This window comes from Hyla sarda, chromosome 7, assembly GCF_029499605.1.
Source record: "Hyla sarda isolate aHylSar1 chromosome 7, aHylSar1.hap1, whole genome shotgun sequence".
Classification (NCBI taxonomy): Eukaryota; Metazoa; Chordata; class Amphibia; order Anura; family Hylidae; genus Hyla; species Hyla sarda.
Window position 1 is genome coordinate 5,057,557 of NC_079195.1, and position 144,179 is coordinate 5,201,735.

The 144,179-nt window shown below is 44.7% G+C and overlaps 1 protein-coding gene across 1 annotated transcript; it reads left to right on the top strand.

Annotated features, from left to right (window-relative positions):
- The first annotated feature begins 32,721 nt into the window (after positions 1 to 32,721).
- On the top strand, positions 32,722 to 108,986 carry LOC130281804 (uncharacterized). Its single transcript, XM_056529435.1, has 15 exons — positions 32,722 to 32,770; positions 37,478 to 37,539; positions 37,836 to 37,892; positions 53,320 to 53,376; positions 54,238 to 54,288; positions 57,550 to 57,615; positions 58,458 to 58,505; positions 59,739 to 59,783; positions 63,170 to 63,217; positions 72,539 to 72,583; positions 76,756 to 76,806; positions 78,779 to 78,850; positions 82,149 to 82,196; positions 107,806 to 107,892; positions 108,856 to 108,986. The coding sequence occupies exons 1-14, from the start codon at positions 32,722 to 32,724 to the stop codon at positions 107,857 to 107,859; spliced, it is 753 nt and encodes a 250-aa protein (XP_056385410.1). The 3' UTR covers positions 107,860 to 107,892; positions 108,856 to 108,986.
- The last annotated feature ends 35,193 nt before the right edge of the window (positions 108,987 to 144,179 follow it).

A 144,179-nucleotide genomic window follows, 5' to 3' on the forward strand; every position in this document is an offset into this window, starting at 1 on the left:
CACTGAGGACAAGCAGGGCTCTGTACACTGAGGACAAGGGGGTTTGTGCACACTGAGGACAAGCAGGGCTCTGTACACTGAGGACAAGCAGGGCTCTGTACACTGAGGACAAGGGGGTTTGTGCACACTGAGGACAAGCAGGGCTCTGTACACTGAGGACAAGCAGGGCTCTGTACACTGAGGACAAGCAGGGCCCTGTACACTGAGGACAAGCAGGGCTCTGTACACTGAGGACAAGCAGGACTCTGTACACTGAGGACAAGAAGGGCTGTGTACACTGAGGACAAGCAGGGCTGTGTACACTGAGGACAAGAAGGGCTGTGTACAATGAGGACAAGCAGGGCTCTGTACGCCGAGGACAAGCAGGGCTCTCTACACAGAACAAGCAGGGTTCTGTACATTGAGGACAATCAGGGCTGTGTACACTGAGGACAAGCAGGACTCTGTACACTGAGGACAAGCAGCACTCTGTACACTGAGGACAAGCAGGACTCTGTACACTGAGGACAAGCAGGGCTCTGTACACAGAGGACAAGCAGGGCTCTGTACACAGAGGACAAGCAGGGCTCTGTACACTGAGGACAAGCAGGGCTCTGTTCACTGAGGACAAGCAGGGCTCTGTACACTGAGGAAAAGCAGGGCTGTGTACACTGAGGACAAGCAGGGCTGTGTACACTGAGGACAAGCAGGGCTGGGTACACTGAGGACAAGCAGGGCTGTGTACACTGAAGACAAGCAGGGCTCTGTACACTGAGGACAAGCAGGGCTCTCTACACTGAGGACAAGCAGGGCTCTGTACACTGAGGACAAGCAGGGCGCTGGTCACTGAGGACAAGCAGGGCTCTCTGTACACTGACAACAAGCAGGGCTCTGTACAATGAGGATAAACAGGGCTCTGTACACTGAGGACAAGTAGGGCTCTGTACACTGAGGACAAGCAGGGCTGTGTACACTGAGGACATGAAAGGCTCTGTAGACTCAGGACAAGCGGCGCTCTGTAAACTGAGGACAAACAGGGCTCTGTACACTGAGGACAAGCAGTTCTCTGTACACTGAGGACAAGCGGGGCTGTGTACACTGAGGACAAGCGGGGCTCTGTACACTGAGGACAAGCAGGGCTTTGTACACTGAGGACAAGCAGAGCTATGTTCACTGAGGAAAAGCAGGGCTCTGTAAACTGAGGACAAGCAGGGCTCTGTGCACCGAGGACAAGCAGGGCTCTCTACACTGAGGACAAGGGGGGTTTTGCACACTGAGGACAAGCAGGGCTCTGTACACTGAGGACAGGCAGGGCTCTGTACACTGAGGACAAGCAGGGCCCTGTACACTGAGGACAAGCAGGGCTCTGTACACTGAGGACAAGCAGGACTCTGTACACTGAGGACAAGAAGGGCTATGTACACTGAGGACAAGCATGGCTGTGTACACTGAGGACAAGCAGGGCTGTGTACACTGAGGGCAAGCAGGGCTCTGTACACCGAGGACAAGCAGGGCTGTGTACACTGAGAACAAGCAGGGTTCTGTACACTGAGGACAAGCAGGGCTGTGTACACTGAGGACAAGCAGGACTCTGTACACTGAGGACAAGCAGGACTCTGTACACTGAGGACAAGCAGGGCTCTGTACACAGAGGACAAGCAGGGCTCTGTACACTGAGGACAAGCAGGGCTCTGTACACTGAGGACAAGCAGGGCTCTGTTCACTGAGGACAAGCAGGGCTCTGTGCACTGAGGAAAAGCAGGGCTGTGTACACTGAGGACAAGCAGGGCTCTGTACACTGAGGACAAGCAGGGCTGGGTACACTGAGGACAAGCAGGGCTGTGTACACTGAAGACAAGCAGGGCTGTGTACACCAAGGACAAGCAGGGCTCTCTACACTGAGGACAAGCAGGGCTCTCTACACTGAGGACAAGCAGGGCTCTGGTCACTGAGGACAAGCAGGGCTATCTGTACACTGACAACAAGCAGGGCTCTGTACAATGAGGATAAGCAGGACTCTGTACACTGAGGATAAGTAGGGCTCTGTACACTGAGGACAAGCAGGGCTCTGTACACTGAGGACAAGCAGTTCTCTGTACACTGAGGACAAGCGGGGCTGTGTACACTGAGGACAAGCGGGGCTCTGTACACTAAGGACAAGCAGGGCTATGTTCACTGAGGAAAAGCAGGGCTCTGTAAACTGAGGACAAGCAGGGCTCTGTGCACCGAGGACAAGCAGGGCTCTCTACACTGAGGACAAGCAGGGCTGTGTACACTGAGGACAAGCAGGGCTGTGTACATTAAAGACAAGCAGAACTCTGTACACTGAGGACAAGCAGGGCTCTGTACACCGAGGACAAGCAGGGCTATGTTCACTGAGGAAAAGCATGGCTGTGTACACTGAAGACAAGCAGGGCTCTGTAAACTGAGGACAAGCAGGGCTCTGTACACTGAGGAAAAGCAGGGCTCTGTACACTGAAGACAAGCAGGACTCTGTACACTGAGGACAAGCAGGGCTCTGTACACTGAGGACAAGCAGGGCTCTGTACACTGAGGACAAGCAGGGCTGTGTACACTGAAGAAAAGCCGGGCTCTGTAAACTGAGGACAAGCATGGCTCTGTACACTGAGGAAAAGCAGGGCTGTGTACACTGAGGACAAGCAGGGCTGTGTACACTGAGGACAAGCAGGGCTCTGTACACAGAGGACAAGCAGGGCTCAGTACACTGAGGACAAGTGGGGTTGTGTACACTGAGGACAAGCAGGGCTCTTAACATGAGGACAAGCAGGGCTCTGTACACTAAGGACAATCAGGGCTCTGTACACTGAGAACCAAGAGGGGCTCTGTACACTGAGGACAAGCGGGGTTGTGTAAACTGAGGACAAGTGGGGCTGTGTACACTGAAGACAAGCAGGACTCTGTACACTGAAGACAAGCAGGGCTCTGTACACTGAGGACAAGCAGGGCTCTGTACACTGAAGACAAGCAGGACTCTGTACACTGAGGACAAGCAGGGCTCTGTACACTGAGGACAAGGGGGTTTGTGCACACTGAGGACAAGCAGGGCTCTGTACACTGAGGACAAGCAGGGCTCTGTACACTGAGGACAAGGGGGTTTGTGCACACTGAGGACAAGCAGGGCTCTGTACACTGAGGACAAGCAGGGCTCTGTACACTGAGGACAAGCAGGGCCCTGTACACTGAGGACAAGCAGGGCTCTGTACACTGAGGACAAGCAGGACTCTGTACACTGAGGACAAGAAGGGCTGTGTACACTGAGGACAAGCAGGGCTGTGTACACTGAGGACAAGAAGGGCTGTGTACAATGAGGACAAGCAGGGCTCTGTACGCCGAGGACAAGCAGGGCTCTCTACACAGAACAAGCAGGGTTCTGTACATTGAGGACAATCAGGGCTGTGTACACTGAGGACAAGCAGGACTCTGTACACTGAGGACAAGCAGCACTCTGTACACTGAGGACAAGCAGGACTCTGTACACTGAGGACAAGCAGGGCTCTGTACACAGAGGACAAGCAGGGCTCTGTACACAGAGGACAAGCAGGGCTCTGTACACTGAGGACAAGCAGGGCTCTGTTCACTGAGGACAAGCAGGGCTCTGTACACTGAGGAAAAGCAGGGCTGTGTACACTGAGGACAAGCAGGGCTGTGTACACTGAGGACAAGCAGGGCTGGGTACACTGAGGACAAGCAGGGCTGTGTACACTGAAGACAAGCAGGGCTCTGTACACTGAGGACAAGCAGGGCTCTCTACACTGAGGACAAGCAGGGCTCTGTACACTGAGGACAAGCAGGGCGCTGGTCACTGAGGACAAGCAGGGCTCTCTGTACACTGACAACAAGCAGGGCTCTGTACAATGAGGATAAACAGGGCTCTGTACACTGAGGACAAGTAGGGCTCTGTACACTGAGGACAAGCAGGGCTGTGTACACTGAGGACATGAAAGGCTCTGTAGACTCAGGACAAGCAGCGCTCTGTAAACTGAGGACAAACAGGGCTCTGTACACTGAGGACAAGCAGTTCTCTGTACACTGAGGACAAGCGGGGCTGTGTACACTGAGGACAAGCGGGGCTCTGTACACTGAGGACAAGCAGGGCTTTGTACACTGAGGACAAGCAGAGCTATGTTCACTGAGGAAAAGCAGGGCTCTGTAAACTGAGGACAAGCAGGGCTCTGTGCACCGAGGACAAGCAGGGCTCTCTACACTGAGGACAAGGGGGGTTTTGCACACTGAGGACAAGCAGGGCTCTGTACACTGAGGACAAGCAGGGCTCTGTACACTGAGGACAAGCAGGGCCCTGTACACTGAGGACAAGCAGGGCTCTGTACACTGAGGACAAGCAGGACTCTGTACACTGAGGACAAGAAGGGCTATGTACACTGAGGACAAGCATGGCTGTGTACACTGAGGACAAGCAGGGCTGTGTACACTGAGGGCAAGCAGGGCTCTGTACACCGAGGACAAGCAGGGCTGTGTACACTGAGAACAAGCAGGGTTCTGTACACTGAGGACAAGCAGGGCTGTGTACACTGAGGACAAGCAGGACTCTGTACACTGAGGACAAGCAGGACTCTGTACACTGAGGACAAGCAGGGCTCTGTACACAGAGGACAAGCAGGGCTCTGTACACTGAGGACAAGCAGGGCTCTGTACACTGAGGACAAGCAGGGCTCTGTTCACTGAGGACAAGCAGGGCTCTGTGCACTGAGGAAAAGCAGGGCTGTGTACACTGAGGACAAGCAGGGCTGTGTACACTGAGGACAAGCAGGGCTGGGTACACTGAGGACAAGCAGGGCTGTGTACACTGAAGACAAGCAGGGCTCTGTACACCAAGGTCAAGCAGGGCTCTCTACACTGAGGACAAGCAGGGCTCTGTACACTGAGGACAAGCAGGGCTCTGGTCACTGAGGACAAGCAGGGCTATCTGTACACTGACAACAAGCAGGGCTCTGTACAATGAGGATAAGCAGGACTCTGTACACTGAGGATAAGTAGGGCTCTGTACACTGAGGACAAACAGGGCTCTGTACACTGAGGACAAGTAGGGCTCTGTACACTGAGGACAAGCAGGGCTGTGTACACTGAGGACATGAAAGGCTCTGTAGACTCAGGACAAGCGGGGCTCTGTACACTGAGGACAAGCAGGGCTCTGTACACTGAGGACAAGCAGTTCTCTGTACACTGAGGACAAGCGGGGCTGTGTACACTGAGGACAAGCGGGGCTCTGTACACTAAGGACAAGCAGGGCTATGTTCACTGAGGAAAAGCAGGGCTCTGTAAACTGAGGACAAGCAGGGCTCTGTGCACCGAGGACAAGCAGGGCTCTCTACACTGAGGACAAGCAGGGCTATGTACAATGAGGACAAGCAGGGCTGTGTACATTAAAGACAAGCAGAACTCTGTACACTGAGGACAAGCAGGGCTCTGTACACCGAGGACAAGCAGGGCTATGTTCACTGAGGAAAAGCATGGCTGTGTACACTGAAGACAAGCAGGGCTCTGTAAACTGAGGACAAGCAGGGCTCTGTACACTGAGGAAAAGCAGGGCTCTGTACACTGAAGACAAGCAGGACTCTGTACACTGAGGACAAGCAGGGCTCTGTACACTGAGGACAAGCAGGGCTCTGTACACTGAGGACAAGCAGGGCTGTGTACACTGAAGAAAAGCCGGGCTCTGTAAACTGAGGACAAGCATGGCTCTGTACACTGAGGAAAAGCAGGGCTGTGTACACTGAGGACAAGCAGGGCTGTGTACACTGAGGACAAGCAGGGCTCTGTACACAGAGGACAAGCAGGGCTCAGTACACTGAGGACAAGTGGGGTTGTGTACACTGAGGACAAGCAGGGCTCTTAACATGAGGACAAGCAGGGCTCTGTACACTAAGGACAATCAGGGCTCTGTACACTGAGAACCAAGAGGGGCTCTGTACACTGAGGACAAGCGGGGTTGTGTAAACTGAGGACAAGTGGGGCTGTGTACACTGAAGACAAGCAGGACTCTGTACACTGAGGACAAGCAGGGCTCTGTACACTGAGGACAAGCAGGGCTCTGTACACTGAGGACAAGCAGGGCTATGTTCACTGAGGAAAAGCAGGGCTCTGTAAACTGAGGACAAGCAGGGCTCTGTACACTGAGGACAAGCAGGGCTGTGTACACTGAAGACAAGCAGGACTCTGTACACTGAGGACAAGCAGGGCTCTGTACACTGAGGACAAGCAGGGCTCTATACACTGAGGACAAGCAGGGCTCTGTACACTGAGGACAAGCAGGGCTCTGTACACTGAAGACAAGCAGGACTCTGTACACTGAGGACAAGCAGGGCTCTGTACACTGAGGACAAGCAGGGCTCTGTACACTGAGGACAAGCAGGGCTATGTTCACTGAGGAAAAGCAGGGCTCTGTAAACTGAGGACAAGCAGGGCTCTGTACACTGAGGACAAGCAGGACTGTGTACACTGAGGACAAGCAGGGCTCTGTACACTGAGGACAAGCAGGGCTGTGTACACTGAGGACAAGCAGGGCTGTGTACATTAAAGACAAGCAGAACTCTGTACACTGAGGACAAGCAGGGCTCTGTACACCGAGGACAAGCAGGGCTATGTTCACTGAGGAAAAGCATGGCTGTGTACACTGAGGACAAGCAGGGCTCTGTAAACTGAGGACAAGCAGGGCTCTGTACACTGAGGAAAAGCAGGGCTCTGTACACTGAAGACAAGCAGGACTCTGTACACTGAGGACAAGCAGGGCTCTGTACACTGAGGACAAGCAGGGCTCTGTACACTGAGGACAAGCAGGGCTGTGTACACTGAAGAAAAGCCGGGCTCTGTAAACTGAGGACAAGCATGGCTCTGTACACTGAGGAAAAGCAGGGCTGTGTACACTGAGGACAAGCAGGGCTGTGTACACTGAGGACAAGCAGGGCTCTGTACACAGAGGACAAGCAGGGCTCAGTACACTGAGGACAAGTGGGGTTGTGTACACTGAGGACAAGCAGGGCTCTTAACATGAGGACAAGCAGGGCTCTGTACACTAAGGACAATCAGGGCTCTGTACACTGAGAACCAAGAGGGGCTCTGTACACTGAGGACAAGCGGGGTTGTGTAAACTGAGGACAAGTGGGGCTGTGTACACTGAAGACAAGCAGGACTCTGTACACTGAGGACAAGCAGGGCTCTGTACACTGAGGACAAGCAGGGCTCTGTACACTGAGGACAAGCAGGGCTATGTTCACTGAGGAAAAGCAGGGCTCTGTAAACTGAGGACAAGCAGGGCTCTGTACACTGAGGACAAGCAGGGCTGTGTACACTGAAGACAAGCAGGACTCTGTACACTGAGGACAAGCAGGGCTCTGTACACTGAGGACAAGCAGGGCTCTATACACTGAGGACAAGCAGGGCTCTGTACACTGAGGACAAGCAGGGCTCTGTACACTGAAGACAAGCAGGACTCTGTACACTGAGGACAAGCAGGGCTCTGTACACTGAGGACAAGCAGGGCTCTGTACACTGAGGACAAGCAGGGCTATGTTCACTGAGGAAAAGCAGGGCTCTGTAAACTGAGGACAAGCAGGGCTCTGTACACTGAGGACAAGCAGGACTGTGTACACTGAGGACAAGCAGGGCTCTGTACACTGAGGAAAAGCAGGGCTCTGTACACTGAGGACAAGCAGGGCCCTGTACACTGAGGACAAGCAGGGCTCTGTACACTGAGGACAAGCAGGACTCTGTACACTGAGGACAAGAAGGGCTGTGTACACTGAGGACAAGCAGGGCTGTGTACACTGAGGACAAGCAGGGCTGTGTACACTGAGGACAAGCATGGCTCTGTTCACTAAGGACAATCAGGGCTCTGTACACTGAGAACCAAGAGGGGCTCTGTACACTGAGGACAAGCAGGGCTCTGTACACTGAGAACAAGCGGGGTTGTGTAAACTGAGGACAAGCAGGTCTATGTACACTGAAGACAATCATGGCTCTGTATGCTAAGGACAATCAGGGCTCTGTGCACTGAGGACAAGCTGGGCTCTGTACACTGAGGACAAGCAGGCCTCTGTACACTGAGGACAAGCAGGGATCTGTACACTGAGGACAAGCAGGGCTCTGTACACTGAGGACAAGGGGGTTTGTGCACACTGAGGACAAGCAGGGCTCTGTACACTGAGGACAAGCAGGGCTCTGTACACTGAGGACAAGCAGGGCTCTGTACAATGAGGACAAGCAGGGCCCTGTACACTGAGGACAAGCAGGGCTCTGTACACTGAGGACAAGCAGGGCTCTGTACACTGAGGACAAGGGGGTTTGTGCACACTGAGGACAAGCAGGGCTCTGTACACTGAGGACAAGCAGGGCTCTGTACACTGAGGACAAGCAGGGCCCTGTACACTGAGGACAAGTAGGGCTCTGTACACTGAGGACAAGCAGGACTCTGTACACTGAGGACAAGAAGGGCTGTGTACACTGAGGACAAGCAGGGCTGTGTACACTGAGGACAAGAAGGGCTGTGTACAATGAGGACAAGCAGGGCTCTGTACGCCGAGGACAAGCAGGGCTCTCTACACTGAGAACAAGCAGGGTTCTGTACATTGAGGACAATCAGGGCTGTGTACACTGAGGACAAGCAGGACTCTGTACACTGAGGACAAGCAGCACTCTGTACACTGAGGACAAGCAGGACTCTGTACACTGAGGACAAGCAGGGCTCTGTACACAGAGGACAAGCAGGGCTCTGTACACAGAGGACAAGCAGGGTTCTGTACACTGAGGACAAGCAGGGCTCTGTTCACTGAGGACAAGCAGGGCTCTGTACACTGAGGAAAAGCAGGGCTGTGTACACTGAGGACAAGCAGGGCTGTGTACACTGAGGACAAGCAGGGCTGGGTACACTGAGGACAAGCAGGGCTGTGTACACTGAAGACAAGCAGGGCTCTGTACACCGAGGACAAGCAGGGCTCTCTACACTGAGGACAAGCAGGGCTCTGTACACTGAGGACAAGCAGGGCGCTGGTCACTGAGGACAAGCAGGGCTCTCTGTACACTGACAACAAGCAGGGCTCTGTACAATGAGGATAAGCAGGACTCTGTACACTGAGGATAAGTAGGACTCTGTACACTGAAGACAAGCAGGGCTCTGTACACTGAGGACAAGCAGGGCTCTGTACACTGAGGACAAGCAGGGCTGTGTACACTGAAGAAAAGCCGGGCTCTGTAAACTGAGGACAAGCATGGCTCTGTACACTGAGGAAAAGCAGGGCTGTGTACATTGAGGACAAGCAGGGCTGTGTACACTGAGGACAAGCAGGGCTCTGTACACAGAGGACAAGCAGGGCCCTGTACACTGAGGACAAGCAGGGCTCTGTACACTGAGGACAAGCAGGGCTCTGTACACTGAGGACAAGGGGGTTTGTGCACACTGAGGACAAGCAGGGCTCTGTACACTGAGGACAAGCAGGGCTCTGTACACTGAGGACAAGCAGGGCCCTGTACACTGAGGACAAGCAGGGCTCTGTACACTGAGGACAAGCAGGACTCTGTACACTGAGGACAAGAAGGGCTGTGTACACTGAGGACAAGCAGGGCTGTGTACACTGAGGACAAGAAGGGCTGTGTACAATGAGGACAAGCAGGGCTCTGTACACTGAGAACAAGCAGGGTTCTGTACATTGAGGACAATCAGGGCTGTGTACACTGAGGACAAGCAGGACTCTGTACACTGAGGACAAGCAGCACTCTGTACACTGAGGACAAGCAGGACTCTGTACACTGAGGACAAGCAGGGCTCTGTACACAGAGGACAAGCAGGGCTCTGTACACAGAGGACAAGCAGGGATATGTACACTGAGGACAAGCAGGGCTCTGTTCACTGAGGACAAGCAGGGCTCTGTACACTGAGGAAAAGCAGGGCTGTGTACACTGAGGACAAGCAGGGCTGTGTACACTGAGGACAAGCAGGGCTGGGTACACTGAGGACAAGCAGGGCTGTGTACACTGAAGACAAGCAGGGCTCTGTACACCGAGGACAAGCAGGGCTCTCTACACTGAGGACAAGCAGGGCTCTGTACACTGAGGACAAGCAGGGCGCTGGTCACTGAGGACAAGCAGGGCTCTCTGTACACTGACAACAAGCAGGGCTCTGTACAATGAGGATAAGCAGGACTCTGTACACTGAGGATAAGTAGGACTCTGTACACTGAAGACAAACAGGGCTCTGTACACTGAGGACAAGTAGGGCTCTGTACACTGAGGACAAGCAGGGCTCTGTACACAGAATACAAGCAGGGCTCGGTACACTGAGGACAAGTGGGGTTGTGTACACTGAGGACAAGCAGGGCTGTGTACACTGAGGACAAGCATGGCTCTGTACACTAAGGACAATCAGGGCTCTGTACAATGAGAACCAAGAGGGACTCTGTACACTGAGGAAAAGCAGGGCTCTGTACACTGAGAACAAGCGGGGTTGTGTAAACTGAGGACAAGCAGGTGTATGTACACTGAAGACAATCAGGGCTCTGTATGCTAAGGACAATCAGGGCTCTGTGCACTAAGGACAAGCAGGGCTCTGTACACTGAGGACAAGCAGGGCTCTGTACACTGAGGACAAGCAGGGCCCTGTACACTGAGGACAAGCAGGCCTCTGTACACTGAGGACAAGCAGGGCTCTGTACACTGAGGACAAGGGGGTTTGTGCACACTGAGGACAAGCAGGGCTCTGTACACTGAGGACAAGCAGGGCTCTGTACACTGAGGACAAGCAGGGCCCTGTACACTGAGGACAAGCAGGGCTCTGTACACTGAGGACAAGCAGGACTCTGTACACTGAGGACAAGAAGGGCTGTGTACACTGAGGACAAGCAGGGCTGTGTACACTGAGGACAAGAAGGGCTGTGTACAATGAGGACAAGCAGGGCTCTGTACGCCGAGGACAAGCAGGGCTCTCTACACTGAGAACAAGCAGGGTTCTGTACATTGAGGACAATCAGGGCGGTGTACACTGAGGACAAGCAGGACTCTGTACACTGAGGACAAGCAGCACTCTGTACACTGAGGACAAGCAGGACTCTGTACACTGAGGACAAGCAGGGCTCTGTACACAGAGGACAAGCAGGGCTCTGTACACAGAGGACAAGCAGGGCTCTGTACACTGAGGACAAGCAGGGCTCTGTTCACTGAGGACAAGCAGGGCTCTGTACACTGAGGAAAAGCAGGGCTGTGTACACTGAGGACAAGCAGGGCTGTGTACACTGAGGACAAGCAGGGCTGGGTACACTGAGGACAAGCAGGGCTGTGTACACTGAAGACAAGCAGGGCTCTGTACACCGAGGACAAGCAGGGCTCTCTACACTGAGGACAAGCAGGGCTCTGTACACTGAGGACAAGCAGGGCGCTGGTCACTGAGGAAAAGCAGGGCTCTCTGTACACTGACAACAAGCAGGGCTCTGTACACTGAGGATAAGTAGGACTCTGTACACTGAAGACAAACAGGGCTCTGTACACTGAGGACAAGTAGGGCTCTGTACACTGAGGACAAGCAGGGCTGTGTACACTGAGGACATGAAAGGCTCTGTAGACTCAGGACAAGCGGCGCTCTGTAAACTGAGGACAAACAGGGCTCTGTACACTGAGGACAAGCAGTTCTCTGTACACTGAGGACAAGCGGGGCTGTGTACACTGAGGACAAGCGGGGCTCTGTACACTGAGGACAAGCAGGGCTTTGTACACTGAGGACAAGCAGGACTATGTTCACTGAGGAAAAGCAGGGCTCTGTAAACTGAGGACAAGCAGGGCTCTGTGCACCGAGGACAAGCAGGGCTCTCTACACTGAGGACAAGGGGGTTTTGCACACTGAGGACAAGCAGGGCTCTGTACACTGAGGACAAGCAGGGCTATGTACACTGAGGACAAGCAGGGCTCTGTACACTGAGGACAAGCAGGGCCCTGTACACTGAGGACAAGCAGGGCTCTGTACACTGAGGACAAGCAGGACTCTGTACACCGAGGACAAGCAGGGCTCTCTACACTGAAAACAAGCAGGGTTCTGTACACTGAGGACAAGCAGGGCTGTGTACACTGAGGACAAGCAGGACTCTGTACACTGAGGACAAGAAGGACTCTGTACACTGAGGACAAGAAGGGCTCTGTACACAGAGGACGAGCAGGGCTCTGTACACTGAGGACAAGCAGGGCTCTGTACACTGAGGACAAGCAGGGCTCTGTACACCGAGGACAAGCAGGGCTCTCTACACTGAAAACAAGCAGGGTTCTGTACACTGAGGACAAGCAGGGCTGTGTACACTGAGGACAAGCAGGACTCTGTACACTGAGGACAAGAAGGACTCTGTACACTGAGGACAAGCAGGGCTCTGTACACAGAGGACAAGCAGGGCTCTGTACACTGAGGACAAGCAGGGCTCTGTACACTGAGGACAAGCAGGGCTCTGTTCACTGAGGACAAGCAGGGCTCTGTACACTGAGGAAAAGCAGGGCTGTGTACACTGAGGACAAGCAGGGCTGTGTACACTGAGGACAAGCAGGGCTGGGTACACTGAGGACAAGCAGGGCTGTGTACACTGAAGACAAGCAGGGCTCTGTACACCAAGGACAAGCAGGGCTCTCTACACTGAGGACAAGCAGGGCTCTGTACACTGAGGACAAGCAGGGCTCTGGTCACTGAGGACAAGCAGGGCTCTCTGTACACTGACAACAAGCAGGGCTCTGTACAATGAGGATAAGCAGGACTCTGTACACTGAGGATAAGTAGGGCTCTGTACACTGAGGACAAACAGGGCTCTGTACACTGAGGACAAGTAGGGCTCTGTACACTGAGGACAAGCAGGGCTGTGTACACTGAGGACATGAAAGGCTCTGTAGACTCAGGACAAGCGGGGCTCTGTACACTGAGGACAAGCAGGGCTCTGTACACTGAGGACAAGCAGTTCTCTGTACACTGAGGACAAGCGGGGCTGTGTACACTGAGGACAAGCGGGGCTCTGTACACTGAGGACAAGCAGGGCTATGTTCACTGAGGAAAAGCAGGGCTGTGTACATTAAAGACAAGCAGAACTCTGTACACTGAGGACAAGCAGGGCTCTGTACACCGAGGACAAGCAGGGCTATGTTCACTGAGGAAAAGCATGGCTGTGTACACTGAAGACAAGCAGGGCTCTGTAAACTGAGGACAAGCAGGGCTCTGTACACTGAGGAAAAGCAGGGCTCTGTACACAGAGGACAAGCAGGGCTCAGTACACTGAGGACAAGTGGGGTTGTGTACACTGAGGACAAGCAGGGCTCTTAACATGAGGACAAGCAGGGCTCTGTACACTAAGGACAATCAGGGCTCTGTACACTGAGAACCAAGAGGGGCTCTGTACACTGAGGACAAGCAGGGCTCTGTACACTGAGAACAAGCGGGGTTGTGTAAACTGAGGACAAGCAGGTCTATGTACACTGAAGACAATCAGGGCTCTGTATGCTAAGGACAATCAGGGCTCTGTGCACTGAGGACAAGCTGGGCTCTGTACACTGAGGACAAGCAGGCCTCTGTACACTGAGGACAAGCAGGGATCTGTACACTGAGGACAAGCAGGGCTCTGTACACTGAGGACAAGGGGGTTTGTGCACACTGAGGACAAGCAGGGCTCTGTACACTGAGGACAAGCAGGGCTCTGTACACTGAGGACAAGCAGGGCTCTGTACACTGAGGACAAGCAGGACTCTGTACACTGAGGACAAGAAGGGCTGTGTACACTGAGGACAAGAAAGGCTGTGTACACTGAGGACAAGCAGGGCTCTGTACACCGAGGACAAGCAGGGCTCTCTACACTGAGAACAAGCAGGGTTCTGTACACTGAGGACAAGCAGGGCTGTGTACACTGAGGACAAGCAGGACTCTGTACACTGAGGACAAGCAGGACTCTCTACACTGAGGACAAGCAGGGCTCTGTACACAGAGGATAAGCAGGGCTCTGTACACTGAGGACAAGCAGGGCTCTGTACACTGAGGACAAGCAGGGCTCTGTTCACTGAGGACAAGCAGGGCTCTGTACACTGAGGAAAAGCAGGGCTGTGTACACTGAGGACAAGCAGGGCTGGGTACACTGAGGACAAGCAGGGCTGTGTACACTGAGGACAAGCAGGGCTCTGTACACCGAGGACAAGCAGGGCTCTCTACACTGAGCACAAGTAGGGCTCTGTACACTGAGGACAAGCAGTGCTCTGGTCACTGAGGACAAGCAGGGCTCTCTGTACACTGACAACAAGCAGGGCTCTGTACAATGAGGATAAGCAGGACTCTGTACACTGAGGATAAGTAGGGCTCTGTACACTGAGGACAAACAGGGCTCTGTACACTGAGGACAAGTAGGGCTCTGTACACTGAGGACAAGCAGGGCTGTGTACACTGAGGACATGAAAGGCTCTGTAGACTCAGGACAAGCGGGGCTCTGTACACTGAGGACAAGCAGGGCTCTGTACACTGAGGATAAGCAGTTCTCTGTACACTGAGGACAAGCGGGGCTGTGTACACTGAGGACAAGCGGGGCTCTGTACACTGAGGACAAGCAGGGCTCTTTGCAGTGAGGACAAGCAGGGCTCTGTACATTGAGGACAAGCAGGGCTCTGTACACTGAGGACAAGCAGGGCTCTGTACACTGAGGACAAACAGGGCTCTGTGTCAGGATCCGGTCTAGTAGCAGGAAGCGGTACTGGAGGTGTCACAAGAATTGCTTGGCTAACTGTGGCGCAGATGGTAAGGCAGGCAAAGGGATGAAGTGCGCCATCTTAGAAAAGCGGTCCACGACGACCCAAATAACTGTTTTCCCGTGAGAGTGTGGTAGATCTGTAACGAAGTCCATAGCCATATGGGACCATGGGGTCTCCGGTACAGGGAGTGGCTGGAGGAAGCCAGCGGGTCTCTGGCGAGGGGTCTTGTCTCTAGCGCATACAGAACAGGACTGAACAAACTCTGAGACGTCCTTTTCTAAGGATGGCCACCAATGTCTTCTGGAGAGGAGTTGTACAGTTTTTCGGACGCCAGGATGCCCTGCGAGTAGAGAAGAATGCCCCCACTTAAGAATTTTCAGACAAAGACGGGGAGAAACATAGGTCTTCCCTGGAGGGAGATTGCGCAAATCTACAGTTGCCACGGTGACAAGACATTCCGGAGGCACAATGTGCTGAGGCTTGGCCTCATCTCCTGTGACATCTGAGGAGCGAGAGAGGCCTTGAAGTTTTTACTCGCTGGACGAAAGTGGATCAAGAAATTAAATCTGGCAAAAAATAGAGACCAGCGAACTTGGCGGGGGTTTAGTCTCTGAGCAGACTGGAGGTATAAAATATTTTTATGATCCGTGTAGATGTTCACGGGATGTACTGATCCTTCAAGTAAATGCTGCCCCTCCTCCAAAGCCAACTTGATGGCGAGTAATTCTCTATCTCCAATGGAATAATTTCTCTCAGCGGGAGAGAAAGTTTTAGAGAAAAACCCACAAGTAATCGATTTGCCTTTCAGAGTCTTTTGCATGAGCAGAGCACCAGCACCTACGGAGGAGGCATCTACCTCCAGGTAGAAAGGCTTGGTGGGGTCCGGCCTCGACAGAACTGGAGCGGTGGCAAAGGCAGACTTGAGCGTGCACAAGGCCTCCTCAGCCTGAGGAGGCCAGGATTTCAGATTATCCCCCTTCTTGTTCATGGCCACAATTGGTGCCACAAGGGTGGAATAATGAGGGATGAACTCAGTGGCGTTGCGACCCGGGTGCGGGGGGTGCGGCCCGCACCGGGTGACACCAACCTAATGGGGTGACACCAAGATGCTACGCAGCACCCACCCCCCATCTGTGCCCGACCGGCCTCCCGTCCGTCAGCACCCCCCCTTCACATGCGCGGTGTTTGTGCGGGCGCCCGTCCATCAGTACCCCCCCCCTTTCACCTGCACTGTGCGCCCGTCCGTCATCACCCCCCCCCCCTCACCCTCACCAGCACTGTGCCCGGCCTCCGCTCCCACGTCTGCGCTGGTCTGACGTCACATCGCATGGCCACGCAGGAGGACGTCAGTTATGTCACTCGCAGGGCGCCCGGTGAGAAGGAGCGCTGCGCTGGATGGGTGAGTGTGTGTGTCTGTCTCTCCGTCTGTCTGTCTCTAGCTATGTTTGTGTGTGTGACTCTGTGTGTGTGTGTGTGTGTGACTCTGTGTGTGTGTGTGTGTGACTGTGTGTATGTGACTGTGTGACTCTGTGTGTGTGTGACGGTGTGTTTGTGTGACTGTGTGTGTGTGTGTGTGACTCTGTGTGTGTGTTTGTGTGACTCTGTGTTTGTTTGTGTGACTGTGTGTATGTGTGTGTGTGACTCTGTGTGTGTGACTGTGTGACTCTGTGTGTGTCTGTCTGTGAGTGTGTGTCTCTCTGACTGTGTGTGTGTTTTGTGTGTGTGTCTCTCTGTGTTGTATGTGTTTTTGTGTGTGTGTGGGGGGGGGGGGGGGGGGGGTTGAACCAGTGGGAAGACTTTGACCCATTGTGGGGAACCTGCAAGGGAACCTGCGGCCTAATGTGGGGAAACTACTACCAAATAAGGGGAGTCTATGCTACCTTATGTGGGGAGTCTATGCTACCTTATGTGGGGAATCTGTGCTACCGAATGTGGGGAATCTATGCTACCTAATGTGGGGAAACTGCTACCTAATGTGGGGAATCTGTGCTACCTAATGTGGGGAAATTGCTACCTAATGTGGGAAATCTGTGCTACCTAATGTGGGGTAACTGGTACCTACCTAATGTGGGGGAACTGGTACCAAATGTGGGGAATCTATGCAGCCTAATGTGGGGAAAAGATGCTACCTAATGTGGGGAAACTGCTACCTACCTAATGTGGGGGAACTGCTGCCTATCTAATGCTCCCCCCCTGGCAGTAGCACCCTCATCATCCACCAGCAACACCCCCCCCCCACCCCCCAGCAGCACCTCCATCAGCAGATCCTGATGGTGGATGATGGCGGTGCTCCTGCCAGGAGGATGATCCTGCCGATGGATGATGGGGGTGATACTGCAAGGGTGGATGGCCAGTAGCACCCTCATCATCCTCCAGCAACACCCCCCCAGTAGTAGCACCCCCATCATCCACTAGCAACACCAACAATACCCCCCTCCCGTGGTAATAGCATCAGCTAACGGATGTTGAGGGGTGTTACTGCGGTTGTGGTATTATATTCAGAGGGTGCACTGTATGGCAACGTTATATTCAGAGGGTGCAGTTTGTGGTAGTATTATATTCAGAGGGCGCAGTTTGTGGTAGTGTTATATTCAGAGGGCGCAGTTTGTGGTAGTATTATATTCAGAGGGCACAGTTTGTGGTAGTATTATATTCAGAGGGCGCAGTGGGTGGTAGTATTATATTCAGAGGGCGCAGTTTGTGGTAGTATTATATTTAGAGGGCGCAGTGAGTGGTAGTATTATATTCAGAGGACGCAGTTTGTGTTAGTATTATATTCAGAGGGCGCAGTTTGTGGTAGTATTATTAGAGATGAGCGAACTTACAGTAAATTTGATTTGTCACAAACTTCTCGGCTCGGCAGTTGATGACTTATCCTGCATAAATTAGTTCAGCCTTCAGGTGCTCCGGTGGGCTGGAAAAGGTGAATACATTCCTAGGAAAGAGTCTCCTAGGACTGTATCCACCTTTTCCAGCCCACGGAGCACCTGAAAGCTGAACTAATTTATGCAGGAAAAGACATCAACTGCCGAGCCGAGAAGTTTGTGACGAGTTGAATTTACTGTAGTTTGCTCATCTCTAAGTATTATATTCAGAAGGTGCAGTGGGTGGTAGTATTATATTCAGAGGGTACAGTATGTGGTGGTATTATATTCAGGGGTACAGTATGTGGCAGATTTATATTCAGGGGTACAGTATGTGGCAGATTTATATTCAGAGGGCGCAGTTTGTGGTAGTATTATATTCAGAGGGCGCAATGCGTGGTAGTATTATATTCAGAGGGTACAGTATGTGGTAGTATTATATTCAGTGGGTACAGTGTGTGGCAGTATTATATTCAGGGGCACAGTATGTGGCAGATTTATATTCAGGGGTACAGTATGTGGCAGATTTATATTCAGAGGGCACAGTGTGTGGTAGTATTATATTCAGTGGGTACAGTTTGTGGCGGTATTATATTTAGGGGTACAGTATGTGGCAGATTTATATTCAGGGGTACAGTATGTGGCAGATTTATGTTTAGAGGGCACAGTGTGTGGTAGTATTTTATTCAGAGGGCACAGTGTGTGGTAGTATTATATTCAGAGGGCGCAGTGGGTGGTAGTATTATATTCAGAGGGTACAGTATGTAGTGGTATTATATTCAGGGGTACCGTATGTGGCAGATTTATATTCAGGGGTACAGTATGTGGCAGATTTATATTCAGGGGTACAGTATGTGGCAGATTTATATTCAGAGGGCGCAGTTTGTGGTAGTATTATATTCAGAGGGCGCAATGGGTGGTAGTATTATATTCAGAGGGTACAGTATGTGGTAGTTTTATATTCAGTGGGTACAGTGTGTGGCGGTATCATATTCAGGGGTACAGTATGTGGCAGATTTATATTCAGGGGTACAGTATGTGGCTGATTTATATTCAGGGGTACAGTATGTGGCAGATTTATATTCAGAGGGCGCAGTTTGTGGTAGTATTATATTCAGAGGGCGCAATGGGTGGTAGTATTATATTCAGAGGGCACAGTGTGTGGTAGTATTATATTCAGTGGGTACAGTGTGTGGCGGTATTATATTTAGGGGTACAGTATGTGGCAGATTTATGTTTAGAGGGCACAGTGTGTGGTAGTATTTTATTCAGAGGGCGCAGTGGGTGGTAGTATTATATTCAGAGGGCACAGTGTGTGGTAGTATTATATTCAGAGGGCGCAGTGGGTGGTAGTATTATATTCAGAGGGTACAGTATGTGGTTGTATTATATTCAGTGGGTACAGTGCGTGGCGGTATTATATTCAGGGGTACAGTATGTGTTGGTATTATATTCAGAGGGTACAGTGTGTGGCGGTATTATATTCAGAGGGTACAGTATGTGGCAGATTTATATTCAGAGGGTACAGTATGTGTTGGTATTATATTCAGAATGTACAGTGTGTGGCGGTATTATATTCAGAGGGTACAGTATGTGGCAGATTTATATTCAGAGGGTACAGTATGTGGCGGTATTATATTCAGAATGTAAAGATGTGTGGTAGTATTATATTCAGTGGGTACGGTGTATGGAAGGTTTATAATCAAAGAGTATAGTGTATAGTAGTATTATATTTAGAGGGTACAGTGTGTGGCGGTATTATATTCAGGGGTACAGTATGTGTCAGATTTATATTCAGAGGGTACAGTATGTATTGGTATTATATTCAGAATGTACAGTGTGTGGTAGTATTATATTCAGTGGGTACGGTGTATGGAAGGTTTATAATCAAAGACTGTAGTGTATAGTAGTATTATATTTAGAGGATACAGTGTCTGGCAGGTTTATAATAATTATTGCTTTCATATAGAGGATGAGAATGCGCTGACATAGTGAGGAGTCATCTGGACGTCACATTCTGCAGAGAGAAGATTTAGCAGGAACAAGTCCTGGCGGTATGTACCATCTGAATTAGATAAGGGAAGAATATAGAGAAGACGTCACCTGTAGTCACTGATATCATTGTGTATTCTCCTCACTATAGAGAAGACGTCACCTGTAGTCACTGATATCATTGTGACTCCTCTCTATGTCCTATCAGAGCTGTAGTGACTTGTAAGTTCTACAGTTATGGTGAGTGAAACTACAACTCCCAGCATAACCTCACCACTGCTCAAAGGGGTACTCTACTGGAAAACATTTTTTTTTAATCAACTGGTGCTACAAAGTTAAACAGATTTGTAAATTACTTCTATTTAAAAATCTTAATCCTTCCAGTACTTATTAGCTGCTGTATAAGCGATTCACAGGAAGTTATTTTCTTTTCTGTCTGACCACAGTACTCTGTGCTGACACCTCTGTCCATGTCAAGAACTGTCCATAGTAGGAGCAAATCCCCATAGCAATCCTATCCTGCTCTGGACAGTTCCTGACATGGACAGAGGTGTCAGCAGAGAGCACATCCTGTGAAACACAGCTGTTCAGTGTGAGAAGCGTGCGGGTGTGTCCCTGTTTGAGCTCTCCAGGACTTCCAAGAGGACTACAGAGGCAGGTGTTCTAACTGCTTTTCCCAGGAGGGTGGCAGACTCCTGGGGAGAGCCTCCCCTGCATGGAGCCCCGGAAATCTCGAGCCTCCACTCCCCGTTCTTCCAGGCTGGCGGGGGGTGGAGAGAAAACTGCAACAGCCATTGTTCCGGCCGGAGGAAGAAAATCTGGCAGAGTCTGCAGCAATGCAGGCTCTGCTTCCACGGCGACGGGTGCCAACCAGAGATCTGGAGGAAGCAAGGCGAGGAGGAAAAGAGTGGAGATGTGGGCAGAGAGAGGGCCCAAGGAGTCGAGCGATACATACTGCTCCCGCATGGCCGCACGCTTTGCGGAATATGACCAGTGCGGTAAGGAGCTGAGGATGGCCAGGGAGGATCTACGTGTGGCTCAGAATCTGGTGAGCACGGGGTCCAAAAAGAACAGACCAGAGCTAAGAAAGAGGATCACAGCGCTGAAAAGCGAGATTGTGAAGCTGGAGGAGAGGAGAGACGAGATCCTTGAGGGAAGCTGTCTTTTCCAGGAAAAGCTGATTAATGAAGACCGGTTTGCCGCCACGAAATCCCCAGGTAAGGTGGAGGTGGATGATGGGGAGAGTAGTGGCGGTGAAGAAAGTGAGGATGGTGGTGATGAGGAAAAGGATGAGAATGTGGAGGAAGACGCTGTGCCTGTGGCTGCTCCCTGTGACACCCAGGCCACCCAGGACAGCTATATTGAACCGGCCCAGGTGGCTCTTCCTTTAAGTGAGAGCGAGGAGGATGATGTGGAGAGTGAGGCTGGGGGATTGCTAAGGGCGATAGTCATGCAGGAGTCCCCAGCCCACCTCCAGCATTTCACCTTTGGTGATGATCTCTGTGATGATGTGGCAGTGAAGAGGAAAAAGCAAAAGACACAAGAATCAGTGAAGTACGTGTTTGTTCCTTTCCAGCAGTCTGGGCCAGCTGCAAAGCTGGTTCAGGCTGCTGGGCCCCCCAGACTGCCAGACTCCGTTTCTGTGGTGGAACGGAGCCAGCATGGGGGGTACAGCATGGCGTCAGTAAAAGCTGCAGACGCAATAGATGTGAAGCCCACCCATCCTGCCGGTAGGGAGGGGCAGGATGGGCTCATGGTGGGCAGCGCGAGTTATGCCCCTGTGTGCTCGGGGGGCGGTTCCCCGAGTACTGTGGGCATTACCGGCACTGCGGGGCACTCCCCTGTGAGGGGGGGGGAGTGTCCGGGCGCCGGGATTATCCACAGAGCCTGTGAAGTTGGGTGAAGCAGGTGCTGGCGCTGTGGGAGGAGCTGGGGTGCGCCCGGTGGGGCAGCCCCAGAATCAAGATATGATATCAGCCATGAAGGAGAAACCATCAGCGTCGACCCCAGCAGCGGCTAAGCCAGCACAAAGGACTTTACTAAAGCCAGCCATACTACAAGTCCCAGCCAGCCCAGAATTTGTTAGTCAGGACAAGAATGTAGGATGTGATATTGATGGGTGTAGTAGTGTTGTGGGTGAGAGGAGTGTATGTGGGAGTGTCAGTGGATTGAATGTTGATGGGAGTGGTAGTAGTATGGCTGGAAATAAAGAGGTTGAGAGTTGTGGTGTGAATGGTGTTGTAAGTGGTTCTGGCTCTGGGTCTGGTCCGGCTGCCCCCCCGGCAGTGACTGCTCCTAGGAGCTATGCTAATGTCACTGCCGGGGGTTCAGGGGGGTCCCCGTCTCCGTCCGGCCCTGGGGGCCATTTGCAACAGCGCCTCCTGGAGGCTCTACGCAGGGGTGACAGGTCGATCCAGGTAGAGGGAAGGGGTGAGGTCGACCTGTCTTTCTGGATAGAGAGGCACGGTTTGGGGGCTTTCCGAGAGCGGAATGGGGAGGTGGTCTGGTCCCTCCCGACAACCGGGCAGGACAATAACCGTAGGAATGTGGTCCGTCTGATTTGGAGGGGCGAGGATGCGTGCCCACCTCGCGCTAAAGTGGTTGAGCTCCTCCTTCAGATGGAATTCAGGGCGAGTGACATCTTTGCCCTGATTCACCCCTACGGATCGTCTGAGTTTGACGTCAGTTTCGTTCGGCCAGAGGGTCTCGAACTCTTCTGGTCGAATTACGAAGTGGCAAAAAACGAGCCCGGCTGGCGGGATTTCGCCGTAAAGGCGATTTCCCGTCAGAATGCTGTCAAGAAGGTGACCGTTTTGACCCGTAACGAGTCACTTTCTTGTTATGACATCATGACCTGGCTCGGACGGTATGGGGATGTGACGTACATGCCCAAGAAAAACTTGGATGAGCATGGGATCTGGTCCGGGGCCTGGACGTTTTCCGTCAAACTCAAGCGTTCAGGGAGTACGGTTGCCAACATTCCGTCAGCCGCCTTCCTTGGACGTGATAGGAACCAGGTCTTCTACCAGGGGCAGCCTAAGGTCTGTCACAGGTGTGGCAGCCCCACCCACTTTAGCGCAGCCTGTACTGTACAGGTCTGCGCTTTGTGTGGTGGGGTGGGACATCTGGCCGCATCCTGTAGGCACATCCGGTGCCACCTGTGGTGTCCTTGGGCACCCATTTAGCCGTTGTCCTAGCGCCTTCGCCCGTGCAGCGGCCGCTCCGGCTGAGGAGAGCTGTGAAGTTGCCTCGGCCGGGGAGGGTATGGGCAGGGATGGGGGCGCAACAGGGCTCGTGAGGAGGAAAAAGGGCCACGCCAAACTAAGGCGGGAGGAAAATCGTAGAAGGAGTAGGGAGCTGGAGAGTGCCCAGGTGACGGGGGTAGCTCCGGCCTCTGCTCCTGAAGCTGGCCCTGTAACCGCTGAAGCCCTGGAGGAGGATGTGCTGGATGGGGAGATCAGGAGGCTTCACAGAGAGGAAGGCAATATGGCCGACCCTTCCGATTCCTCCCACTATGAAAGTGTGGATGAGGAGAGTGGGGAGAGGCCTAAAAAGAAAGACAAGGGCAAAAGGAAAGGGAGAAAGAAGAGGTCAGAGCCCTCTGTTCCTTGTACTACGGGCAAGGTTCAAAACGGAAGCCTGACTGCCCCCCCTCTGGTTGACCTGTCAAACTGGTACCTCGTCCTCGATACCATCTCCTCCCCCTCCTTGGCTGGGGAGGGTGAGGGCGAGGTGCCTAGGGAGAAAGAGCCTCTGGGAGGAACTGGGCCCTGTCCTATTGAGGCACCTTCCTCAGAGGGCAGGGCTCGTCCGGGGCCGGACGGAGACGGGGATAATATGGATCTATCTGAATCAAAAAAAAAGATCCAAGAGTGGTCCTGCCCTCTCGTCTTCTTCGGGGGATGAGGGTGCAAAAAAGAAGGGAAAACAAAAGTAAAGGGTGTGGCCATCTAATTTAATCACCCTGTATGGCGGCACTCACCCCATTGACGCTGGCATCTATGAATTGTGCCAGCATAAAGTCGGATACGGCTAGATTCACAGCCTTTGATTTTCTCGGCCGCGTTGAAGCCGACATTTTCTTTTTACAGGAGACCAGGTTGTCAGATCTAGCCTCTCTGGTAAAAGCCAGAAGAGAGTGTAGGCGCGGGCCCTCCCACTGGTCTCTTGCGGCTGAGCCGTATAGTGGGGTGGCGGTCCTTTTTACCGCTCCTGTTGAATGCCGACGGGTTATTAAATTAGAAATGGGGAGGTGCCTGATCTTAGATGTCTTCATGAAGGGACAAGAGCTCCGGCTCATTAACATCTACGCCTCGCAAACTAAGTGGGGCCGTAAAGATCTCTTTATGAGGATTAAGCCCTTTCTTTTTACGAGTCGGCAGGTGATCTTTGGAGGGGACTTCAATAATGTCACGAGGTCCCAAGATAGGAGAGGCTCCAATAGTCCGCTGACTTGCGATAGTGTGGCACTGATTAGCATAGCTAGAGAAGCTCGCCTAGAGGATGCCCACATCCGGAGCCCCTCAGGCCACGCAGGTTTCACCTATCATCAAGGTAGTCGCAGGTCTAGGATAGATAGGTTTTATTTAAAGGAGGAAGCCGTCTCTTCCACAGTGTCCGTGGTTGAGGTGGAGTTCTCCGATCACTGTATGATTTTGTTTTCCCTAAATGTTTCAGAAACCCCCCGGATGGGAAAAGGTTATTGGAAGCTGAATTCGTCCCTCCTGGAGGAAGCAGAGATAAGACAGTCCTTTGAGGATTTTCTTCAGGGTCAGGTACCTTTACTGGGCCTATGTAGTAGTAAGTCAGAGTGGTGGGAGATATTCAAGAAGCGGGTTGCGGGGTTCTTCCGCCAGCTCTCGAGCCTCAGGTCCCTGAACAGGTATCGCCTGTATCAGGGTCTAAGGAGGAAACTTGAGCTTCTCGTCTCGACTGGAGGTAGCCGAGAGGATATCTCCAGAGTGAAATCCTTGCTGATGAGGTGTCAGTACGATAGGCACGCATCTTTGGTTTTTGAGAGGGATTACGGGAGGTACCGCTCGCCCGACCCTTACAGAAACTGTAAGATGTCAGTGAGTAGTAAAGTCATTTCAGGACTGATTGATAGTACAGGATCTCTGAATCGGTCCAGATCAGGGATCTTGGAGATCGTCAGATCCTTCTACTCTCACCTTTTGGGAAGGAAGGATCTGGATCGGGATGTGATGTCGGGTTTCCTGGCTGAAACCATTCCTGAGCCAGGGGTAGACCCCTCTCTTGGCGTTTTGGCAGAAGAGATCAGGGAAGAGGAAGTGAGACTGGCGATCGAGGGGCTTGCCCCCAAGAAGTCGCCAGGTCCGGATGGCTTAACATCTGAGTGGTACAGGACCTTTAAGGAGTCTTTAGCTCCCCTCTTGACTGAGGTATTCAATGAGTGTCTCTCCTCGGGCACTCTGCCGAAGTCAATGAGGAGGTCAGCCCTGATTCTTCTCTCAAAGGGTAAAGATCCCAGCCGTATTGAGAATTGGAGACCCATAGCTCTTCTCAATACGGACAGGAAGCTTCTGGCCAAGATACTGTTTAATCGGCTGGTGAAGTTTGCACCCCGGCTCCTTTCAGAGGCCCAGCACTGCACTGTTCCAGGCCGAAGCACCTTAAGTGCTGTCCTTAGTGTCAGGGAGGCAGTGGAGCGGAGTAGTGCGGGTTTCTGGAAGGGGTACTTGCTGTCCTTGGATCAGGCCAAAGCATTTGATCGGGTGAACCACGAGTACCTCTGGTCCGTCCTCCTGAGATATGGCTTACCGAGTACTTTTGTTAATTGGCTTAAGATCTTGTATGCAGGGGCAGAGAGTTTCCCACTGGCGAACGGGTGGTCTGGCCACTCTTTTGGAGTGGGGTCTGGAGTCCGTCAGGGTTGTCCTTTGAGCCCGCTGTTATATGTGTTTGCGATCGATCCCTTCCTTAGGAGGGTGAGTTGCGGACCGTTGGCGGGAGTCGGGATGAGTTTGGCGGAGCCGGGGGCCATCCAGGGGGTAGTGGCGTACGCCGACGATGTCACTATTTTCGTCTCCTCGAGAGAGGGGGTTGATGTGGTGATGTCGGAGGTGGAACGCTACTCGGAGGCATCCGGGTCTAAGATCAACCGGGATAAGTGTGAGAGTCTCTGGCTGGGAGGGGGGGATCCCACGTTTGATCTCCCGGACACCCTTCCAGGGCCCCAAGAATCAGCAAAAGTCTTAGGCATCACATTTGGCCAGGATGATTATCCCACCAAAAACTGGGATGGTAAGCTCCAGGATGCCACTCAGAAGGTGGACCAGTGGAAGGGTTGGTCTTTGACCCTCAGGGAAAGGGTACACCTGATCAAATCGTACCTGCTCCCCTTGTTTATCTATCTGGGCAGCGTATGTATCTTGCCAGAGGCTTGCTACACTAGGATCTACAGCCTGTTTTTCCAACTGTTATGGGGGAACAGGATGAACCTAGTCAAGAGGGAGGTTACGTACCGCACGAGGAGACTAGGGGGTTTATCTATGGTAAACCCTGTGGTGTTCTTAACGAACACCTTTTTAAAAGCTAACATCTCAAACCTCTGGTCAGAGAGGGCTCCTCCGTGGGTACTCTCCTGCAGGGAATGGTTTCGGCCTTTCTTCCAGGAATGGGAGACAGGAGGGCAAGTGAAGTACCTCCGTACGCCCCATGGATATCTTCCGGCTTACGCTACCCCGACTCTGAAGGCGATACGTCGGTGGGGTCTAGGAGTGTGGGAGATCAGGACCCAGTCAAGGCAGTTCCTTGACAAACGGGTTCTGTTGACCCACTTCCAGAGGCCTCTGGCACTCAGGGACTGCCCAGGTCGGGATCTGAGGGTGGGGTTGTACCTTTTAAACATGAAAAGGATCCCCCAGAAGTTTTGGGACTTGGCCTGGTGCTGTTTTCAGGGGAAGCTATATGTAAGGGACAACCTGAAGTGCAGGAACTCTGATGACCGGGGATGTCCCCGAGAAGAGTGTGGGGACACGCTGGAAAGCATGGACCACTTCCTGCTTCATTGTCCCTTTAATATAGGGGTTTACAACCGGGTGGGCGCTTCCATCGGCTGGAGTCAACTTGCCGGCCTTACCTATCCGGAGTGGGCTTATGGGGCATTCAGGACACTGGGTGGCCGAGACCGGGGCACTTTATTCTTAGTTAGTTTAGTGGTTAGGTACTACACGTGGAACGCACGGTGTTTAGTGTCGACCCAGCAGAAAATCCTCTCCGAGGTGGAGGTCTGTAGGAACATCACCGGTGACCTCGGGAAGATCAGGTCTTTGGAGTATGGCAGTCTTGGTACCAGTAGGGCTTCTCTCCTGTGGAGAGGGTTTTCTTTTGATGTGCCCTAGGTACTAGATCTTTTGGGTAGAGTACCTTTATTTTGGATAGGGGAAGTGTGATAGGGATAGAGATAGGGTGAGAGTAGGGTTAGCTTTAATGGAGGGACAGAATTAGGGAGAATTGTAGGGGGAGTTAGGAAAAGAGTTAAAAATTATATTGGTGTATCAAGTCTGCCATCCTTCTTCCTGGTGGTGGGCTAATGCATGTGCACTCTAGCTTTTTTGTTTTGTTTTAAGCTGATATGGCATGAAGGGCTTACAGGCGACCAAACTTGGGCCTAAAGTGGGTTGTGGTTCAGTGTTTGTTAGTTAGTATGTATAAGTTTGTGTATAAGTTGGTTGGGTGGAGTGCTAGGTGGGGAGGGTGTATTTGTGGGTGGTGGTGTGTTTTCGTGTTTTTGGGGGACCTGACATGGGTCAGTTAAGGACAGAACTTTGTAAACTGTAGAGGAACGGTATGGACTCTGACCCATGTGCAGGAGGGGTGGTGTGGGTGAGGGCACAGTTCTAGTGTAGGGATTTCCTGTTTTTTTTTTATTTTTTTTTTATTTTTTTTATTTTTTTTGTAGGTTTCTGTAAATAGGGTGCATATATTTATGTTTATATACTATCTTTTATTAATTTCTACTAGTGATTTTGTATCTATTTGGTTTTGTATCTACATTGTTTTATATTGTCTCATATTATAGTTATGGCAGTCGGACCAGTTGTTGTGTTATGTGTTTTTGTTTATTTATTTATATTTTTAATTTTTATATTTTTAATTTATTTATTTTCCCCTTTTGTTTTGTTTCCCGAGTATGGATGGTTTGAGTTACAGCCAAGTAGTGCTAATTTTATGTTTAAGCCAAGTTGTGCTGTTTTTATGTTCATTTTTGGTATGTGTGTTAGTGTGTTTTTGTTTGTTTGTTTTCTTCTTGCTTTGTAAAGCTGGGCTGGCCGGTTAGGCAGGGTTTTGTTTTTGATGTAAATTATAGCTGGTTAAGCTTGTTTTTTTGTTGTATTGGATAAGTTTTGTATTTTTATAATAAAAAGAGTGTCAGCAAATAGCACTGTGGTCAGACTGGAAAGAACTACACAACTTCCTGTGGAGCATACACCAGCTTATAAGTACTGTAAGTATTACGATTTTAAATAGAAGTAATTTAAAAATCTGTTTAACTTTCTGGCACCAGTTGATATAAAAGTAAATGTTTTCCAGTGGAGTACCCCTTTAAGTAATTCTGGGAGCTGTATATTTAAATGGTGAAAACTTCTTTAACACTTTCCCATTCTGTGGCAACTGGTATATCTGATTATTCTACTGGAATTTATCACAATGCGCTACAACAGTGGTGTCTGTCACAACAGGCTAAAAACTTACTGGGGGGAGGGGGAGGTATGGGGTGACACCATTTTCTACCGCACTGGGTGACACCAATCCTAGCAACGCCACTGGATGAACTGTCTATAATAGTTAGCGAATCCAAGAAATCGCTGAATATCCTTGAGGCCAGAAGGACGAGGCCAGTCCAGGACGGCAGAGAGTTTGGTAAAATCCATTTGAAGCCCCTTGGCGGAAATAATGTAGCCCAAAAAGGGAAGACTGGTGCGGTCGAACAAGCACTTTTCGAATTTAGCATAGAGGCGGTTCTTCCTGAGACGGGTGAGCACTAAGCGGACATGAGCCTGGCGTTGATCCAAATTAGAAGAGAAGATGAGAATGTCATCCAAATAGACTACGACACAGGTATAGAGCAGGTCTCTGAAAATGTTGTTAACGAACTCCTGGAAGACCGCTGGGGCGTTACGGAGGCCAAAGAGCATGACCAAGTACTCAAAATGACCGTCTCTGGTATTGAAAGCCGCCTTCCACTCATCACCCTCTCGGATACAAACGAGATTATAGGCCCCCCTGAGATCCAACTTGGTAAAGTAATTGGCGCCTTGTAGGCAATCAAAGAGTTCAGCAATCAGGGGAAGTTGGTAACGGTTCTTAATAGTAATGCTGTTAAGTCCTCGATAGTCTATGCAAGGTCTGAGGGTGTCGACTTTTTAGAAACGAAGAAGAATCCTGCTCCGGCAGGGGAAGAAGATTTCCTGATAAACCCTCTCTGCAGATTCACCTGGATATACTCCGACATGGCTAGAGTCTCTGGAGGAGAAAGAGGGTAGATCCTTCCTCTAGGAGGCGAAGTACCGGGTTGCAAGTCAATGGGGCAGTCATATGGCCTATGTGGAGGCAACACCTCCGCTTGTTTCTTGCAAAAGGCTTCCGAAAAATCCACATAAAGTTAAGGTAGACCGGGAGGAGGAGGAACAACAGATGCAGACTTGACTTGTACCGGCTTGGCATCTGCCAAGACAAGCCGAGCCCCAGCTTCGGATCTCTCCGGAGGTCCAATCCCGAACAGAACAATGGCGCTGGAGCCAGGGCAGACCCAAGAGGAGTTCAGAGGTGCAATGGGGTAACACAAAAAACTCCAATCGCTCGGAATGCTTAACTCCAATGTCCATCTGTAGGGGGTGCGTACGAAACTGCACCGTGCCGTTGAGTCTCTCTCCGTTGACTGTGGAGATGAAGAAGGACTTTTGCAAGCGAAACACAGGGAGGTTGAACTTGTTTACCAGCGAGGTGTCGATGAAGTTTCCGGCAGAACCGGAATCCTGAAAAGCTGTGGCAGCAAAGGATGTCTTGGCGGGTACTGAAATCCGCACAGATACAGTAATGCGTGGAGAGGAGGTATTACACCTAGTAATGCCTCTCCAACGTTGACTAGGTGCGGACGTTTCCCTGATGTGGTGGACGAAGAGGGCAGTCTCTTAGGAAATGCTCAGTACTGGCACAGTACATACAGAGATTCTCGTCTCTACGGAAGTTCCTTTCTTGCGTGGTCAGGCGAGACCAATCCACCTGCATGGCTTCCTCAGCAGGAGGCCCAGAAGAGGGTTGCGGTGGATGCTGGAAGATAGGATCCAGATGAGGAAAACGTCTGGGACGAGCATTTCCCTTTTCCTGTAGCAGTTCCTCTTGTCTCTCAGCAAAAGGCAGGTCAATCCTGGTGGCCAAGTGGATGAGGTCACTCAGGTTGGTAGACACATCTTGTGCGGCCAGGACATCCTTTATGGCGCTGGACAAGCCTTTCTTGAAAGTAGCACAGAGCGCCTCATTATTCCAGGAGAGTTCAGAAGCAAGGGTATGGAAATGAATAGCGTAGTCTCCCACAGAAGAACTCCCCTGGGACAAGTTCAATAAAGCAGTCTCTGCTGAGGAAGCCCGAGCTGGCTCCTCAAAGACACTCCGGAATTCCTGGAAGAAACTATGGACACTTGCAGTGGCAGGATCGTTGCAGTCCCAAAGCGGTGTAGCCCAGGCCAGGGCCTTCCCAGAAAGGAGGCTAACAACGAATGCCACCCTGGCTCGCTATAAGGGGAACTGGTCCGCCAACATCTCAAGATGGAGAGAGCATTGAGACAGGAACCCGCGGCACAACTTGGGATCTCCGTCGTACTTGGCTGGCATGGACAAACGGACTCTAGAAGAGGAGGCGGCCACAGGCTGCGGTGATGATGCAGGTGCAGGCGGAGGTAGCGGCTGCTGCTGCGCTGGTAGGAGTTGCTGCAACATGGCGGTCAACTGTGCCAGCTGTTGACCTTGCTGGGCTATCTGCTGTGACTGCTGGGCCACAATCGTAGAAAGGTCCGCGACACTAGGCAAAGGCACCTCAGCGGGATCCATGGCCGGATCTTACTGTCAGGATCCAGACTAGTAGCAGGAAGCGGTACTGGAGGTGGATCCTCTGTGCCAGAGAGGGATTGGCATGGACCATACCGGAGGGTCGGTTCTAACCAGTTAATGGTTTTCACCAGAGCCCGCCGCAAAGCGGGATAGACTTGCTGCGGCGGTAATTACCAGTTCGTGTCCTCCGATAGCAGCTCAACCTCTCTGGCAGCTGAGACAGGCGAAGTACAGAAGGGGAAGGCAGAGGCGAGGTCAGACGTAGCAAAGGTCAGGGCAGGCAGCACGGGTTCTCAGGCGGTCGTTAGCAACAGGTACAGCAAAAGGCAAGGAAATACACAAGAACGCTTTCTCTAGGGCACTGAGGCAACAAAGATCCGGAAAGGATAGGAAGGGGCAGGTTACATTTATAGGAGTGACCGAAAACGGATTGGGGCAGGCACCAATTAATGATACACTGGCCATTTAAATCTTATACTACCGATGCGCGCACGCCCTATAGTGCAGGTGCACGCGCGCCGGGGGACACGTGAGTGGAGAGCAGAGGAGAGGACCGGAGCGGGCACGGGTGAGTAAATCTGGGACGCGGGACATCCCGCAGCGTGGACCGCGTCCCCGACATGGGCAGAGACAGAGTGTCCCCGGTCAGAGAGTCCGACCAGGGCACCCCGCTGGAGCAGACGCTGCGAGCACTCCGGTCCAGGGGCAGGGACCGGACCGCTCAGCGTTACACTCTGTACACTGAGGACAAGCGGGGCTCTGTACATGAGGACAAGTGGGGCTCAGTACACTGAGGAAAAACAGGGTTCAGTACACTGAGGACAAGCAGGGCTCTCTAAAATGAGGATAAGCAGGGCTTTGTACAATGAGGACAAGTAGGGCTCTGTACAATGAGGACAAGCAGAGCTCTGTACACTGAGGACAAGTGGGGCTCTGTACAAAGAGGACAAGCAGGGCTCTGTACACTCAGGACAAGCGAGGCTCTGTACAATGAGGACAAGCTGGGCTCTGCACACTGAGGACAAGCAGGGCTCTGTACACTGAGGACAAGCGGGGCTCTGTTCAATGAGGACAAGCAGTTCTCTGTACACTGAGGACAAGCGGGGCTGTGTACACTGAAGAAAAGCAGGGCTATGTACAATGAGGACAAGCGGGGCTATGTACAATGAGGAGAAGTAGGGCTCTGTACAATGAGGACAAGCAGAGTTCTGTACACTGAGGACAAGCGGGGCTCTATACAATGAGGACAAGCGGGGCTCTGCACACTGTGGACAAGCAGGGCTCTGTACACTGAGGACAAGCGGGGCTCTTTACAATGAGGACAAGCAGTTCTCTGTGCACTGAGGACAAGTGGGGCTGTGTACACTGAGGAAAAGCAGGGCTATGTACAATGAGGACAAGCGGGGCTCTGTACAATGAGGACAAGTAGGGCTCTGTACACTGAGGACAAGCGGGGCTCTGTACACTGAGGACAAGCGGGGATCTGTACACTGAGGACAAGAGGGGTTCTGTACACTGAGGACAAGCAGGTCTATGTACACTGAAGACAAGCAGGGCTCTGTACACTGAGGACAAGCAGGGCTCTGTACACTGAGGACAAGCAGAGCTCTGTACGCTGAGGACAAGCAGGGCTCTGTACACTGAGGACAAGCAGGGTTCTGTACACTGAGGACAAGCAGGGCTCTGCACAATGAGGACAAGCAGGGCTCTGTACACTGAGGACAAGCAGGGCTCTGTATACTGAGAATTTTTTAATCAATGTGTGTTATAAATATACATATAGTACTACTTACATTATAATAAAAGTTTTTGTTAATGACATGTACACTTTAAATATAGAAAGGGTTAAAAAATCATGGAGTTTAATTATAGTTTGCATTGAATGCAGGATGTAAATTGTTGGCAAAATGCTGAATGTTTTCCTAACTAAACCAATAAACTTAATGAAAATTATTCTCACATGAAAGTTGCCGGTATCTAGGACACTTTCCAATGTGCGCAGAACCGTCCAGTGTGTTTAGTGATGTCACATGTTTTAGGGCTATAAAGAAGGACACTGATTGGAGCCGCTCATGCCTTGAGCTCAACCATCTGCACAATGAAGATCATCATATTCTTGGTACTGGCCGGTCTCAGCCTCGCTCAGGGTATGTATATACAATATGATACATTGTAATATACTGGGGAGACATATACATTGTAATATACTGGGGAGACATATACATTGTAATATACTGGGGAGACATATACATTGTAATATACTGGGGGGGGGCGTATACATTGTAATATACTGGGGAGCATATACATTGTAATATACTGGGGAGACATATACATTGTAATATACTGGAGAGACATATACATTGTAATATACTGGGGAGACATATAGATTGTAATTTACTGGGGAGACATATACATTGTAATATACCGGGGAGACATATACATTGTAATATACCGGGGAGACATATACATTGTAATATACCGGTGAGACATATACATTGTAATATACCGGGGAGACATATACATTGTAATATACCGGGAGACATATACATTGTAATATACCGGGGAGACATATACATTGTAATATACCGGGGAGACATATACATTGTAATATACCGGGGAGACATATACATTGTAATATACCGGGGAGACATATACATTGTAATATACCGGGGAGACATATACATTGTAATATACCGGGGAGACATATACATTGTAATATACCTGTGAGACATATACATTGTAATATACCGGGGGAGACATATACATTGTAATATACCAGGGGAGACATATACATTGTAATATATCGGGGGAGACATATACATTGTAATATACTGGGGAGACATATACATTGTAATATATCGGGGGAGACATATACATTGTAATATACCGGGGGAGACATATACATTGTAATATACTGGGGAGACATATACATTGTAATATACTGGGGAGACATATACATTGTAATATACTGGGGAGACATATACATTGTAATATACTGGGGAGACGTATAAATTGTAATATACTGCGGAGACATATACATTGGAATATACTGGGGAGACATATACATTGGAATATACTGGGGAGACATATACATTGTAATATACTGGGGAGACATATACATTATAATATACTGGGTAGACATATACGTTGTAATATACTGGGGAGACATATACTTTGTAATATACCGGGGAGACATATACATTGTAATATACTGGGGAGACATATACATTGTAATATACCGGGGAGACATATACATTGTAATATACCGGGGAGACATATACATTGTAATATACCGGGGAGACATATACATTGTAATATACAGGGGAGACATATAAATTGTAATATACTGGGGAGACATATACATTATAATATACCGGGGAGACATATACATTGTAATATACTGGGGAGACATACATTGTAATATACCGGGGAGACATATACGTTGTAATATACCGGGGAGACGTATACATTGTAATATACCGGGGGGGGGGGCGTATACATTGTAATATACTGGGGAGCATATACATTGTAATATACTGGGGAGACATATACATTGTAATATACTGGAGAGACATATACATTGTAATATACCGGGGAGACATATACATTGTAATATACCGGGGAGACATATACAATGTAATATACCGGGGAGACATACACATTGTAATATACCGGGGAGACATATACATTGTATTATACCGGGGAGACATATACATTATAATATACCGGGGAGACATATACGTTGTAATATACTGGGGAGACATATACTTTGTAATATACCGGGGAGACATATACATTGTAATATACCGGGGAGACATATACATTGTAATATACTGGGGAGACATATACATTGTAATATACTGGGGAGACATATACATTGTAATATACTGGGGAGACATATACATTGTAATTTACGGGGGAGACACATACATTGTAATATACTGGGGAGACATATACATTGTAATATACCGGGGAGACATATACATTGTAATATACCGGGGAGACATATACATTGTAATATACCGGGGAGACATATACATTGTAATATACCTGTGAGACATATACATTGTAATATACCGGGGGGGACATATACATTGTAATATACCGGGGGAGACATATACATTGTAATATACTGGGGAGACATATACATTGTAATATACTGGGGAGACATATAGATTGTAATATACTGGGGAGACATATACATTGTAATATACTGGGGAGACATATACATTGTAATATACTGGGGAGACATATAAATTGTAATATACTGCGGAGACATATACATTGGAATATACTGGGGAGACACATACATTGTAATATACTGGGGAGACATATACATTGTAATATACTGGGGAGACATATACATTGTAATATACTGGGGAGACATATACATTGTAATATACTGAGGAGACATATACATTGTAATATGCTGGGGAGACATATACATTGTAATATACTGGGGAGACATATACATTATAATATACTGAGGAGACATATACAATGTAATATACCGGGGAGACATATACATTGTAATATACTGGGGGAGACATATACATTGTAATATACCGGGGAGACATATACATTGTAATATACTGGGGAGACATATACATTGTAATATACTGGGGAGACATATATACATTGTAATATACCGGATAGACATATACTTTGTAATATACCGGGGAGACATATACATTGTAATATACTGGGGAGACATATACATTGTAATATACTGGGGAGACATATAAATTGTAATATACTGCGGAGACATATACATTGGAATATACTGGGGAGACATATACATTGTAATATACTGGGGAGACATATACATTGTAATATACTGGGGAGACATATACATTATAATATACCGGGGAGACATATACATTGTAATATACTGGGGAGACATATACATTGTAATATACTGGGGGGACGTATATGTTGTAACATACCGGGGAGACGTATACATTGTAATATACCGGGGGGGGGTACGTATACATTGTAATATACTGGGGAGACATATACATTGTAATATACTGGGGAGACATATACATTGTAATATACTGGAGAGACATATACATTGTAATATACTGGGGAGACATATACATTGTAATATACTGGGGAGACATATACATTGTAATATACCGGGGAGACATATACATTGTAATATACCGGGGAGACATATACATTGTAATATACCGGGGAGACATATACATTGTAATATACCGGGGAGACATATACATTGTAATATACCGGGGAGACATATACATTGTAATATACCGGGGAGACATATACATTGTAATATACCGGGGAGACATATACATTGTAATATACCGGGGAGACATATACATTGTAATATACCGGGGAGACATATACATTGTAATATACCGGGGAGACATATACATTGTAATATACCGGGGAGACATATACATTGTAATATACCGGGGAGACATATACATTGTAATATACCGGGGGGGACATATACATTGTAATATACCGGGGGAGACATATACATTGTAATATACTGGGGAGACATATACATTGTAATATACCGGGGAGACATATACATTGTAATATACCGGGGAGACATATACATTGTAATATACCGGGGAGACATATACATTGTAATATACCGGGGAGACATATACATTGTAATATTCCGGGGAGACATATACATTGTAATATACCGGGGAGACATATACATTGTAATATACCGGGGAGACATATACATTGTAATATACCGGGGAGACATATACATTGTAATATACCGGGGGGGACATATACATTGTAATATACCGGGGGAGACATATACATTGTAATATACTGGGGAGACATATACATTGTAATATACTGGGGAGACATATACATTGTAATATACTGGGGAGACATATACATTGTAATATACCGGGGAGACATATACATTGTAATATACCGGGGAGACATATACATTGTAATATACCGGGGAGACATATACATTGTAATATACCGGGGAGACATATACATTGTAATATTCCGGGGAGACATATACATTGTAATATACCGGGGAGACATATACATTGTAATATACCGGGGAGACATATACATTGTAATATACCGGGGAGACATATACATTGTAATATACCGGGGGGGACATATACATTGTAATATACCGGGGGAGACATATACATTGTAATATACTGGGGAGACATATACATTGTAATATACTGGGGAGACATATACATTGTAATATACTGGGGAGACATATACATTGTAATTTACTGGGGAGACATATACATGGTAATATACTGGGGAGACATATACATTGTAATATACTGGGGAGACATATACATTGTAATATACCGGGGAGACATATACATTGTAATATACTGGGGAGACATATACATTGTAATATACCGGGGAGACATATACATTGTAATATACTGGGGAGACATATACATTGTAATATACTGGGGAGACATATACATTGTAATATACTGGGGGAGACATATACATCGTAATATACTGGGGAGACATATACATTGTAATATACCGGGGAGACATATACATTGTAATATACCTGTGAGACATATACATTGTAATATACCGGGGGGGACATATACATTGTAATATACCGGGGGAGACATATACATTGTAATATACTGGGGAGACAAATACATTGTAATATACTGGGGAGACATATACATTGTAATATACTGGGGAGACATATACATTGTAATATACTGGGGAGACATATACAATGTAATATACCGGGGAGACATATACATTGTAATATACCTGGGAGACATATACATTGTAATATACTGGGGGGACATATATATTTTACATATATGAAATGACTTATATCTTTTATTCTTTACTAGAAGACTTACAATGTCAGAAAAAAACTGTGGATGACCGTGCGTGTGTGATCTATGCCATAGAGGTAAGATCCTTGATATACAATGTATCAGTGATTTCTCTCAGACATTTCTCTCCAGTAATAAATAGGAATGTGTTTGTAGTGAAGCAGAATGAAGATCTGTGACATAGCAGATCCGTACTGATCACTAAAGTAATGCTGAGGATTATTACATTATCTCGGGGGCCACAATGTAAAGTTCCTGTATAATGTTATATGTTACACATGAATATGTCCATCAGATCTGTCATATATTTATGGACATTATTATCTCTACATTGTCTCATCATATGAATTGTTTTATTGTCTTTTTTAACTAGAATTCTAGAGATTTCATGAAAACTTTTACCATATATCTGTGTGACTATAAGGGCTTGGTAAGTAGTATCTACTATTATGTCTGTAATGACAATAGGGAAATGTATCAACCCCCAACGTAAAGTCCAAAAAATTGTGGCTTTTTACCCTTTTACACCAGTTTTTAAAAAGTAGGTGCAGTTTACCACAAAAGTGATATAGTAAATAATGTAAGTAGGTTGGTTAATGAGAGTAAAGCAAAAGATAATATAAAAAATATAAATGAATAATAAGGAAAGAACATATGAAACAAAGGAAAAGAAAAATAATACATGGTGAATGATAAGTGAGATTAAGTGTGTGGAGAATAAGTGAGAAGCGGGGAGTGAATGGACCACATAGGTGAAATGAGTGAGTATCATATCTAGAAAGGGCGCAATGAGTGAAATGTGTAAAAAAATGTATATAAAGATGTGAGTAGGAATGTACAGATAAATGTAATGAGCCTAATAAATAATAATCTTGTGGTAGCGATGATATATGGAGCCAGATGTTGTAAATACCGTATTTGTCGGGGTATACCACGCACCAGCCTATAACACGCACCCTCACTTTACCAAGGATATTTGGGTAAAAAAAGTGTTTTACCCAAATATCCTTGGTAAAATGAGGGTGCGTGTGTGTGCATGCGTATACCCCGATACACCCCCAGGAAAGGCAGGGGGAGAGAGGCCGTTGCTGCCCGCTTCTCTCCCCCTGCCTTTCCTGGGGTCTAGAGCCCTGCTGCCGCCGCTTCTCTCCCGCTGGCTATCTGCGCCGCTGCCCGTTCTCTCCCCCTGACTATCGGTGCCGCGCTGCTTCAGGCCTCCGGTGTGCATCACCTGCGTCGTTGCTATGCACTGCACGGCGCAATGACAAGTGACATCATTGCGCAGCGCCATGCAATGCATAGCAATGACGCATGGGACGCACACCGGAGGCCTGAAGCAGCGCGGACCCGACCCCGGCAACAGGTAATTATACAACCAGGGATGGGGGAGGCAACGGGGCAGCGGCGCCGGCAATGGGTGCTGCTGCCCCTTCTCTCCCACTGTCTGTCGGAGCCGCTGCCACATTGCCTGCGCCGCTTCTCTCCCCCTGGCTATCGGCGCCGACAATGGGGAGCTGGCACCGATAGTCAGGGGGAGAGAACGGGCAGCGGCACCGATAGCCAGGGGGAGAGAAGGGTCGGCAGCAGGGCTCTAAACCCCAGGACAGGCAGGGGCAGAGAAGCAGGTAGCGGTGGCGGTCTCTGCACCTGCAAAGCCGTTGCAGTTCATTGATTTAAAGTGCCCGCTTTAAATCATTGAACTGCAGCGGCTTATCAGCATATAACACGCAGGTAGACTTTAGGCTAAAAATGTTAGCCTAAAAAGTGTGTGTTATACGCTGATAAATACGGTAAGTGAAAAAAAAAATATATTACATAATAATGAACAATAATAATAATGAATAAAAAAATGAAAAATAATAATGAATAATACATAATGAAAAATAGAAATGAATAATAAATAATGAATACAAAAAAGAAACATAGTAACGAATAATAAAATAATGAAAAATAATAATAAATAAAGAATACAAAATAAAAAAATAATGAATAATAAAATAATGAAAAATCATAATAAATAACAAATAATGAATACAAATAATATAACAGCATGAACAATAAATAATGATAAAAAAATGAAAAATAATAATGAATAATGAAATCATGGAAATAATAAAGAATAATAAATAATATATGACAATAATGAAAAATTATGATAATAAAATAATGAAAAATAATAATGAATTATAAATAAGAAATATAAAAAATGTAAAATAATAATGAATACAAATTATGAAAAATAATAATGAATGATAAATAATGTATAACAATAATGAAAAATAATAATGAACAATGATTAAAAATAATAATGATTAATAAAATAATGAAAAATAATACTGAATAACAAATAATGAATAAAAATCATGAAAATAATGAATAATAAATAATATTAAAAAATAATGGAAAATAATAATGAATAGTAAAATAAAGAATAAGAAGAAATAATGAAAAATAATAATGAATAACAAATAATGAATACACAAATAAAGAATACAAAAAAGAAAAATAATAATGAATAATATATAAAAATTATGAAAAATAATAATGAATAGTGAACAAAAATAATGAAAAATAAAAATGATAAAATAATGAAAAATAATAATGAATAGTAAAATAATAAGAAGAAATAATGAAAAATAATAATGAATAACAAATAATGAATCCGAAAAAGAAAAATAATAATGAATAATATATAAAAATAATGAAAAATAATAATGATAAAATAATGAAAAAAATAATGAATAATAAATAATGAATAAACATAATAATAAATATTGGATAATAAAATAATGAAAAACAATTATGAATAATAAATAATATATAATAATTATGAAAATTAATAATGTATAAAAATAACGTAAAATTGTGATAATAAAATAATGAAAATAATAATGTATAATCAATAATATATAGCTATAATGAAAAATAATGATGAATAATGAATAAAAATACTGAAAAATAATAATGAATAATAAAAGAATGAAAAACGAAAATGAATAATAATGAATAAAAAAATGAAAAATAATAATTATTAATAAAATAATGAATCATTATTAAAAAACTAATATTAAATAAAAATAATAACAAAATAACAATGAATAATAAATAATGAATAAAAACTAAGCAAAATAATAATAAAATAATAATGAATAATAAATAATATATGACAATAATGAAAAATAATGATAATAATATAATGAAAAATAATAATGAATAAAAAATAAGAAGTATAAAAAATGTAAAGCAATAATGAATAAAAAGAATGATAAAAATTCTGAAAAATAATAATGAATAATAAATAATGACTACAAATAATGAAAAATAATAAAAAATAATATATAACAATAATGAAACATTATAATGAAAAAATTATGAAATATGATAATAAAATAATGAAAAATAATAATGAATAATAAATAATAAAAAATAATGAAAAATAATGATGATTAATAAAATAATTAAAAATAATACTGAATAACAAAAAATGAATAAAAATCATGAAAATAATGAATAATAAATAATATAAAAAAATAATGAAAAATAATAATGAATAAAAAAAATAATGAAAAATAATAATGAATAATAATGAATGAAAAAAAGAAAAATAATAATGAATAGTAAAATAAAGAATAAGAAGAAATAATGAAAAATAATAATGAATAACAAATAATGAATACAAAAAAGAAAAATAATAATGAATATATAAAAATAATGAAAAATAATAATGAATAATAAATAATAAAAAAAATGGATAAAAAAATAATGAAAGACAATTATGAATAATAAATAATATATAATAATAATGTAAAATAATAATGAATAATGAATAAAAAATGAAAAATAATAATGAATAATAAAATAATTAAAAAATAATTTATATATATAAAACTCAAGGTGTGTGTGTGTGTGTGTGTGTGTGTGTGTGTGTATGTAAGTATGTTCCAGCATCACATCCAAAAGGCTAAAGATGTTAACATGAAACTTGGCACACATGTTACTTATATCTGAACAACAAACATAGGATAGGTGATTTAACCCTTACTCCCCCCCCATTTGCCAGGGGCGCGGTTTATGTTTAAAGTCCCATACAAGTCAATGGAAAATATATGTTACTGCATAACTTCCAAACGGCTTGAGATATTTCGATAATACTTGGTCACATGTTACTTATATGTCCACTTAAAATAAAGGATAGTTAATTTAACCCTTAACTACCCCCATTTGTGAGGGTCAGGGTTTTTGTTTAAAGTCCCATGCAAATCAATGGGAAATGTATGTTCCCACATAACTTCCGTACGGCTAGAGATATTTCATTAACTGGTACACATATTACGGGTCAGGATAGGAGGTCGACATAGGAGGTCGGGATAGGAGGTCGAGTTAGGAGGTTGGGATAGGAGGACTGGATAGGAGGTCGGGATAGGAGGTCGAGATAGGAGGACGGGAAAGGAGGATGGGATAGGAGGACGGGATAGGAGGACGGGAAAGGAGGACGGGAAAGGAGGTCAAGATAGGAGGAGAGGAAAGGAGGACGGGAAAGGAGGACGGGATAGCAGGAAGGGATAGCAGGAAGGGATAGGAGGACGGGATAGGAGGACGGGATAGGAGGACGGGATAGGAGGACGGGATAGGAGGTCGGGATAGGAGGTCGGGTTAGGAGTTTGGGATAGGAGGTCGGGATAGGAGGTCGGGATAGGAGGTCGGGATAGGAGGTCGGGATATGATGACGGGATAGGAGGTGGGGATATGACAACAATATATGAGGACGGTATTTGAAGTCAAAAGCTTCCTTCTTTGTTTATTTTCCTCCCCAACCAGGATTAGGAAGGAAAAACCGGGCAACGCCGGGTACTTAATTTAACCCTTAACTAACCCCATTTGTGAGGGTCGGGGTTTTTGTTTAAAGTCCCATGCAAATCAATGGGAAATGTATGTTCCCACATAACTTCCGTACGGCTAGAGATATTTCAATAACTGGTACACATATTACGGGTCGGGATAGGAGGTCGGAATAGCAGGTCAGGATAGGAGGACGAGATAGGAGGACGGTATAGGAGAACGGGATAGGAGGTCGGGATAGGAGGTCGGGATAGGAGGTCGGGATAGGAGGTCGGGATAGGAGGACAGGATAGGAGGACGTGATAGGAGGTCGGGATAGGAGGACGGGATAGGAGGACGGGATAGGAGGACGGGATAGGAGGACGGGATAGGAGGACGGGATAGGAGGACGGGATAGGAGGACGGGATAGGAGGACGGAAAAGGAGGACGGAAAAGGAGGACGGGATAGGAGGACGGGATAGGAGGACGGGATAGGAGGACGGGAAAGGAGGACGGGAAAGGAGGTCGAGATAGGAGGACGGGAAAGGAGGCAGAGATATGAGGATGGGAAAGGAGGACGGGATAGGAGGATGGGATAGGAGGACGGGATAGCAGGAAGGGATAGGAGGACAGGATAGGAGGACAGGATAGGAGGACGGGATAGGAGGACGGGATAGGAGGACGGGATAGGAGGACGGGATAGGAGGTTGGGATAGGAGGTTGGGATAGGAGGTTGGGATAGGAGGTTGGGATAGGAGGTTGGGATAGGAGGTCGGGATATGATGAGGGGATAGGAGGTCGGGATATGACAACAATATATGAGGACGGTATTTGAAGTCAAAAGTTTCCTCCTTTGTTTATTTTCCTCCCCAACCAGGATTAGGAAGGAAAAAACGGGCAACGCCGGGTACTCAGCTAGTAATGAATAAAAAATGAAAAATAATAATGATTAATAAAATAATGAAAAATCCTATTAAAAAATGAAAAATAATAATGATTAATGAAACAATGAAAAATCCTATTAAAAAACAAATAATGAATAAAAATAATAACAAAATAATAATGTATAATAAATAATGATTAAAAACTAAGCAAAATAATAAAATAATAATGAATAATAAATAATATATGACAATAATGAAAAATAATGATAATAATATAATGAAAAATAATAATGAATAATAAATAAGGAATATAAAAAATGTAAAATAGTAATGAAAATTATGAATAAAAATTATGAAAAATAATAATCTATATATATATAAAACTCAACATGTGAGTGTGTGTGTATGTATGTATGTATGTAAGTATGTGTGTATGTATGTTCCACAAAAACTTCCAAACGGCTAAAGATATTAACATGAAACTTTGCACACATGTTACTTATATGTCACCAACAAACATAGGATAGGTAATTTAACCCTTACTCGCCCCCATTTGCCAGGGGCGGGGTTTATGCTTAAAGTCCCATGCAAGTCAATGGGAAATATATGTTACTGCATAACTTCCAAACGGCTGGAGATATTTCCATAATACTAAGTCACATGTTACTTATATGTCCACTTAAAATATAGGATAGTTAATTTAACCCTTAACTACCCTCATTTGTGAGGGTCGGGGTTTTTGTTTAAAGTCCCATGCAAATCAATGGGAAATGTATGTTCCCACATAACTTCCGTACGGCTGGAGATATTTCAATACCTGGTACACATATTACAGGTCGGGATATGAGGATGGGATGGGAGGTCGGAATAGTAGGTCAAGATAGGAGGATGGGATGGGAGGACGGGATAGAAGGTCGGGATATGAGGTCGGGATAGGATGTCGGGAAAGGAGGTCAAGATAGGAGATCGGGATAGGAGGATGGGATAGGAGGACAGGATAGGAGGACAGGATAGGAGGACGGGATGGGAGGACGGGAAAGAAGGTTGGAATAGGAGGACGGGATAGGAGGACGGGATAGGAGGACGGGATAGGAGGATGGGATAGGAGGACAGGATAGGAGGTCGGGATAGGAGTTCAAGATATGAGGACGGAAAAGGAGGTTGGGAAAGGAGGTCGGGATAGGAGGACGGGATAGGAGGTCGGGAAAGGAGGACGGGATAGGAGGTCGGGATAGGAGGACTGGATAGCAGGACGGGATAGGAGGACGGAATAGGAGGACGGGATAGGAGGACGGGATAGGAGGACGGGATAGGAGGACGGGATAGGAGGTCAGGATAGGAGGTCGGGATATGACAACAATATATGAGGACTGGACATGTAGTTAAAAGCTTCCTCCTTTGTTTATTTTCCTCCCCAACAAGGATTAGGAAGGAAAAAACGGGCAACGCCGAGTACTCAGCTTGTGAATAATAAATAATGGAAAAAAATGAAAAATAATAATGTATAATAAACAAATAATGAAAATGATGAAAAATAATAATGAATAATATATCATACATTAAAATAATGAAAATTAAAAATGAATAAAAAATAATGAATAAAAGCAATGAAAAATGATAATGAATAAAAATAATAAATAATGGCAAGATGAGTAAATGATGAGAAAAATTGTGTAAAAATGATATTAATAGTGAAGATATAGATGCATGAATAAAGAAATGTGAGAAATAGTGAAATAATATATTAAATAAGAATGCAGGCTACAACCAAGGATGTGGTGCACTCACATTCGACATGCATACAGCTAAATAAATATATTGAGCAAACATCCCAGAATCACAGCAACAAACAGTGACCACACAATAATAACAGTGCAGAGAGAAGAAGAAAAGGGAAATATCAGGTTACTGTTCCAAATGAATATGAAAAAAGAGGTGTACAAAAGTTGTCTCCTCAGACTCAGCTGGGGATATATACCTGCGCCAATGATGGGTTTGTTGGAAGGTTTCGCTGCTGCAGTGGTGTATAGTGTGACCCCTTATATTTCAAACAAAAGTCAGTAAAATAGGAATAATAATAAATACACCCAATTGCGCTGCGGTATGGACCAATAGGTTAAATGTGTTCAATGTGCCACAATATATACCACTAGTTAGTATACTTAGGTGCACTATTATTTAAATGTATGTAATAGAACAATGGTCGGTACCTGTGGCTGACGGTCCTGGTAAGTGCAGCTGATGATGCAGGTGACAGTAAATGGTAGTGAACAAATGCAGAGACTGAGCGCTGCAATAAGAGACTTCTTTATTATGGGTAAGTTAATGCACAGATCCTGTGAAGTTCAGATGGCTCTAGCGATATGTCCCGTTTCCTGCTGAACTCGCTATATCAGCGGGCAGTGTGGGCATCCACTACAGGAGCTGCATTGCCGTAGTATAGAAATGGAATGAACGGAGGCTGGTAGTTTCAAGTTTTTCTGTGCATAGATGCACAAATGTAGTATATACAAGTCAGCAAGCAAGGAGACGACACCGCTTTATCTTAAGGCCAATACCGCCGGTGAAGAGTAACAGGTTTCAGCTAAGCAGTCATCCGGCTCAGTAATATTAAGTCTGCGGTGGTGCTAGGACATGGTAAGGAGATAGGCTCAGTATATAATCAACACACAAGAATATAGAAAACTCCTGCACTCACCGCTCACATTGTAATAGATGTATATATGTGTATATAGCCTACTATGTTTATATGTAAGAAAATGTTCAGTTAGGAGCCCCCCTCCCCCTAATGTCATTCTGCTCCCTCCTGTCTGGCCCACACCATCGTGTAGAGGAAACTGTGAGCCACGAGGACAATGCTCATTCCCCATTCTACTCTCTGTAATTTGCACACTCCCTATATGCTAGAACATCCCACTAGTGAGGGTGGGAACTTATGCTAATTACAGAGGTAATAAAGCCAAGTGAAGGACTGAATAAAGGGTAGAATAATTTGAAACTGACATGGCTCTGTTTGATTTACTTCGCTATACTTCGGTATATACATTCTGTATATGGATTTGGCCAGGAGTAAAATAGCTACAAGAACACTGATAGAATCCACTTCAGATGTCGCCCAACCTGTGGGGCCTGGGATATTTCGTTCATAATCCAGTTCCGCTGAATTGGGGAATCATTTTGAACCAAAGGAGATGGCACAGAAGAGAGCAGTGGATCATCTCCGGAAGTACGGTAAGTACGGTAAGATCTTGTACCTAGCCACAGTGCCCCTGCCCCTGGAATGTATATACTGAAGTGTAGCGAAGTAAATCAAACAGAGCCATGTCGGTTTCAAATGCTTCTACCCTTTATTCAGTCCTTCACTTGGCTTTATTACCTCTGTAATTAGCATAAGTTCCCACCCTCACTAGTGGGATGTTCTAGCATATAGGGAGTGTGCAAATAACAGAGAGTAGAATGGGGGATGAGCATTGTCCTCGTGGCTCACAGTTTCCTCTACACGATGGTGTGGGCCAGACAGGAAGGAGCAGAATGACATTAGGGGGAGGGGGACTCCTAATTGAACTCTTGAGGCCGGAAGAAGCACTAGTTTGCACAAAAACTGCCGGTTGTTCGCCTCTGAACGCCCACATTTCTGCAGTCCGGTGTCCCCGGTGTTTCCCGTTCAAGGAGCTTTGAGTCGAGAGCTGATAGGTGAGTGCAGGAGTTTTCTATATTCTTGTGTGTTGTAGTATCTACAAGTAGCAGAGGTTTACCGTAGTGTCTCTGGTCTGTGTTTGAAGTATACAGATGATGCTAGGACACAGCCCCGGCCAGCGACGTCCCTACCACGCTGTCTATCCACTGTAGGATGTGCCCGTTGGTTCCTGGCTGCTAATAGTGACATCACTATAGTATACTAGAAAAAAGACTCCAGCAGTGTCTGAATCCTACATAGTTTCAGAAGCTGATTGGTTTCCTTCCTCTCAGATTGCACTTTCCAGGACCGTCTGCCACAGGGACTGAACGTGGTTCTATTAATTACATACATTTAAATAATAGTTCACCTAAGTATACTAACTATTGGTATATATTGTGGCACATTGAACACATTTAACCTATTGGTCCATACTGCAGCACAATTGGGTGCATTTATCATTATGAATATGAGAAGAAATATGAATAAGCGGGAGTAGAGCAATGCCTTTTTAATTTGTCTAGCTTCTTTATTTGACTCACAAATCCCTCTGTTCTGCTGCTCACTCATTCTGACATCCACTGCTCAGTAAGGGTTGTGTCCGAGGCAAGCACTGAGCCCACCCTCACTCTCCATGCATTCATTTCCTCCCTCAGTCTACTGTGCTGGGTCTCTTCATCCAATCATTGCAGGCTGCTCTGTAACCCCCTCCTTTCTGTTTTCATGCTGCAGTCTGATAGGACAGGAGTGAGCACAGAGGAGGGCTAGTTCCTCCCTCACTTTCTGGACTTTGCCCCTGCCTGTGCTTCAACTTGGACAAAGAAAATGCTGCAGCCAGGCAGGGTTATGTTCTGGATGGTATGGGGACCCCATGATTTCTATAAAAAGGAGATGTTTTATATAAAGTATATAAGAAAGATTATTGTCTTGCCAAGATGCTCATATTGCCAACATATAAAACGTTTTTGATTCTGACAGGTGCATGTTATACTGGCTTAACCCCTTAAGGACATAGGGCGTATCCATACGCCCCCGTTTCCAAGTCCTTAAGGACCGAGGGCGTATGGATACGCCCTGAGCATTTCCGGCCCCCGCCGCTAGCCGGAGGGGAGCCGGAGCCGGATGCCTGCTGAAATCGTCCAGCAGGCATCCCGGCATATCGCCCAGGGGGTCATTATGCCCCCCCTTGTCGGACAATTCAGTCCAGCGATCTGCGGCGGATTCCGGGTCAATCGGGTCTCCAGTGACCCGATGACCCGGAATTACTGGCTGATCGGGGCTGTCAGAGACAGCCCCGAACAGCCAGAGCCTGCAGGGGTGAGGTGGCACTGGTGCCACCTCATGATCGCCCTGATTCGTCGGATTACCGGCCGACCAATCAGGGCGCCTGCTGCGGGTGTCACTCCCGCAACCCGCTCCGCCCCTCTTCCGGAGAACGTGAGCGGGTGCGGGAAGACGACCCCGGGTGCTGGGGACCCCGATCCCCGACATCCCTGTTGGGATCGGGGCCCCAGGAGCGACGGCGGCGGCGGCGAGGGACAGTCCTGTGTGGATCGTTGGAGGTGAGTGACAGCCTCCTGCTGTTGCTTAGCAACAGCTCCCAGCATGCAACAAGGGCATGCTGGGAGCTGTAGTTATGCAACAGCAGGAGGCAGACCACCACAACTCCCAGCATGCCCTTATGGGCATGCTGGGACTTGTAGTTTTGCAACAGCTGGAGGCACATTCTTTCTATGGAAAAGTGTACCTTCAGCTGTTGTGTAACTACAACTCCCAGCTTGCACAAACAGCTCAAGTGCATGCTGGGAGTTTTAGTGGTACATCTGGTGGTTGCATAACTACAACTCCCAGCATGCCCGTTGGCTGTCGGTGTCTGCTGAGAGTTGTAGTTTTGCAACAGCTGAAGGCACACTGAGTTAAGTAGTAAACCAGTGTGTCTCCAGCTGTTGCATAACTACAATCCCCAGCATCCCCAGCCAATGTAGTATGCCTCCGGCTGTTGCATAACTACAAGACCCAGCATGCCCTTCCGCTGTCCGTACATGCTGGGGGTTGTAGCTTTTGCAACAGCTGAAGGCACACTGGTTGCAAAACACTGAGTTTGTTACCAAACTCGGTGTTTCACAACCTGTGTGTCTCCAGCTGTTGCAAAACTACAACTCCCAGCATGCACTGATAGACCGTCCATGCTGGGAGTTGTAGTTTTGCAACAGCTGGATGTTCCCCTCCCCCCCCAATGTGAACGTACAGGGTACACTCACATGGGCGGAGGATTACAGTAAGTATCCGGCTGCAAGTTTGAGCTGCAGCAAATTTTCTGCCGCTGCTCAAACTGCCAGCGAGAAACTACTGAGAACCCCCGCCCGTGCGACTGTACCCTAAAAACACTACACTACCACAAAATAAAATAAAAAGTAAAAAACACTACATATACACATACCCCTACACAGCCCCCCTCCCCTCCCCAATAAAAATGAAAAACGTCTGGTACGCCACTGTTTCCAGAACGGAGCCTCCAGCTGTTGCAAAACAACTACTCCCAGTATTGCCAGATAGCCACTGACTGTCCAGGCATGCTGGGAGTTTTACAACAGCTGGAGGCACCCTGTTTGGGAATCACTGGCGTAGAATACCCCTATGCAAGTCCCTAATTTAGGCCTCAAATGCGCATGGCGCTCTCACTTTGGAGCCCTGTCGTATTTCAAGGCAACAGTTTAGGGACACATATGGGGTATCGCCGTACTCGGGAGAAATTGGGCTTCAAATTTTGGCGGATATTTTCTGCTATTACCCTTTTTAAAAATGTAAAATTTTTGGGAAAACAGGCATTTTAGGTAAAAAAAATTTTTTTTTTTACATATACAAAAGTCATGAAACACCTGTGGGGTATAAAGGTTCACTTAACCCCTTGTTACGTTCCCCGAGGGGTCTAGTTTCCAAAATGGTATGCCATGTGTTTTTTTTTTTGCTGTACTGGCACCATAGGGGCTTCCTAAATGCGGCATGCCCCCATAGCAAAATTTGCTTTCAAAAAGCCAAATGTGACTCCTTCTCTTCTGAGACCTGTAGTGCGCCAGCAGAGCACTTTTCACCCCCATATGGGGTGTTTTCTGAATCGGGAGAAATTGGGCTTCAAATTTTGGGGGGTATTTTCTGCTATTACTCTTTTTAAAAATGTAAAATTTTTGAGAAACCAAGCATTTTAGGTAAAAAAATAATAATTTTTTTTACATATGCAAAAGTCGTGAAACACCTGTGGGGTATTAAGGTTCACTTTACCCCTTGTTACGTTCCCTGAGGGGTCTAGTTTCCAAAATGGTATGCCATGTGTGTATTTTTGCTGTCCTGGCACCATAGGGGCTTCCTAAATGCGGCATGCCCCCAGAGCAAAATTTGCTTTCAAAAAGCCAAATGTGGCTCCTTCTCTTCTGAGACCTGTAGTGCGCCAGCAGAGCAATTTTCACCCCCATATGGGGTGTTTTCTGAATCGGGAGAAATTGGGCTTCAAATTTTGGGGGGTATTTTCTGCTATTACACTTTTTAAAAATGTAAAATTTTTGGGAAATCAAGCATTTTAGGTAAAAAATATATATTTTTTTTACATATGCAAAAGTCGTGAAACACCTGTGGGGTATTAAGGTTCACTTTACCCCTTGTTACGTTTCCTGAGGGGTCTAGTTTCCAAAATGGTATGCCATGTGTGTTTTTTTGCTGTCCTGGCACCATAGGGGCTTCCTAAAGGTGACATGCCCCCCAAAAACCATTTGTCGCTCCTTCCCTTCTGAGCCCTCTACTGCGCCCGCCGAACAATTAACATAGACATATGAGGTATGTGCTTACTCGAGAGAAATTGGGTTTCAAATACAAGTAAAAATTTTCTCCTTTTTACCCCTTGCAAAAATTCAAAAATTGAAAGAACATGCGAGTGTAAAAAATGAAGATTTTGAATTTTCTCCTTCACTTTGCTGCTATTCCTGTGAAACACCTAAAGGGTTAATACACTTACTGAATGTCATTTTGAATACTTTGGGGGGTGTAGTTTTTATAATGGGGTCTTTTATGGGGTATTTCTAATATGAAGACCCTTCAAATCCACTTCAAACCTGAACTGGTCCATGAAAAATTGCGAGTTTGAAAATTTTTTGAAAAATTTAAAAATTGCTGCTGAACTTTGAAGCCCTCTGGTGTCTTCCAAAAGTAAAAACTCATAAATTTTATGAGGCAAACATAAAGTAGACATATTGTACCAACAAGAACGGTAACAATCTTGAAAGTTAGCATGTTATGTATAAACGTTCCCATGTACAAAAAAATTTTCCCAACGCATTTCTGTCCGTGTTCAAATAGAGTGCACAAACACGTCCTCAGGGGAACCTCATTATTAAGTCACTTAGAGAGTTATTGATAAATCGTTGTTATTTATTAACCTATGATTGACTATTAATTTGTATTGGGGCTAATCATGCCCATATCCAATAGCAACAGTTTATCAATAACTCTCTAAGTGACTTAATAATGAGGTTCCCCTGAGGACGTCTCTGTGCACTCTATTTGCACACGGACAAAAATGCGTTGGGAACATTTTTTGTACATGGGAACATACATAACATGCTAACTTTCAAGATTGTTGCTGTTCTTGTTGGTGCACAATAGCCAGGGATATAAATGATATCTGGTATCCTTTGTTATTTAGTGTCCAAATATAGGTGTATATCCCGTATATCTATTAGGGATATCTATAGGTATGGCTTGTAGGGAGATATTATAATGTATCTTTATCAACCTACCTCCGGCTGCCATATTTGAGTACTCCTACCTATCACTTTTGGTATCCACTTATTTCTATCTGGTGTGTTTTAAAGAGGAATATTAAAATGTTTATATTTTAGCGACACCCCTAATTTTTCATTGATTGTCCCAAGATATTTACTAATTATTTTCCTACAGTTTTTGATGCCAGTTGTCATATAATGGTGTAATGGAACTGCAAAGACAAAGTTAAATTGTCTGTTTTCCCATTAATGATGATTGGACTAAAAGCCACACTGAGTCACATGTAAAAACCAGTCAACTCCACTATGGGGAATCAGAAAATAATTGATCTAGCGAATGAGAAATTGAAAACCAGACTTGGGAAATCTGAGCCATCAATTTATTACTATGTAATTTAGAAAGAAATGTCAGAAAGTTCTGTTCTCATTGGAATCAGAGCCCAGAGGGGTTTCCTCATTAGAATCAGAGCCCTGAGGGGTTTCCTCATTGGAATCAGAGCCCTGAGGGGTTTCCTCATTAGAATCAGAGCCCCGAGGGGTTTCCTCATTGGAATCAGAGCCCTGAGGGGTTTCCTCATTGGAATCAGAGCCCCAAGGGGTTTCCTCATTGGAATCAGAGTCCCGAGGGGTTTCCTCATTAGAATCAGAGCCCTGAGGGGTTTCCTCATTAGAATCAGAGCCCTGAGGGGTTTCCTCATTAGAATCAGAGTCCCAAAGGGTTTCCTCATTAGAATCAGAGCCCCGGGGGGTTTCCTCATCCTCTTGGGTATTTCTGGCCCCAGTAATAATACAGTCTGCAGCGCTATTCATGTTGTCAGAAATATCAGAACCCCAAAGATTTCCCATATCTGTAGACTGACCCAACATGGCTGTTATACCTCTGTGATCTGGTGTGAACAAGGTCTAATAAAAGCCCCATAATCCTCCTGTTCCTATATTGTCCTTAGCACAGGGACCTCCTCTTCTCCTGATCAGTAGATGAATGAGAGAAGAAAGTGCGGGGGGTGAAGGTCCCGTATTCCTGCTGTCAGTCATCTATACAGTTCTCCTATAGAGAATGCTGGAAATACTAATGTTCACTCTATATGTAACTCTTATATAACTGGGGAAATAAACCTCAAATTCTCATCTCTACAATTCTGAGTCCTGATACGTCAAGAATGAATTATAACTTTTCATGTCTCTACATCCAGAATGAGAGAATATATAACATAACCCCGATTATTATCACCGATATTATGTAACAGAGGAGACATGATAGAACTGAGAAGGACACAAAACGGGGTCCTCTGGTTTATATACAAATTTATGTAAATGTATAATATTTATATATGATTGCACTATTCTGAAGACCTCTGCTTGCTGTCAGTGAATGTAGCATTTATTGTTTCTATCCAGAGGCTGAACACTTGTCCTGATCCTGCGCTGCCCCCTCAGGTAGAAGCCGGTATCTCAGGCTGAGCAGGGATCAGGTTTCCATATGCAGCTCACAGAACAATGTATAGTCCCGTATGTAGACAGACACGGACGCTCATACTGCGCCGTCCTACAGACCTCAGCTCTGACACAGAGAACATCACAAAGATGGACAATTCTCTAGACTGACAGTAATAACCCCGCCCCCTCCCCGCAGCAGCCTGATCACCGCTGATCACCTGATCTCACATACATTGTATTTTATTACTCTTTCTATTCTTATTCCACAGTTTGATGACAATACCAAAAACTATAATGAAACTTCTGAAGACCTCATACAGACATTGGTAAGAAGAGAACATTCTTTTAAAGGGGTACTCCGCTGCTCAGCATTTGGAACAAACTGTTTTGAACGCTGGAGCCAGCGCCGGGAGCTCGTGACATCATAGCCCCACCCCTCATGATGTCCCATCCCGCCCCCTCAATGCAAGTCTATGGGAGGGGGCATGCCGAATGTTTGCAGTCAGTTTTGTAAGCCAAGTCAGGGCTGGTGTAGATTTGTGCCTAACTTAAAGCAGTTGCGACAAAAGATGCGACAAACTGAAATGTTGCATATCATAAATTCCTTACCACTTTATGATATCTACTGAAATCAACCTTTTAAAGTAAAAGTCGCTATGAAAAGTCTCAACAAAGCATCTGATACAAACTGTGAGACCAATGATTGAATTTCCCCTATATGTTTATCCTAAATTATTACCGAGCTGATTCAACATGGAAATAAAAATGTTGGGAATATTGGGCAGACTAGATGGGCCAAATGGTTCTTATCTGCCGACCCATTCTATGCTTCTACAATACACAATGTCAATAATGTCTTATAATTAGTGATGAGCAGCAGGGGCCAAATTCGAATTTGCGATACTTCACGAATATATTGACGATTATTCGTCCTATGTTCCCAAAATTAGCATATTCGCTATGTACATTATTTTTTCTTTCCATGCGAAAATGTGCATAAAAATTCACATAAAAATTTGCATGTGAAAAAAATAATGAATATACATCATTATGAATGTATAGCACTATATTCTAAATATTCGCAAAATTGCGAAGTGCCGATATTCACGATAAAACTTTGCATTACGAATATTTGTGCACCACATTACTTACAATAATGGATATTTCATCTTCTAATCCTTTTTCAGGCTTGTGCCGGTTGTGGCCCTGATGGATTCCTTAGTAATGGCAACACATTTGTAAGTAAATACTGATACAACTCTGTCTGGGTAAGAATTTGCCTCCATGATGTTACATACTGTAGACCATACATATTGTGACCATAGAAGAAGAAGAATTTTTCACTCTATAAGACACACTTTTTCTTCCCCAAAACTGGAGGGGGGGGGGGGGGGAGTTGGTGCGTCTTATATGGCAAATACACATTAAAACCCTGTCCTATCGCGGCGGTCCCTGCAGTCATCAACGGCCGGGACCCGCGGCTAATACAGGACATCACCAATTGCGGTGATGCCCTGTATTAACCCTTCAGACGCAGTGATCAAAGCTGACCGCCACATCTGAAGCGAAAGTGACACTAACCCGGCTGCATCAGGAGGGACCTTACCTGCCTCCTCGGTGTCTGCTCTGTGCCGGGATCCCCTGCATGGCAGCGCTCTCCTTCATCGTCATCACATCGTAGCGCACGCCGTCCCGTCATCCAATAGTAGCGGCGTGCGTAGCGACGTGATGGCGGTGACGGAGAGCGAGGATACCGGGCAGCAGAGACGTTCCGGAGCGACGGGGACACCCCGGGGATTTGGCGACAGCGATGGAGGGTGACATCCAGGGTAGCGGTGACGAGCGGTGATGTGTCCGGAGCAGCGGGGACACGTGAGTATTACCTCCTATACCAGTGGTCTTTACCCTGCGGAATTGGGTGCGTCTTATATGCCGGAGCATCCTATATGGCGAAAAATATGGTAGATCATTCTATTCTCTTTTTATTTTTGTAAAAGAATAGACACACAATAATAATAGGGGATAAAATGTCTGATCGCTGGGGCCTGCCTGCCGCTGGGACCCTCCACGATCTCCGTGCTGCACAGAGGTTTCCGAGACTGGAGCAGCAGCCCCCCATAGAATGTGGAGAATTCTGCACAGAGATCCCGGGGTCCCAGTGGCAGGCGCTCCGCGATCAGACATCTTATCCCCTATCCTTTGGAGGTGAATTCTGAGCTGTTGGCTGCAGATTATCTCCGGCAGAACAAAGAGAGATTCCAAAATTTAAAAAAGAATTTAAAAAGTTTTGATCTATCGTAGAGTTATGACTTATCAAAAGATTTGATAAGAAACATTAGAAACGCTCATTTGCCCATTTATGGACCCTTATAAAAAAAGCCTTAAAGTGGTACTCCACCCTAGACATCTTATCCCATATCTAAAGGATAGGGAATAAGATGTCTGATGGCGGGGGTCCCACTGCTGGGGACCCCTGCGATCTCCATGCTGCACCCTGTGTTCATTTATAGCGTTGGGTGCGGCGCCAGAGGCTCATGACATCACGGCCACGCCCCCTCAATGCAAGTCTATGGGAGGGGGATAATGGATGTCCCGACCCTCCGCCCCTCATCGCCAGTCATCCGGCATTGAGTGAAGTTCAATTTCAAACTTGGACAGATAGAGGCATTACTTCACTAAAACATTTGTACAAAGACAATAAACGAATATCTTTTGAAGAACTACAATCGATATACGGTTTACCAGATGCAGAGAGAAGATCATATAACATAATTGTCAAACATTTGAAACAATTTCCCCAACCCACAGTATCCATTCCTCAAACGCTTGTAGACCTCATGAACCTATCCTCTGACTCCATCTCGAAAATTACCCTTAAGCCATTATATCAGTTCTACAATAACGACCTATATATAACTAATAGGACACAGCATTCTAAGTGGGAAAAAGAATTAAACCTGACAATCTCTAACTATGAATGGGCTCAGGCTCTTAAATCTTTAAATAAACACACATCGTGTTTAGGCCATAGAGAACAATTTTTCAAGATGGTATCTATGTGGTACTATACCCCGGCCAAATTGCATTACATGATCCCCTCATGTTCCCAACTATGTTGGAGGGGATGCGGGTTGACAGGCACCATAAGTCACATTTTCTGGTCGTGTCCTGCACTTCACACATGGAAAAAAGGCGTGGAGGAATTAGTACAACTGGTTTCACACAAGTCATTATCCATATCCAGCAAACTTGTACTTTTAAACATAGGCCTTCACACAGCAGACGCCGCTTCTAGAACACCTTTATGCCATATCCTAATAGCCTACAGATCCCAACTTGCAGCTAGGTGGAAATCCTCTTCTGTCCCTTCTACAGCTGACATTATAGAAGCAGTCAAGTCCAATTGTTTTTACGAAACGACGTACGCTTGGAAGCTAAACAACAGACGGACCTGCGAGTCAAGATGGAAGACCTGGACGAAGCACTATCCACTGGCCTAGGTGTTGCTAATTAACCATGCACATCACTTCTATCACGGTTTTATTAGATTTCATGCTGTTCTGGGATCCATTCCATTAAATTATGTTCAGCCTATATTATTAAATGGTACTACTCTAACTACCCATTACTACTTATGATTACTGGGTGTCACACTTTGCACATATTTCCGGTAAGTCTTCCTGTGACGAGAGAGGGGAGGACTACGGGATCTAGTCATGAAAAATCCTATTCTTCGCTACAGAGTTATAGGTATGACTATAAAATACTTTAAAATTGCTTATGTGATGTTTTTATTTTTCAAGATGACCTATAATGATCTACCGGATATGTCTATAATATCCGCAACATCCAAAGACATTATTCTGCAAATTAATATTTCTGCATACAGCTGAGTGATCGCTTTAGTAATATTTATATAACTGTGTTATATTTGTTATGTATTGTTCCTTGGCCACGTGGTTTTCTTTGGCCAATCTTTCCTTTGTTGTAAATTTCTCAAAAAAAGAAATCCAATAAAAATTATTTCAACCATATGTCTGGGTTGCTGCAGCCTAGATAGTGGAGCTCCCCGGAGGCGGGAGCCCCACGATCAGACATCTTTTTGGATAGGGTATAAGATGTTTTTGGCTGAAGATAAATTTGTTTCCATATTTAGTTCACCTTATATTTTACTGTATTGTGGTTTCCGCTAAACACAAGTCACCAAACACGAGACATTGTATCCGATCTGTTCAGGAAACCAAACCATGAAGATTCCGCAACATGAACTTTACATTCCAAATCCAGCCCAGTCCTTCTGTCTAGACCAAAAAGAAAGGATCCAAAATCTAAATTAATATAATTAATCGAAATTATATTTCTGAAATTCTCCATTTTATCTTTTTCGCAGTCATAAAGGTTTTTTATGGGTCACAATGTAAAAATAATGATGGGAAAGTTTGTTTGTTTTTCTGGAATTGATCTTTGTAACATAATAAGATATTTGTATCCAACTACAGGAGGATCTATTAGGAAATGCCGCAAAACGGATCAAAGAAATCGGAAAGCCTGTGGGGAGGATTGCGGTAAGTTTTCTGTATTTCTTACTTTATCCTATAGGGGGCATTAGAGAGATAATAATAAATTAGTATAGGACTCAAGTGAAAGCCATGAAACAGGTTACATTTCATTGATTTCCAATATTGTTTTAGTTTTCTAATATTATTTTTTAATATTGTTTTAGTTTTTTAATATTTTTAGTTTTCTGATAGAACAACATACAATAGAGGTTTATACATACAAAGGTCTATATAGTAAATAATATTTGTTATTTTATTCAAGCACAACTGTATCAATACAATTCATTACTGTACCAGGGTCATGTGATCACCAGCCTGATCTACAGAAAATCATAATGTTTAAGGTGTCGGAGAAAGTGGTCTGTCCTGGATCAGCTAATTAACTTCAAGACCACATATTACCCTATCAGATCACTCCTGCTAGCTTCCACATTCTTCCCCTCCCATCTCTATCTGTATACTGCTGCTATCTCTCTGGGATCAGTATACATAGTAGTTATACTCCTCCCTCCAGCTCCATCTATATATTGCTGCTGCTATCTTTAGGAGATCAGGATATATAGTAGTTAAATACCTCCCCTCTAGCTCTATCTGTATACTGCTGCTATCTCTCTGGGATCAGGATATATAGTATTTATACACCTCCCACCAAGGCTGTGTTTCTACATTGCATATATTGCTGCATTTATGTTTATTCCGTGATTTTACCCCCAAATAACCCAAAAATTAATTGTCTATGCTATGTGCACCTCTATAGACCTCTATAGACATGACAAGACAAAGTATATATTTCCTCCATTGGTCACAACATGAATCTTTAAGAATTTCTACCATTTTGTATTCCCCAGGACATATTGGATTTTACTCAACCTATCACAGATTTCATATGCTACCTGGTAAGGTCAAAATTATACCGCAAAAGTTTATACTTTTTATAGTTATTTTTTGACTAAGTAAAAAGAAGAGGTAATTCAATAGTGTTACACTAATCTATGTAATCCATGTACTTATGGCAAAAAACGTGTAAAAAAAAAGTTAAAAAATGTTTTAAAAAATAATCCCCACCCCAATAAAAATCCACTTTCCACCTTTTCCCATTTTTTTTACTAAAACACTGTAAAAATAAAAAATAAAAAAAGAATGATATAGATATTTGGTATAGCCGTGTGCATAATTGTCCCAACTTTTAAATTATGTGTTAAATTATGCAAAAAATTCACAGACATTAAAATTGCTAATTTGTGATACATTATGTCCCAGAAAAAAACATAGTTAAAAGTGATCAAAAAGTCACATATACGCAAAAGTGGTACCTTCTAAAATTCGCTTCGTAGGGGTCATAAAACAAAACAAAAATGATCAGAGTTTGGAATAAAGGTAACATGTCATATTCATCTTATTGCGAACTCTGAAAAAATAATTGCTGATCGAAATTGCGCATTTCTATTTTTTTATTATTTTGAATGCTTTTTATTGTTGCCCTACATATATATTTTTTTCTTGTTCAGTAATACATTATATGATAAAATAAAATGCGCCAATTGAAAGTACAACTTATCCCACAAAAAATGAGCCCTGATACAATTTGTCAGTGAAAAAAAAAAAAAAGTTATGGGTCTTGGATGGGGAGGAGGAAAAAAACGTGAGCCAAAGAAAATAACTGGGTCATGAAGGGGTTAAATAGGTATTCCGCCCCTAAACATCTTATCCTCTATCCAAAGGATAGGGGATAAGATGTCTGATCGTGGGGGTCCCACCACTGGGGACCCCGCAATCTCCCTGCTGCACCCAGTGTTCGTTTTGAGCATTGAGTTCAGCGCTGGAGACTTGTGACATCACGGCCACGCCCCCTCAATGCAAGTCTATAGGAGGGTGTGTGGCCATGACATCATGATCGGGGCGCGGCTGTGACATCACAAGTCTCCAGGGCTGCACCCGGCAATCTAAAGGAACGCCCCTATCCCCTGTCGGCCGCCGCACGATGCAGGGGTTGGCCCGCCCCCTTCCTATACACATTCCTCTTATCTCTCCCTGATAACAGGTCATGTGACATTATTGATGATTATGGATTATATAGATGGAAGAATTACTGATATATAAGAATCACATTTCTGATTATGTTTTTATAGGAAGGAGAGGCCTTGACATCAGAATGTGCGACAAAGATCCTTCAGGTATCAGCATTACACCTCTACACATGGACAGATAGTTATTTTTTATTTTAACTCTCATTTAAAAAAATATTTTCTACAAACAATTCCATATCAGAACATTGTATTTAGAATTTTTTCTGAAACTTCTAAGAAAGAGGAAACAAAAAAAAACATAAATAAATAAATACATAAATACATGTTCATATATGATGCAGCTTCATTCAATGCTCATAGGAATAGAAAAAAAATATTGGAATCATAGAATTATATTAGAATTAAAGGGGTACTCCACTGCCCCAGCGTTTGGAACATTTTTTTCCGAATGTTGGGTGTGGGCTACGGGGGTCATGACGTCACGGACACGCCCATAGTGACATCACGCCCCCCTCAATGCAAGTACTAACTAACTTTAATTGGTACAAAAAAAAAAAAAAATATTGTGCAATACACATAATTAAAGGAGAACTCCAGCCAAATGAAATGATCTGAAACAGGATAGTCATTATAATGAATTCTGCCATCTAGGCTGTTCTGATCTCTGAGAAGGTGTTGAGGGCAGAGGTCATGTGACGGCACATGGGACATCGGTCACCCCCAGTAGTAATATGAGGGACACAAACAGCTGAGCAATATGTGCAGGAAATCCTGCGGCCACATGTGTGGCATCCAGCCTGTACTGTACCGTAAATATTACTGCTATACTGTACACATAAATATTACTGCTATACTGTACACATCAATATTACTGCTATACTGTACACATCAATATTACTGCTATACTGTACCATTAATATTACTGCTATACTGTACACATTAATATTACTGCTATACTGTACACATCAATATTACTGCTATACTGTACACAAAATATTACTGCTATACTGTACACATTATTATTACTGTTATACTGAACACATTATTATTACTTCCATACTGTACACATTATTATTACTGCTATACTGTATACATTAATATTACTGCTATACTGTACACATTATTATTACTGCTATACTGTGCACATTATTATTACTGCTATACTGCACACATTAATATTACTGCTATACCGTACACATTACTATTATTGCTATACTGTACTCATTACTATTACTGCTATACTTTACACATTCATATTATTGCTATATTGTACACATTAATATTACTGCTATACTGTACACATTACTATTACTGCTATACTGTACACATTACTATTATTGCTGTACTGTACTCATTACTATTACTGCTTACTTTACACATTCATATTACTGCTATACTGTTCTCATTACTATTGCTGATATACTGTACACATTCATATTACTGCTATACTGTACACATTCATATTACTGCTTTACTGTACACATCAATATTACTGTTATACTGTACACATTACTATTACTGCTATACTGTACTCATTACTATTACTGCTATACCTTACACATTCATATTACTGCTATACTCTACACATTATTATTACTGCTATAATGTACACATTATTTTTACTGCTATACTGTACACATTAATATTACTGCTATACTGTGCACATTGCTATTACTGCTATACTGTACTCATTACTATTATTGATATACTTTACACATTACTATTACTGCTATACTTTACACATTACTATTACTGCTATACTGTACACATTACTATTACTGCTATACTGTACACATTATTATTACAGCTATTCTGTATACATTAATATTATTGATTTATTGTACAAATTAATATTACTGCTATACTGTATGCTTATTACTGCTTTACTGTACACATTCATATTATTGCTATACTGTATACATTAATATTACTGCTAAACTATAGACATTAATATTACTGCTATACTGTATACATTCAAATTGCTGCTATGATGTGAACATTAATATTATTGCTATACTGAACACTTTCATATTACTGTTGTACTGTACAAATTAATAATAATAATGCTATACTTTAAACATTAATATAACTGCTATATTGTACACACTGTTATTACTGCTATAACGTACACCCTCATATTACTGCTATACCGTATTCATTAATATTACTGCTATAATGTACACATTAATATTATGGCTATACTGTACACATTAATATTACTGCAATACTGTACACATGAATAATATTGCCATATTGTATACATTATTACTACTAGACTGTACACTTTAATATTACTGCTATACTGTATACATTACCACTATACTGGTCACATTAAAATTACTGCTATACTGTACACATTAATATTACTGCCATACTGTACACATTAATATTACTGCTATACTGTATACAATAATATTACTGCTATACTGTACACATTAATATTACTGCCATACTGTACACATTAATATTACTGCCATACTGTACACATTAATATTACTGCTATACTGTAAACAATAATATTACTGCTATACTGTACACATTAATATTACTGCTATACTGTATAAATTCATATTACTGCTATACTGTACACATTGATATTATTACTATACTGTACACAATAATATAATTACTTTACTGTACTCTATAATATTACTGCTATACTGTATACATTCATATTACTGCTAAACTGTACACATTAATATTACTACTATACTGTATACATAAATTTTACTGCTATACTGTACACAATAATATTACTGCTATACTGTACACATTATTACATTAATATTACTGCTATACTGTACACAATAATATTACTGATATACTGTACACATTATTACATTAATATTACTGCTATACTGTACACAATAATATTACTGATATACTGTACACGTTATTACAATAACATTACTGCTATACTGTACACAATAATATTACTGATATACTGTACACATTATTACAATAATATTACTGCTATACTGTACACAATAATATTACTGATATACTGTACACATTATTACAATAATATTACTGATATACTGTACACATTATTACAATAATATTACTGCTATACTGTACACAATAATATTACTGATATACTGTACACATTATTACAATATTACTGCTATACTGTACACAATAATATTACTGATATACTGTACACATTATTACAATAATATTACTGCTATACTGTACACAATAATATTACTGATATACTGTACACATTATTACAATAATATTACTGCTATACTGTACACAATAATATTACTGATATACTGTACACATTATTACAATAATATTACTGCTATACTGTACACAATAATATTACTGCTATACTGTACACATTATTACAATAATATTACTGCTATACTGTACACAATAATATTACTGCTATACTGTACACATTCATATTACTGCTATACTGTGAACCTTAAATGGTCACATTAAGGAGATAATCTGTAGTGTGAATAGACCCTAACACTCCACAAAGACATTTATTTTTCTTTTCATGTAATTTTTTCCCTTTCTTCTAGAGAGACGTCCCAGAAGATGTGGACAAGCTGAATAAATTGTTCTGTGAGGTAATAGTAAAAAAAGTTACTAAAAATGTTCTTAGCAAAACTTGTACCGAACATTGTCCTAAAGGACTTCAAATGAATTATGTATTTCTTACATGTTTTGCACAGTTTTGGACACTTTATGCCAAAGGGGCGTGTCCTCCGTAAGGGGTGTGGCTTCATACAGGGGCGGACACAGACAACAGAGGGCCCCTGTGCAAAGAATGTGCCTGGGCGCCCCCCCCCCCCCCCCCCCCCCAAAAAAAAAATAAGTTATATGCCATAAAATTGCACTATATGCATAAATATGCACAATATGCATAAAACTCACATTAATCTGCATTAGATAGGCAGCAGTTCCCCCACATTAGGTAGCATAGATTCCCCACATTAGGTAGCATAGTTTCCCCACATCAGGTAGCATTGCATAGTTTCCCCACATTAGGTAACGTAGCATAATTTCCCCACATTAGGTAGCGTAGCATATATTCCCCACATTAGGTAGCGCAGCATATATTCCCCACATTAGGTAGCGTAGCATAGCATATATTCCCCACATTAGGTAGCATGGCATAGATTCCCCACATTAGGTAGCGTAGCATATATTCCCCACATTAGGTAGCATAGATTCCCCACATTAGGTAGCATAGCATATATTCCCCACATTAGGTAGCATAGATTCCCCACATAAGGTAGCGTAGAATAACCCCAACAAACAAACACACACACACTCTCACTCACCCACACACTCTTACCTGGCCTGCACTACTTACATTTGCCCATGGGGACTTCCTGGCAGAGGTGCGCGCTATAAGTGACATCATCGCACGCTCTGCGCTGGACGTCAGCGTCCAGGTGCTTGCGATGACGTCACTCACTGCACGCACCTCAGCCAGGAAGTCCCCATGGGCAGATGTAAGTAGCAGTTTAGTGACTGGGCAAGACTGGTTTCCCTGTCATATGTGCACTGGCAGGGCTGCCAGCAGAAATTTCGGGGCCCCTTACACAACTCAAGGCCTGAGACCCCCACCGATCACCTCGGTTGAAGTGGTTCTCCAGCTGTTGGAAAGCTAAAACTCCCATCATGTCTGGAGAGCCTCAGGCATTATGGGAGTTGTAGTTTTGTAACAGCTGAAGAGACACAGATTGGACACAGTTTTACCCATCATCACTGCAGAACTTACAAGTGACTACAGCTCTGATGGGACAGTCATAAGAACACACAATGATGTCAGTGACCTGAGTGACGTCTTCTGCCTTGAGTGACATCTTCTCTGTTATCTTTTCTTCTTCATCTCGTCCAGAGACCAGGTCTTCCCCCAGCTCCATCTTCTCTGCAGAGTCTGACATGCAGACATCATTGGCTCCTCACTGTCAGCAGATCCTCATCCTCTGCATGAAGACAGTAATCATTATAACCTTGCCAGAAATTGTAACCTAAATAAAATACTGCCCCACACTGTACCCTGAATATAATACTGCTATACACTGTACCCACTAAATATAATACTGCCACACACTGTACCCTGAATATAATCCTGCCACACACTGTATCCTGAATATAATACTGCCACACACTCTACCATGAATAGCATACTGCCATACACTGTACCCACTAAATATAATACTGCTATTCACTGTACCCACTAAATATAATACTGCCCCACACAGTACCCTAAATAAAATACTGTCACACACTGTACCCTAAATAAAATACTGCCCCACACTGTACCCTAAATATAATATTGCCAGACACTGTAACCTGAATACAATACTGCTGTACACTGTACCCACTAAATATAATACTGCTATACACTGTATCCACTAAATATAATCCTGCTACACACTGTAACCTGAATATAATACTGCCACACACTGTACTCCGAATTTAATACTGCCACACATTGTACCCACTAAATATAATACTGCCACACACTGTACCCTGAATATAATACTGCTATACACTGTACCCTGAATATAATAATACTATACACTGTACCCTGAATATAATACTGCTATACACTGTGCCCACTAAATATAATCCTGCCACACACCGTACCCTGAATATAATAATGCTATACACTGTAACCTGAGTATAATACTGCTATACACTGTACCCACTAAATATAATCCTGCCACACACTGTACCCTGAATATAATACTGCTATACACTGTACCCACTAAATATAATCCTGCCACACACTATACCCACTAAATATAATACCTCTTATCCTCTGTGTCCTCATCATTCCTCATCACCCCCATAACCCCTGCCAAACCTCTCCTCAACACTACTATAACCACCCCCGCACCTCTCCTCATCACTACTATAACCCCCCCACACCTCTCCTCATCACTACTATAACCCCTGCACCTCTCCTCATCACTGCTATAACCCCCCCGCACCTCTCCTCATCACTACTATAACCCCCCCACACACCTCTTCTCATCACTACTATAACCCCCCCCCACACACACCTCTCCTCATCACTACTATAACCCCCCCCACACCTCTCCTCATCACTACTATAACCCCCCCACACACCTCTCCTCATCACTACTATAACCCCCGCACCTCTCCTCATCACTGCTATAACCCCCGCACCTCCCCTCATCACTACTATAACCCCCGTACCTCTCCTCATCACTATTATAATGCCCCCTGCACCTCTCTTCACCCCCATAACACCCTCCTGCACCTCTTATCACCCCCATAACGCCCCCTGCACCTCTCATCACCCCATAACTACCCCCCCCTCATCACCCCCATAACACCCCCTGCATCTCTCGTCACTCCCATAACACCCGCTGCATCTCTCATCACCCCCCATAACCCCCCTGCATCTCTCATCACCCCCATAACCCCCCTGCACCTCTCATCACCCCCATAACCTCCCCATGCACCTTTCATTCCCACATAACCTCCCCATGCACCTTTCATTCCCCCATAACACCCCCTGCACCTCTCATCCCCCCCATAACACCCCCCTGCACCTCTCATTACCCCCATAACCCCCTGCACCTCTCATTACCCCCATAACCCCCTGCACCTCTCATCACCCCCATAACCTCCCCATGCACCTTTCATCCCCCCATAACACCCCCCTGCACCTCTCATCCCCCCATAACACCCCCTGCACCTCTCATTACCCCCATAACCCCCCCTCTCATCACCCCTATAACACCCCAAGCACCAGTTCCCCTGCACCTCTCATCACCATTGTAGTCTGCAAACAACATAGCCCCCATCCAAACCCCCCCCCCCCCCACACACACACACACCCGTTCACTCACCCTGCCGGGGTTCGGTGCAGCTGCTGCTCCTGTCAGAGTGTCACTGTATGGGGAGGATCCGTCGGGAAGATGATGGACTGGAGATCGCGCTGGGACAGGTCAGGTGACAGGAGTAGACGTGCGTGCCTGCGCGGGGCACGTCGACTCCCATCAGCCCCTGGCCTGTCCGGCCCTGCCGTACTTCTTAAGGGGCCCGCGCCCTAGAAAGAGCGGGCCTCATAGTCCTGCGGGCCCCCCAGACTATGAGGCCCGGTCATAGTTCTGACAGGTACCCAGCCAGGAGTCAGTGAGTGACAGTCGCAGTCACTCACTGACTAGCCGGAAAAACACAGGCATGACTGTGTTCTGTCCAATGAGGCCCAGCCATGATCGTGTTCTGTCCGGTGAGGCTCAGACATGACCGTGTTCTGTCCGGTGAGGCACAGACATGACCGTATTCTGTCCGTTGAGGCCCAGACATGACCGTATTCTTTCCGGTGAGGCTCAGACATGACAGTGTTCTGTCCGGTGAGGCCCAGACATGACCGTGTTCTGTCCGGTGAGGCTCAGACATGACTGTGTTCTGTCCAGTGAGGCCCAGACATGACCGTGTTCTGTCCAGTGAGGCTCATACATGATCGTGTTCTGTCCAGTGAGGCCCAGACATGACCGTGTTCTGTCCAGTGAGGCTCAAACATGACCGTATTCTGTCCGGTAAGGCTCAGACAGTACTGTGTTCTGTCCGGTGAGGCCCAGACATGACTGTGTTCTGTCCGGTGAGGCCCAGACAGGACCGTGTTCTGTCCAGTGAGGCCCAGACATGACTGTGTTCTGTCCGGTGAGGCTCAGACATGACCATGTTCTGTCCAGTGAGGCTCAGACATGACCGTGTTCTGTCCAGTAAGGCTCAGACAGTACTGTGTTCTGTCCGGTGAGGCCCAGACATGACTGTGTTCTGTCCGGTGAGGCCCAGACATGACTGTGTTCTGTCCGGTGAGGCCCAGACAGGACTGTGTTCTGTCCAGTGAGGCCCAGACATGACCGTGTTCTGTCCGGTGAGGCCCAGACATGACCGTGTTCTCTCCGGTGAGGCCCAGACATGACCATTTTCTGTCCGGTGAGGCCCTGACATGACCGTGTTTGGTCTGGTGAGGCCCAGACATGACCATTTTCTGTCCCGTGAGGCCCTGACATGACCGTGTTCGGTCTGGTGAGGCCCAGACATTACCGTGTACTGTCCGGTGAGGCTCAGACATGACCGTGTTCTGTCCGGGTGAGGCTCAGACATGACCGTGTTCTGTCCAGTGAGGCTCAGACGTGACCGTGTTCTGTATAGTGAGGCCCAGACATGACCATTTTCTGTCCGGTGAGGCCCTGACATGACCGTTTTCTGTATAGTGAGGCCCAGACATGACTGTGTACTGTCCGGTGAGGCTCAGACATGACCGTGTACTGTCCAGTGAGGCTCAGACATGACCGTGTTCTGTCAAGTGAGGCTCAGACGTGACCGTGTTCTGTATAGTGAGGCCCAGACATGACCATTTTCTGTCCGGTGAGGCCCTGACATGACCGTTTTCTGTATAGTGAGGCCCAGACATGACCGTGTACTGTCCAGTGAGGCTCAGACATGACCGTGTTCTGTCCGGTGAGGCTCAGTCATGACCATGTTCTGTCCGGTGAGGCTCAGACATGACCGTGTTCTGTCCAATGAGGCCAAGACATGATAGTTTTCTGTCCGGTGAGGCCCAGACATGACCGTGTTCTGCCCTGTGAGCCCCAGACATGACCGTGTTCTGTGCCATGAGTCTGAGCCATGACCGTGTTCTGTCCGGAAAGGTTCAGACATGACCGTGTTCTGTCCAGTGAGGCCCAGACATGACCATGTTCTGTCCAGTGAGGCTCAGACATGACCGTGTTCTGTCCAGTGAGGCTCAGACATGACCGTGTTCTGTCCGGTGAGGCTCAGACATGACCGTATTCTGTCTGGTGAGGCCCAGACATGACTGTGTTCTGTCCGGTGAGGCCCAGACATGACCGTGTTCTGTCCGGTGAGGCCCAGACATGACTGTGTTCTGTCCGGTGAGGCTCAGACATGACCGTGTTCTGTCCGGTGAGGCCCAGACATGACCGTGTTCTGTCCAGTGAGGCTCAGACATGACCGTTTTCTGTCCAGTGAGGCCCAGACATGACCGTGTTCTGTCCAGTGAGGCTCATACATGATCGTGTTCTGTCCGATGAGGCCCAGACATGACCGTGTTCTGTGCCATGAGTCCCAGACATGACCGTGTTCTATCCGATGAGGCCCAGACATGATTGTGTTCTGTCCGGTGAGGCCTCAGTGGATAGACATTGAGAAGCCCTGATTTAGTAATGCTATGTAGGTGATTATATCAAATCCTCAGACCCAGAAACTATTAAGAGTAGTTCTCTGAAATGGGTTTTACTCAGAATTTAGTAAAAATGTCTGGTTTGTCTGGGCAAATCAGTACAGGAGCAGGACTACTATCAAAAACAGGAGTCCCTGCTCCTGTACACTGAGTGGAAATGCACACACTCAAATGGGTCACCTGAAAGAAAGCAGCACTGCAGTATACTTCACCTCTAACACCCTCTGTATTTCCAAGGCTGGATGCTCAGCGCCTGACCCAACAAATGTCACTTAAAGGAGTAGCCCAGTGGTGACAGTGTACTGTCCGGTGAGGCTCAGACATGACCGTGTTCTGTCCGGGTGAGGCTCAGACATGACCGTGTTCTGTCCAGTGAGGCTCAGACGTGACCGTGTTCTGTATAGTGAGGCCCAGACATGACCATTTTCTGTCCGGTGAGGCCCTGACATGACCGTTTTCTGTATAGTGAGGCCCAGACATGACTGTGTACTGTCCGGTGAGGCTCAGACATGACCGTGTACTGTCCAGTGAGGCTCAGACATGACCGTGTTCTGTCCAGTGAGGCTCAGACGTGACCGTGTTCTGTATAGTGAGGCCCAGACATGACCATTTTCTGTCCGGTGAGGCCCTGACATGACCGTTTTCTGTATAGTGAGGCCCAGACATGACCGTGTACTGTCCAGTGAGGCTCAGACATGACCGTGTTCTGTCCGGTGAGGCTCAGTCATGACCATGTTCTGTCCGGTGAGGCTCAGACATGACCGTGTTCTGTCCAATGAGGCCAAGACATGATAGTTTTCTGTCCGGTGAGGCCCAGACATGACCGTGTTCTGCCCTGTGAGCCCCAGACATGACCGTGTTCTGTGCCATGAGTCCCAGCCATGACCGTGTTCTGTCTGGAAAGGTTCAGACATGACCGTGTTCTGTCCAGTGAGGCCCAGACATGACCATGTTCTGTCCAGTGAGGCTCAGACATGACCGTGTTCTGTCCAGTGAGGCTCAGACATGACCGTGTTCTGTCCGGTGAGGCTCAGACATGACCGTATTCTGTCTGGTGAGGCCCAGACATGACTGTGTTCTGTCCGGTGAGGCCCAGACATGACCGTGTTCTGTCCGGTGAGGCCCAGACATGACCGTGTTCTGTCCGGTGAGGCTCAGACATGACCGTGTTCTGTCCGGTGAGGCCCAGACATGACCGTGTTCTGTCCAGTGAGGCTCAGACATGACCGTTTTCTGTCCAGTGAGGCCCAGACATGACCGTGTTCTGTCCAGTGAGGCTCATACATGATCGTGTTCTGTCCAGTGAGGCCCAGACATGACCGTGTTCTGTCCAGTGAGGCTCAGACATGCCTGTGTACTGTGCGGTGAGGCCCAGACATGACCGTGTTCTGTCCGGTGAGGCTCAGACATGACCGTATTCTGTCCAATGAGGCCCAGACATGATAGTTTTCTGTCCGGTGAGGCTCATATATGACCGTGTTCTGTCCGGTGAGGCCCAGACATGACCGTGTTCTGTATAGTGAGGCCCAGACATGATCGTATACTGACCGGTGAGGCTCAGACATGACCGTGTTCTGTCCGGTGAGGCTCAGACATGACCGTGTTCTGTCCAATGAGGCCCAGACATGATAGTTTTCTGTCCGGTGAGGCCCAGACATGACCGTTTTCTGTCAGGTGAGGCCCAGACATGACCGTGTACTGTCCGATGAGGCTCAGACATGACCGTGTTCTGTCCGATGAGGCCCAGTCATGACCATGTTCTGTCCGGTGATGCTCAGACATGACCGTGTTCTGTCCAATGAGGCCCAGACATGATAGTTTTCTGTCTGGTGAGGCCCAGACATGACCGTGTCCTGCCCTGTGAGGCCCAGACATGACCGTGTTCTGTGCCGTGAGTCCTAGCCATGACCGTGTTCTGTCCGGTGAGGCCCAGACATGACCGTGTTCTGTCCGGAAAGGCTCAGACATGACCGTGTTCTGTCCAGTGAGGCCCAGACATGACCGTGTTCTGTCCAGTGAGGCTCAGACATGACTGTGTTCTGTCCAGTGAGGCCCAGACATGACCGTGTTCTGTCCAGTGAGGCTCAGACATGACCGTATTCTGTCCGGTGAGGCCCAGACATGACTGTGTTCTGTCTGGTGAGGCCCAGACATGACTGTGTTCTGTCCAGTGAGGCCCAGACATGACCGTGTTCTGTCCGGTGAGGCCCAAACATGACCGTGTTCTGTCCGGTAAGGCTCAGACATAGTTACATAGTTACATAGTTAGTACGGTCGAAAAAAGACATATGTCCATCAAGTTCAACCAGGGAATTAAGGGGTAGGGGTGTGGCATGACCGTGTTCTTTCCGGTGAGGCCCAGACATGACCTTGTTCTGTCCTGTGAGGCCCAGACATGACTGTGTTCTGTACGGTGAGGCCCAGACATGACCGTGTTCTGTCCGGTGAGGCTCAGACATGACCGTGTTCTGTCCGGTGAGGCTCAGACATGACCGTGTTCTGTCCGGTGAGGCTCAGACATGACCGTGTTCTGTCCAATGAGGCCCAGACATGATAGTTTTTTGTCCGGTGAGGCCCATACATGACCGTGTTCTGTCCTTTGAGGCCCAGACATGACCGTGTTCTGTGCCATGAGTCCCAGACATGACCGTGTTCTATCCGATGAGGCCCAGACATGATCGTGTTCTGTCCGGTGAGGCCTCAGTGGATAGACATTGAGAAGCCCTGATTTAGTAATGCTATGTAGGTGATTATATCAAATCCTCAGACCCAGAAACTATTAAGAGTAGTTCTCTGAAATGGGTTTTACTCAGAATTTAGTAAAAATGTCTGGTTTGTCTGGGCAAATCAGTACAGGAGCAGGACTACTATCAAAAACAGGAGTCCCTGCTCCTGTACACTGAGTGGAAATGCACACACTCAAATGGGTCACCTGAAAGAAAGCAGCACTGCAGTATACTTCACCTCTAACACCCTCTGTATTTCCAAGGCTGGATGCTCAGCGCCTGACCCAACAAATGTCACTTAAAGGAGTAGCCCAGTGGTGACTCAGTGGTGAACAACTTATCCCCTATCTTAAGGATAGGGGATAAGTTGCAGATCGCGGGGGGTCCGACCGCTGGGGCCCCCTGCAATCTCCTGTACGGAGCCCCGACAGCTAGCGGGAAGGGGGCGTGTCGACCTCCGCACGAGGCGGCGGCCGACACGCCCCCTCAATACAACTCTATGGCAGAGCCGAAGCGCTGCCTTCGGCAATCTCCGGCTCTGCCATTGAGATGTATTGAGGGGGCGTGTCGGCCGCCGCTTCGTGCGGGGTCGACACCCGCTATCTGGCCGGTGAGGCGGGGCCCCGTACAGAGAGATCGCAGGGGGCCCCAGCGGTCGGACCCCCTGCGATCTCAAACGTATCCCCTATCCTTAGGATAGGGGATACGTTTTTCACCACTGGACTACCCCTTTAAATAGTAAGACATAGAGTATACAGGAGCAGGGACTCCTGTCTGTTCATAGAAGTCACAGGGTGTCTGCTTCTGAACAAGTCAGCCACTGAATACAAACCAAATCCTGATCCTACCTCTGTGTACTCGACCCTATATTAATTTAGTGAGATTCCTATATTTATATTTGTATCCTGACCAGAACTCACTGCTCATATTCTTATTACTCTCTGTTTATCACTTTCTAGAGTGATTTTGATGCGTTATCTGAACATGAAATCATAACGCTCTGGGTAAGTCTGACAAAATTACAAACATTTCAAATGGGTGCAGAAGTGCTGTGTGTATATGTACTGTGTGTGCAGTAGTGATGTGTGTATATGTACAGTGTGTGCAGCAGTGCTGTGTGTATATGTACTGTGTGTGCAGCAGTGCTGTGTGTATATGTATTGTGTGTGCAGCAGTGCTGTGTGTATATGTATTGTGTGTGCAGCAGTGCTGTGTGTATATGTACTGTGTGTGCAGCAGTGCTGTGTGTATATGTATTGTGTGTGCAGCAGTGCTGTGTGTATATGTATTGTGTGTGCAGCAGTGCTGTGTGTATATGTATTGTGTGTTTAGCAGCACTGTGTGTATATGTACTGTGTGTGCAGCAGTGCTGTGTGTATATGTACTGTGTGTGCAGCAGTGCTGTGTGTACATAGTGTGTGTGCAGCAGTGTTGTTTGTATGTTTACTGTGTGTGTATGTGTACTGTGTTTGCAGCAGTGCTGTGTGTATATGTACTGTGTGTGCAGCAGCAATGTGTGTATATGTATTGTGTGTATAGCAGTGCTGTGTGTATATGTACTGTGTGTGCAGCAGTGCTGTGTGTATATGTACTGTGTATAGCAGTGCTGTGTGTATATGTATTGTGTGTGTAGCAGCACTGTGTGTATATGTACTGTGTGTGCAGCAGTGCTGTGTGTATATGCACTGTGTGTATAGCAGTGTTGTGTGTATATGTACTGTTTGTGCAGCAGTGTTGTGTGTATATGTACTGTGTGTGCAGCAGTGCTGTGTGTATATGTACTGTGTGTGCAGCAGCATTGTGTGTATATGTACTGTGTGTGCAGCAATGCTGTGTGTATATGTACTGTGTGTGCAGCAATGCTGTGTGTATATGTACTATGCGTGCTGCAGTGCTGTGTGTATATGTACTGTGTGTGCAGCAGTGCTGTGTGTATATGTACTGTGTGTGCAGCAGCATTGTGTGTATATGTACTGTGTGTGCAGCAATGCTGTGTGTATATGTACTGTGTGTGCAGCAGTGTTGTGTGTATATGTACTGTGTGCGCAGCAGTGCTGTGTGTATATGTACTGGGTGTATAGCAGTGTGTGCTGCAGTGCTATGTGGAAACATACTGTGTGTGCAGCAGTGCTGTTTGTATACATACTGTGTTTGCACCTATTGTTTGTGCACCAGTGTGTGCTGCAGTACTGTGTGTATATGCACTTTGTTTGCAGAAGTGCTGTGTGTATGTGTACTGTGTGTGCTGCAGTGCTGGGTGTATATGTACTGTGTGTGCAGCAGTGTTGTGTGTACATATACTGGGTGTGCAGCAGCATTGTGTGTATATGTACTGTGTGTGCAGCAGTGCTGTGTGTGTATGTTTACTGTGTGTTCAGCAGTGTTGTGTGTACATATACTGTGTGTGCAGCAGTGTTGTATGTATGTGTACTGTGTGTGCAGCAGTGATGTGTGTATATGTACAGTGTGTGCAGCAGTGCTGTGTGTATGTGTACTGTGTGTGCAGCAGTGCTATGTGTATACATACTGTGTGCACCCATTGTGTGTGAAGCAGTGCTGTGTGTATATGTACTGTGTGTGCAGCAGTGTTGTGTGTACATGTACTGTGTGTGCATCAGTGTTGTGTGTATGTGTACTGTGTGTGCAGCAGTGCTGTGTGTATACATACTGTGTGTGCACCCATTGTGTGTGAAGCAGTGATGTGTGTATATGTACTGTGTGTGCAGCAGTGTTGTGTGTATATGTACTGTGTGTATAGCAGTGTTGTGTGTATATGTACTGTGTGTGCAGCAGTGTTATGTGTGTATATGTACTGTGTGTATAGCAGTGTTGTGTGTATATGTACTGTGTGTATAGCAGTGCTGTGTGTATGTGTACTGTGTGTGCAGCAGTGCTGTGTGTAAACATACTGTGTGTGCACCTATTGTGTGTAGTAGTGCTGTGTGTATTTGTACTGTGTATGCAGCAGTGATGTGTGTATACATACTGTGTGTGCACCCATTGCATGTGCAGCAGTGCTGTGTGTATGTTTACTGTGTGTGCTGCAGTGCTGTGTGTATGTGTACTTTGTGTGCTGCAGTGCTGTGTGTACATATACTGTGTGTGCTGCAGTGCTGTGTGTACATATACTGTGTGTGCTGCAGTGCTGTGTGTACATATACTGTGTGTCCAGCAGTGTTGTGTGTATATGTACTGTGTGTCCAGCAGTGTTGTGTGTATATGTACTGTGTGTGCAGCAGTGCTGTGTGTATTTGTACTGTGTATGCAGCAGTGCTGTGTGTATACATACTGTGTGTGCACCCATTGCATGTGAAGCAGTGCTGTGTGTATGTGTACTGTGTGTGATGCAGTGCTGTGTGTACATATACTGTGTGTGCTGCAGTGCTGTGTGTATATATACTGTATGTGCATCAGAGTGTTGTTTGCATCTAGTGTGCCTTGCTGTGTATGTATGTGTGGGCTTCATGTAAAGATGTGTCCTTTCTTAACATACAGTGACCCCCCGACCTACGATGGCCCGACATATGATCAAATCGACATACGATGCTTTTTTTTATGTCGGGGCCGTCGCAGTAAGTGCTATCCAGCAGCACAAAATGCTTAAGCTGCTGCCGGATAGCAGCTTAATGTTCCCCGTGTGGTGCTGTAAGTATTACTTTACCCCTCCACGATGCTCCGGGGTGCCCTCCGGGTCCAGCGCTGGCCTTCCGGTGTCTTCTCGGCCCTCTGCGATGACATCAATACGCTGCTGCGCATGTCATCCAATAGGAATGGCGTACGCAGCGGCGTAATGACGTTGCTACGCAGGCCCAGTAAGGCCTTGCGGAAGACAGCGGAGGACCGGAGAAGACAGCGGAGGAGCGGAGAAGACAGCGGAGAAGACAGCGGAGGAGCGGAGAAGACAGCGGAGGACTGGAGAAGACAGCGGAGGACCGGAGAAGACCAGGAGAGCCCAGCGGAGGCCCGGGGTCACCATCGGGAGCGGCGGGGACAGGTGAGTACAGCTTCCTATACTTTACATTGCACAAATCCCTCAACATACGATGGATTCGACAAACGATGGCTCGTTTGGAACGAATTACCATCGTATGTTGAGGGACCACTGTATTTCTCTAAACTGAATACATTTGGTGATGCATGATGGGAGATTACCAGCCTTTTACTACACTTGAGGTCATCATGCCAGCAGTTTATGATCCATGGGGGTCAAGCTCTGGAAGCCCTGTAATTTCTGAGAATTAAGGGGACACAGGTCACAGGGGACATAATGCTGCCCCATCTTGGATCTACATTCAGGATTTGTTACACATTAGTCCAATTTTACATTTCTAGTGCCACAGGGTGGTAGTTCTACTGTAAGCCAATGTACATAGATGATATCTGAATTTTGTATGTGTTAAAGGGGTATTCCTGGATTTTGTTTTGTGTGTAGTTCATAATATAGTGTCTGTTCCTGTGTTTCATGCTGGTCTCGCAATTCTTCTGTGATCTTTGTCCAGATGTTTATTTTTAGCAGCATACAATATGAGTGCTGTCTTAGGTTTCCCAGATTGCAGTGTGGCCCCAGACATTACATCACTAGTCAGGTGTTCAGAGGGAGCATGTCTGTGCTTCAATGGGTGGAGCGACTGCTGGGTGGGAGGCAGATCATTCTTCAGGGAATTGTATTTGTGCAACAGCTTGAAGCCCCCAGGTCAGAAAACACTGGTCTTTTGCATGCAAAGGATCACAAGTGTGTTTCAATGGGTGGAGTGACTGATGTGTGGGAGGGAGAAAAGTGACCTCACACTTAAAAACAAGGAATCATGGAGCTTGCAGTCTCAGGGAACAAACTCCAACAGGAAATAGCCATTTCACAAAAAGCCATTTAGCTCCAATACAAGTGCAGCTCCTTCCTAAGCATGTCCATTACTGTCTGGCAGGTAAGTATTTAAATCACCCTGTGGTGGAGAACCCCTTTAAGTTGGCACAAATATTTTGTCTGTTTATAAATTATTGAATATTTCATATACTACAGGATTAATCAGTATAAAAAAGAAATGTAATCAGGAATCATTCATATAAATAATTGTCCTAAACGGAATGTAAATACTGCTGGGAGTGTCTGACTATTACCTGTAATATGTGACTGTATTAACAGGACGGAATATGTTGTTTTTGTTTTGTTTTACATTAGAGTGATTTGGATTGTTTGGGAGATGATGCCCTTCACACCGGTGATGCAATGGTAAGAAATCATCTCATCCATAATGTGTATCCATAGGATAGAACCTGATCTACCTTCACTATAAGTTTTCTTACTATCCTCACAACAGTTTTTTAACAGTTTTTAAAACATCAATAGATGTTTATACTTGAACAATTTTATTTTGGATTCTTCAGAAAACATAATAATACATCCAAGTCAGCTGAGGGTAGTAGTCCCTCTGGAAAAGTATAGATAAAGAAGGGAACAGAGCACTCACCATCCGAGACATGCAGAGGGAGTGGGGAGGCGGGGAGCGTTTCGTGGAATGTCCAGACTCTAGATATTAAAAGTATATTCCGCTGCTTGACATCACAAGGGGGTGTGACCGTGACATCACGAACCCCCGACGCCGGCTCTAAGCGTTCGTAACATTTTGTTCCAGACGCTGAGTAACAGAGTTTCCCTTTAAGTTCACTGTAGCACAAGGTTGCAAAGTTACAGTACTTCAGGGGGATGGAATTTGGTCACAATTTCCCTTTAAGAGGTTTTGGTAGCAATTATACTGATTTAGAATCTCTAGTGTTGATGTACAGATATATTTGGAATAATTCATGTCTCATTGTGGATGGACTACACATGTTGGTTCGTTGTAGTGAAAATACTTGAAGACTTTATGCATGATACCCTATCGAAGGGACGCAATCAGTCTGGCTGGAAGTCCACAAAAAAAAATAAAAAAATTAGTGTGGGCCGAAGGGTCCTTGCTCAGTTGGTTCTCCGCTTCTGACAAGTAGCTCCTCCTCCTCCTCAGAGCAGCAAACTGAATTATTGGGGATGGATGCCCCCCCTTTCCTTATGGACTAGAGACCGTCTTGGGTGAAAATCTCCAGAATGCTGCAAGATGCTGTGATTAATGGGATCCTGGCCCAGATCTGCCTTTGGTTAGAAGTAACTAGAACTGGAATTGGTTTGGTTAAAAACTGGTCACTGAGTAGGCCTAAACCATTTCATAAGGTCTAGCAGGACAGTCCCTGAGTGAATTAGACTTTCTTACTCCTTTCCTGGTCCAGCCAAGACTAGTTAGTTTGTTCCAGGTCTGGGGAGAAAAGGTTGGACTAAGGTTTGCCGAGATTGATTCTTCCGAGATGGAAAGACTTCTGCCACCGAACAATCCTGAAATAGCAGAGCAACATACAATATAACAGATACACATGGTAAACTCAAGATGCCCAGTTACACACTTAAAATCTTACGGTCTTTCCCTCTGAGTTGCCACTGGTAGTACTACCAAGTTGAGAAAGAGTTCCAGTGGTGAGGGATGGATAAAAAATGAACGTTATCTGTACAGGCGCTCCTGGTGGGTTATGTAAAAGTAACCGAAATGCACGGACATAAAATAAAGATACGCAATTAAAGCAGTGTTGCTCTTCGTCAGGCCCACTGCTCAAAATGTGTTGTCCGTGCTGTTTAAATAAATCATATTTTTTGTTTTATGTCCTTGCATTTCGGTTACTTTACATAACCCGCCGGGAGCGCCTGTACGTGTAACGTTCATTTTTTATCCATCCCTCACCACTGGAACTCTTCCTTGACTTGGAAGTGCTACCAGTGGCAACTCGGATGGAAAGACCGGACGATTTTACGCCTGACCCGACTTTCCTTGAGGAATCTGCGATGGAACGCTCCGACCTGAACCCAGTGGATCTGTCGGCACACCACTGGTTGTGCCAATGCGCAAAACTGTGTTGTGCTCTGAGCGCAACACAACCAGGTGCGCAGCCCCAGAGCTGTGTTCATTTTTTTAATGCATTGTTAATAGAAGTAACGGTACATTTAGCGCTTTTTCTTTTTGTGTCTTTCCCTATACCACATTACAGTTACACACTTAGAAATTTGGGGAGAGATTCCTCAGCCACCCAACAACTCATAATGATTCTGTACTTCGGACATAGGGGCAATGTGGGAAAAGAAAAACAGTTCTTAACCATCTAACATAACTTGTGTATTACAGGAAAACCTACTAAAAAAAGTAGCTGGGGAAGAATTTAAGAAAGCTCTAAGATCCATAGTTGACGAACTTAAGGTAAAACAATTTTACATCTTTCAATTTCATTTTATTGGGGAAATAGGTATTAAATGATAACACAGATCTGGGGATGATACAGGGCCAAACATATAAACATAGTAATAAAAACAATAATACAGCGCTATGTAGCCAAACAACATGGTGGTCAAGTGTCTTTCTTTTAACAGATTGGGTGAGCACAAACCTGCATATTTTCTCTTTTTCCTTTGTTTATAGGGGTACTTTGCCCATAGATATCGTATCCCCTATTCAATGTTATAGCAGGCTGGCATTATTTAGGCTGAAGAGAACAAAACTAAATTGCCCCCCCCCCCCCCAATATTGTCTGCTACTGTTTGCTTTGTATCTGGTAGGTTAAAGGGGTACTCCAGCGTTAAGGCATCTTATCCCCTATCCAAAGGATAGGGGATAAGGTGCCTGATCGCGGGGGTCCTGCCGCTGGGAACCCCCATGATCTTTCGCGCAGCACCCTGTTACCATCAGCCCCCGAAGCATGATCGCTCCAGGTCTGATGACTGCCGATCACGGGGCCTGAGTATTGTGACATTACGGCTCTGCCCCAGTGTGACATCACACTCCACCCCCTCAATGCAAGCCTATAGGAGGGAGCGTGATACGCCCCCTCCCATAGGCTTGCATTGAGGGGGGTGGAGCCATGACATCACAATACTCAGGCCTCGTGATCGGCAGTCATCAGACTCGGAGCAACTGATGCCACAAATGATGAAAAGTTGTCATTAGTTGTATTGCTTCCATTGGTTTTGCACAGCGGACAGGCAAATGCAGCAAGCAGATTTCCCCTATCCGGTGCCATCCGGCATGTCCAACCATCAGGCATCAAAATTGAGAGGCTGGATGATTGTGAACTGTCCAATTCAAATGAATGGGATCAGTTCTAGCATCAGTTTCCTTCCAGTGCCCGCTGGAAGGAAACTGTGCTGGAGGCCTGAAATATGTGAACCCAGCCTAACTGGGCCAGACCTAGGCAAAGTGCTCTGTGCTGATCGCTCAATCCAAGAATGAGGAAAGAGCGGAATCCACCGAAACATCAGGTCAAAGCAATCAGAACTAAGAGATTGTTGCCGAGCAATTGTTCTTGTGTATAGAACACATAAGAGGATGAAATAGTGGGTGAATGTTGGCTATATATCCACAGGGGGTAAGTAGTTTATACTGGAAGGTGTTGGGTAGGTGATGAACAGAGTTCATTAAAGGACAACTGCAGCGGCATTACACTTATCCCCTATCCACACGATAGGGGATATGTGTTTGATCGCGGGGGGTCCGACCGCTGGGACCCCAACGATCTCCCTAACGGGGCGCCGCCATAAGCGCTCATGGACCTAGAATGCTGCCTCTCCGCCTCTCCCATAGAGATGTATGGTGGAGGCGTGCCGGCCGCAACGTCATGCTGCGGCTGGCACGCCCCCTGCACGGGAGAGCCGCGGCTCCGTACAGGAGATCGCCGGGGGCCCCAGCGTTTGTACCCCCCGCGATCAAACACTTATCTCCTATCTTGAGCATAGGGGATAGGTGTTTGTAATGCTGCGGATGTCCTTTAAGCCAAGTGTAGATGAGACAGATTCTTCAGGACCACCATTATATTTATCCCATACAGCACACAGCAAATAGGATGTCAATCAAATGCAGTGGGAGAAGGCGATCACCAATAGGGGATGATAATGCTTGACACTTGACTGGCATCTTCTTGTGAGCACTTGATGTCCTGTGGGCACTTGATATGACTGACTCCGCCCTTTGGGCACTTGATTTTCATTTGCATGTAAGCAAAAAAAAAAAAAAAGATTTCTTGGCTCACAAGCAGAAGTTTATAAATCTAAAGATTTGTCCATGAAGGTGCTGGAAATTGTAGTTTTGCAACAACTTAAAAGGGTACTCTGCTGCTAGACATCTTATCCCCTATCCAAAGTATGGGGGATAAGATCACTGATCACGGGGGTCCTGATGCTGGGGCCCCCCGCAATCTCCTGCAGCACCCGGCAGTGGTTGTTAAAGCACGAACACGCCCCCTTGTGACATCATGACACGCCGCCTTTGATGCATGTCTATTGGAGTGAGCGTGACGACAGACACACACCCTGCCATAGACATGAATAGAGGGGGTGTGGCATGACGTCACAAGGGGGCGTGGTCGTGACATCACAATCACAGCCTCTGGCTCTGAGCATTCTGAACCAAATGTTTGGAACACTGGAGCTCTGGAGTAGCCCTTTAAGAGCAGTCGGTAGGAGAACACTACTTTAGAGAATGAACACATTTCCAGGGATGATTGGCACCCGACAATTCTCCAGATCTACAAGGGTCCAGCAGTCAGAGCTAAGACTGACAATGTCACGTTCGGGGTTAGGAACAGTGCAAACTGAATCTTGCCCCAACCACTGTTCTTACCAACCTGGACAAATTACTCTAAACTGCGGCCGCCAACTGGCTGACGGTCCCTTCACCGTTTTAAGTGCAGGGTTTGTCAGAGTAGTCAGACATCCCAGTTCGGCAACACGTGCAAAGCAGTACCAAATGAGCAATGAGGGGTTAATCAGAAAAGAGGTCAGAAGTCAGAAACCAAGAGAGCAATGCAGTACAAAATCCAAAACCAGGGCATACAATAGGTAAATCCTTGATAGCATTACAGTACAAAATCAGCACACTGGAGAATGGTCAAGGCACAGGCAAAGATAAGGCCATGGGCAGACAATAAGGTACAGGATAGCAAAAGAAAAGTCAGGTAAAGCACAAGTCAGATCCACAGAAGCAAAACAGGAAGGTAAACCCTGGTGAGGGTAGAAGCTACAATCATAAGCATAGTCTGGAGGTAATGCAGGATTTAAATGTCCCAACTCCAGGCACATCTCTCATCTGATAGGCTGCTTGGGAAGCATCATCACATGACAAATGGTCCAGCTTATTGCAAGACCATTGCCATGGCGACCCAAGACACCACTGAATGCCAGAGGAGGCGGAAACAGCGCTGGAGCCTCAACAGGGGAGTTTGTTACAGTGTCTCATCAGGTCTCGTCTTACTGATCCTTCTCCTTGTGCCGAGAGCAGGAAGAAAATTTTCATTCCCAGCCAACACCAATGGGTTAATCCCTCATAATCCACCTGTGCCCGGATATTTCTGTAACATAGAACTTATTCCAGAGGAATATTGTAGAGTAAATATCTGTAAGATTCTCAATAACTGCATATAGGAAACCACAATAAGGATAATAATAGGATATTATATGGGGCTGAGGAATAGATCATGTGACCCAATTATCTGATTATTTTATTACAGAAACTTCTTCTAACATCGGACATTATACAAAAACTTTCATGTGATGTGGTAAGTGATGAATATTTATTCTAGGACACCGTATATCAGTGGCGTTGCTAGGGTTGGTGTCACCCAGTGCGGTAGAAAATGGTGTCACCCCCATACCTCCCCCCTCCCCCCAGTAAGTTTTTAGCCTGTTGTGACAGACACCACTGTTGTAGCGCATTGTGAGAAATTCCAGTATAATTATCAGATATACCAGTTGCCACAGAATAGGAAAGTGTTAAAGAAGTTTTCACCATTTAAATATACACCTCCCAGAATTACTTAAAGGGGTACTCCACTGGAAAACATTTACTTTTATATCAACTGGTGCCAGAAAGTTAAACAGATTTTTAAATTACTTCTATTTAAAATCTTAATACTTACAGTACTTATAAGCTGGTGTATGCTCCACAGGAAGTTGTGTAGTTCTTTCCAATCTGACCACAGTGCTATTTGCTGACACCTCTGTCCATATCAGGAACTGTCCAGAGCAGGATAGGTTTGCTATGGGGATTTGCTCCTACTATGGACAGTTCTTGACATGGACAGAGGTGTCAGCACAGAGCACTGTGGTAAGACAGAAAAGAAATTAAAAAAGAAAATAACTTTCTGTGAATCGCTTATACAGCAGCTAATAAGTACTGGAAGGATTAAGATTTTTAAATAGAAGTAATTTACAAATCTGTTTAACTTAGTAGCACCAGTTGATTAAAAAAAAATGTTTTCCAGTAGAGTAACCCTTTGAGCAGTGGTGAGGTTATGCTGGGAGTTGTAGTTTCACTGACCATAACTGTAGAACTGACAAGCGACTACAGCTCTGATAGGACATAGTGAGGAGAATGTACAATGATATCAGTGATTACAGGTGACGTCTTCTCTATAGTGAGGAGAATACACAATGATATCAGTGACTACAGGTGACGTCTTCTCTATAGTGAGGAGAATACACAATGATATCAGTGACTACAGGTGATGTCTTCTCTATAGTGAGGAGAATACACAATGATATCAGTGACTACAGGTAACATCTTCTCTATAGTGAGGAGAATACACAATGATATCAGTGACTACAGGTGACGTCTTCTCTATAGTGAGGAGAATACACAATGATATCAGTGACTACAGGTAACGTCTTCTCTATAGTGAGGAGAATACACAATGATATCAGTGACTACAGGTGACGTCTTCTCTATAGTGAGGAGAATACACAATGATATCAGTGACTACAGGTGACGTCTTCTCTATAGTGAGGAGAATACACAATGATATCAGTGACTACAGGTGACGTCTTCTCTATAGTGAGGAGAATACACAATGATATCAGTGACTACAGGTGACGTCTTCTCTATTGTGAGGAGAATACACAATGATATCAGTGACTACAGGTGACGTCTTCTCTATAGTGAGGAGAATACACAATGATATCAGTGACGTCTTCTCTATAGTGAGGGGAATACACAATGATATCAGTGACTACAGGTGACGTCTTCTCTATAGTCTTCCCTTATCCAATTCAGATGGTACATACCGCCTGGTCCAGCTAAAACTTCTGTCTGTAGAATGTGACTCACAGACGTCTCCTCACTATGTCAGCGCATTCTCATCCTCTATATGAAAACAAGTATTATTATAAACCTGCCAGACACTATATCCTCTAAATATAATACTACAATACACTATACTCTTTGATTATAAACCTTCCATACACCGTACCCACTGAATATAATACTACCACACACTGTACATTCTGAATATAATACCATCACATACTGTACCCTCTGAATATCAATCTGCCACATACTGTACCCCTGAATATAATACTACCACACACTGTACCCTCTGAATATAATACCAACACATACTGTACCCTCTGAATATAATACCATCACATACTGTACCCTCTGAATATAAATCTGCCACATACTGTACCCCTGAATATAATACTATCACATACTGTACCCCTGAATATAATACTATCACATACTGTACCCCTGAATATAATACTATCACATACTGTACCCTCTGAATATAATACCAACACATACTGTACACTCTGAATATATTACTACCACCCACTGCGCCCTCTGAATATAATACTTAGAGATGAGCAAACTACAGTAAATTCAACTCGTCACAAACGTCTCGGCTCGGCAGTTGATGGCTTTTCCTGCATAAATTAGTTCAGCTTTCAGGTGCTCCCGTGGGCTGGAAAAGGTGGATATTGTCCTAGGAGACTCTTTCCTATGAATGTATCCACCTTTTCCAGCCCACCGGAGCACCTGAAGGCTGAACTAATTTACGCAGGATAAGTCATCAACTGCTGAGCCGAGAAGTTCGTGACGAATCGAATTTACTGTAAGTTCGCTCATCTCTAATAATACTACCACAAACTGCGCCCTCTGAATATAACGTTGCCATACAGTGCACCCTCTGAATATAATACCACAACCGCAGTAACACCCCTCAACATCCGTTAGCTGATGCTATTACCACGGGAGGGGGGTATTGGTGGTGTTGCTAGTGGATGATCGGGGTGCTACTACTGGGGGGGGGGGGGTGTTGCTGAAGGATGATGAGGGTGCTACTGGCCATCCCCCCTGGCAGTATCACCCCCATCATCCATCGGCAGGATCATCCTCCTGGCAGGAGCACCGCCATCATCCACCATCAGGATCTGCTGATGGAGATGCTGCTGCTGGGGGGGGGGGGGGGTAGTTGCTGGCGGATGATGAGGGTGCTACTGCCAGGGGGGGAGCATTAGGTAGGCAGCAGTTCCCCCACATTAGGTAGGTAGCAGTTTCCCCACTTTAGGTAGCAATTTTTCCCCACATTAGGCAGCATATATTCCCCACATTTGGTACCAGTTTCCCCACATTAGGTAGGTACCAGTTACCCCACATTAGGTAGCAATTTCCCCACATTAGGTAGCACAGATTCCCCACATTAGGTAGCAGTTTCCCCACATTCGGTAGGTACCAGTTACCCCACATAGGTAGCAATTTCCCCACATTAGGTAGCACAGATTCCCCACATAAGGTAGCAGTTTCCCCACATTCGGTAGCACAGACTCCCCACATTAGGTAGCATAGACTCCGCACCTTAGGTAGCATAGACTCCGCACATTAGGTAGCATAGACTCCGCACATTAGGTAGCATAGACTCCCCACATTAGGTAGCATAGACTCCCCACATTAGGTAGCATAGACTCCCCACATTATGTAGCATAGACTCCCCACATTAGGTGCATAGACTCCCCACATTAGGCCGCAGGTTCCCCACAATGCGTCAAAGTCTCCCCCCCCCCCACACACACACACACACACAAAAAAAAACACATACAACACAGAGAGACACACACACAAACACACAGTCAGAGAGATACACACTCACAGACACACACACAGAGTCACACACAGTCACACAAACACACAGTCACACACACACACACAAACATAGATAGAGACAGACACACACACTCACCCATCCAGCGCAGCGATCCTTCTCACCGGGCGCAATGCGAGTGACGTAACTGACGTCCCCCTGCGCGGCCATGCGGTGTGACGTCAGGCCGGCGCAGACGTGGGAGCGGAGGCCGGGCACAGTACTGGTGAAGGTGAGGGGGGGGGGCATGATGACGGACGGGCGCACTGAAAGGGGGGGGGGTTGCTAACGGACGGGCGCACCGCACACACAGCACAGGCGGGGGGGGGGGGTGCTGACGGATGGGAGGCCGGTCGGGCACATAGGGGGGTGTCAGTGTAGCTGGGGAGGGGGTGGGTGCTGCGGAGCGTCTTGGTGTCACCCCATTAGGTTGGTGTCACCCGGTGCGGGCCGCACCCCCCGCACCCGGGTCGCAACGCCACTGCGTATAGATCTCGGCACATTTCAGGGCTGATCTCTACAATGATTTATTTGCCGTCCCATAACATCACTAATAGATTTATTACAGATAAACCCGGGATCATCCAGGAAAGGAATAAATCCGGAATCTCTCTTTGTTCTGCCAGAGATAATCTGCAGCTGACACCAAAAGATTCACCTCCAAAGGATCGGGGATAAGATGTCTGATCGCGGGGGCCCACTCTTGGGACCCCCCTGCGATCTCCGTGCTGCACCCGCTTTCTATGGGGGGCTGCTTCTCCAGTCTCGGACACCTCTGTGTTTCTGTGACTGGATATGTGACATCACCCAACCCCCCTCGTGACGCCATGCCACGCCCCCTCTATTCATGTCTATGGGAGGGATAGACATGAATGTGGCGTGACATCACAAGAGGTCGTAGCGATCAGACATCTTATCCCCTATTCTTTGGCCGGAATACCCGTTATTTTTTGGTGATTTTCATTGACTTAGAGACCTGACCTGCATTTTCCTCTGAGGCGCTCTAGTGACTTATGGCCACTAGAGGTCACTGAAGAAACCCCCCGTCTAAGGCTGGATTCACATCACGTTTTTGCCATACTGTTTTCTATCCGTTTTTCTAAAGAAAACCGTTTGGCAAAAAAACGTATGGAACAGTATGGGAAAAAGTAAACCATATGCGTTTTTAAACTGTATACTGTTTTTAAAATTGCATACAGTTCCGTCCGTTTTTATAAAAAATAAATAAATAAATAAACATACGTTTTTGAAAATTTTGTCCATTTTTAATGGGAGGGGTCTGGGGTGGGGATGCAAATGCGCATGTGCAAAGTAAAAAACTGTATGCGGTTTCCTGTATGGAACAGTATACATGTGCGTTTCCCATTGACGTCCATGTTAAAAAAAACACATGCGGTTGCAGTACGGTTTATAAACTGGAGACAAAACCATGGTTGTATATATACATTATATATATATTTATATATATTAGAGATGAGCGAATCGAAGCTGACGAACCCAAATTCGTTCGTCAGTGCGTCCCCTGCGTCGTTGCTATGCACGGCGCGGCGCACTGACGTCATGCGCTGCGCCGTTCAGCGCATAGCAACGACGCCGGGGACGCACGCCGGAGGCCTGCAGCAGCGCGGACCCGACTCAGGTAATTATGCCACCGGGGATGGGGGGAGGCAACGGGGCAGCGGCGCCGGCAATGGGTGCCGCTGCCCCTTCTCTCCTCCTGGCTGTCGGCGCCGCTTCTCTCCCCCTGGCTATCGGCGCCGGCACCGATAGTCAGGGGGACAGAACGGGCAGCGGCGTCGATAGCCAGGGGGTGAGAAGGGCCGACAGCAGCGCTCTAGACCCCAGGAAAGGCAGGGGGAGAGAAGCGGGCAGCGACGGCCTCTCTCCCCCTGCCTTTCCTGGGGGTGTATCGGCGTATAACACGCACACAGACTTTAGGCTAAAAATTTTAGCCTAAAAAGTGCGTGATATACGCCGATAAATACGGTAATTTGTTAAGAAATCCCGGTATGGCTTACTCCACGAAATCTGGAAATGGGAACCATGGTGACCGACAACAGGAAGAACATTGTGTCCGCGCTGCAACAAGGAGGTGTGAAACATGCACCCTGCATGGCAAACGTGTTGAATTTGGTTGTCAAGCACTTCAAGTCTTCACCCCATTTGCAAGACATCCTGACAATGGCAAGGAAACTGTGCATGCACCTCAGCCACTCGTACACCGCCAAGCACACCCTCCTTGAGCTGCAGCGTCAGAACGGTATCCCACAACATAGTCTTATTTGTGATGTTGCCACACGTTGGAATTCCACCCTCCATATGTTGGACAGACTATACGAACAAAGAAAAGCCATCACCGATTTCTTGATACAAGCAGATAGGAGTACTCCCCTGTGTAACTTCAATGTGAACCAGTGGCAGCTCATACGTGACACCTGCCGTTTGCTGAGGCCCTTTGAGGAAGCCAGATTATTTGTAAGTCGCCTGGATTACGGCATGAACGACATAACTCCACTCCTACATTTCCTACAACAAATGATTGAAATGATGGCTGGTCGCGGCAATGGAGACGTTGCGCCTACATCTCAAGGCTACATGAGCCCTGTGGGGGCTGAACTGGAGGAGGAGGATGATGAGGGGCAGAGCAGAGCACAGTTTAGTTTGGATGAGATGGCCGGTGTTTCTAGTCATCGGACAGGAGAGGAGGAGCAGGAGCAGCCAGAGGAGCTGGAGGGTTATGAGGAATGCGAGACAGAGGACCCAGACACACCGTGGCAGTATGCAGTGGCGATGGAGGCAGGTATTCCCTCCGAGTCACTGGTGCAAATGGCACAATGCATGCTGAGTTGCTTGCTTAGTGACCCCCGAATCGTCAAAATTAGTCAGCGGGATGATTTCTGGCTCTCCACCTTATTGGACCCTCGCTACTGTCCCAGAATGGGGGCCTTTTTTACACCCACTGAGAGGGAGGACAAACTGACCTATTACAGAGAGATCCTACGTAGTCAGTTAGCCGATGCCTATTGTCAAAATGGTCCATCCACTCGCAGGTCTGACTCGGGGGTCCCTCTGCGCTTACCTTTCACTGCCATGGCTGCTGGGGAAGGGTGGGGTGGCAGGAGCAGTACCAGCTTAATCATCAGCAGCCTGAGTCTACAGTCGCTGATGAGTAGCTTTCTTCACCCGCATAGTGAAGCAACTCATCAGCAGCAGGTAGACATGGAGCAGGACCTGAACCAGCAGGTGGTGGCATACCTTGACATGGCCATGCCAACAAACATTGAAGATCCGCTGGACTTCTGGGCAGCCAAACTTGATTTATGGCAGCAACTAGCAGAGTTTGCCCTGGAAAAGCTGTCCTGCCCGGCCAGTAGTGTGCCACCAGAGCGGGCGTTTATTGTGGCCGGGGCCATAGTCACCCCAAGGCGAACTCGTCTGTCCACGAAAAATTTGGAGAGACTGACGTTTGTCAAGATGAATCAGGGATGGATCAGCCAGGATTTCCAGCCACCAATTGATGTCTCAGAGTAGATTGACCATGCTCCTACACCAACATTTCCCAATTATGGTTATGAAACCCTCTTGGGTTATCAATTAGGGCTATGAAACCCTCTTGGGTACTTCGAATGCCTGCTCCTGACTCATCCTGTGTCTTTCAGGAACTACTTGCCTCACGGATGCTTCGGGCCTTTAATTTTTGGATGTTTAGCAGTAGCTAAATACATGCTTAACCTCTTAAGGACCCAGGACGTATGGGTACGTCCTGGGTCCCGGTCCTGCGATAAAACGCGGGGTCACACGGTGACCCCGCATCATATCGTGGCGGGCCCAGCGTCATAGTGAAGCCGGAACCCGCCTCTAATAGCGCACGGCACTGATCGCTGTGCCGCGCATTACTGACCTTTTAGCAGCGCACTCAAAGCTGAGCCGCGCGGCTAAAAACGAAAGTGAAAGTTGCCGGTTAGCTCAGGGAGCCGCGCGGCTAAAAACGAAAGTGAAAGTTGCCGGTTAGCCGGGGTCGCCAGGTATAATCGCGGCATCCCGAACAGCTGTAGCACAGGAGGAGGTTTTCTTACCTTCTCCTGTGCTGTCCGATCGCCGAATGAATGCTTCAAGCCTGAGATCCAGGCTTGAGCATTCAATCGCCGAAAACACTGATTGATCCATTCCTATGGAGATAGATCAATCAGTGTAAAAGATCACTTAATGCAATGTTATAGCCCCCCCTAGGGGCTATAATATGGCATAAGAAAAGTGAAAAAAAAATCATTAACCCTTTCAATTATCCCTTCCCCTAATAAAACTTTGAATCACTCGGCATTTCCAAGAATAAAAAAAAAAACACAGTGTAAATAATAATAAAAATAAACATATGTGGTATCACCGCGTGCGGAAATGTCCAAATTATAAAAAATATACTGCTTTTTAAACCGCTCGTTCAATGCGTACGTGCAAAAAAAATCAAAAGTCCAAAATAGCTCATTTTCGATCACTTTTTATACCACAAAAAAGTGAATAAAAAGTGATCAAAAAGTCTGATCAGAACAAATATGGTACTACTAAAAACTGCAGATGACGACGCAAAAAATGAGCCCTCATAGCGCCCTGAACACAGAAAAATAAAAAAGTTATAGGGTCAGAATATGACCATTTTAAACGTATAAATTTTCCTGCATGTATTCATGATTTTTTTCTGAAGTGATACAAAATCAAACCTATACAAGTAGGGTATCGTTTTAACCGTATGGACCTACAGAATAAAGAGAAGGTATAATTTCTGCCGAAAAATGTACTGCGTAAAAACGGAAGCCCCCAAAACTTACAAAATAGTGTTTTTTCATCAGTTTTGTCGCACATTGATTTTTTTTCCCATTTCACCGTAGATTTTTGGGTAAAATGACTAATGTCATTACAAAGTAGAATTAGTGACGCAAAAAAAACCTCATCATATAGAATTTTAGGTGAACATTTTTAAGAGTTATGATTTTATAAAGTTAAGGAGGAAAAATTGAAAATGAAAAAACGGAAAAAGCCCGGGTCCTTAACCCCTTAAGGAACGGGGTTTTTTCCGTTTTTGCATTTTCGTTTTTCGCTTCCTGCCTTTAAAAAATCATAACTCTTTCAATTTTGCACCTAAAAATCCATATGATGGCTTATTCTTTGCACCACCAATTCTAATTTGTAATGACGCCATTTTTTCATGATATAAAAAGTGACCAAAAATGCACTATTTTGGACTTTGGAATTTTTTTGCGCGCACGCCATTGACCGTGATGTTTAATTAATGATATATTTTTATAATTCGGACATTTCCGCACGCGGCGATACCATATATGTTTATTTTTATCTTTATTTACACTGTGTTTTTTCTTTTATGGGAAAAGGGGGGTGATTCAAACTTAGGGAAGGGGAAGGGGTTAAATGATGTTTATTCACTTTTTTTTTCACTTTTTTTTTGCAGTGTTATAGGTCCCATAGGGACCTATAACACTGCACACACTGATCTTTATTAGTGTTGAGCTGCATAGGCCATATTCGAATTTGCGAATATTCGCAAATATATGGACGAATATTCGTCAAATGCGCGAATATTCGCATATTCGTAATAGTCTTGTTTTATTTTCGCATATGCGAATATTCGCGTATGCGAAAATGAACATATGCGGAAATTTACATATGCAAAAATTAACATATGCGAAATTCGCATATGCGGAAATTAGCATATGCAAATTTTAACATATGCGAAAATTCGCACGCCAGTCTCACACAGTAGTATTAGAGCCTTCTTACACCACATAAGCTGGAAGCAGAGAGGGATGATCACTGTGATGTGTACTGTGAAAAAAAAAAAAAAAAAAACAATATTCGTAATTACGAATATATAGCGCTATATTCTCGAATATTCGCGAATTCGCGAATATGCGATATTCGCAAATAAAATTTGAATTGCGAATATTCGCGAGCAACACTAATCTTTATCATTGATCACTGGTTTCTCATAAGAAACCAGTGATCGATGATTCTGCCGCATGACTGCCCATGCCTGGATCTCAGGCACTGAGCAGTCATTCGGCGATCGGACAGCGAGGAGGCAGGTAGGGGCCCTCCCGCTGTCCTGTCAGCTGTTCGGGATGCCGCGATTTCACTGCGGCTATCCCGAACAGCCAACTGAGCTAGCCGGCATGCTTTCGGTTTCACTTTAGACGCGGCGTTCAACTTTGAACGCCGCGTCTAAAGGGTTAATAGCGCGCGGCACAGCGATCAATGCCGCGCGCTATTAGCCACGGGTCCTAGCCGTTGTTAGAGGCCGGGCCCGAACCGCTATGACGCCGTGGCACCGCATTATAGATCGGGAGTGGACACATGACGTTCCAGTACGTCATGTGTCCATAAGGGGTTAAGGACCCAGCCATTTTACACCTTATGACCCGGCCATTTTTTGAACATCTGACCACTGTCACTTTAAACATTAATAACTCTGATGCTTTTAGTTATCATTCTGATTCCGAGATAGTTTTTTTTACTTTAACTTAGTGGTAAAAATTTTGTGGTAACTTGCATCCTTTCTTGGTGAAAAATCCCAAAATTTGATGAAAAATTTGAAAATTTTGCATTTTTCTAACTTTGAAGCTTTCTGCTTGTAAGGAAAATGGATATTCCAAATATTTATTTTATTTTATTCACATATACAATATGTCTACTTTATGTTTGCATCATAACATTTACGTGTTTTTACTTTTGGAAGAAACCAGAGGGCTTCAAAGTTCAGCAGCAATTTTCTAATTTTTCACCAAATTTTCAAACTCACTATTTTTCAGAGACCAGTTCAGGTTTGAAGTGGATTTGAAGGGTCTTCATATTAGAAATACCCCACAAATGACCCCATTATAAAAACTGCACCCCCAAAGTATACAAAATGACATTCAGTAAGTGTGTTAACCCTTTAGGTGTTTCACAGGAATAGCAGCAAAGTGAAAATTCAAAATCTTCATTTTTTACACTCGCATGTTCTTGTAGACCCAATTTTTGCATTTTTGCAAGGGGTAAAAAGGAGAAAATTTTTACTTGTGTTTGTAGCCCAATTTCTCTCTAGTAAGCACATACCTCATATGTCTATGTTAATTGTTCGGCGGGCGCAGTAGAGGGCTCAGAAGCGAAGGAGCGACAAGGGGATTTTGGAGAGTACGTTTTTCTGAAATGGTTTTTGGGGGGCATGTTGCATTTAGGAAGCCCCTATGGTGCCAGAACAGCTAAAACCCCCCACATGCCATACCATTTTGGAAACTAGACCCCTTGAGGAACGTAACAAGGAATTAAGTGAGCCTTAATACCCCACAGGTGTTTCACGACTTTTGCATATGTAAAAAAAAAAAAAAAAAACATTTCACTAAAATGTGTTTCCCCCCAAATTTCACATTTTTGCAAGGGTTAATAGCAGAAAATACCCCCCAAAATTTGTAACCCCATCTCTTCTGAGTATGGAGGTACCCCATAAGTTGACCTGAAGTGCACTACGGGCGAACTACAATGCTCAGAAGAGAAGGAGTCATATTTGGCTTTTTGAGAGCAAATTTTGCTCGGGGGGCATGTCGCATTTAGGGAGCCCCTATGTGCCAGGACAGCAAAAGAACCTCCACATGGCATACCATTTTGGAAACTAGACCCCTTGAGGAACGTAACAAGGGGTACAGCAAGCATTTACCCCCCCACTGGTGTCTGTCAGATCTTTGGAACAGTGGGCTGTACAAATTTTTTTTATTTGCACAGCCCATTGTTCCAAAGATCTGTCAGACACCAGTGGGGGGTAAATTCTCACTGCACCCCTCATTACATTCCGTGAGGGGTGTAGTTTCCGAAATGGGGTCACATGTGTTTTTTTCTTTTTTTTTTTTTGCGTTTGTCAAAACAGCTGTAACAATCAGCCACCCCTGTGCATATCACCTCAAATGTACATGGTGCACTCTCCCTTCTGGGCCTTGTTGTGCGCCCCCAGAGCACTTTGCGCCCACATATGTGGTATCTCCGTACTCGGGAGAAATTGCGTTACACATTTTGGGGGGCTTTTTTCCCTTTTACCTCTTGTCAAAATGAAAAGTATAGGGCAACACCAGCATGTTAGTGTAAAAAAAAAATTTTTTTACACTAACATGCTGGTGTTGCCCTATACTTTTCATACTTTTGCCCTATACTTTTTTTTTTTTACACTAACATGCTGGTGTAGACCCCAACTTCCCCTTTTCATAAGGGTTGAAAGGAGAAAAAGCCCCCCAAAATTTGTTTGGCAATTTCTCCCGAGTACGACGATACCCCATATGTGACCCTAAGCTGTTGCCTTGAAATACGACAGGGCTCCGAAGTGAGAGCGCCATGCGCATTTGAGGCCTGAATTAGGGATTTGCATAGGGGTGGACATAGGGGTATTCTACGCCAGCGATTCACAAACAGGGTGCCTCCAGCTGTTGCAAAACTCCCAGCATGCTTGGACAGTCAACGGCTGTCCGGCAATACTGGGAGTTGTTGTTTTGCAACAGCTGGAGGCTCCATTTTGGAAACAGTGGCGTACCAGACGTTTTTCATTTTTATTGGGGAGGGGCGGGGGGCTGTGTAGGGGTATGTGTATATGTAGTGTTTTTTACTTTTTATTTTATTTTGTGTTAGTGTAGTGTAGTGTTTTTAGGGTACAGTCACATGGGCGGGGGATTACAGCGAGTTTCCCGCTGCGAGTTTGAGCTGCCGCGCAAAATTTGCTGCATCGCAAACTTGCAGCCTGATACTCACTGTAAGCCCCCTGCCCATGTGAATGTACCCTGTACATTCACAGGGAGGGGGGATCTCCAGCTGGTGCAAAACTACAACTCCCAGCATGCACAGTTTATCAGTGCATGCTGGTAGTTATAGTTTTGCAACAGCTGGAGGCACACGGGTTGGGAAACACTGAGTTAGGAAACAGACAATGTTTCCCAACCAGTGTGTCTCCAGTTGTTGCAAAACCACAACTCCCAGCATGCCCAGGCAGCCGAAGGGCATATTGGGAGTAGTGGTTGCGTAACAGCTGGAGGAGAACAGTTTGGGGACCACTGTGTAGTGGTGTCCAAGCTGCAGCCCTCCAGATGTTGCAAAACTACAACCCCCAGTATGCCAAAACTGTCCAGGCATGCTGGGAGTTGTAGTTCTGCAACATCTGAAGGGCCAGATGTTACAGAACTACAACTCCCAGCATGCCTCGACAGTGAGGGCATGCTGAGGATGTGTAGTTTTGCAACATCTGGAAGGGCACAGTGGTCTCCAAACTGTGGACCTCCAGATGTTGCAAAACTGCAACTCCCAGCATGCCCAGACGCCAAGGGCTGTCTGGGCATGCTGGGAGTTGTAGTTTATAGGGTCCCATTACAGCAATGCATGTCGCTTTACGGCGACGTGCATTGCTGTAAAGGGCCCGACCACGGCTGAAGATCTACTCACCTGTCGCCGCCGCCGCCATCTTCCTCGCCGGGATCCGGGTCTTCAGAGACGAGGTAAGTACCGGGGCCGGTCCCCAGCACTCCCCCGTCCCCCACCGCATCCTCCGGTCTTCCTCCCGTCCTCTCCGGACTTCAAGGGGCTGGGCAGTAACCGCCCCCCCCCCCCTGCGATTGGTTGGTTAACTAACCGACGGACCGGAGGGGATCGGAGGAGGTGGCAGGCTTGCCACCTCGCTCCTAGGCTCCAGCATGGTCCTGGCTGTCTGTGACAGCCGGGATTATGCAAAATTACCGGGCGGTCGGGTCCCAGAGACCCGATCAGCCCGGTATCGCCGCAGATCACAAGGGCGATTTCCCTTGCGATTTGCGGCGATCGCCAACATGGGGGGCCTACATGGCCCCCCTCGGCGTTTGCCCTGGATGCCTGCTGAAGGATTTCAGCAGGCATCCGCTTCCGATCTCTACCCGGGGCGCGGCAGAGACCAGAGAAACACCAGGACGTACTAGTACGTCCTGGGTCCTTAAAGCCCAGGGTGCCAGGATGCTCTAGTACGTCCTGGGTCCTTAAGGGGTTAAAGGGTACCTCTCATCAAAAAAACTTTTGATATATTATAGATTAATGTATGCAGAATAACTTCACAATTGCATGTTATTAAAAAATATCCTTCTTTCTATTTAATTTTCCACTTTGAAGAAATGACCACTAGGGGTCTCCCTACCAGTCCTGGCAGCAAGCATTTCAGACTCGTGCTGGAGTCCTAAACACTATGAGCTGCCAGTCTGCTTTGTTCACAAAGGAGAACACTCAGAGCTGCCAGCCTGCTTTGTTCACAGCCTGTTTGGCTGTGAACAAAGCAGGCTGGCAGCTCTGAGTGTTTAGGACTCCAGCATGAGTCAGAAATGCTTGCTGACAGGACTGATCGGGAAAAATACAATAGAAATAAGCATATTTTTCATTAACATGCTATTGGAAAGTTATTCAACCTTCATTAATCTAAAATATATCAAAGTTTATTTGATGAGAGGTACCCTTTAACCCCTTAAGGACGCAGGACGTAAATGCACGTCCTGGTGAGGTGGTACTTAACGCACCAGGATGTACATTTACGTCCTGTGCATAACCGCGGGCATCGGAGCGATGCCCGTGTCATGTGTGGCTGATCCCGGCTGCTGATCGCAGCCAGGGACCCGGCATCTGCGGCAGTGCGCGATTTGAATGAATGATCGGATCGCCCGCAACGCTGTTGCGGGGATCCGATCATTCAAAACGCCGCACGGCGGTCCCCTCTCCTTCCTCCGTTCGGCTCCCGGCGTCTCCTGCTCTGGTCTGTGATCGAACAGACCAGAGCAAAAGATCACCGAAAACACTGATCTGTTCTATGTCCTATACATAGAACAGATCAGTATTAGCAATCATGGTATTGCTATGAATAGTCCCCTATGGGGACTATACAAGTGTAAAAAAAATGTAAAAAAATGTAAAAGTAAAAGTAAAAAAAAGTGAAAAATCCCCTCCCCCAATAAAAAAGTAAAACATCAGTTTTTTCCTATTTTACCCCCAAAAAGCGTAAATTTTTTTTTATAGACATATTTGGTATCGCCGCGTGCGTAAATGTCCGAACTATTAAAATAAAATGTTAATGATCCCGTAAAGTGAACGGCATGAACGAAAAAAAAAAAGTCCAAAATTCCTACTTTTTTAATACATTTTATTAAAAAAAAATTATAAAAAATGTATTAAAAGTTTTTTATATGCAAATGTGGTATAAAAAATATGTACAGATCATGGCGCAAAAAATGAGCCCCCATACTGCCGCTTATACGGAAAAATAAAAAAGTTAGAGGTCATCAAAATAAAGGGATTATAAACGTATTCATTTGGTTAAAAAGTGTGTGATTTTTTTTAAGCGCAACAAAAATATAAAAGTATGTAATAATGGGTTTCATTTTAATCGTATTGACCCTCAGAATAAAGAACACACGTCATTTTTACCCTAAATTGTACGGCGTGAAAACGAAACCTTCCAAAATTAGCAAAATTGCATTTTTCGTTTTAATTTCCCCACAAAAATAGTGTTTTTTGCTTGCGTCATACATTTTATGATATAATGAGTGATGTCATTACAAAGGACAACTGGTCGCGCAAAAAACAAGCCCTCATACTAGTCTGTGGATGATTTTTAGAAGGCGAGGAGGAAAAAAGGAAAACGTAAAAATGAAATTGTCTGAGTCCTTAAGGCCAAAATGGGCTGAGTCCTTAAGGGGTTAAGGAGTTAATGCAAATTTCAACATTGATCTTTAAATATAAGGGGTTATGAAACCCTCTTGGGTACTGTAAATGTCTGCTCCTGACTCATCCTGTGTCTCTTTCAGGAACTACTTGCCTCACTGATGCTTTGGGCCTTGGATGTTTAGCAGTAGCTTAATACATGCTTAATGCAAATTTTAACATTGATCTTTAACCCCTTAAGGACTCAGGGTTTTTCAGTTTTTGCATTTTCGCTTTTTTCCTCCTTACTTTTTAAAAATCATAACCCTTTCAATTTCCACCTAAAAATCCATATTATGGCTTATTTTTTTGCAACACCAATTTTACTTTGCAGTGACATTAGTCATTTTACCCAAAAATCTACGGCGAAACGGAAAAAAAAATCATTGTGCAACAAAATCTACGAAAAAACGCCATTTTGTAACTTTTGGAGGCTTCCGTTTCTACGCAATGCATATTTCGGTAAAAATGACACCTTATCATTATTCTGTAGGTCCATAAGGTTAAAATGATACCCTACTTATATAGGTTTGATTTTGTCGCACTTCTGGAAAAAATCATAACTACATGCAGGAAAATGTATACTGTTACGCCGAGTGCTCCGGGTCCCCGCTCCTCCACCTCCAGCCAGCCGAATCGTGACAGTAGATCCGGCCATGGATCCCGCTGAAGTCCCGCTGCCAGTTGTCGCCGACCTCACCACGGTGGTCGCACAGCAGTCGCAACAGATAGCACAACAAGGCCACCAGCTGTCTCAACTGACCGTGATGCTACAGCAGCTATTACCACAGCTCCAGCAATCTTCTCCTCCGCCTGCTCCTGCACCTCCTCCGCAGTGAGTGGCCGCTTCCAGCCTTCGATTATCCTTGCCGGATAAATTTGATGGGGACTCTAAGTTTTGCCGTGGCTTTCTTTCACAATGTTCCCTGCACTTGGAGATGATGTCGGACCAGTTTCCTACTGAAAGGTCTAAGGTGGCTTTCGTAGTCAGCCTTCTGTCTGGGAAAGCTCTGTCATGGGCCACACCGCTCTGGGACCGCAATGACCCTGTCACTGCCTCTGTACACTCTTTCTTCACGGAGATTCGAAGTGTCTTTGAGGAACCTGCCCGAGCCTCTTCTGCTGAGACTGCCCTGCTGAACCTGGTCCAGGGTAATTCTTCTGTTGGCGAGTACACCATCCAATTCCGTACTCTTGCCTCCGAATTATCCTGGAATAACGAGGCTCTCTGCGCGACCTTTAAAAAAGGCCTATCCAGTAACATTAAAGATGTGCTGGCCGCACGAGAAATTCCTGCTAACCTGCATGAACTTATTCATCTTGCCACCCGCATTGACATGCGTTTTTCCGAAAGGCGTCAGGAGCTCCGCAAGTCCTCCTCTCCTGCCGGAGCTGGATTTTTTTTTGTGTCCAAAAAAGATGGCTCCCTATACCCTTGCATTGATTACCGCGGACTTAATAAAATCACTGTAAAAAAACGCTACCCCTTACCTCTTATCTCGGAACTCTTTGATCGCCTACAAGGCGCCCACATCTTTACCAAACTGGACTTAAGAGGTGCTTATAATCTCATCCGCATCAGGGAGGGGGACGAATGGAAGACTGCATTTAACACCAGAGATGGACACTTTGAGTATCTGGTCATGCCCTTTGGCCTGTGCAACACCCCTGCCGTCTTCCAAGACTTTGTTAATGAAATTTTTCGTGATCTCTTATATTCCTGTGTTGTGGTTTACCTGGACGATATTCTGATTTTTTCTGCCAACTTAGAAGAACACCGCCAGCATGTCCGCATGGTTCTTCAGAGACTTCGGGACAATCAACTTTATGCCAAAATGGAGAAATGTCTCTTTGAATGTCAATCTCTTCCTTTCCTAGGATACTTGGTCTCTGGCCAGGGACTACAAATGGACCCAGATAAACTATGTAAAGTATCCAAGCAAGATACAGCTCACTCCTGCAATTCGCACACCTGTGTCTCGGACCCGCCGGCACCGCCCCGGCTTCCACAGTAAATCCAACACAAACGAATGTCCAGCACTAGGTATGCGAATAAAAATCTTCTTTTATTGAAGTTGCACAGGACAAACAGGTACAAGTGGTCTTTCTGACGCGTTTCGCGCTTAGATGCGCTTAGTCATAGAATAAAGACTTCACATTAAAGACACATTAAAATAGTATTTGTGAGCAATCACGTGACTGATAGTAATCAGATATGTTGGAAAATGTGGTCCGGATTTTCTCTGGTACTTATTCCGGGTTTTATTCACCTTATGGTCCATCACTATATTTTTAAGTAGAAGACACACCGGGAAGATATGTAAAAAAGAGATACATGTACATGTATTGAGATCTTTGTCCCCATATTATTATTGTTATTATCAATATGTTATTATGCTAGAGAACTGTTTTATAATATAAATCCCTACCAGATATTGTGCCAGATAAACTATCTGCCGTGTTAGATTGGCCACACCCCTCCGGACTCCGTGCTATCCAACGTTTTTTGGGGTTCGCCAATTATTACAGACAATTCATTCCACACTTCTCCACTATTGTGGCCCCTATCGTGGCTTTAACCAAGAAAAATGCCAATCCTAAGTCTTGATCTCCCCAAGCGGAAGACGCATTTAAACATCTCAAGTCTGCCTTTTCTTCTGCTCCCGTGCTCTCCAGACCTGACCCATCTAAACCCTTTCTATTGGAGGTAGATGCCTCCTCAGTGGGAGCTGGAGCAGTTCTCCTACAAAAAAATTCTTCCGGGCATGCTGTTACTTGTGTTTTTTTTTCTAGGACCTTCTCTCCGGCGGAGAAAAACTACTCCATTGGTAATCGAGAACTACTGGCCATTAAATTGGCGCTTGAGGAATGGAGGCACCTGCTGGAGGGATCAAAATATCCAGTTATTATATACACTGATCACAAGAATCTCTCCTATCTCCAGTCTGCCCAACAACTGAACCCTCACCAGGCTAGGTGGTCGTTGTTCTTTGCCCGTTTTAACTTTGAAATCCATTTTCGCCCTGCTGACAAGAACATTAGGGCCGATGCCCTCTCTCGTTCTTCTGATGCCTCTGAAGTAGAGGTCTCTCCGCAACACATCATTCCTCCGGACTGTCTGATCTCCACTTCTCCAGCTTCCATCAGGCAAACTCCTCCAGGGAAGACCTTCGTTTCTCCACGCCAGCGTCTCGGGATTCTCAAATGGGGACACTCCTCCCACCTCGCAGGCCATGCGGGCATCAAAAAATCCTTTCAACTCATCTCTCGATTTTATTGGTGGCCGACTCTGGAGACTGATGTTGTTGATTTCGTGCGGGCCTGTACTGTCTGTGCCCGGGATAAGACTCCTCGCCAGAAGCCTGCTGGTCTCCTTCATCCTCTGCCTGTTCCTGAACAGCCTTGGTCACAGATTGGTATGGACTTTATTACGGACTTGCCCTCATCCCGTGGCAACACAGTTGTTTGGGTGGTCGTTGATCGATTTTCCAAGATGGCACATTTTATTCCTCTTCCTGGTCTTCCTTCAGCGCCTCAGTTGGCAAAGCAATTTTTTATACACATTTTTCGCCTTCACGGTTTGCCCACGCATATCGTCTCGGATAGAGGCGTCCAATTCGTGTCTAAATTCTGGAGGGCCCTCTGTAAACAGCTCAAGATCAAATTAAACTTCTCTTCTTCTTATCATCCCCAATCCAATGGGCAAGTAGAAAGAATTAATCAGGTCCTGGGTGACTATTTACGGCATTTTGTTTCCTCCCGCCAGGATGACTGGGCAGATCTTCTACCATGGGCCGAATTCTCATACAACTTCAGAGTCTCCGAATCTTCTGCTAAATCCCCATTTTTCGTGGTGTACGGCCGTCACCCTCTTCCTCCCCTCCCTACTCCCTTGCCCTCTGGTTTGCCCGCTGTGGATGAAGTGACTCGTGATCTTTCCACCATATGGAAAGAGACCCAAAATTCTCTTTTACAGGCTTCATCCCGGATGAAAAAATTTGCTGATAAAAAAAGAAGAACTCCCCCCATTTTTGCTCCCAGAGACAAGGTATGGCTCTCCGCTAAGTATGTCCGCTTTCGTGTCCCCAGTTACAAACTGGGACCACGCTATCTTGGTCCTTTCAAAATCTTGTGCCAGATTAACCCTGTCTCTTACAAACTCCTTCTTCCTCCTCTCCCTATTCCCAATGCCTTCCATGTCTCTCTCCTTAAACCACTCATCCTTAACCGCTTCTCTCCCAAAGTTGTTTCTCCCACTCCTGTTTCCGGTTCGTCTGACGTCTTCTCTGTGAAGGAGATTCTGGCCTCCAAGATTGTCAGAGGTAAAAGATTTTTTTGGGTGGATTGGGAGAACTGTGGCCCAGAGGAGAGATCCTGGGAACCTGAGGACAACATCCTAGACAAAAGTCTTATCCTCAGGTTCTCAGGCTCCAAGAAGAGGGGGAGACCCAAGGGGGGGGTACTGTTACGCCGAGCGCTCCGGGTCCCCGCTCCTCCCCGGAGCGCTCGCAGCATCCTCTCATTCGCAGCGCCCCGGTCAGACCTGCTGACCGGATGCGCTGCAATATCACTCCCAGCCGGGATGCGGTTCGCGACGCAGGAGGCGCCCGCTCGCGATGCGCATCCCGGCTCCCGTACCTGACCCGTTCCCCGTCTGTCTTGTCCCGGCGCGCGCGGCCCCGCTCCTTAGGGCACACGCGCCGGGTCTCTGCAATTTAAAGGGCCACTGCGCCACTGATTGGCGCAGCAGGCCTAATCAGTGTTATCACCTGTGCACTCCCTACTTACACCTCACTTCCCCTGCACTCCCTCGCCGGATCTTGTTGCCATTGTGCCAGTGAAAGCGTTCCCTTGTGTGTTCCTAGCCTGTGTTCCAGACCTCCTGCCGTTGCCCCTGACTACGATCCTTGCTGCCTGCCCTGACCTTCTGCTACGTCCGACCTTGCTCTTGTCTACTCCCTTGTACCGCGCTTATCTTCAGCAGTCAGAGAGGTTGAGCCGTTGCTGGTGGATACGACCTGGTTGCTACCGCCGCTGCAAGACCATCCCGCTTTGCGGCGGGCTCTGGTGAATACCAGTAGCAACTTAGAACCGGTCCACCAACACGGTCCACGCCAATCCCTCTCTGGCACAGAGGATCCACCTCCAGCCAGCCGAATCGTGACATATACGTTTAAAAATGTAATCTTCTGACCCCTATAACTTTTTCATTTTTCCACGTACGGGGCGGTATGAGGACTCATTTTTTGCACCGTGATCTGAAGTTTTTATCAGGACCCTTTTTGTTTTGATAGGACTTTTTGATAACTTTTTGCTCATTTTTAATGGTATAAAAAGTGACCAAAATACGCTTTTTGGGACTTTGGAATTTTTTTACGTGTACGCCGTTGACCGTGCGGTTTAATTAATAATATATTTTTATAGTTCAGACATTTATGCGCACGGCGATACTACATATGTTTATTTTTATTTACACTGTTATATTTTTTTAATGGGAAAAGGGGGGTGATTTAAACTTTTATTAGGGAAGGGGTTAAATTATCTTTATTAACACTTTTTTTTTTTTTTTTTTTTTTTGCAATGTTTATAGCTCTTAGATTTGGTCCTTTGTACCCACACGCCGGGGTCCGGGACACTCAAACTTTGATTTAAATTTCAAATAAAAAAAAAAATCACACATTTCAATGGTCTCCTCATGCATCAGCCATCTCCAGGCTGTGTCATTCAGGCAATATATGGGTTACTGATGCCGCTGCTGGGCCTGGGAATTCAAATTTTCTCAAAGGTAGCACCCGCTATCCAAAATCTTCGGTTTAAATTTCTAAATTCATCTTTTAATCTTAGGGATTGTGAAGGACTAGTGCCTACTAATGCTGCTGGCAACTCCGGGCTGTGCCATTCAGCCACTATATGGTCTCCTAATGCTGCCAACACCTCCACGCTGTGTCATTCAGTCACTATATGGTCTCCTCATGCTGCCAACACCTGCACACTGTGTCATTCAGTCACTATATGGTCTCCTCATGCTGCCAACACCTGCACACTGTGTCATTCAGTCACTATATGGTCTCCTCATGCTGCCAACACCTTCACACTGTGTCATTCAGTCACTATATTGTCTCCTAATGCTGCCAACACCTCCACGCTGTGCCATTCATTCACTATATGGTGTCCTCATGCTGCCAACACCTCCACGCTGTGCCGTTCAGCCACTATATGGTCTCCTCATGCTACCAACACCTCCACGCTGTGTCATTCAGCCACTATATGGTCTCCTCCTGCTGCCAACACCTCCAGGCTATGTCATTCAGTCACTATATGGTCTCATCATGCTGCCAACACCTCCACGCTGTGTCATTCAGTCACTATATTGTCTCCTAATGCTGCCAACACCTCCACGCTGTGCCACTCATCCACTATATGGTGTCCTCATGCTGCCAACACCTTCACACTGTGTCATTCAGTCTCTACATGGTCTCCTCATGCTGCCAACACCTCCATGCTGTGTCATTCAGCCACTATATGGTCTCATCTTGCTGCCAACACCTCCACACTATGTCATTCAGTCACTATATGGTCTCCTCATGCTGCCAACACCTCCACGGTGTTTCATTCAGCCACTATATGATCTCCTCATGCTGCCAACACCTCCACACTGTGTCATTCAGCCACTATATGGTCTCCTCATGCTGCCAACACCTCCACGTTATGTCATTCAGTCACTATATGGTCTCATCATGCTGCCAACACCTCCACGCTGTTCCATTCAGCCACTATATGGTCTCCTCATGCTGCCAACACCTCTGCGCTGTGCCATTCAGCCACTATATGGTCTCCTCATGCTGCCAACATGTCCACACTGTGTCATTCAGCCACTATATGGTCTCCTCATGCTACCAACACCTCCACGCTGTTCCATTCAGCCACTAAATGGTCTCCTCATGCGGCCAACACCTCCACGCTGTGCCATTCATCCACTATATGGTCTCCTCATGCTGCCAACATGTCCACACTGTGTCATTCAGCCACTATATGGTCTCCTCATGCTACCAACACCTCCACATTATGTCATTCAGTCACTATATGGTCTCCTCATGCTGCCAACACCGCCACGCTGTGTCATTCAGTCACTATATGGTCTCTTCATGCTGACAACACCTCCAAGCTGTGTCATTCAGTCACTATATGGTCTCCTCATGCTGCCAACACCTCCACGCTGTGCCATTCAGTCACTATATGGTCTCCTCATGCTGCCAACACCTCCACGCTATGTCATTCAGCCACTATATGGTCTCCTCATGCTGCCAACACCGCCACGCTGTGTCATTCAGTCACTATATGGTCTCTTCATGCTGCCAACACCTCCACGCTGTGCCATTCAGCCACTATATGGTCTCCTCATGCTGCCAACATGTCCCCGCTATGTCATTCAGCCACTATATGGTGTCCTCATGCTGCCAACACCTCCACGCTGTGCCATTCATCCACTATATGGTCTCCTCATGCTGCCAACACCTCCACACTGTGTCATTTACAGTCACTATATGGTCTCCTCATGCTGCCAACACCTGCACACTGTGTCATTCAGTCACTATATGGTCTCCTCATGCTGCCAACACCTGCACACTGTGTCATTCAGTCACTATATGGTCTCCTCATGCTGCCAACACCTCCACACTGTGTCATTCAGTCACTATATTGTCTCCTAATGCTGCCAACACCTCCACGCTGTGCCATTCATTCACTATATGGTGTCCTCATGCTGCCAACACCTCCACGCTGTGCCGTTCAGCCACTATATTGTCTCCTCATGCTACCAACACCTCCACGCTGTGTCATTCAGCCACTATATGGTCTCCTCATGCTGCCAACACCTCCAGGCTATGTTATTCAGTCACTATATGGTCTCATCATGCTGCCAACACCTCCACGCTGTGTAATTCAGTCACTATATTGTCTCCTAATGCTGCCAACACCTCCACGCTGTGCCATTCATCCACTATATGGTGTCCTCATGCTGCCAACACCTTCACACTGTGTCATTCAGTCTCTATATGGTCTCCTCATGCTGCCAACACCTCCATGCTGTGTCATTCAGCCGCTATATGGTCTCATCTTGCTGCCAACACCTCCACACTATGTCATTCAGTCACTATATGGTCTCCTCATGCTGCCAACACCTCCACGGTGTTTCATTCAGCCACTATATGATCTCCTCATGCTGCCAACACCTCCACGCTGTGCCATTCATCCACTAAATGGTCTCCTCATGCTGCCAACATGTCCACACTGTGTCATTCAGCCACTATATGGTCTCCTCATGCCGCCAACACCTCCACGTTATGTCATTCATAGTGTTGCTCGCAAATATTCGCAATTCGAATATTATTCGCGAATATCGCATATATAGCGCTATATATTCGTAATTACGAATATTCGTTTTTTTTTTTTTTTCTTCACAGTACACATCACAGTGATCACCCCTCTCTGCTTCCAGCTTGTGTGGTGTAAAGAAGGCTGTAATACTACAGTGTGAGACTGGCGCGCGAAAATTCGCATATGCGAAAATTCGCATATGCTAATTTTCGCATATGCGAATTTCCACATATGCTAATTTTCGCATGCGCGTATTTTCGCATACGCGAAAATAAAACGAGAATATAACGAATATGCGAATATTCGCGAATATATGACGAATATTCGTCCATATATTCGCGAATATTCGCGAATTCGAATATGGCCTATGCCGCTCAACACTAGTCATTCAGTCACTATATGGTCTCATCATGCTGCCAACACCTCCATGCTGTTCCATTCAGCCACTATATGGTCTCCTCATGCTGCCAACACCTCTGCGCTGTGCCATTCAGCCACTAAATGGTCTCCTCATGCGGCCAACACCTCCACGCTGTGCCATTCATCCACTATATGGTCTCCTCATGCTGCCAACATGTCCACACTGTGTCATTCAGCCACTATATGGTCTCCTCATGCTACCAACACCTCCACGTTATGTCATTCAGTCACTATATGGTCTCCTCATGCTGCCAACACCGCCACGCTGTGTCATTCAGTCACTATATGGTCTCTTCATGCTGACAACACCTCCAAGCTGTGTCATTCAGTCACTATATGGTCTCCTCACACTGATGCCACCACCAGGCTCTGTCATTGTGCTGCTCTGCGGCAGGGATTCTAAGAGCGATGCCGGTAATCTGCATGTTATTCTGAATAACAGTATTATTTCACTACCCCAGCACACTCCATGGCCCTCATTTACTAAGAGTGTTGTGTAGGTTTCTTTGTGGGTTTTAATTCCCTACATTTTGTTTTCCATGGTATTTACTAAGGTTTCCCTACACTTTACTTTTTTTTTACACCTCCTCTGATCTCTAGGGTTTTCCTCAGTTCAAATCCACCACATTTTATATGGAAACCTTAGTAAATATGTAGGGTTATTGTGAAAATGTCGGGAACACGACCCTTTTCTTAGACCACGCCCCTTTTTCTGATGACACCGCCCCTTTTTCAGGTTTTCTTAGCAAAATGGAGTTATTCATGTTTTCTCAATTCTGGCGCAAATTCTGGCACAAAATCTGGCGCACAACCCGACAAAACTTGTACAGTTTGCAATAGTAAATGAGGGCCCATATGTGTTTTAGAACACAGCAAAGTGTTCTACACCCCTATAGAGGCTGTATGTAGGCTAGAAATAGCCTTTTTTTAATATAGATTTGCCGCAAAAAAATTCGGATCGAAACAAACTTTTTCGGAAAATTTGGCGAATCAGCTGAATCGAATTTTTGAAAAGTTCACTCATCGCTAATATCTGTATATATATCAATTGGCTACAGTATGTTAATCAAATTTGTAAATTACTATTATTAAAAAAATCTTAATCTTTCCAATAATTATCAGCTGCTGAAGTTGAGTTGTTCTTTTCTGTCTGGCAACAGTGCTCTCTACTGACATATCTGCTTGTCTCGGGAACTGCACAGAGTAGATGTGGTTTGCTATGGGGATTTTCTTCTACTCTGGACAGTTCCCGAGACAGGTGTCCGTTTCTCGCGATAGTTGCGCTTCAACAGGCCCAACAGGGCCTGTTGAAGCGCAACTATCGCGAGAAACGGACCATAGCCCCGAAACACACCCCTGTCGAGCGTCTTACCGCATGGATTTTATGATCCACTGAATAAAGAAGTATTTTTCAGCTAAAATGGTGAGTGCCCTGCGTTTTTTTTTACTCTTGGAAGAAGCTATATCATTTACAAATCTGTTTACATTTCTGGAGCCAGTTTATATATAAAAATAGTTTTTTTCCTGGAATACCCCTTTAATAAATCTTCACTTTGTATGACTGGTGAGTGCTGGGAACCATCTTTTCTTCTAGTAATTCAGATTCATCAGGTAAAAGTTCAGTTGTGTAAAAAACTCTGGAATTTCCTCTTTTATCTTCTTCTTGTGTTTGTGAAGAAATGTTTATTCCTCCAGATCTTCCATAATGTCTCTGATTTCTCTTCAGACCAAGGTTGTTTTGGGTGAAGAATCTCTTTCTGGCTTCATTCCATTGCCTTAATTCAAGAACTATTGTGACCGTTCAAGAAATACGGTAAAATGTGATAAAATGTAGAATTAAATCCTGAAATGATCAGTAAAGTCAACAACTAAGTTTATAAGAAGAAATTCTATACAGAGAATCTTATGGCCGCCATCTTTATGGTTATATACTCATTATACTGGTTATATACTCATTATACTGGTTATATACTCATTATACTGGTTATATACTCATTATACTCCTTATATATTCATTATACTGGTTATTTACTCATTATACTGGTTATATACTCATTATACTGGTTATATACTCGCTCTATGGTTATATACTCATTATACTGGTTATATACTCATTATACTGGTTATATACTCATTATACTCCTTATATATTCATTATACTGGTATATACTCATTATACTGGTTATATACTCATTATACTCCTTATATACTCATTATACTGGTTATATACTCGCTCTATGGTTATATACTCATTATACTGGTTATATACTCATTATACTGGTTATATACTCATTATACTCCTTATATATTCATTATACTGGTATATACTCATTATACTGGTTATATACTCATTATACTCCTTATATATTCATTATACTGGTTATATACTCGCTCTATGGTTATATACTCATTATACTGGTTATATACTCATTATACTGGTTATATACTCATTATACTCCTTATATACTTGCTCTATGGTTATATACTCATTATACTCCTTATATACTCGCTCTATGGTTATATACTCATTATACTCGTTATATACTCGCCGGATGACTGGGGTGCAGCAGAGATCACAGGGCGGAGTACCCCTTTAAGGAAGAATAAATCTGTACTATGAACATTGGGTTTTCTTTTATTTACACTGTTGTTTGGGTAGAAATAACTAATAAAAACCCTAATTTGTCTCCTTGCAGTTTATTGTGGGATCTGTGTGTATTATGGGAAACTTTTGTGTCCACTTCATCACTTACTTATCTCTTCTCTTTATTTCTAGGGACGTTGGACATAAATAGTAGAAGAGTAGAAAGTGCGCAACAAAAAAGACAAAAAAAAACATAAAACCATAAATTCTTCTTTTGATTTTCTTGATAATGAACAAATCTGTTTCTTATAAATCTCTTTTCCTTTCGATCAATAAATAATTTCCCAATCTATATCTCCTGTCCATGTGTGTTGTGTCATAGAGCTGGACTTAGTGCCAGACTGAGGAACCTTGGGCCCCCACAGGAATGACTCTCAGGGCCCCTATATAAACCCATAAGACTATAGTGGGCGGTGATTGTCTCTTTTACGTCACTCTCTGCGCTGAATGCCGGACTCCACCTCTTGTGTTTTCTCATGAAGTCGTCCATCTCATTTATTTTTATGAATAATTTGAGGTATAAAGTTGTTGTGGGGTTCGTCGCTATTGGGAGTGGACAGAAATTTCTTTACAGTATGGTATAGGCGGCGCTTAAAGCAAAATTTTGGTTAAACTTTCTAAGTTTTTTGCTGAGTAATTTAACCCCTTAACCTGATAACGACCAAGGACGAGTATAGACGTGCTGTTTGGCGGCCGTTCCGGCACCAGGACATCTATACTCGTCCTTGGTTCTCCTGAGTGCTGCCCTGTGCACCCACAAGATCGCAGCGGGGACTTGGCTGTAACACACGGCCGGGACCCTGCCGCACTGCTGGGACCGAAGTAAACTTCGGTCCCGGCAGTTTAACCCTTACAGCCGCGGACGGAAGTGACCGCGGGCTGAAAGTGTAATGACAGAGGGAGGGAGCTCCCTCTATCACCCCTGCTCACCCAGCAGCACAATCACGGGGTGCTGTGTGTGATCCCCGGCAAACGGGGACCTGCATTACTGCCAGGACTGAAGAAAACTTCTGTCCCGGCAGTTTAACCCTTACAGCCGCGGACGGAAGCGACTGCGAGCTGTAAGGAGTTTTGACAGAGGGAGGGGGCTCCCTCTGTCTCTCTCCTGTAGCACCCCGCAACTATCGCGGGGTGCTGCTGCTTACCTGGGCAGCCGGGGGACTTTACTAGGACCCCCAGGTCTGCCCCGGTTATTGCCTGTAAACAAGGACAAGGCAAGAGCAAGGTCGGACGAAGCAGAAGGTCAGGGCAGGCAGCAAGGGTCGTAGTCAGGGGCAACAGCAGGAGGTCTGGAACACAGGCTTGGGAACACAGAAAACACTTTCACTGGGCACTAGGCAACAAGATGACAGGAAGGGGACGTGGGTTTTTATAAGGAGGGCACAGGTGCAGGTACTGATTAGGCCAGGCGCCAATCAATGGAGCACTGGCCCTTTAAATCTCAGAGAGGCGGCGCGCCGGGGCTGAGCAGAAGGAGGACGGGGCAGGTGAGGAGATTGGGATGCGAGCCACGGGCTGGCGCGTCCTGCTACGCGGGTCGCATCCCCGCCGGTGACACTAGTGCAGCGCTTCCGGTCAGCGGGTCTGACCGGGGCGCTGCACGGAGGTGAACGCCGCGAGCTCCAGGGAGGAGCAGAGACCCGGAGCGCTCGGCGTAACAACTACATAGGAAATTATTTTCTTTTTGGAACACAGAGCTCTCTGCTGACATCTCTGTCCATTTTGGGAACTGTACAGAGCAGCATATGTTTGTTATGGGGATTTTCTCCTACTCTGGACAGTTCTTAAAATGGACAGAGATGTCAGCAGAGAGCTCTGTGTTCCAAAAAGAAAATAATTTACTCTGTAGTATTCAGCAGCTAATAAGTACTGGAAGGATTAAGATTTTTTTTTTTAATAGAAGTAATTTGCAAATCTGTTTAATTTTCTGTCACCAGTTGATTTAAAAAAATAAATAAAAAAAATTAAAAGTTTTCCACCGGAGTACCCCTTTAACCCCTTAAGGACTCAGCCATTTTACACCTTAGGACCCGGCCATTTTTTGAACTTCTGACCACTGTCACTTTAAAAATTAATAACTCTGAAATGCTTTTAGTTATCATTCTGATTCCGAGACTGTTTTTTCGTGACATATTCTACTTTAACATAGTGGTAAAATTTTGTGTTAACTTGCATCCTTTCTTGGTGAAAAATCCCAAAATTTTATGAAAAATTTGAAAATGTAGCATTTTTCTAACTTTGAAGCTCTCTGCTTGTAAGGATAATGGATATTCCAAAAAAATAAAAATTTTATTCACATTTCCAATATGTCTACTTTATGATTGCATCATAAAATTGACGTGTTTTTACTTTTGGAAGACACCAGAGGGCTTCAAAGTTCAGCAGCAATTTTCCAATTTTCACAAAATGTTCAAACTCACTATTTTTCAGGGACCAGTTCAGGTTTGAAGTGGATTTGAAGGGTCTTCATATTAGAAATACCCCACAAATGACCCCATTATAAAAACTGCACCCCCCCCCAAAGTATTCAAAATGACATTCAGTCAGCATTTTAACCCTTTAGGAGAAAATGCACAATCTTCATTTTTTACACTCGCATATTCTTGTAGACCCATTTTTTTTATTTTTACAAGGGGTAAAAGGAGAAAATTGATACTTATATTTTTAGCCCAATTTCTCTCGAGTAAGCACATACCTCATATGTCTATGTAAAGTGTTCGGCGGGCGCAGTAGAGGGCTCAGAAGGGAAGGAGCGACAAGGGGATTTTGAAGAGTACGATTTTCTGATAAGGTTTTTGGGGGGCATGTTGCATTTAGGAAGCCCCTATGGTGACAAAACAGCAAAAAAAAACACATGGGATACCATTTTGGAAACTAGACCCCTTGAGGAACGTAACAAGGAATTAAGTAAGCCTTAATACCCCACAGGTGTTTCACGACTTTTGAAAATGTAAAAAAATATATATTTTTTCACTAAAATGTGTGTTTCCCCCCAAATTTCTTATTTTTGCAAGGGTTAATAGCAGAAAAGACCCCCTAAAATTTGTAACCCCATCTCTTCTGAGTATGGAGGTACCCCATAAGTTGACCTGAAGCGCACTGCGGGCGAACTACAATGCTCAGAAGAGAAGGATTTAGGAAGCCCCTATGGTGCCAGGACAGCAAAAAAATACCCACATGGCATCACATTTTGGAAACTAGACCCCTTGGGGAATGTAACAAGGGGTAAAGTGAACCTTAATACCCCACAGGGGTTTCACGACTTTGGCATATGTAAAAAAAAAAAAATACCAAAAATGCTTGGTTTCCCAAAAATTTTTAATTTTTACAAAGGGCTAAAGCAGTAATTACCCCCCAAAATTTGAAGCCCAATTTCTCCCAATTCAGAAAACACTCCATATGGGGGGTGAAACGTGCTCTGATAGTGCACTACAGGTCTCAGAAGAGAAGGAGTCAAATTTGGCTTTTTTGAAGAAAATTTTGCTCTGGGGGCATGCCGCATTTAGGAAGCCCCTATGGTGCCAGGACAGCAAAAAAAAAAAAAAAACACACGGCATCACATTTTGGAAACTAGACCCCTTGGGGAACGTAACAAGGGGTAAAGTGAACCTTAATACCCCACAGGGGTTTCACGACTTTGGCATATGTAAAAAAAGAAAAAATTCAATAAATGTGTGTTTCCCCCCAAATTTCACATTTTTGCAAGGGTTAATAGCAGAAAAGACCCCCCAAAATTTGTAACCCCATCTCTTTTGAGTATGGAGGTACCCCATAAGTGGACGTCAAGTGCACTGCAGGGGCGCCACAATGCTCAGAAGAGAAGGAGTCACATTTGCAAACTTTGCTGAAATGGGGGGGGCGGGGGATGTCGCATTTAGGAAGCCCCTATGGTGCCAGGACAGCAAAATAACCCCTACATGGCATCACATTTTGGAAACTAGACCCCTTGAGGAACATAACAAGGGGTAAAGTAAGCCTTAATATCCCACAGGGGTTTCACGACTTTTGCATATGTAAAAAAATATATATTTTTTTTCACTAAAATGTGTGTTTCCCCCCAAATTTTACATTTTTACAAGGGTTAATAGCAGAAAATACCCCCCAAAATTTGTAAATACATTTCTTTGGAGTAAGGACATACCTTATTTTTTGATGATTTAGGCTTGGTGGGTGCACAGCAGGTCTTCCTCTAGTGGGAGGGCAGTCAGGGACCTTGAGCTTCATATGGAGCCAGGATGTGGGACCCCCCCCCCCTCATGGAGCGTTAATGGGGGGAGCACTGAGCCCTAAAATAGGGGAACACTATGGGGGACAACGGGCCGTAACTGGGGTAGACAGGTGGGGTACAGAGGCCCGTAATATGGGGTACAGTGGGCCTGAAAATTATAAAACATAATAAAATAGGATGTGTTCCCAGAATGATGACCCAGAGCATAGCCAAAACTAAAAAAAATATGCCCACCCCAAACCCTATGCTCTGAATCATCATTCTGGGATTGTGCTGTGTGTGGCCGTCCCTAACCTGTTGCCTCAAATGTGCACGCCGCTCAGGTGGAGAGAGAGCGCTGCACATTTGAGGCAACATAAAAAAGTCCCCGATGATAGTGACTCAGTGACCTATGACCCATTTCTGAAAAAACACCCCCAGAGGTCTTATCAGGTTTTTTTTTTTTCTTTTTTTTTTGGGCAATTTAGTGATTTATGGGGGTTACATTTTGGAATGTACTCTGGACTTGGTACATTGGTCAAATTATGGAAAATTAAACTGAAAAGGGAAAATTTAGGGCTCCATGGAAGTGTGATACTCCCTGAAGCAGCCTATGCAGAGGCCCGGATTATCTGGGCAAGTGTCACACTGATGCCTGGTGTCCTTCCGCATCCCCTACCTGTAACACACTCTGCATTTTTTCTGGGATCGTCCCTTCTTTCCACCTCACCTGGAAAGTGTTGGCCTGGGACGATCCTGGTGCCTATAACTCCAGACCCTTGGGAAGTCCGGCCTGATCTTTCCCGGTCAGCAAAGATCAGGAACCTTAGGACTTCTTCTTGGTACTGGAGGAATGTCCCTGTGTTGCCAGTGTACTGGGATAGTACAAAAGCGTTGTACATGGCAACCTGTACCAAGTAGACCGCAACTTTTTTGTACCATGCCCGTGTTTTCCGCATGGCGTTATATGGCTTGAGGACTTGATCTGAGAGATCAACTCCCCCCCATATACTGATTGTAGTCCAGAATACAATCGGGCTTGAGGACCGGTCCCACGGTACCTCGCACAGGGACAGGGGTGCTGCCATTCCCATGAATAGTGGTGAGTATAAGGACATCCCTCTTATCCTTCTACTTCACCAACAACAGGTTATCATGGGTGAGGGCACGGGACTCACCCTTGGGAATAGGCGACTGGACCACATTTAGAAGGAGGCCTCTCTGGTTCTTCCGCACGGTCCCACAAGCGTACGTGGATCTGGCGGAAAGGGATGTGAAGAGAGGGATGCTGGTATAAAAGTTATCCACGTACATGTGGAAACCCTTATCCAGCAATGGGTGCATAAGGTCCCAAACGATTTTCCCGCTAACACCCAGAGTGGGGGGGGGGGCATTCTGGGGGTTCAATACGGGAATCTCGTCCCTCATATACTCTAAACTTGTAAGTGTACCCAGAGGTACTCTCGCAAAGTTTGTAGAGTTTCACGCCATACCATTCCCGCTTCGAGGGAATATACTGGCGGAAAATGAGTCTCCCCTTAAAACTGATGAGAGACTCCTCTACCGAGAGGTCCCTGAGCGGTATGTAGGCCTCCAAAAATTGGCCCCAAAGTGATTGATGATCGGCCTCACTTTGTAAAGCCGGTCATGGGCGGAATCACCTTGGGGCGGATATGCCGCATTATCTGCATAATGCAGGTATTTCCGAATCGCCTCGTACCGCTTCTGTGTCATCACCATACTGTAAAGCGGGGTTTGATAGAGGACGTCCCCGCTCCAGTAATGACGAGCACTTGGTTTTTTGACCAGGCCCATATGCAGTGTGAGGTCCCAAAATGTCCTAATTTCCGCTGCATCAATGGCGCGCCATTCATTGGGCCTGGCCAAAAAGGAATCGGGGTGGTGGGAAATGAACTGCTGGGCATACAAGTTTGTTTGCTCCACCATGTGATTGACAAAGCTGAAAAAAAACTTTAAAAAGTCCAGATCAGTGAAGTCAGCCGTGTCAATCCGAATTCCTGAGTCACCAACAAACTCAGGAATCCGTGGCTGATAATCCTCTGGGGGGCTCCAGACAGGGTCACCGGAAGGGGGCTCCGGTGCACTTGTCTGGGGGGCCGGACTCCTATTACGAGTGGCATTGCCACTCGTACAAGTGTTGGCCACTGGGTCACTCTCATGGGGGGTGCGTGGCCTCGCCTGGTGGCGTCTCCGCCGCTGTACAGGGGACTCATCATCACTACTAGATGATGAGGAGGGCGAGGAAGAACACAAAAAAGTTGGATCTTCATCGTCCTCACTGACAGATTCGGAGTCGGAGGCTAAAAAAGCGTAAAGCTCCACTGCCAAAATTGCCCGGCGGGCCATCGCCTATTTTCTACGGTGGCGGGGAGGGGGGGAGGCGAGTCAGTGGGGGCAGGGAAGTATGTACTGTGTGGTACTTGGTGTAAAAAGTGTAGAACAGTACTAGAAAAAAACAAAAAAAAAGTTGCTGCCCAAACAAAAAGGGGGTGGCAAACGCAGCTCCCTGAACCCCTAATAGGACCCGGGGTAAGGGATCAGATCCTAATAGGACCCTGGGGAACCTATTAGGGGGTAAGGGGGGGGGATTTTTTTAAATAAAAAAAATAAAAATAAAAAGCTGCGGCCAAAGAAAAAAAGGGATAGCGTACGCAGATCCCTGAACCTGTAATAGGACCCGGGGTCAGGGATCAGACCCTAATAGGATCCTGGGGACCTATTAGGGGGTCGGGGGGGGTACTTTTTTTTTACTTTTTTTTTACTTTTATTCAACTTTTTATATTTTTTATACTACTACCTGTCCCTGCAATGATCTTACCCTATTCTAAGGCTCCTGAGGGGGCTCCGGAGCTCCGAGGGGGGATCCACGGCTTCTTCTCCCTGCTGCACCCGCTGACTGAATGAAAACAGCGGGTCCAGCAGCGGGAAGGAGCAGTTAACCCCTCCTCTGCCGCTCTGCTATTGGCCGGACGATGGCAGCGTTGCTGAGGCGGTGACAGTATTGTCACCGCTCCCCAGCAATGGCAGGAGATTGGCGGTGAATTGTACACCGCCGATCACCGTTTATTACCGGGTCATCGGGTCACAAGTGACCCGAATGACCCGAATCGCCAAAGATCGCTTGCGTGATTTTGCAAGCAATCTCTGGCGATCGCCGTCATGCGGGGGTCCCGGGACCCCCCCTCGGCATTTGCACGACATGCCTGCTGAAAGATTTCAGCAGACATGCCGTTCCGATCTCTGCCCGGCGCGCGTCAGAGATCGGAAATACGCCAGGATGTTCTCTAACGTCCTGGGTCCTTAAGGCCCATGCTGTAACATCCAAGGTCCTGAAAAAGTTAACCCCTTAGCGCATATGGACGTTTATGAACGTCCATATGCGTGTCCCCAGTTATAATGCGCGCTCACGAGGTGAGCGTGCATCATGCCCGGTGGGTCCCAGTTGCTATAAGCAACCGGGACCCACTTTAATGCCCGACATCGCTGATCGGGCTGATGTCCGGCATTAACTCTTTAGACGCGGTGATCAAAGTTGATCGCCAAATCTAAAAGTGAAAGTAAAAGCAGTCAGGCTGATCGGGACCATCGCGATGTCCCGATCAGCTAGGACGCAGCAGGAGGGTGGCTTACCTCTTTGAGCAATCAACCGCCCAATGGGAGCTATAACACTGCAAAAAAAAGTAAAAAGAAAAGTGAATAAAGATCATTTAAGCCCTTCCCTAATAAAAGTTTGAATCACCCCCCTTTTTCCATAAAAAAAAACTGTGTAAATAAAAATAAACATATGTGGTATCGCCACGTGCTTAAATATCCGAACTATAAAAATATATTGTTAATTAAACCTCACAGTCAATGAAGTATGTGCAAAAAATGCCAAAGTCCAAAATAGCATATTTTTGGTAAATTTTTTATAAAAAGCGATCAAAAAGTCCGATCAAAACAAAAAATGTACCGCTAAAAACTTCAGATCACGGCACCCCATACCGCCCCATTCGTGGAAAAATTGAAAAGTTATAGGGGTCAGAAGATGACAATTTTAAACGTTTACATTTTCCTGCATGTAGTTATGATTTTTTTCAGAAGTACGACAAAATCAAACCTAGGGGATCATTCTAATCGTATAGACCTACAGAATAAAGAGAAGGTGGAATTTTTTCTGAAAAATGTACTGTGTAGAAACGGAAGCCCCCAAAAGTTACAAAATGGCGTTTTTTCTTTTATTTTGTCGCACAATGATTTATTTTTTCCGTTTCGCCGTGGATTTTTCGGTAAACTGTCATTACAAAGTAGAATTGGTGGTGCAAACAATAAGCCATCGTATGCATTTTTAGGTGCAACATTTTAAGGGTTATGATTTTTAATAGGTAAAAACAAAAGTGCAAAAACAGAAAAACACTTGGTCCATAATGGGTTAAGGACTCAGCCCATTTGTGCTCTTTTACATTTTCGTTTTTTCCTCCTCACCTTCTAAAAATCATAACTCTTTCATATTTTCGTCCACAGACCAGTATGAGGGCTTGTTTTTTGAGCGACCAGTTGTCCTGTGTAATGCCATCACTCACTTTACCATAACATGTATGGCGCAACAAAAAAAAATACTATTTGTGTGGGGAAATTCATAAGAAAACCGCAATTTAGCAAATTTTGGAAGGTTTCATTTTCATGCTGTACACTTTATGGTAAAATGGACATATTTTCTTTATTCTGTGGGTCAATACGATTAAAATGATACCAATGATTATATACTTTTCTATTATTGTACCGCTTAAAAAAATCACAAACTTTTCAACTAAATTAGTGCATTTAAAATCCCTCTATTTTGCTGACCTATGACTTTTTCATTTTTCCGTATAAGCAGCGGTATGAGGGCTCAGTTTTTTTAGCTGTGATCTGTAGTTTTTTTTTAATACCACATTTGCTTATATAAAACTTTTAATACATTATTTATCAAATTTTTTTAATACAATGTTATAAAAAAGCATACATTTTGGACTTTGTTTTTTTTTACGTTCATGCCGTCCACCCTATGGGATAATTAACATTATATTTTAATATTTCAGATATTTACAAATGCGGTGATACCGAATACATTTATAAAACTTTTTTTTTACACTTTTTGGGGGTAAAATGGGGAAAAAGGGACAATTTACATTTTTATTGGGGGAGGGGATTATTCACATTTTTTTTTTTACTTAAATCTTTTACTTTTTAAACTTTAATTTTTTCACTTTAATAGTGCCCATAGGGGACTATCTATAGCAATCAGTTGATTGCTAATACTGTTCAGTAATATGCCTAGGGCATAGCACTGATCAGTATTATCGGCGATCTTCTGCTCTGGTCTGCTCCATCTCAGACCAGAGCAGAAGACAATGGGAGACGGACGGAGGCAGGTGAGGGAACCTCTGTCCGCCACTACAGATGATCGGATTGCCACGTTAGCGCTGCGGGTGATCCGATTATGCATTTTTCTGTGCACACTCCGGCAGATGCCATGATCTGTATTGATTACGGCATCTGAGGGGTTAATGGCAGACATCCGCACAATCGCGGATGGCGACCATTACAGCCGGGAACTGCAGGGCATGACGCGAGCATCGCTCCAATGCTTGCGGTCATGTACAGGATGTAAATGTACGTCCTGGTGTGTTTAGTACCACCTCACCAGGACATACATTTACGTCCTGCGTCGTTAAGGGGTTAAAGGGGTATTCTGGCTTTAGACTTCTTATCCCCTATCCAAAGTATAGGGGATAAGATGTCTGATTGCAGGGGTCCCCCCGCTGGGACCCTCCGTTATCTCTGTGCACCCACAGTATTTTGTGCTGGGCGCTGCTCCCGAGACGTGACATCACGGCTAATCCCCCTCGTGATGTAATGGCCACTCCCCCTCCATTCATGTCTATAGTAGGTGGGGTTGACGACCGCCATGCACCCTCTTATTGACATGAATGGAGTGGGCAGGGTGTGACCTCACGTGTAGGCATGGGCGTTATGTCTATGGAGCAGCACCCGGTACAGAATACTGGGGTATGACAGACATTGCGGGGGGTCCCGGGGGATAGGGGATAAGATGTCTGAGGCCGGAATACCCCTTTAAAGCTGGTGACATTTTTAATAAGCGAAGGCCGTAGCCGGTATTTGAAAACATTTTGTCCGTTTGGTTTTTCTTTATGTAAACTGTTTTTAGCAAAGATCCTAATTTGTCTCCTTGCAGTTTATTGTGGGATCTGTGTGTATTATGGGAAATGTTCGTGTCCACTTGATCACTTACTGATCTCTTCTCTTTATTTGTCCACATATCTGTCTGGTCTGATGTATAATCTCATGAGTAGTGATGAGCAGGTGGGGCCATATTTGAATTTGCGATATTTCGCGAATATATTTACGATTATTTTTCCTATGTTCGCAAAATTTGCTTATTCGCTGTGTTCGTTCACTTTTTTTTTCCATGAGAAAATTTGCATAATAATTTGCATGTGAAAAAACAAAAATATATATATATTTTACATTACAAATGTATAGCCCTATATTCTAAATATTCACGAAATCGCGAAGTGCCAATATTCGCAGTAAAAAATTTGCATTACGAATATTTGTGCTCAACACTGCACATGAGACAACCTTATCGGGGGAAGTTACAACTTGGTGCTGAGTGAAGGACTTGAGAGAGAACTGGGAGCAAGAACAGTAACGTAAATGTCCATTCTGGATGTAGATAAAATAGTTAAATAAGTGTTAGAGAAGACTGACCTTGTCCGATGTTCAGACCCATAAAATAGTGGGAAGAAGAAACCACATACGAACAAGGTGTCATCTGCACTTGTACCGGTGTGCAGCGTCTTATGGTGCATAATCTGTGTGAACTGTGTCTATCCGCGCGGTGACTCTCCGGTCTGGTCCAATCCCCCAGGAGAACTGCTGTAGAGCAAAGGAGACAGATCTCACAGGGCACAATATATGGGGCGATGTAGTCACAGACCAATAAAGTGTCCATGCTGATCCCCTCTGCTGACATGACAACCACACAGTACTTACCTTGGGCCGCACTATATCCATTGGCAATTTTCCCAGACAGCTGCCTAGACCTCCACCTGATCTCCCAACAGGTCAAAATGTCCCCATACACGTTCTTCACAAGCTCCCCAGGCAATCCTCGTGGTCTCAGCCGCACTAACTTCATGTCTCCAGGGTCTTTATATGGTCTATGGGGCTGTAATGGTACTACAGGGTTGGCCATTTATATGGATACACCTTAATAAAAGGGGAATGGTTGGTGATAACTTCCTGTTTGTGGCCCATTAGTATATGTGAGGGGGGAAACTTTTCAAGATGGGTGGTGACCATGGCGGCCATTTTGAAGTCGGCCATTTTGAATCCAACTTTTGTTTTTTCAATAGAAAGAGGGTCATGTGACACATCAAACTTGTTGGGAATTTCACAATAAAAACAATGATGTTCTTGGTTTTAATGTAACTTTATTCTTTCATGAGTTATTTACAAGTTTCTGACCACTTATAAAATGTGTTCAATGTGCTGCCCATTGTGTTGGATTGTCAATGCAACCCTCTTCTCTATATACTGCTATATACTACTATATACACCACAGGAGAAATGCTAGCACAGGCTTCAGTATCCGTACACACTGCTATATACTACTATATACAACGCAGGAGAAATGCTAGCACAGGCTTCCAGTATCCGTATACACTGCTATATAATACTATATACACCGCAGGAGAAATGCTAGCACAGGCTTCCAGTATCCGTATACACTGCTATATACTACTATATACACCGCAGGAGAAATGCTAGCACAGGCTTCTAGTATCCGTATACACTGCTATATACTAGTATATACACCGCAGGAGAAATGCTAGCACAGGCTTCCAGTATCTGTATACACTGCTATATACTATTATATAAACCGCAGGAGAAATGCTAGCACGGGCTTCCAGTATCTGTATACACTGCTATATACTACTATATACACCGCAGGAGAAATGCTAGCACAGGCTTCCAGTATCCATATGCACTGCTATATACTACTATATACACCGCAGGAGAAATGCTAGCACAGGCTTCCAGTATCCGTATACACTGCTATATACTACTATATACAACGCAGGAGAAATGCTAGCACAGGCTTCCAGTATCTGTATACACTGCTATATACTACTATATACACCGCAGGAGAAATGCTAGCATAGGCTTCCAGTATCCGTATACACTGCTATATACTACTATATACACCGCAGGAGAAATGCTAGCACAGGCTTCCAGTATCCGTATACACTGCTATATACTACTATATACACCGCAGGAGAATAGCGAGCACAGGCTTCCAGTATCCGTATACACTGCTATATACTACTATATACACTGCAGGAGAAATGCTAGCACAGGCTTCCAGTATCCGTATACACTGCTATATACTACTATATACACCACAGGAGAAATGCTAGCACAGGCTTCCAATATCCGGAGTTTCAGGTGAAGGTATTGATGGAAATTGATGGTATGGTATGATATATGGGGTACAAAGATAGTGGGACCATTCTTCATCAATGGAAACCTCAAGGACACTGGATATGTGAAATTGCTCCATGATGATGCGTTTCCCTCTTTATGCACTGAAGCTGCACGTTCCCTGAGTTTTTCCAGCAAGATGGTGACCACCACATTATGGGTGTCAGGTCCGAGCATTCCTAGATGAACAGTTTCCTGGAAAGTGGATTGGTCGTCGTGGGCCAGTTGAATGGCCCCCAAGGTCTCCCGATCTGACCCCCTTAGACTTTTATCTTTGGGGTCATCTGAAGGCAATTGTCTATGCTGTGAAGATACGAGATGTGCAGCTCCTGAAACTATGGATACTGGAAGCCTGTGCTAGCATTTCTCCTGCGGTGTATATAGTAGTATATAGCAGTGTATACGGATACTGGATGCCTGTGCTAGCATTTCTCCTGCAGTGTATATATTAGTATATAGCAGTGTATACGGATACTGGAAGCCTGTGCTAGCATTTCTCCTGTGGTGTATATAGTAGTATATAGCAGTGTATACGGATACTGGAAGCCTGTGCTAGCATTTCTCCTGCGGTGTATATAGTAGTATATAGCAGTGTATACGGATACTGGAAGCCTGTGCTAGCATTTCTCCTGTGGTGTATATAGTAGTATATAGCAGTGTATACGGATACTGGAAGCCTGTGCTAGCATTTCTCCTGCGGTGTATATATTAGTATATAGCAGTGTATACGGATACTGGAAGCCTGTGCTAGCATTTCTCCTGTGGTGTATATAGTAGTATATAGCAGTGTATACGGATACTGGAAGCCTGTGCTAGCATTTCTCCTGCGGTGTATATAGTAGTATATAGCAGTCTATACGGATACTGGAAGCCTGTGCTAGCATTTCTCCTGCGGTGTATATAGCAGTATATAGCAGGATATATGGATACTGGAAGCCTGTGCTAGCATTTCTCCTGCGGTGTATATAGTAGTATATAGGAGTCTATACGGATACTGGAAGCCTGTGCTAGCATTTCTCCTGCGGTGTATATAGTAGTATATAGCAGTGTATACAGATACTGGAAGCCTGTGCTAGCATTTCTCCTGCGGTGTATATAATAGTATATAGCAGTGTATACGGATACTGGAAGCCTGTGCTAGCATTTCTCCTGCGGTGTATATAGTAGTATATAGCAGTATATAGAGAAGAGGGTTGCATTAACAATCCAACACAATGGGCAGCACATTGAACACATTTTATAAGTGGTCAGAAACTTGTAAATAACTCATGAAAGAATAAAGTTACATTAAAACCAAGGACATCATTGTTTTTCTTGTTCTATGGAAAAACCAAAAGCTGTATCAAAATGGCCGACTTCAAAATGGCCGCCATGGTCACCACCCATCTTGAAAAGTTTCCCCCCTCACATATACTAATGTGCCAAAAACAGGAAGTTACTATCACGAACCATTCCCATTTTATTAAGCTGTATCCATAGAAATGGCGCACCCGGTATATTACATTGCAGCCGTAATAAATACACAGAATGACATAAAGCTAGTGTACAGTCCAATACATCAGTAATAAACAGTATAAGCTGCAAGAACTTTATAAGGGGGATGTAGACACTTACAGTTCACCTGCCACACCCCCCCCCCCCACCAAAAATAAATACAAATAAATAAATTAAAAACAAATAAAAAATAAATAAATAAATAAATTAAAAATAAATAAAGAATAAATAAATAAATAAATAAAAATAAACAAATAAATATAAACATGCACTGATATTTACTCATAACGCTGGGTCTGTCTGCAGTGTCCTTATTCCTACTATTAAAGCATCAACATCTACTGGGCATGCATTTTCCTAGGAGACCACAAGATGGCGCTATAATATAGTCTCTATAGTCGTGTAGAGAAGATATTAAGTGACAATGTTGTGCACTACATATATATTCTTTAGTTCTCTGTATCTGTAAACACTCGTATCGCTCACTGTATACAGATCGAGTTATAATCTTGTGATTTTTTCAATATTTTATTTTATACTACAGAAGTGACTGAAGACTTTTTTATTCAACTAATTTTTACTGAAAATAAAAAAAAAATAAAAAAAACAACAACCACCATGTAGTATATACATCCGTACACACAAAGGTGTAGCTTGTGAATAAAGATTCCTGCTATCAAGTGTTTCGGGTGAGTGCATCCGTTTGTTCTTCATAATTACTGTCAGTGCCTACTGTGTCTGGAGTTCACCCCCGTGACATTTCCCAATTTGTGTGACTGAAAATCTACATCCGAGGGGGAGCTGTTTTTTTTTGGGCAGCATTGCCGGACTCACCTGCCTTTACTAGTAGTTCACTTACTTTTATCTCTTACAGATATGAGATATCAGATCATTCTCACCAATAAATAAATTACCAAGTCAAATATTTTTTGACACATTTGCTTAATTTGCTTCTCTTTATCTACTTTTAAAGGCGTAATGCCGCGCAGAACTTTTACCTTTCCTTGTGCCCGCGTTCCTTACATGACAGTGCGCTCAGCCTATCACTGGCCGAGGGGGGACATCGCTGTGGCCGACGATACGCTGACTGCAGTGTGATGTTCTGAGCCTAAGAAGCAGGGAGTCAAGCAGCATCAGAGGACCGGGACGCCGATATAGGCCGCCGATAAGAAGGGAATTAGGAAGGTGAGTTAAAGTTATTTTTTTTAGTTTTTGCAGCCCGGGCACAGGGAAAGGTAAAAGTTTTGTGTCACATTTCTCCTTTAATCCCTAGAGAACACACAACGTACATGTACATCTCGGGTCAGGCAATCACCGCGTCTCCCAACACAGCGATCGGGCAATTCTGCTGATGTCCGCCATTAACCCTTCAGATAACATAGTTTGTAAAGTTTAATAAAGACAAAAGTCCATCGAGTTCAACCTAAAACCCTACTGTGTTGATCCAAAGGAAGGCAAAAAAAAACAAACCATGAGGCTGATGCCAATTGCCCCATGACAGAGGAAAAATTCCTTCCAGACCCCAATATGGCATCAGGATAAATCCCTGGATGAATGTTCTGTCCCCATAAATCTACTATTCATAACCTGTGATGTTATTACTCTCTAGAAAACCACCCAGTCCCCCCATTGGACTTGTTTATTGAGTCAGACATCACAACATCTTGTGGAGAGAGTTCCATAGTCTCACTGCTCTTACAGTAAAGAATCTCTGTGATGATGGTGAAACCTTCTTTCCTCCAGACGTAGAGGACGCCCCCTTGTCATGGTTAACGGCCTAGGTATAAAAAGATCCCTATATAGATCTCTGTCCTGTCCATTCATATATCTGTACATTGTGATCAGATCCCCCTAAGACGTCTGTTCTCCAAACTAAATAACCCCAAGTGATAACCTGTCCTGGTCCAGTAATCCCCCCCCCATATCATTATTATCTTGGTCCTGTAATCCCCCATATTATTATTATCTTTGTCCAGTAATCCCCCATATCATTATTATCTTGGTCCTGTAATCCCCCCATATTATTATCTTTGTCGCCTCCTCTGCCCCCTCTCCAGTTCAGTCATGTCTTTTACACAGGGGCCCTAAACTGTACACAATCCTCCATATGTGGTCTGACTAATGATTTATACAGAGGTAACTATGTCCTTGTCCTGAGCCTCTATCCCTCTCTATACATCACATGACTTTGTTATCCTTGGCAGCCGCTGCCTGGCACTGATCACTAAAGTAGAGTTTACTGTCCACCAGTCCCCAAAGTCTTTTTCGGTAGAAGTTTTACCCAATGTCTTATTATTCAGCTCATCATTGTACATTTTTGTTTTTATGGCCCAAGTCCATCACCTTACATTTATCCACATTAAACGTCATTTGCTATGTCTGTGCCCCGTGCCTCCAGCTTCCCCAGATCCCTCTGTAATATTATGTTATCATCCTCTGTGATGGATGACACTGATCACGGCATCTAAAATATCTGCGGGGCTCAGGGGACCCATCAGACCACGCACAGCACAATTGTAATTGTAAGGGACTGATGTATTGTCTGTATGGTCTGCCTTGTAGACTGTACAAATGGATCTCAGATTACACTGATCAGTGCTGTGCCTAAGCATAGCCTTCAACAGTAATAGAAATCTAAAGATTGCCATAAATAGTCCCCTGAGACTAATAAAAAGGTAACAAATAAATAAACATAATTGGTATCACCACATGTGGAGATGTCTAAACTATTAAAAATGAATGTCAATAAAAACACACCATAAACGGTGTAAACGTTAAAAATATGATGTCACGTCCCGCCCCCTCAATGCAAGTCTATGGGAGGGAGCATGACAGCCGTCACGCCCCCTCCCATAGACTTGCATTGAGGGGGTGGGGTGTGACATCATGAGGGGCGGGGTTATGATGTCACGCGCTCCCGGCGCCGGCTCTAAGCATTTGGAACATTTTGTTCCAAACGCTGAGCAGTGGAGTACCCCTTTAAGGAGTTGACTAATATAAATGCAAAAATACTTACTTATTTACTCTCTGATGAAATCCCATAAAACTAATCTAAGCTGTAAATGGAGCAGCTCTAATAATAACTAATTATATATTATATCATCACAGCAAACAGAGAAGAGAAAATCCTTCCAGATTAGCAGAAGAGACTCATTCATTAGGTTTGGCAACTTAAAAAAATAACGTATTCTGCGCATATGACCTAAAAGTCAGTAATGAAAATAATAACCCTCTAAAAGAGCGTCCACCTGCAGGACCTGTTACTTATTCCAATGCATTAATGTATTATTCCCTTCAATTAATGTTTTGCCCTTGTTGTGTTTTGCACGGCTCTTACATAATCACAATGGGGGGGGGGGGGAGGGGGGGGGGATGTACCAATACTGGTGAAGAAGAACGATTTTGTACACCTTTTTTGTGTGGTACTATATTGCATTTGCGAAAAGTGTATTAAATGGTCTCGGGCCCAGTACAGTAACACGTTTCCCTCTTGCTCTCGCTCCCCCATTGTAATTTCAGTACAATACCACATTTCCCCCTTGCTCTGGTCCCTTACATTGTTATTACAGTACAGTAACACATTTCCCGCTTGCTCTGGCTTCTCACAATCACTATTACCACTCAGTAACACTTTTCCTGCTGGCTCTGGCTCCTTACATTATTATCACATTACAATAACACATTTCCCGCTTGCTCTGGCTTCTTACATTATCATTACATTACAATAACACATTTCCCGCTTGCTCTGGCTTCTTACATTATTATTACATTACAATAATACATTTCCCGCTTGCTCTGGCTTCTTACATTATTATCACATTACAATAACACATTTCCCGCTTGCTCTGACTCCTTACATTATTATTACATTACAATAATACATTTCCCGCTTGCTCTGGCTCCTTACATTATTATTACATTACAATAACACATTTCCCGCTTGCTCTGGCTTTTCACAATCACTATTACCATTCAGTAACACTTTTCCCGCTTGCTCTGGCTCCTTACATTATTATTACATTACAATAACACATTTCCCGCTTGCTCTGGCTCCTTACATTATTATTACATTACAATAACACATTTCCCGCTTTCTCTGGCTTCTTACATTATTATTACATTACAATAACACATTTACCGCTTGCTCTGGTTCCTTACATTATTATTACATTACAATAATACATTTCCCGCTTGCTCTGGCTCCTTATATTACTACAGTACAGTAATAGGTTTTCCCTCTTGCTCAGTCACTTACTATTTTTTTATTACAGTACAGTAACACATTTCCCGCTTGCTCTGGCTCCTTACATTAATATTACATTACAATAATACATTTCCCTCTTGCTCTGGCTCCTCAAATTATTACAGTACAGTAACATGTTTCCCGTTTGTTTTGAGTCCTTACATTATTACTACAGTACAGTAAGATATTTCCTGCTGGCTCTGGCTCCTCACATTATTATTACACTACAGTTACACATTTCCCGCTTGCTCTGGCTCCTCACATTATTATTACACTACAGTAACACATTTCCAGCTGGCTCTGGCTCCTCACATTATTATTACACTACAGTAACACATTTCCCGCTGGCTCTGGCTCCTCACATTATTATTAAACTACAGTTACACATTTCCCACTTGTTCTGGCTCCTCATATTATTATTACACTACAGTTACACATTTCCCGCTTGCTCTGGCTCCTCACATTATTATTACACTACAGTAACACATTTCCCGCTGGCTCTGGCTCCTCACATTATTATTACACTAGAGTAACACGCTTCCCGCTTTCCCTGGCTCCTCACATCACATAATTACTGTACAGTAACACATTTCCCGCTTGCTCTGGCTCCTCACATCACATAATTACTGTACAGAAACACATTTCCCACTTGCTCTGGCTTCTCACACTATTATTACACTACAATAACACATTTCCCCCTTGCTCTGGTCCCTTACATTGTTATTACACTACAGTAACACATTTCCCCCTTGATCTGACTTCTCACAATCACTATTACATACAGTAACACTTTTCCTGCTGGCTCTGGCTCCTTACATTATTATTACATTACAATAACACATTTCCCGCTTGCTCTGGCTTCTTACATTATCATTACATTACAATAACACATTTCCCCCTTGATCTGACTTCTCACAATCACTATTACATACAGTAACACTTTTCCTGCTGGCTCTGGCTCCTTACATTATTATTACATTACAATAACACATTTCCCGCTTGCTCTGGCTCCTTACATTATTATTACATTACAATAACACATTTCCCGCTTGCTCTGGCTCCTTACATTATTATTACATTACAATAACACATTTCCCGCTTGCTCTGGCTTCTTACATTATTATTACATTACAATAACACATTTCCCGCTTGCTCTGGCTCTTCACATTATTATTACATTACAATAACACATTTCCCGCTTGCTCTGGCTCCTTACATTATTATTACATTACAATAACACATTTACCGCTTGCTCTGGCTCCTTACATTATTATCACATTACAATAATACATTTCCCGCTTGCTCTGGCTCCTTACATTATTATTACATTACAATAATACATTTCCCGCTTGCTCTGGCTCCTTACATTATTATTACATTACAATAACACATTTCCCGCTTGCTCTGGCTCCTTACATTATTATTACATTACAATAACACATTTCCCGCTTGCTCTGGCTCCTTACATTATTATTACATTACAATAATACATTTCCAGCTTGCTCTGGCTCCTTACATTATTATTACATTACAATAATACATTTCCAGCTTGCTCTGGCTCCTTACATTATTATTACATTACAATAACACATTTCCCGCTTGCTCTGGCTCCTTACATTATTATTACATTACAATAACACATTTCCCGCTTGCTCTGGCTCCTTACATTATTATTACATTACAATAATACATTTCCAGCTTGCTCTGGCTCCTTACATTACTACAGTACAGTAATTGGTTTTCCCTGTTGCTCAGTCACTTAACATTATTTATTACAATACAGTAACATATTTCCTGGTTACTCTGGCTTCTCCCATTATTATTACACTACAGTAACACGCTTCCCGCTTGCTCTGGCTCCTCACATTACATAATTACTGTACAGTAACACATTTCCCGCTTGCTCTGGCTCCTCACATTACATAATTACTGTACAGTAACACATTTCCCGCTTGCTCTGGCTCCTCACATCAAATAATTACAGTAAAATAACACATTTCCCGCTTGCTCTGGCTCCTCACATCACACATTGTTTTCTAGACTGTTCTATCCTTTGTCCCACCAGAAAGAGGAGATTCAGTGAGTAGAGGGCGGCCTCTCCTTAGAAGACGTTGTCTGAGAATTTAGCAAAGTCTAAGCCTGACTTCCAAATGGGAAAAAGTTCTATTTTCTGGAGAGAGGGTCAGTGTCTTACAAACACCATCTCGGGATCACTTATCAGCACCTACAGAGTCAGTTATATAGTCATTAAATCTTCCTAATGCAGGTTTTTGGAAAGAAGAAACAAATAGAAAGAGGCTATGGAGAGAGGTTGTTCTGGAACCCCATAGATATCACAGGACCTCACAGGCTTCAGGCTGGGTCTAAAGACTGTGTAGCTGTTTATCCATATGACCTGCACCCCTCAGTGGGCATTGTAGCTCCTGTAACTAGCTGTACAGTAAGAATCCACTGGAAGCAAACCAGTAAGTGTTTAAAGGGGTACTTCGGTGGTAAACAATGTTTTTTTTTTTTTTATTATTAACTGGTTCCAGAAATTGACACAGATTTGTAAGTTACTTCTATTTAAAAATCTTAATCCTTCCAGCACTTATCAGCTGCTGTATGCTCCAGAGGAAGTTGTGTAATTCTTTCCAGTCTGACCACAGTGCTCTCTGCTGACACCTCTGTCCATGTCAAGACATGAGCAGAGGAGTCAGCAGAGAGCACTGTGGTCAGACAGAAAAGAAATAAAAAAGAAAAAAAGAAAAGAACTGTGGAGCACACAGCAGCTGATAAGTACTGGAAGGATTAACATTTTTCAATAGAAGTAATTTACAAATCTGTTTAACTTTCTGGCACCAGTTGATAAAAAAAAAAAAAAGAAAAGATATATATATATATATATATATATATATATATATATATATATATATATATGTATAACATATTTTCCACCAGAGTTCCCCTTTAACCCTCAGATGAGAAGCCAATGATGTCTTGTCAAAGCAGAGCATAGAGCAGTGGTTTTCAACCTGCGAACCTCCAGATGTTTCAAAACTACAACTCCCAGCATGCCCGGACAGACGATGGCTGTCCGGGCATGCTGGGAGTTGTAGTTTTGAAACATCTGGAGGTCCGCAGGTTGAAGACCACTGTCATAGAGAAAGACCCCCTATTTCCTACCTTTCTCTCTTTACCAAACCATCTTTCGGAAAACTGTTTTAGGACAGACTTGGCCTCCATTCCCTTGAATGATTTGTTTTCCAAGTAAAAGACAGTGTTATATGTTCATGACAACATGATGTGATCTCATCAAATGGCTCCTCCCCCTTAACCCATTAAATACAGTGGTTGTTACTGACTGCAGCATATGCAGGGTTAACAGCTGGGAACAGAGCTTCAGCTATGCAGTGGATATGGGACCATTTTGCATCCCCCACAGGCCCCCCTCCACCTGCATGGTGACAGGGTACATTGTTGGGGTGCATAGTTGGTGCCCACACAAAAAAGAATGGGTGGAGTTGATAGTAGTGGATCACTTTATGGCTGGCTAAGCCTGTATGTTCCCCTGGGGGTGTTTGCATCTTTGTAGACAACAACCTTATCCTACAGCAGCTCTGAGATGGTACCTGGACACTGCACATAAAATATAGGCAAAAGGGAGAGAACTATGTTACAGCCAAAGAAGGAGAAGGAAATCCACAGATAGAGTCAAAATAGCCCAACATGGCCGTGACAGTTCAAGGGGTACTTCGCCCCTAGACTGCTTATCCCCTATCCTTTGGATAGGTGTCTGATCGTGGGGGGTCCTGCCGCTGGGTACCAGGTACAATCTCGGTTGTGGCACCCAAGACATCCGATTCACGGAGCGAACTTCGCTCTGTGCCATATGACTGGCAATGCAGGGCGGAGGCTGACGGGGTCATGCCCCGCTCGGGATGTCACGGCCACGCCCCCTCAATGCAAGTCTATGGGAGGGGGCCTGCCGCAGAGAGATCCCCAGAGGTGGGACCCCTGGGATCCGACATCTTATCCCCTATCCAAAGGATAGGAGATAAGATGTCTAGGGGTGGAGTACTCCTTTAAGCAGTAAAGATTTAGAATCCTATTTACTAATGCAACGTCCTGTACCTGTGTCCTAGATATAAAATCTGTGAAGTTGTCGTGAGGCTGAGAAAACCCTTCTATATGCCTACATCTGTGTGTGGGGTATCATGAGTTTACTTGTATGACTGATTCTGTGTATAACACCAACATTACCGCACACACTGTAACATTTTTGCATATTCTTTATTAGATGAGTGAAACATTAGTCCTGTGACACACTCCAGATTTAGGCTTCTATGTAGAAGTTTCTAGAAAAGCTAAAGAAATATCCCCTACTTCTATTCCCTTTCTCCAGAGGGCTGGACCCAAAGCCAGTTCAGTCAGACCAAGAGACATCTCTAGCTCTGCTCCTGCTAGGCAGACTAGTCAGTCACAGAAACATTCATACACCTAGTCAGAGTGTACATCCTAGGATTAGAACAGTTCAGGCCTATTTGGGACGCTGTTCATGTCAAAGCCGGCTACAAGCAAGCCTCACGTCCTGTTCCAGTCACCTGAGACAGATCTGGGTCAAGCGTGCGAAGGTCGTCTCCGGTCGTCTTCCTGCTTCCAAAGAAAAAGCTATTAGCCAGATGAGAAAAACTGCTGAACAAAGGCCTCTCTACGTACACTAATCTCTTCAATGACCTCCGGTTGTAGTTAGTGCTGAGTGGCTACAACTTCACAGAAGTTTCTTTAGCGCACACCATGTACATAGGATATTGTGCTGCAATCCTGTGAGCAAAAGTACAAGTATTTGCACTACTGTAAGCCAACCTGTGTAGGCCCGAGGGAAACCAAACACTACTTACACATGTGAAAAGCAGGCTAGAACTATTCAAATCAGTTTAGCAGCTCTTAATGGGACAGTGACAAACTCTTCACTTATCTGCTGAAAATCTAAACCTTATAAACATTATTTTATTATTTATTAAATTATTATTTCTTTGTTTATTTATTTTTATTTTTTTCATTTATATATTTATTTTTTAAAGTGTATGATTTTAATTTAGTATAAAGGGAGGGTCGTATTTTTAAAGATTTTTTTTACATTTTATTTCATATTTTTTAAGTCCCCATAAGGTACTATTTATAGCAATCACTTGATTGCTATCACTGTTCTGTACGATGCATTGACATAGCATTGATCAGTTATATCAAGGATCTACTTGATTAGGCTGCCAGGATCCTGTATTGCTTATGGATCCCGGAAGAGCGGCATGGAGGAAGTAGAGAGACTTCCAGTCACCATCTTGACTCATTGGACCCCTGAAATCGCGCTGTGGGTGGTCAGATGTGTCTTACAATGCCCAGCAGATACTTTAGATGCCATGATACCGGATACCTCTCGGGAGGTACATGTACGCCCATTGTCCTCTAGGGGTCACATTTTGAAATTACTTTTAACTTTACAGCTTTACATAACACGTTACTAAGAGTCCTAGGTGATCCCGAGGTAGCAGATTCTATGGGATAATCTCACAATTGTCTCTCAATCACAGTAATTAAGTTTCTTGTTCATTTCACATTCATCTAAGAGACCTTTCTGAGGATCGTTACCATTTTGCCAGGAGCGGTTCCTTCCATAATAAGGTAAACATCTTCCCTCTTCATATGAGGAAGAAGAAGACGAGTAAACAGAACTGAAGATATTAAACAAAGTGTCATCTGCCAATGTATCCGCCTTTGATGTTACATAACAAAGCTCAGAACGGTTGGAAAAAATGACGGCACCAACATAGTGAACCGGATGAGGAGGTCTACTCTTCTAATAGCAGGAGATGGGCTCCATTATAAGTCAGTTAGTGGGGCTAAGCGGCGAGCCGGGGGGTGAAGCCCACAGCCACACACTTCACCCGGTTATGTCTACTGATCGGGGGAGGAGGTCTCAGGACTAAGACTCTGACCTATCTAAACTTAAGACATGTGGCACTTACCAATCATTAAGCTTCTTTATTTCAAACGATTCACATGGATACAAGCAGTGGGGGGAAGTGGACAGACAACAGGGGCAATATTGGGACCTGCACGTTGAAGTAAGAAATAACTGTCCCAGTATCGGCCCGGTTGTATGTTCGTTTCCCTCCGCTGCTTGTATCCATGTACATTGTGTCAAATAAAGAAGCTTTTAGTATTGGTGAGTGCCCCGTGCATTTCTTTAGTTTAAAGGAGTAAGGTGGTGACACAGGGAATAAAAACAAATCTCAGAATCAGATTATTTTTCCCATAACAACACAACATTGTCCTTCTCCCCATCTTTGTGCCCTTGTTCCGCAGCTACAGTCTGTCATTTTCCAGTCATTTCCTGGTTTCTTCAGGGAAGCGCTCGATGACTCAAACTACATTTCCCATGAGTCACCACGTGTTCAGCCGAATGTCAGCCTCCGTGAGGCATGTGTAATCACCGCCCCTAATTATTCAACTCCCCGCCCACTGATTAGTCCTCCTTGTTTCATGCCCCCTAATGGCTGTAATGACTCATTGGACTTGAGGTGAGTTCAGCCTATCAGGGCTGAGCTGGTAAAGTCTCCATAACAACTCCATATGTGCGGCAGGTTAACATGGGGCACCGGAGGATGGAAAAACTCCATTGCTTTTAGGTAAGAATGATGTATTGAGACAAAAATGGCCGCCAAATACATTTCTATGGGGATGGACAGTATCACCATCGCCTAGAACTATTGAGCTTCCGCAGTGGTGAGCGGAGCGGAAAACAGACGGATGGCTGAAAATCTTACAACACAAGTACATAGCACTATTGTATATCTATTGCTTTGGTTTTGTTTGAAAATATATTGTTCTGCGCTATTGCACTCGGCGCACAATATATAGTGCAGAGCACCACCGCAGTGCAGCGCATGCTTCACATAAAGAGTGTGAACGACACATGGCCATCCTTATGGGGCCAGACCCTTCACTCCTATACAGAGAACTAAACTTATAACATGTCAAAGGTTTATTTAAATGGTGGTTTAAATGCTTAGAGGTTACATTTATTCTGGGTGGCACTAATGCTTGACTGTTTCTAGTGATACAATGTTACCAGGATTCTATGGATGGTCAGTGGTATAGAAGATCCTGTGTAGCTTTCCACAGGACCGAGACATGTCCACCAGGATATCTGCAGCCTCCACCCTCCACCTATCCTGCAAAATGACAGACTTCTGTTTAAGAGTTACGTGTTCTCTACCCAGGGCACAGCACTCTTTCCTATCACCTCTTATATACTGTCTACACTCTTTCCTATCACCTTTTATAGACTGTCTACACTCTTCACTATCTCCTCTTATAGACTGTCTACACTCTTCACTATCTCCTCTTATAGACTGTCTACACTCTTCACTATCACCTCTTATAGACTGTCTACACTTTTCACTATTACCTCTTATACACTGTCTACACTCTTCACTATCTCCTCTTATAGACTGTCTACACTCTTCACTATTACCTCTTATAGACTGTCTACACTCTTCACTATCACCTCTTATAGACTGTCTACCCTTTTCACTATCTCCTCTTATACACTGTCTACATTCTTCACTATCTCCTCTTATAGACTGTCTACACTCTTCTCTATCACCTCTTATAGACTGTCTACACTCTTCACTATTACCTCTTATAGACTGTCTACATTCTTCACTATCTCCTCTTATAGACTGTCTACACTCTTCTCTATCACCTCTTATAGACTGTCTACACTCTTCACTATCACCTCTTATAGACTGTCTACACTCTTCACTATCACCTCTTATAGACTGTCTACACTCTTCACTATCACCTCTTATAGACTGTCTACACTCTTCACTATCACCTCTTATACACTGTCTACACTCTTCACTATCACCTCTTATAGACTGTCTACACTCTTCACTATCACCTCTTATTGACTGTCTACACTCTTCACTCTCACCTCTTATAGACTGTCTACACTCTTCACTATCACCTCTTATTGACTGTCTACACTCTTCACTATCACCTCTTATAGACTGTCTACACTCTTCACTATCACCTCTTATAGACTGTCTACACTTTTCATTATCTCCTCTTATAGACTGTCTACACTCTTCACTATCACCTCTTATACACTGTCTACACTCTTCACTATCACCTCTTATAGACTGTCTACACTCTTCACTATCACCTCTTATAGACTGTCTACACTCTTCTGTATCACCTCTTATAGACTGTCTACACTTTTCATTAACTCCTCTTATAGACTGTCTACACTCTTCTGTATAACCTCTTATAGACTGTCTACACTTTTCACTATCTCCTCTTATAGACTGTCTACACTCTTCTGTATATCCTCTTATAGACTGTCTACACTTTTCACTATCTCCTCTTATACACTGTCTACACTCTTCACTATCACCTGTTATACACTGTCTACACTCTTCACTATCACCTCTTATAGACTGTCTACACTCTTTGTATCACCTTTTATAAAATGTCCACACTCTTCAATATCATCTCTTATAGACTGTCTACACTCTTTGTATCACCTCTTATAGACTGTCTACACTTTTCACTATCTCCTCTTATAGACTGTCTACCCTTTTCAATATCACCTCTTATAGACTGTCTACACTCTTCACTCTCTTCTCTTATACACTGTCTACATTGTTCACTATCACCTCTTATAGACTGTCTACACTCTTCACTATAACCTCTTATAGACTGTCTACACTCTTCACTATTACCTCTTATAGACTGTCTACACTCTTCACTATAACCTCTTATAGACTGTCTACACTCTTCACTATCACCTCTTATAGACTGTCTACACTCTTCACTATAACCTCTTATAGACTGTCTACACTCTTCACTATCACCTCTTATAGACTGTCTACACTCTTCACTATCACCTCTTATAGACTGTCTACACTCTTCACTATCACCTGTTATAGACTGTCTACACTCTTCACTATCACCTCTTATAGACTGTCTACACTCTTCACTATAACCTCTTATAGACTGTCTACACTCTTCACTATCTCCTCTTATAAACTGTCTACACTCTTCTCTATCATCTCTTATAGACTGTCTTCACTCTTCACTATCACCTCTTATAGACTGTCTACACTCTTCACTATCATCTCTTATAGACTGTCTACACTCTTCTGTATCACCTCTTATAGACTGTCTACACTTTTCACTATCTCCTCTTATTGACTGTCTACACTCTTCTGTATAACCTCTTATAGACTGTCTACATTCTTCACTATCACCTCTTATAGACTGTCTACACTCTTCACTCTCTTCTCTTATACACTGTCTACATTGTTCACTATCACCTCTTATAGACTGTCTACACTCTTCACTATAACCTCTTATAGACTGTCTACACTCTTCACTATCACTTCTTATAGACTGTCTACACTCTTCACTATCACCTCTTATAGACTGTCTACACTCTTCACTATCACCTCTTATAGACTGTCTACACTCTTCATTATCACCTGTTATAGACTGTCTACACTCTTCACTATCACCTCTTATAGACTGTCTACACTCTTCACTCTCACCTCTTATAGTCTGTCTACACTCTTCACTATCACCTCTTATAGACTGTCTACACTCTTCACTCTCACCTCTTATAGACTGTCTACACTCTTCACTATCTCCTCTTATAGACTGTCTACACTCTTCACTATCACCTCTTATGGACTGTCTACACTCTTCACTATCACCTCTTATAGACTGTCTACACTCTTCACTATCACCTCTTATAGACTGTCTACACTCTTCACTATCACCTCTTATAAACTGTCTACACTCTTCACTATCACCTCTTATAAACTGTCCACGCTCTTCACTATCACCTCTTATAGACTGTCTACACTCTTCACTATCACCTCTTATAGACTGTCTACACTCTTCACTATCACCTCTTATAGACTGTCTACACTCTTCACTATCACCTCTTATAGACTGTCTACACTTTTTACTATCACCTCTTATAAACTGTCTACACTCTTCACTATCACCTCTTATAAACTGTCTACACTTTTTACTATCACCTCTTATAAACTGTCTACACTCTTCACTATCACCTCTTATAGACTGTCTACACTCTTCACTATCACCTCTTATAGACGGTCTACACTCTTCTGTATCACCTCTTATAAACTGTCTACACTCTTCACTATCACCTCTTATAGACTGTCTACACTCTTCACAATCTCCTCTTATAGACAGTCTACACTCTTCACTATCACCTCTTATAGACTGTCTACACTCTTCTCTATCTCCTCTTACAGACTGTCTACACTCTTCACTATCACCTCTTATAGACTGTCTACACTCTTCTCTATCATCTCTTATAGACTGTCTACACTCTTCACTATCATCTCTTATAGACTGTCTACACTCTTCACTACATTTTTTATAGACTGTCTACACTCTTCTCTATCACCTCTTATAGACTGTCTACACTCTTCACTATCACCTCTTATAGACTGTCTACCCTTTTCACTATCTCCTCTTATACACTGTCTACATTCTTCACTATCTCCTCTTATAGACTGTCTACACTCTTCTCTATCACCTCTTATAGACTGTCTACACTCTTCACTATCACCTCTTATAGACTGTCTACACTCTTCACTATCACCTCTTATAGACTGTCTACACTCTTCACTATCACCTCTTATAGACTGTCTACACTCTTCACTATCACCTCTTATACACTGTCTACACTCTTCACTATCACCTCTTATAGACTGTCTACACTCTTCACTATCACCTCTTATTGACTGTCTACACTCTTCACTCTCACCTCTTATAGACTGTCTACACTCTTCACTATCACCTCTTATTGACTGTCTACACTCTTCACTATCACCTCTTATAGACTGTCTACACTCTTCACTATCACCTCTTATAGACTGTCTACACTTTTCATTATCTCCTCTTATAGACTGTCTACACTCTTCACTATCACCTCTTATACACTGTCTACACTCTTCACTATCACCTCTTATAGACTGTCTACACTCTTCACTATCACCTCTTATAGACTGTCTACACTCTTCTGTATCACCTCTTATAGACTGTCTACACTTTTCATTAACTCCTCTTATAGACTGTCTACACTCTTCTGTATAACCTCTTATAGACTGTCTACACTTTTCACTATCTCCTCTTATAGACTGTCTACACTCTTCTGTATATCCTCTTATAGACTGTCTACACTTTTCACTATCTCCTCTTATACACTGTCTACACTCTTCACTATCACCTGTTATACACTGTCTACACTCTTCACTATCACCTCTTATAGACTGTCTACACTCTTTGTATCACCTTTTATAAAATGTCCACACTCTTCAATATCATCTCTTATAGACTGTCTACACTCTTTGTATCACCTTTTATAAAATGTCCACACTCTTCAATATCATCTCTTATAGACTGTCTACACTCTTTGTATCACCTCTTATAGACTGTCTACACTTTTCACTATCTCCTCTTATAGACTGTCTACCCTTTTCAATATCACCTCTTATAGACTGTCTACACTCTTCACTCTCTTCTCTTATACACTGTCTACATTGTTCACTATCACCTCTTATAGACTGTCTACACTCTTCACTATAACCTCTTATAGACTGTCTACACTCTTCACTATTACCTCTTATAGACTGTCTACACTCTTCACTATAACCTCTTATAGACTGTCTACACTCTTCACTATCACCTCTTATAGACTGTCTACACTCTTCACTATAACCTCTTATAGACTGTCTACACTCTTCACTATCACCTCTTATAGACTGTCTACACTCTTCACTATCACCTCTTATAGACTGTCTACACTCTTCACTATAACCTCTTATAGACTGTCTACACTCTTCACTATCTCCTCTTATAAACTGTCTACACTCTTCTCTATCATCTCTTATAGACTGTCTTCACTCTTCACTATCACCTCTTATAGACTGTCTACACTCTTCACTATCATCTCTTATAGACTGTCTACACTCTTCTGTATCACCTCTTATAGACTGTCTACACTTTTCACTATCTCCTCTTATTGACTGTCTACACTCTTCTGTATAACCTCTTATAGACTGTCTACATTCTTCACTATCACCTCTTATAGACTGTCTACACTCTTCACTCTCTTCTCTTATACACTGTCTACATTGTTCACTATCACCTCTTATAGACTGTCTACACTCTTCACTATAACCTCTTATAGACTGTCTACACTCTTCACTATCACTTCTTATAGACTGTCTACACTCTTCACTATCACCTCTTATAGACTGTCTACACTCTTCACTATCACCTCTTATAGACTGTCTACACTCTTCATTATCACCTGTTATAGACTGTCTACACTCTTCACTATCACCTCTTATAGACTGTCTACACTCTTCACTCTCACCTCTTATAGTCTGTCTACACTCTTCACTATCACCTCTTATAGACTGTCTACACTCTTCACTCTCACCTCTTATAGACTGTCTACACTCTTCACTATCTCCTCTTATAGACTGTCTACACTCTTCACTATCACCTCTTATGGACTGTCTACACTCTTCACTATCACCTCTTATAGACTGTCTACACTCTTCACTATCACCTCTTATAGACTGTCTACACTCTTCACTATCACCTCTTATAAACTGTCTACACTCTTCACTATCACCTCTTATAAACTGTCCACGCTCTTCACTATCACCTCTTATAGACTGTCTACACTCTTCACTATCACCTCTTATAGACTGTCTACACTCTTCACTATCACCTCTTATAGACTGTCTACACTCTTCACTATCACCTCTTATAGACTGTCTACACTTTTTACTATCACCTCTTATAAACTGTCTACACTCTTCACTATCACCTCTTATAAACTGTCTACACTTTTTACTATCACCTCTTATAAACTGTCTACACTCTTCACTATCACCTCTTATAGACTGTCTACACTCTTCACTATCACCTCTTATAGACGGTCTACACTCTTCTGTATCACCTCTTATAAACTGTCTACACTCTTCACTATCACCTCTTATAGACTGTCTACACTCTTCACAATCTCCTCTTATAGACAGTCTACACTCTTCACTATCACCTCTTATAGACTGTCTACACTCTTCTCTATCTCCTCTTACAGACTGTCTACACTCTTCACTATCACCTCTTATAGACTGTCTACACTCTTCTCTATCTCCTCTTACAGACTGTCTACACTCTTCACTATCACCTCTTATAGACTGTCTACACTCTTCTCTATCATCTCTTATAGACTGTCTACACTCTTCACTATCATCTCTTATAGACTGTCTACACTCTTCACTACATTTTTTATAGACTGTCTACACTCTTCTCTATCACCTCTTATAGACTGTCTACACTCTTCACTATCAACTCTTATAAACTGTCTACATTCTTCACTATCACCTCTTATAGACTGTCTACACTCTTCACTATCACCTCTTATAGACTGTCTACACTCTTTGATATCACCTCTTATAGACTGTCTACACTCTTCACTATCTCCTCTTATAGACTGTCTACACTCTTCGATATCACCTCTTATAGACTGTCTACACTCTTCGATATCACCTCTTATAGACTGTCTACACTCTTCACTATCACCTCTTATAGACTGTCTACACTCTTCTCTATCACCTCTTATAGACTGTCTACACTCTTCACTATCTCCTCTTCACTATCTCCACATGACATCATATCATACAGAACAATGATTCTCATCATAGATTCGACAAGTCTGCAGCAACTGTGTGATGTCATCATGTCCATATGGAGGAACTGTGTGATGTCATCATGTCTATATGGAGGAACAGTGTGATGTCATCATGTCCATATAAAGGAAGTGTGTAATGTCATCATGTCCATATGGAGGAACTGTGTGATGTCATCATGTCCTATGGAGGAACTGTGTGATGTCATCATGTCCATATGGAGGAACTGTGTGATGTCATCATGTCCATATGGAGGAACTGTGTGATGTCATCATGTCTATTTGGAGGAACTGTGTGATGTCATCATGTCTATATGGAGGAACTGTGTGATGTCATCATGTCCATATGAAGGAAGTGTGTGATGTCATCATGTCCATATGGAGGAACTGTGTGATGTCATCATGTCCATATGAAGGAAGTGTGTGATGTCATCATGTCTATATGGAGTAACTGTGTGATGTCATCATGTCCATATGGAGGAACTGTGTGATGTCATCGTGTCCATATGGAGGAACTGTGTGATGTCATCATGTCCATATGGAGGAACTGTGTGATGTCATGTCCATATGGAGGAACTGTGTGATGTCATCATGTCCATATGGAGGAACTGTGTGATGTCATGTCCATATGGAGGAACTGTGTGATGTCATCATGTCCATATGGAGGAACTGTGTGATGTCAACATGTCCATATGGAGGAACTGTGTGATGTCATCATGTCTATATGGAGTAACTGTGTGATGTCATCATGTCCATTTGGAGGAACTGTGTGATGTCATCATGTCCATATGAAGGAAGTGTGTGATGTCATCATGTCCATATGGAGGAACTGTGTGATGTCATCATGTCCATATGAAGGAAGTGTGTGATGTCATCATGTCCATTTGGAGGAACTGAGAGATGTCATCATGTCCATATGGAGGAACTGTGTGATGTCATCATGTCTATATGGAGGAACTGAGTGATATCATCATGTCTATATGGAGAACTGTGTGATGTCATCATGTCCATATGAAGGAAGTGTGTGATGTCATCATGTCTATATGGAGGAACTGTGTGATGTCATCATGTCTATATGAAGGAACTGTGTGATGTCATCATGTCTATATGGAGAACTGTGTGATGTCATCATGTCCATATGAAGGAACTGTGTGATGTCATCATGTCTATATGGAGGAACTGTGTGATGTCATCATGTCAATATGAAGGAACTGTGTGATGTCATCATGTCCATATGGAGGAACTGTGTGATGTCATCATGTCCATATGGAGGAACTGTGTGATGTCATCATGTCTAATTGGAGGAACTGTGTGATGTCATCATGTCCATATGGAGGAACTGTGTAATGTCGTCATGTCTATATGGAGGAACTGTGTGATGTCATCATGTCCATATGGAGGAACTGTGTGATGTCATCATGTCCATATGGAGGAACTGTGTGATGTCATCATGTCTAATTGGAGGAACTGTGTGATGTCATCATGTCTAAATGGAGGAACTGTGTGATGTCGTCATGTCTATATGGAGGAACTGTGTGATGTCATCATGTCTATATGGAGGAACTGTGTGATGTCATCATGTCTATATGGAGGAACTGTGTGATGTCGTCATGTCAATATGAAGGAACTGTGTGATGTCATCATGTCCATATGGAAGAACTGTGTGATGTCATCATGTCCATATGGAGGAACTGTGTGATATCATCATGTCCATATGGGGGAACTGTGTGATGTCATCATGTCCATATGGAGGAACTGTGTGATGTCATAATGTCCATATGAAGGAAGTGTGTGATGTCATAATGTCCATATGAAGGAAGTGTGTGATGTCATCATGTCCATATGGAGGAACTGTGTGATGTCATCATGTCCATATAGAGGAACTGTGTGATATCATCATGTTTATATGAAGGAAGTGTGTGATGTCATCATGTCCATATGGAAGAACTGTGTGATGTCATCATGTCCATATGGAGGAACTGAGTGATGTCATCATGTCTATTTGGAGGAACTGTGTGATGTCATCATGTCTATTTGGAGGAACTGTGTGATGTCATCATGTCTATATGGAGGAACTTTGTGATGTCATCATGTCTACATGAAGGAACTGTGTGATGTCATCATGTCCATATGGAAGAACTGTGTGATGTCATCATGTCTATATGGAGGAACTGTGTGATGTCATCATGTCTATATGGAGGAACTGTGTGATGTCATCATGTCCATATGGAAGAACTGTGTGATGTCATCATGTCTATATGGAGAACTGTGTGATGTCATCATGTCCATATGGAAGAACTGTGTGATGTCATCATGTCTATTTGAAGCAACATCTCTGAGGAACATGTCCAGCACCTTGTAGGAAGTATAAAGGGTCCGACCAGGAACTAATATTATGGCTTTTTTAAAAATATTTCTTTTAACCTCTTAAGGACGCAGGGTGTACCTGTATGCCCTATGCCCGGTCCCGGTGTTTAAAACGGGGTCAAGCCATGACCCTGCATCACACCGGGCCGGTCCCAGCTGCTAATGATAGCCGGGACCCTGGGCTAATAGCACGCGGCACAGATCGTTGTGCCACACACTAATAACCCTTCCAAAACAAAAGTAAAAGCTTCCCGGCAGCTCAGTCCGGCTGATCAGGACTATCGTGATAATATTGCGATGTTCCGATCAGCTAGAACACAATCGGAGGCCCCCTTACCTTGCTCCGTCGCGTCCAATCAGTGTTTGATTGCTCCAAGCCGGAGCTACAGGCTTGAGCAATCGAGCCCCTATTACATTGATCCCTGCAAAGCTATGGCTTTGCAGAGATCAGCATAAGAGATCAGTGTGTGCAGTGTTATAGCCCCCTATGGGATAACAATGATCAGTATAAGAGATCAGTGTGTGCAGTGTTATAGCCCCCTATGGGATAATAATGATCAGTATAAGAGATCAGTGTGTGCAGTGTTATAGCCCCCTATGGGATAATAATGATCAGTATAAGAGATCAGTGTGTGCAGTGTTATAGCCCCCTATGGGATAATAATGATCAGTATAAGAGATCAGTGTGTGCAGTGTTATAGCCCCCTATGGGATAACAATGATCAGTATAAGAGATCAGTGTGTGCAGTGTTATAGCCCCCTATGGGATAATAATGATCAGTATAAGAGATCAGTGTGTGCAGTGGTAT

What these genes read in the sequence shown, in the direction of transcription:
- LOC130281804 (XM_056529435.1), top strand. Translation starts at nt 32,722, where the DNA reads ATGAAGATCATCATATTCTTGGTACTGGCCGGTCTCAGCCTCGCTCAG. An exon ending in GTGTGATCTATGCCATAGAG is followed by an intron (nt 37,540 to 37,835) that starts GTAAGATCCTTG and finishes TTTTTTAACTAG; the next exon opens with AATTCTAGAGATTTCATGAA. An exon ending in AAAAACTTTCATGTGATGTG is followed by an intron (nt 82,197 to 107,805) that starts GTAAGTGATGAA and finishes ATTTCTCTTCAG; the next exon opens with ACCAAGGTTGTTTTGGGTGA.